Source organism: Elgaria multicarinata, chromosome 1, assembly GCF_023053635.1.
Source record: "Elgaria multicarinata webbii isolate HBS135686 ecotype San Diego chromosome 1, rElgMul1.1.pri, whole genome shotgun sequence".
Classification (NCBI taxonomy): Eukaryota; Metazoa; Chordata; class Lepidosauria; order Squamata; family Anguidae; genus Elgaria; species Elgaria multicarinata.
Window position 1 is genome coordinate 4,032,270 of NC_086171.1, and position 143,680 is coordinate 4,175,949.

The 143,680-nt window shown below is 47.9% G+C and overlaps 2 protein-coding genes, 1 non-coding gene and 1 pseudogene across 3 annotated transcripts; 2 read left to right on the top strand and 2 right to left on the bottom strand.

The window, feature by feature from the left end:
• Nucleotides 1–273: 273 nt before the first annotated feature.
• LOC134413404 (tumor necrosis factor receptor superfamily member 16-like) lies at nucleotides 274–60,363 on the bottom strand. The gene is made up of 6 exons (XM_063147586.1): nucleotides 60,301–60,363; nucleotides 23,518–23,650; nucleotides 20,163–20,546; nucleotides 10,316–10,538; nucleotides 3,286–3,431; nucleotides 274–608 (listed from the first exon to the last, which is right to left on the bottom strand). Exons 1-6 carry the CDS (start codon nucleotides 60,361–60,363, stop codon nucleotides 304–306), a joined length of 1,254 nt encoding a protein of 417 aa, XP_063003656.1. The 3' UTR covers nucleotides 274–303.
• A 13,927-nt stretch (nucleotides 60,364–74,290) lies between these two features.
• On the bottom strand, nucleotides 74,291–116,324 carry LOC134409484 (D-serine dehydratase-like). Its single transcript, XM_063142631.1, has 8 exons — nucleotides 116,252–116,324; nucleotides 115,182–115,330; nucleotides 109,237–109,517; nucleotides 106,685–106,862; nucleotides 84,360–84,481; nucleotides 79,653–79,842; nucleotides 77,069–77,174; nucleotides 74,291–74,789 (listed from the first exon to the last, which is right to left on the bottom strand). The coding sequence occupies exons 2-8, from the start codon at nucleotides 115,328–115,330 to the stop codon at nucleotides 74,700–74,702; spliced, it is 1,116 nt and encodes a 371-aa protein (XP_062998701.1). The 5' UTR covers nucleotides 116,252–116,324; the 3' UTR covers nucleotides 74,291–74,699.
• Nucleotides 103,956–104,074, top strand: LOC134413542 (5S ribosomal RNA). Its single transcript, XR_010026546.1, has one exon. It is a non-coding gene; the product is annotated as a 5S ribosomal RNA (ribosomal RNA).
• Nucleotides 116,325–125,155: 8,831 nt separating the features above from the next.
• On the top strand, nucleotides 125,156–127,448 carry LOC134410264 (kinesin-like protein KIF22; annotated as a pseudogene).
• The last annotated feature ends 16,232 nt before the right edge of the window (nucleotides 127,449–143,680 follow it).

The window sequence follows — 143,680 nt, forward strand, 5'->3', positions numbered from 1 at the left end:
CAATCCTTTTCCACTGAAACGTACAGCTCCACCTCATCTGTAGGCCCAGAGGTCACCCGCCCAGCAAGTAGGATTGGTGCTCATTCACCCCAACACTGCCCACCGTAATTGTTCTTCGCTAAAGATTTCAGCATTTCCTTTTTAAGCCCTTTACAGTCACAAAAATGTCCCCCGTCCCGGACTTCTCCCCTTTTTCCTCCTTTCCCCCCCTCCCCCTCCCTCATTTATTTATTTTTTTAGTCAAACCCAAACAAACAAAGAAAAATAACCCTAACGAGTCCACCTGCTAGGCGAGCAGCTCCGTCACACCACAGAGCTGACCTCGGCGGGGGCGTTCAAGTTCTCCGCCACATCCACCCTCTCGATGGCCACCAGGGCTGTGCACAGGGCGTCCAGTGTGGCCCCCTCCTTGGCTGACCAATCAGAGAGCAGGGTGTGGGCCGGGGCTTCCCCCCTGCCAAAGGCCGCAATGGTTTCCTCCTCGTAGCCCAGGTGGTCGGCCAGGCAGCGCCAGTCTTTGCCGTGGGCCGGGGTCTGCAGCAGCTGCTCCACTTCTTCCTGTTTATGGGGCATGAGGTTCGCGTACAGCCGGGGTTCCACCTTGTGCACTGTTTGGGGAGAGGCAGGGGGGGAGGCAGGGTCAAAGAGGGTGCCGTTGACCTAAGGGAGCTACAGCATTTCCCTGGCGTGGCCTGGATTTTGCACAGGAGAAAAACAGCGGGGGCCCTTGCAACAAATTACTGTGCTGTGGAGTGTTTCTGTTCAGAGTTCCACACATGCCAATCGTAGAATCGTAGAATCATAGAATAGCAGAGTTGGAAGGCGCCTACAAGGCCATCGAGTCCAACCCCCTGCTCAATTGTTTTCCCCCACCCTGGAATTTTGGACCCTTTGGTGGGGAGAGGTTGGATAGGGTGTCCCTATGAAAAGGAGGGCAGGGCTCCTGCATCTTTAACAGTTGTATTGAAAAGGGAATTTCAGCAGGCTGTCATTTGTATATATGGGGAACCTGGTGAAATTCCCTCTGCGTCACAACAGTTAAAGCTGCAGGTGCCCTGCCCTCTTTTAAATCTGGTCACTCTAGTATAGCTCCTGCAGCTTTAACTGTGGTGATGAAGAGGGAATTTCACCAGGTTCTCCATATATACCAATGACACCTGCTGAAATTCCCTTTTCAATACAACCGTTAAAGATGCAGGAGCCCTGCCCTCTTTTTCATAGGGTCACCCTAAATAAATGGGATTGAAAGAGGTCACCCTACCTATGAAAAGGAGGACAGGGCTCCTGCATCTTTAACAGTTGTATTGAAAAGGGAATTTCAGCAGGCCGTCATTTGTATATATGGGGAACCTGGTGAAGTTCCCTCTTCGTCACACCAGTTAAAGCTGCAGGCGCCTGCCACGACACAGGCTCTATACCACAGGCCTGTCCGCGGACACTCTCTGCTCAAGCTAAGCGCCACTACGTTATGAGCATGAGGTGAGGGACAAACACCACCTTTCTACAAACTATGTGGAGAAAGGGATTAAACAGGAATGATTTCAGGAATAAAATAATGCGCTGTGAATTATATGTGCTGATGGTGAATTAATGTCAGAACGGGTGTTATATGTATATAACTGCAGATGATAAATGCTAAGGAGACACATGGGATTTTTGTGGCTTGGGACCGCAGTACCTGACAGAACGCCTCTCCCGACATGAACCTACCCATACACTGCGCTCAACATCTAAGGTCCTCCTCCGAGTGCCGACTCCGAGGGAAGCTCGGAGGATGGCAACAAGGGAGAGGGCCTTCTCAGTGGTGGCCCCCCGACTGTGGAATGATCTCCCCGATGAGGCTCGCCTGGCGCCAACGCTGCTATCTTTCAGGCGCCAGGTCAAGACTTTTCTCTTCTCCCAGGCATTTAACAGCATTGAACAACGCTGAACCCAGAACCGTTGTTTTTTTAAATGGATACTGTTGTTTTTATACCGTTGTTTTTATGTTTCCAATGGTTTTTAAATTTTGTATACTTTTTAATGTTTGCTGTTTTAACTTTTGTGAACCGCCCAGAGAGCTTTGGCTGTGGGGCGGTGGTAAATGTAATTAACTAACTAACTAACTAACTAACTAACTAAATTCACCACCCCACTGATATTGGAGCCACCAGCCTCCACCGTATTCTACCCAAATTGCACTCCAGAACGTGACTCACAACCTGCAATGCTAATACTCCAAGAAGAACCTCACCACGAGATTTTTCGAAGCATGTCAGTCAGCTTTAAGTGACACGGCCAAATCCTACCAGGGTGTCTCCTCTCCCTTACTGTTTTTACTGTTTTTATCTTTTGTAAACCGCCCAGAGAGCTTTGGCTATGGGGCGGTATATAAATGTAACAAACAAACAAACAAACAAACAAACAAATAAATAAATAAATACATGTTGTGGTAGTAAAACAAATTGAATAAAAATTTATTTCAATGTTCACAAACTTTGTTTCATAATAAAACTTTTCAGACCCTTGTTAAAACTTCTCATCCTATCCTTTCTCTCTTCTCATACACACTTTCCTTTCTCTCACACCTTCACTCTTGAACTTTCTTTATTATCAGGATTGTATAATATATACCAGCTGCACACTACACTCAAAAGACAACCCTCTCTACCCTGATCCTCTAATTCTCTCCAGAACCAAAGTACTTCAAAAACACCTCCCCCTTATCAACGCAGTCATTCCCTTATATACCTTCCTCCCCACTCCTAAGGTATTCAGTCTCCCCCAACTCAGGTCAACATTTTAAACACAATAGACTTACAAATCTTAGACATACATTAGGGAACTGACTTGTGGGGTGTAACGCCACAGTGCCCTGCCCTCTTTTAAATCTGGTCGCTCTAGTATAGCTCCTGCACTTTAACAGTTGTGAGGAGGAGGGCATTTCACCAGGTGCTGCATGCATACGAATGATACCTGCTGAAATTCCCTTTTCTATGCAACTGTTAAAGATACAGGAGCCCAGTCCTCTTTTCCATAGGGTCACCCTAAGGTTGGATGCATTTGTGCCCATTCCCAGCTAAAATCTTTGTTTTCCTCACTGATATCTCATTTCTGTCCCTGGAGACGTTTTAAAATTGCTTCTCAGTTTGAACCAGGAAATCACCTAGCCGGACAATGAGATCTCGGTACAGCGAATGCCACACCCGTACCACTTTCTGCAACTGTGCAGAGTTGCAGAATACACCTAACCCTGCTGCACGCCCCCTTTCACGCTTGGGACGAACCGAGGGCGCGGCCCCGTACCTTTGCTGAGAGGGCGGTGTTCCTGGAGGCTGTGTGTGTCAAGGAAGACCCCGCTGTCACTGTGAAGCTTCTCGCCTTCCGGGGAAGTTGCCATCTCTCCGGCCCGGGCCTTGGCTAGCTGATGTTTCTGCTTACACGTGGTCCAGCTGCAGCCAAACCAAGAGGGGAAAGAGGTTATGGAGGAGAGCGGTAAAGGGAGAGCTCAAGCTGAGACACTGCCCCCACCCCCCATTCTCAGCTCTCCTTCCTTCCCTCCCTCCAAACCATAATGCACGCCCGGGCAATGCAGAGATTCTAACTGTTGGTGCAAAATGGGTTGGGGACAGGTGGCAGGGAGCTCTCCAAGCACATCTGTGCTTTAGAAAATGCCAGCGTGTGTGTGGAGAGAGAGAGAGAGAGAGAGAGAGAGAGAGAGAGAGAGAGAGAGAGAGAGAGAGAGAAGAATCTCTGCTTTTCTCCGCAGGCTCTCAAAGGCCGGGATAATGAGCCCGCATCGATTCTCTTCCCTGCTGGCATCTCAAGACAGATGGCCCTGAAAGGTCGGGCCGCCGAGGGAGGAATGTCTGCCTCAGCAGAGTGGGAAACAGCTGGGTTGGGGAATGGGCAGGCGGAGGGGGGGGCAGGAATGGGATTTGGTCTTAAGAACATAAGAAGCACCCTGATGCTGGATCAGACCAAGGGTCCATCTAGTCCAGCACTCTGTCCACGCAGCGGCCAACCAGCCGTTGGCCAGGGACCAACAAGCAGGACATGGTGCAACAGCACCCTCCCGCCCATGTTCCCCAGCAACTGGTGCACACAGGCTTACTGCCTCAAACACTGGAGGTAGCACACGACCATCAGGGCTAGCAGCCATGGATAGCCTTCGCCTCCAGGAATTTATCCAACCCCCTTTTAAAGCCATCCAAATTGGTGGCCATCCCTACATCTTGTGGGAGTGAGTTCCATAACTTAACTATGCGCTGTGTGAAGAAGCACTTCCTTTTATCTGACCTGAATCTCCCACCGATCAGCTTCATGGGATGACCCAATTGGGTTCAAGTATTTTGAGAGAGGGAGAAAAATGCCTCTCTCTCCACATTCTCCACACCATGCACAATTTTGTACACCTCTGTCATGTCTCTCCTTAGCCTCCTTTTTTGGAAGCTAAACAATCCCAGTTGATGTCACCTTCCCTCATAAGGGAGATGCTCCAGTCCCTTAATCATTTGGCTTGCCCTTTTCTGCACTTTTTCCAGCTCTATAATATCCTTTTGGGGTTGGCAAGAGCAAAAGAGAGAGCTGAAACGGGTGGCCTATGCAGGCAGGTCGGTGTACGTAGGAACCGGGATGGAGAGCAGGGAGTCAAGGAGAAACCCATTGTTCTATCCAATGGGTTGGGTCTGGGCCGAATCGTATTTAGAGTAGACCCATTGGAAGCCACGGCTAACTTGAGTCCCATGGATTTCAGTCAGTCTGCCCCAAGTAGGACTAAGTCTAGATCCAGCCTGCGGGAAATGACCTACGTGGCATCAGAGCCACGTTGCCTTCCTCTTTTGGTGTGGCTGTAGCCAAGCAATTGACATGCACATGTGAACCAGCACGGAAGAGTGTTGTTGGCTTTAGACAGGTTCACCACGACGCGCTCTCGGGGCTCCTTAACAGATGCACCTTCCTGTAGCAGAGGGCCTGGACGAAAGAGGCTTCCTCCAGTAACCCAAATGCCATGTATGGAACATGCCCTGGAGGGCTGCTCCCTGGGAAGCCTGTTCCCATGGTGCACACTGTAGGATGACCTTTGCCCATACGACAACCTGAGCATGTGAACTTGTGTAGTGCCATTAGTGTACATGACCATGAAGTCTGGATTCACGCCGGGGCTTCTGCCACTGACTTACTACATAAACTTGGTCATGTTGCTTTGTTCGGTCCCTCCCCTTCCCCTTCTCTGTCTCCCCCTTCCTCCTTTTCCCTGGTGGATTGCACTTGAATCTCAGACAGTAAAGTTGCCTTCCCAGAACGTCGTTGAGCTTTTCTACGCAAGGCATTTATTGTGCACTCCTCATTCCCTACTCACAGTTATTTACGGGTTCTTTAGACAACATGACCCTCAGTTTTGCTTCTGGGACTCAAGAGGAAAATGCAGTATTATTTAGGAAAGTAAAAGAAAACACCTTTTCCACTTGTATATGTGTGCTATTCTGCTACACCACAGTGCCACCTAGAGGTTATGTAGTGGAAAAGCACTAATGGAAACCCTCTTCGCTGTAGTGCTCAGATCTCATTTCTGTGACGAAACTGAAAGTAGATACAGGGGATTAACAGCCTCGTGTAGAAAAGCCCATTGTCTAAGACCGGGGTTGGGCCTTCATATGTTTTGGCCTGGACCTTCTATCATCCCTAGCCATCGTAGCCAATGGTGATGGATGATGGGATGGCTGAAACAGCATGGCTGGCTGAGGCATGCTGACAGTTGTAGGGCTTTTTTCTGTCTAAACAGGCATAGGAACGCACCCTTAAGCTCCTATTGCCAGTAACTAAGTCTTAGGAGAGGTGTTTCAACTCTGAAAGATTGCGCAAAGCTGAGGCAAGAGGGACGTGGCCATTGGGGCACCTCCACAGGGCCAGACTGGATCTTTGGTAAACTAGATTTCGCTCACAGGCCTGAGATCAACGCCCCTGTCCTACATGCAAAGCAGGTCTCTACCGCCAAGTTACCTTGCTGCCACTTTAGCGTACTGTAGAATGAGCGTCAGGAAAAGCAAACCTCACCTCGCTTTCATCAATGTAGACAACCATGGCAAATTGGCCATAGAAGAAAACCCTACCACTTGATCATAGAATCATAGAATCATAGAATAGCAGAGTTGGAAGGGGCCTACAAGGCCATCGAGTCCAACCTCTTGCTCAATGCAGGAATCCACTCTAAAGCATCCCTGACAGATGGTTGTCCAGCTGCCTCTTGAAGGCCTCTAGTGTGGGAGAGGCCACAACCTCCCTAGGTAACTGATTCCATTGTCGTACTGCTCCAACAGTCAGGAAGTTTTTCCTGATGTCCAGCCGGAATCTGGCTTCCTTTAACTTGAGCCTGTTATTCCGTGTCCTGCACTCTGGGAGGATCGAGAAGAGATCCTGGCCCTCCTCTGTGTGACAACCTTTTAAATATTTGAAGAGTGCTCTCATGTCTCCCCTCAGTCTTCTCTTCTCCAGGCTAAACATGCCCAGTTCTTTCAGTCTCTCTTCATAGGGCTTTGTTTCCAGACCCCTGATCATCCTGGTTGCCTTCCTCTGAACACGCTCCAGCTTGTCTGCGTCCTTCTTGAATTGTGGAGCCCAGAACTGGACGCAATACTCTAGATGAGGCCTAATCAGGGCCGAATAGAGAGGAACCAGTACCTCACGTGATTTGGAAGCTATACTTCTATGAATGCAGCCCAAAATAGCATTTGCCTTTTTTGCAGCCATATTGCACTGTTGGCTCATATTCAGCTTGCGATCTACAACAATTCCAAGATCCTTCTTGTTTGTAGTATTGCTGAGCCAAGTATCCCCCATCTTGTAACTGTGCATTTGGTTTCTATTTCCTAAATATAGAACTTGGCATTTATCCCTATTAAATTTCATCCTGTTGTTTTCAGCCCAGCACTCCAGCCTATCCAGATCCCTTTGAAGTTTGTTTCTGTCTTCCAGGGTATTAGCTATCCCACCCAATTTTGTGTCATCTGAAAATTTGATCAGCGTTCCCTGCACCTCCTTGTCCAAATCATTAATAAAAATGTTGAAGAGCACTGGGCCCAGGACTGAGCCCTGCGGTACCCCACTCGTTGCCTCTCCCCAGTTTGAGAAGGTTCCATTGATAAGTACTCTTTGAGTCCGATTCTGTAGCCAACTGTGAATCCACCTAATAGTTGTTCCATCTAGCCCACTTTTAGCTAGTTTGTTAATCAGAATGTCATGTGGTACTTTGCTGAAGTCAAGATATATGACGTCCACAGCGTTCCCACGGTCCACAAGGGAGGTTACCTTATCAAAAAATGAGATCAGATTTGTCTGACAGGACTTGTTCTTGACAAATCCATGTTGGCTTCTAGTGATCACCGCATTGGTTTCAAGGTGTTTACAGATTGACTTCTTTATCATCTGCTCCAGAATTTGCCCAGGGATGGATGTTGGACTGACTGGTCTGTAGTTCCCAGGTTCAGTCGGCCATCTGCGTTGGGGCGGCCTCAGTAGATTAGGAGCGTGTGACAAGAGGACGTGGGGGAACACAAGTCAGGGATGCCATTTTCAGCGGCAGCTCTGGGTTCCTGATGATAAGCAGTTCCTTACTTAGAACATGCACATTTGCGATGAAAGCACCCCGTGCGTGCTGCAATGTTGCAGAGGGGCGGGGCACACGGGAAGTTCTGCTGCCTAAAATGTGCGCGTTGCAAGGAGGGAACTGCTGACGATCAGGAACTCGGGGCTGCCGCTGAAAATGGTACCCCTGCGCTGCTGCGTAAAAGGGGTGTGTGGAGGCGGCTGGCGGCCGGTTGCGTACAGGAAGATCCCGCTCCGTGGGTGCTCAGCACCAGCGGGCCGAAAGGGGAACAGACCCGGCCCGGAAGCTGACGGAGCGTCCGTTTCTCCATCTCACCCGCAGACTTGGAGGTAGGCCGAGGGTGACATATTGCAACCGTTTGTGAGGAGACAGACTGCTAGGCAGAAGGTTTTGGCAACGGTGGCAAAAGCTCAATCTACAGAGCAACAGCAGGAGGGTCTTCGGCTCGGGGTCCGTCCAGTGTGAGAGGAATATAAAGAGCGCAGCCGTGTGGGGGAGAGACGGCTCGGAGGGAAATAAATCCGCTCCGAAAGCAGGCACAAAGAAGGGGCTTTGCGCTTTCCAATAGAACAGCAAGTGGCTGGGAATCCTTTCAGCGAAGGGCCCATTAATCTCAGCCTCCCTCACTGGCGCGGAGAAGAGGCCGGCCTAATCTCGCCCGGCGGAGCCCAGAGCGGGGCTTAATCCTATTCAGGAGCTGGTCCCCAGCAGCGAGCCTGGCGCAGCGGGGGACGCTCCGCCTCGGCCTGCTGCAAAGAATGCCAGTGTGTGTGTGTGTGTGTGTGTGTGTGTATGGGGAGGGGGGTGCTGGCGTTTGGCGAGGCGTCGTTTTATGGCTCCGTTGACACTTGCTCCCTTGCCGGCACAAAGACCAAATCCGCACCTGTGTGGCTGATCCGGCACTCTGCTTCCTGCTGCTAGCTTGGGCAGCGACCGAGTTAAGAACGTCAGAAGAGCCCTGAGGCTGGATCAGACCAAGGGTCCGTCTAGTCCAGCGCTCTGTTCACCCAGGGGCCAACCAGCCGTCGTCCAGGGACCAACATGGTGCAACAGCACCCTCCCGCCCATGTTCCCCAGCAACTGGTGCACACAGGCTTACTGCCTCGGATACTGGAGATAGCACACAGCCTTCAGGGCTAGTAGCCATGGATATAGCCTTCGCCTCCAGGAATTTATCCAACCCTCTTTTAAAGCCATCCAAATTGGTGGCCGTCACCACATCTTGGGGTAGCGAATTCTATAGTTTAACTCTGCGCTTCCTTTTGTTAGTCCTGGATCTCCCACCCATCAGCTTCATGGGAGGACCCCGTTGGGTTCTAGTATTATGGGAGAAGGAGAAAAATGTCTCCCTCTCCACATTCTCCGCACCAGGCATCATTTTGTACCCCTCTATCAGGTCTCCCCTTAGCCTCCTTTTCTCCAAGCTAAGCCCAGTTGTTGTAACCTTCCCTCCTAGGGGAGAGGCTCCAGCCCCTGGGTCATTTCAGTTGCCCTTTTCTGCACTTTGCCCAGCTCTATAATATGCTTTTTTAGGTTTTGGACGAGATGCTCCCACCTCCCTCCACAAGCCCAGCTCCTGACCGCCACTGCCGCCCCCTCCTCCTCCTCCTCTCTCCTCCTGGCTTGCTTCCTTGGCAGGCAGAGAGGACCAGGTAGAAAGCAGGCCGGCTGCGGTGTCTCCTGCCCCTCCTTCTCACCACTATTACTGTCTGGGCCAGAGCGAGAGGCAGGGGAACAAGCCCCTTGCAAGGGTGAAGCGGGGCAGCAAGTCCAGGGTGCTCTTGCCGGTGTGGTGGGGGCCCTCGGCAGGGGCCTGGCCTTGCCCACCCCTGACCTGGGCTCTGAGCTTGTGGGTGGGTGATTAAGCCCACCTGAGACACGTACACACAGGCCCACCTCCTCAGAAATCGCCCTCATCGCTAGATACCTGGTCCTTTTCGCTGGAGATGGCGGCGATTGAACCCCGGGGCATGCCACAGGGAGCAAGCGCTCTCTAACGGAAGGGTGGACCCTTCCCACCAAGGACTACGTGGTCTTCCAACATGGGCCAAATATAGCAGAATCCCGGAGACATCTTTAATTAGAAATGATGGAATGAACGTTTGGTGTGTGTTTTTCCCCTTGAGCAAAGAGCTTCCACAGAGTCAAGAGGCAGATTCCCTGCAGCGAGAAAACTAGTGTATCAGGGAAAAGACGAGGCAACCAGAGTTCTTCCTACCATACCAGGGGCCTACGCAAGGGAGGCTGGTGACTCTGATGACAGTGGGGCAGTGAATCCACTCCAGGTTTCAGTCAGAACTAGACAGAACTCTAAAGGAGCTCTATCCAAGGTGCTTCTTTTAGAGTTCTGGCTGAAACCCAAAGCGGATTCACTACCCCAGTGCTCTTGGAGCCACCAGCCTCCATTCGCCCTGTGTGCAGGGAATATCTGATCATGTGACTCCCTACCGGCTGTCTGAAGTGGTACAGTCCTGGCATGCTATAGGATACTATAGTATACTAGAGTTACATGTTTTCTCTTACAGTGCACAGGACTGAGGGCCCTATTATGGGATTCCCTTCTTTGAACTTCCCTCCTATCTCAGTTTCCCTCCACCTTACACCCTCCAGAAGTGTTGGACTCCAACGCCCTGCATGGCTGGGGCATGATGGGCATTGTAGTCCAACACACCTGGAGGCCGCCAGGCTGGGGAAAGCCGCCCCGTCCCTCCCAGCCCCCACCAGATGTACCATTTGAAGGCCACGTAGGCGAGGAGTCCCACCACCACAGCCGCCAGGATGGAGCAGTAGACAGGGATGATGTTCTTGCTGTTGTCCTCAGCCAGTGGAGGGACGAACTCCGAGGTGGAGGAGTTGGGGGGGACGCTGCCTTCCGAGTCCAGAAGCGGCGTCCTTTTCGGGAACGTCTTCCGGGTCTCTCCCTCGGTGCGCTTCAGGATCTGCAGCTCCTTTTCTGCACAAATAGACGCAACCGACATGGGTAAATCATAGAATCATAGAATTGTAGAGTTGGAAGGGGCCTACAAGGCCATCGAGTCCAACCCCCTGCTCAGTGCAGGAATCCATCTTAAAGCATCCCTGACAGATGGCTGTCCAGCTGCCTCTTGAAGGCCTCTAATGTGGGAGAGCCCACCACCTCCCTAGGTATAGAATGCGGAAGCCAGCTAGGGTGGCTGCATGCCCTCTTTCACAGTCCTCTAGTTGAAGGGCTGCCAGACAGTGCCGGCTCCAGGTGTTGGCGGACCCATGGGCACGTTACAATGAACAGGCCCACTCTCTCCCTCCCTGGGTCTACCTTCCCAACATCATGGTCGCCACCTGCTCTTCCTCTTCCTCCTCCTCCTTCTCCTCCTCCTCATTGCTCCCACTTGCTTGCTTGACAGACAGGGAGACATTTTGCAAGGAGTCCGTCTGGTGTAGCGGCTAAAGTGTTGGACTGGGTGTCGGGAGATCCGGGTTCTAGTCCCCACGCGGCCATGGAAGCCCACTGGGTGACTTTGTGCCAGGCACAGACTCTCAGCCCAGCCTACTTCGCAGGGTTGTTGTTGTTGTGAGGATAAAATGGAGAAGAGGAGGATTATGTATGCCGCCTTGGGTTCCTTGGAGGAAGAAAGGCAGAATATAAATGCAAAAATCAATCAATCAATCAATCTCTGCTCCTCCTTTTCAACTCAACTGTTGCCTGGGCCAGTCTGAGAGGCACATGAACAAGCAGGTTGCAATGATGAAGGGGAGAAGCAGGTCCTGGAGGCTCTTGGCGGTGGGCCCCTATTGGGGTGCGGGGCTCTTGGCAGATGTAGGGTGACCCTATGGAAAGGAGGACCGGGCTCCTGTATCTTTAACAGTTGTATAGAAAAGGGAATTTCAGCAGATGTCATTTGTATGCATGTAGCACCTGGTGAAATGCCCTCTTCATCACAGCAGTTATTATTATTTTTATTATTATTATTAATAATGATAACAACAATAAATTTATTTCTTACCTGCCTCCCCATCCTGATCGAGACAGGGAACAACAATAAGTATAAAATTCAAATAATACTGATTAAAAAACATTGTTAAAACTTCCTTAAAGACATACTACAAGCATCCTAAAATAATAATAATAAAGTAATAATAATAATAATAATAATTTACTGCATTTATATCCTGCTTTTTTTCCTCCAAGGAAGCCAAGACAGCGTACATAATCCTCCTCCTCTCCATGTTATCCTCACAACAACAACCCTGTGAGGTAGGTTGGGCTGAGAGTCTATGGCTGGCCCTACCTAGCATGACCAGACACAAAAGAGGGCAGGGCTCCTGCAGCTTTAACTGCTGCGACGAAGAGGGAATTTCACCAGCTGCTGCAGGCATGCAAATGACACCCGCTGAAATGGTTCAAGAAACAGAAGCCCTGGCCTCCTTTCCATATAGTCACCTTAGACTGATCATAGAATCATAGAATAGCAGAGTTGGAAGGGGCCTATAAGGCCATCGAGTCCAACCCCCTGCTCAAGGCAGGAATCCACCCTAAAGCATCCCTGACAGGTGGCTGTCCAGCTGCCTCTTGAAGGCCTCTAGTGTGGGAGAGCCCACAACCTCCCTTGGTAACTGATTCCATTGTCGTACTGCTCTAACAGTCAGGAAGTTTTTCCTGATGTCCAGCTGGTATCTGGCTTCCTTTAACTTGAGCCCGTTATTCCGTGTCCTGCACTCTGGGAGGATCGAGAAGAGATCCTGGCCCTCCTCTGTGGGACAACCTTTCAAGTATTTGAAGAGTGCTATCATGTCTCCCCTCCATCTTCTCTTCTCCAGGCTAAACAGGCCCAGTTCTTTCAGTCTCTCTTCATAGGGCTTTGTTTCCATTATTACCCTGCTTCCAAAGGATTCGCCTCCATTTTGAAGTGCTGTCCAGTCCAGGCCTGGTTTAAAAGTAAAGCCCCATAACACACGAGCTCAGAGGGGGCTCGGAGTTGCCCATCAAGAGCACCTGGACAGCAGAGCAAACAAGGCACCCAGCTCACCTGTGCCACAGTCTTCCACGCTATGGCGAGATGTCTCCGATTTCTATTTAAATTGTAGTACTGATTTCTGAATCTGCATCCGTCCATATAAATCAGCCAACATAACTTTTATGCAAATTGGCGTCCCCCTTTCTCATCATTTTGGGTGTGGCACATCCTCTTTTGGGTAGGGTGGGGGCAATTCGTAAATGGCCACCCTAAAGCCGAGTTGCAATTCAGCAAGCGCTGTTGATGCGCAACCCCAGTTTATCTCACGAGAGGCAAGAGAGGAGAAATTACTACAGCGGTAGATTTCAAAGCGAGGGTTTAAAAAAAAGAAAAAAAGAGGGAGGGAGAAGACACAGCACACGGAAGCAAGCAGGAACGAATCCCACTTTCTGGTTTTGCACTTCTCGTGGAATATCCAAAGCAGGAATTGCCACAGGTTTAGGTGACCCTATGGAAAGGAGGACTGGGCTCCTGTAACTTTGCAAGCTGTATACAAAAGGGCGTTTCAGCAGGTGTATCGGGTCTTTCGTATCTAATCACAAGGGCAGGGCTCCTGCAGCTTTCACTGTTGTGATGAAGAGGGAGTTTCACCAGGTCCTGCATGCATACCAATGACACCAGCTGAAATTCCCTTTTCTATGCAACCAGCAGGAGCCCTGCCCTCCTTTCCATATGGTCACAATGAAATGCACAAACTCCAGACGTGCATATAATTAACACATTACACTTACGGCAAAGTCCTGATTTGGGCATTACACAGGAAAAAGAGTTGGTGTGAGTCTCTCGCACTTCCTTTCCCCCCAACACTTGTAAGTTAACGGCCATCCTAAATGTTAGATATTTTATGAGTTAAAACCCATATGGTGAACGTCTTGACCATGGATATTCGTTCTGCCCTGTTCCAGTGGAAACTGTGACTCTGGGTGTGAAGGTGAAATGAGGCCATACATGTGAAGCGACTGCAAAAAGCCGAAGTGGTGTGTGCACGCGTGTGGAATCCTCTCCATCATTAAGCATGACGAAATGGTCATGAGGTCTATACGGGGGTGGAGAGAGGGTTATGAATTGGGAAAATATTTGATCTGTCTGTTTGGCTGCCTTGGAGTTGAAAAGCTTTCAGGGAATGACTAATGGGGCAGCCTTTGAAGATGGTCCGGAAGCTGCAGCTTGTGCAAAATACAGCGGCCAGATTGATAGCTGGAACAGGGAGGTTTGAGCATATAACTCCGATTCTGGCCCGCTTGCATTGGCTGCCTATACGTTTCCAAGCCCAATTCAAGGTGCTGGTCTTAACCTATAAAGCCCTACATGGCTTGGGACTGCGATACCTGATGGAACGCCTCTCCCGACATGAACCTACCCTTACACTGCGCTCAACATCTAAGGTCCTCCTCCGAGTGCCGACTCCGAGGGAAGCTCGGAGGATGGCAACAAGGGAGAGGGCCTTCTCAGTGGTGGCCCCCCGACTGTGGAATGATCTCCCTGATGAGGCTCGCCTGGTGCCAACATTGTTATCTTTTCGGCGCCAGGTCAAGACTTTTCTCTTCTCCCAGGCATTTTAACAGCATTTAACAACGTTAAGTTTGTTTTTAATGGACCCCAGAATTGTTGTTTTTAAATGGATACTGTTTTTGTACTGTTTTTTATGTTTTTGATGGTTTGTAAATTTTGTATACTTTTAATGTTTACTATTTTTAATTGTTGTAAACTGTCCAGAGAGCTTCAGCTGTGGGGCGGCATATAAATGTAATAAAATAAATAAATAAATAAATAAATAAATATGGCTATGGCTGTCATTCAATATGCCGGAAAACCCTACAATATGGAATCTCAAAGTCTAGCGCCGATTCTTACACCCTGAAGAATCTCCAGGTCATTTAGGAAGGAGAGATTTTTATCTGTTTTTGCCTTGGATGTGGAAAATGGTACTGTGTACTTTGCTTACAACACCCACGATGAAAACGGGCTGTTGGGTGGCTCCCGCTGCCAAAATTCAGTGAAGAGAAACTGAGCTAATTTACTTCTTGCTGTCTGGGGATACTAGGAGTTGTAGTCCACCACATCTGGACAGCACCAGGACAGGGAGGAACTGGGAGGGTTACTGAATTCTGGTGCTCAAAACAAATTCCTGGGCTCAGAATTCTTTCATTCTAAAGGAGCTTCAAGATGTGGCTTTTATTGCGCAATCACTTTGCACAGAATTTTACGGTATGCGCAGAAATCTTCTATTTAAAACCCTCTCAAGTTTTCCCACCATTTCTTATGCCTCTTTTCTTACCAATGGGAAAAAAAATACATGTTCAGGCGGAGAAGATGGAATTGGTGCACCGTGTCTTTTGATTGAAAACTAGATTCTGCAAATCTCAAGTCTGCCCACTCTTGACCTTGAACATATTCAGGGGGCGCAGATTAACTCAAGGAATGAAACGTGCCCTATCAGTTTGACCAATACCCCCATTCCTTCTTCGCTTTGGTCTTTCCGGGTGCTTTCTGCTAACGCACCAACGTTTCCAAAATAAGACCCAGCTGAAGATGGCTTTGAGGGCGTGAAAGGAAACCTACTACATATACTGGAAAGCAGGGCTGGCCCTACCATAAGGCAAAGTGAGGCAGTTGCCTCAGGCAGCAAATGCTGGGAGGTGGCAGCGAGATGTTAGAGAACAGAGCTGTGGGCAACGTGGCCCTGAGTTAGCCTGCTGCCTTCATGGGGGTGTTGAGGATGTTGCAGCACTGCCTGTGTTGAAGGAAGAGTCAACATTGTACATGGAATGAGAGGGGGAGGCATTTTGCCTCTCACCTCAGGTTGCAAAATGTCTGCTGGAAGGACATGACCAGTACTGGCTCCAGGTTTTGGAGGCCCCTTGGGCCCTCCCTCTGTGAGTCAACCTTATCAGTGGCCCCTGCTGGCATGTGGGCCTTTGGCAAGGACACAACGGTTTACAGGGGTTGCGATGTGGGGAGGGATAACTGGTCTGTGAGGACCAGCTGGATGTACAAGGACAGGAAGGTCAAGAAACCTCTGCTTTCACCTCTTTCCTCACCCTCCCAGCTGAAATATTTTGCTGGACATTTTTAACCCTATGTATGCTTCCTTGGGAGTGCAGTGCACAGGTATAATGCAGCCAGTTTTCAGAGTAAATATGCATACGAGTTTGGCTGCACACTAAAGATTATATCCTCTTCACTCAAATTACTCCACATTAATGATGCTGGAATCGTCACAGAAAGAGATAAGCACTCTTCAAAGACTTAAAAGGTTGTCACACAGAGGAGGGCCAGGATCTCTTCTCGATCCTCCCAGAGTGCAGGACACGGAATAACGGGCTCAAGTTAAAGGAAGCGAGATTCCAGCTGGACATCAGGAAAAACTCCCTGACTGTTAGAGCAGTACGACAATGGAACCAGTGACCTAGGGAGGTTATGGGCTCTCCCACACTAGAGGCCTTCAAGAGGCAGCTGGACAACCATCCGTCAGGGATGCTTTAAGGTGGATTCCTGCATTGAGCAGGGGATTGGACTCGATGGCCTTGTAGGCCCCTTCCAACTCTGCTATTCTATGATTCTATGATTCTATGAAGGGAGCAGGTGTAGTCTCATAGCCCAGAGCATAAGCAGGGAAATCAAATTTTCTATTTCAGCCATGAACTTACTAGGTGGCCTCAAATAAGCTTGAGGGTACATTGAACTCTGCCCCCATGAGTTGTTCTTCTGCTCAAAATTGTTGCCTCCATTTTAACTGCCCATTTCTGGAGGAAAAGGGATGGGTACCAGAGGAGGCTGGTGGCTCAAAAGTCAGTGGGGTGGTAAGTCTACTCTGGGTTTCAGTCAGAACTAGTCAGAACTCTAAAAGAGCTAGACAAGGTGTGAAGGATTCTTCGCCCCACTGACATCAGAGGAACCAGCCTCCAGTGATGGGCAACGAGGATGATCAGAGCTCTGGAAACAAAGCCCTATGAAGAGAGATTGAAAGAACTGGGCATGTTTAGCCTGGAGAAGAGAAGATTGAGGGGACACATGACAGCATTCTTCAAATACTTGAAAGGTTGTCACACAGAGGAGGGACAGGATCTCTTCTTGATCCTCCTAGAGTTCAGGATGTGGAATCATGGGCTCAAGTGACAGGAAGCCAGATTCCGGCTGGACATCAGGAAAAACTTCCTGACTGTTAGAGCAGTACAGCAATGGAACCAGTTACCTAGGGAGGTGGTGGGCTCTCCCACACTAGAGGCCTGGTATAGACTGAGTAGAAATGGGGTGGTAGAATCCTAAGAGAGTTGAGCGGGCATGCCATTGCTCAACGCCCCCCCTCGTGAAAAATCCTCTGCAACTAGAAAAGTAGAACATCTAGGGATGAACGGTTGGAGAAAATGTGGGCTCTTGCTATGATGGCAAAACTAACGTACTATATTAGAACTGCTGAAAAAAGATAAAGAGGAAATACATTTGTAAAAAAAATATGGACATACTTTGCTTTATTCATTTCTGTAGATATAAAGCAATATATCCAAATATTCAATTTTGTTTTTCAGTGACTTGATTTAGTTATATATTAAAAAGTAGGGGAAAGGTAGCACATCGGGGAAACAGTTCTAGGCCTTACTGTTCTCCGTTGGACTAGTTTTCTACTTGCAGGGTGTGTTTGTTTCATTTCCGTACTGCCCAATAGTCAACGCTCTCAAGCTGAAGGGTTGTCAATAATAATAATAATAATAATAATAATAATAATAATAATAATAACAACAACAACAACAACAACAACAACAACAACATCCCAAAATACAAATTCACACCCTCAAACAGCAGTCTGAAGTGTTATAGTCCTCTTCAGGACTCTACCACATACAACATAGTTCAGACTTGGCTTGAAGCCTATATGCCCCAAACTGCTGTTTCGGGTTTTTTCTCAAAAAGACTGGATTCCGAATTGGTCGTAAGGAGCCCCTCGTTCCATGCCACGCTTCCCCCAAAATCATTTCAGGTTGTGGGAGCGAGGAACAGGGAGCAGAGGCTCAGGGAAGGGAAAATGTGTGTCCCGCGGGACGGCATCGTTCTCTGAGCGCCAGAGTCCCCATCGTATCGTTGACAGGAGACGGATTCCCCCCGCTGTTCTATTCTCTGCTCTCTCCCCCGCAAGACAAACATCGCACAAGGTCCCCCCCCCGTCTCATTTCAAGTCTCACCCGCGTCACCCCCACAGACGTGCACGCATCACCCGCCCCATGCTAAGAACAGGCAAAACCCACAAACCACACATCTTTCTTTAAAATGAATGAATGGATAAATAACGAAATAACCCTTTAGGATAAGAGATCCCACAGCAATGGGCAGACCAACCAGCCAAGGGAGTGTGTGTGTGTGTGTGTGTGTGTGTGTGTGTGTGTGTGTGTGTGACACAATGAAGGCTTCAAAAATTGCCACTGAACTTCCTACCCCCCTCCCTCTCTGCCACTGTAGCCCCCCCCTCCTTAATACACTGTGCTTGAGAAGGTTTCACAAGACACGCAGAGACCCCTCCCCAGACAAGTGGGATTAAAGACATGGACCTGGGACAAAAAGAAGATTAGGGGCAACCGAAGGAGACTGTTCTAGCAGACAAAAAAATGCAAGTGTTATTCTAAAACAAAGACCGAACGGCTGGAGAGGAGAGGGAGTGGGGTAGCTCTTTGGCAAATTAAGTTCACGATGGACTTCGATTCAGAGAGCCTGAACCACCACCGCGTCTCCTACTCCACCTCCTCCTCTAAAAACTCCTGCTTCAGGATGTGGGATTGCCCAGATGGCTGTTTCGGGATCTATTCAGGAGGAGGCCCGATCCTTTAACCGAGAAAAGCAATAACGTCTTTAAACGAACCAATGGTCTATTTCGGATTCGGTGCTTGCAGGCTTTGTGGTTGCACAGAGCTCTTGGGCACGTGGACTTGAAAGGGAACTTCTAGGGTACACCAAGAGCAAGACTAACAACAACGAAAACCAAAACTTATCGAAACCCAACCCAGAAACATTTAGGGGCCTGCTGGGAATTACAGGACTTTTTCTGTCTAAACCTGCATAGGGTTACGCCCCTAATGGGATTGTGCCCGAAGCAACTCCTTGCATCATCATCCCTGTCCATTGGCTATGCTGGCTGATGGGAGTTGCAGTCCGACAAAAGCAACAACCTATGCTATCTTTTCTGTCCACATCATACAAGCTTCGGCCATCACTATTGGTCTCTCTCTCTCTCTCTTTAAAAAACAACAACCCAGTAATTGTAGACTACCAGTAACAAATATAGACGCTGGTTTTACATGCGGTTTTACATGAGGTTGCGTCAACACAAGTCCAGTCGCCGTGGCTTGCCACGTGACAATTTTCTGCAGCCCTGCGAAGGACCAGTTTGGAATACAGTGTCCGCTTCGAGACTTATGGATGCACCATGCTTGAAGTTCAAAGGCAAGAAGAAATTATGAGCATCATCTGATGAGTGTTTTATAGCACGCTTGTTACTGGCCACGGGTCCTTCCGACGCCACCGTCAGCCTCCTGCTCCTTCTGCTAGTTTTTCCATCACAAAAAAAGGCCCGGAAAATCCGATTTTTTTTCTGGCTGTAACGAAACTTGCTGCCATTTCCCGCTGTGTGCAGGAGAAGCAGCAAGGTTAAAAACGCCCACTGAATGGGCCACGTGGTCATGGCTTGCTTCCTCTTCTTTCCCCGTGTGAAGAAAGAGGAAGCTGCTCGTGGTTATTGTGGGACAGAAGCAGGAGGCAAAGCGACGGGAGGGGAATGCGATTTCTGCCCCTGTCTGATGACGCTCTATATTTCCTCATCCTGTTTGTTTTTCTCTCCAAACCCCCACATGTGTTCACCCAATGTGTGAGAGCAGTGTGGGCCCACGCCTCCGTCCGCGCACTCTCTGACCATGCGCCCCTTCTCGGTGTGGATTCAGCGGCCCTATTAAGGGGCCTTATGCTTACCAACACTTGCAAGTCATAGAATCATAGAATAGTAGAGTTGGAAGGGGCCTACAAGGCCATCGAGTCCAACCCCCTGGTCAACACAGTCAATCTCCTCCACATGAGACAGGATCATGGGCCAATCAGAACTTCTGCCTCCCCTACTCACATGGAAGAGCTCTGCGCATGGAACTGATACGTGCGCCCCTTTATATGGCCGCCGGACAGGCAGCTGGCTCATTTAGCCACAGATGCTAATAATTGGATTAACGGTTCATTTGTCCTATGCACGGAACAAGAAGAAGGGCAAAAATCATTGATTCTCCCAGAGTGCAGGACACAGAATTATGGGTTCAAGATACAGAAAGCCAGATTCCAGCTGGACATCATCAGGGATGCTTTAGGGTGGATTCCTGCATTGAGCAGGGGGTTGGACTCGGTGGCCTTGTAGGCCCTTTCCAACGCTACTCTTCTATGATTCTATGAACTTCCTGCAAAGAAATTCAAGCTCTCAAACTCTGTACCCAATGCCGCCTTCTGTGGCCCGGCAGAATTGCACGCGCATTGCCCTGCCCATGCTCCAGTTCTCAGGAGGGCGCATTGTATCGACACCTTTGGCGGATCCCCGGGGGCCGTGCACTTGTACGTACCCATGCAGAGCGTGTCCGAAAGTGGGCTGCAGGCCTGGATCATGACCTCGTTCTCGCCGCACTCCCGCTGGCAGGCGAGGCAGGCTTCCGAAGCACTCTTCACCTCCGAGTAATAACCCTCGGGGCATTTCTGGCACACGGCGTCGGCACTAGGGCCGCAGGGCCTGGTGGCCCCGTAGCCTTCTGGGCACAGCTGGCAGGGGAGACACAGCCCGTTGCCCTCGCTCCCGTTTGCTGGAGGAAGGTAATGGCCCCGGGGACAGCTGGTGGCGCAGACCGTGTCGTGGGTGGGGGTGCACGCATCCTGCACCGGCACATGGCCGGGGCACTGCAAACACGGGCGGCAAGGCTCAGTGGTGCTGGCGACGGAAGAGAACGTCACGCCTGTCATGGAGAGAGACGTCGGTTATCATATATTCCCTATCGCACGGGTGGGGGGGGGGGAAGGAAACTCAAATATGTCCTTCCCTGGGGACCCTTGTGGACTCCCCTGATGGCCACACCCCTTTCCCCTAGCCCCACCCCTTCCCCCTCCCAGCCATCAATCATGAAATGTTGCCCCGGCTTTTGGACCATTTCCCCTCATTCTAAAGAGGCTGCAATGCCTCTGCTAAGGCTTAGTTGCTGGAAGGAAGAGCATTCAGCTAAAGTAGGAACTCCATGTAAGAAAGTAAGAACTCCATGTGCTCCGCCAAGTTCGCCCCTTTCTGTCAGAGGCTGATCTTACCACTGCAGTCCAGGCCCTGGTTCTTTCCAGACCGGACTATTGCAACCTGTTGCATACAGGGCTTCCCTTGAAGCCAATCCAACGCCTTCAGGCTGTACAAAATGCAGCAGCCAGGTTGGTCAAGGGGCTCCCGAAGTGGTCTTCTATCACTTTGGGGCTTCAAGAGCTCCCTTGGCTGCCGGTGGCTGCTAGGGTGCGCCACAAGGTCTTGTTGGCCATGTATAAAGCCCTGCATTGCTTGGGTCCTGGATACCTGAGCCCTCGCCTTTCTCCTGTGTCTCACCATTGGCAGACTCGCTCTCAGGAGCAGGGTGCCCTTGTGGTCCCCCGCTACAAATTGGATTGTGCGGGGGCCAGGGCTTTTTCAGTGGCTGGCCCCCGGTTATGGAACAATGTGCCCCTGGAGATTAGACAGGCTCCCCCTCTCAATTGCTTCAAACGCCTTTGTAAGGCATTTTTATTTTCACAAGAGTCTGGGGAGGGGGTGGTTTAAATTGGGGTTGAGGGCTTTTCATGGTTTGAGGGTGAGGGTTTTAATGGAATTGTCTTAATGTGGGTTGAGGGATTTAATGGAATTGTTTTATATGTGATTGTAAAGCGCCTCGATGCCAGAAATGGTGAGGCGCGCTATAAAAATATAAATAATAAATAAATAAATAGGCTGGGATTTGGGCGCCCCCCAACCCGTCTTTTGCCTTTGGCTCCACCCACTTTTGCATTGAGCCCCGCCCATCACTGGAATGGAGCCCCTGAGAGCTCCGCCGAAATTCTCGTTGGCCCTTGGACTGAAAGAGGGTTTGACGGCGATGCAGCAGCAATTCCGGTGCCTCTGGCTGAGAACGTTTTTTCCAGTCGCCGTCTACCTGAACCCTTTTTAAAACGGGAGATCCCAGGGATCAGATATCGGAGCCACCTCTGCCCTATAGAGAAAGGGAGGCTCCGTTCCCTTGCTGAGCGTGCCATTGTTGTTGTAGCTGGGCTCTTTCGCCTCTGGCAGCCTGCCCGGATCTCCCAGGATCCCCCAGCCCCGTGGCTTACAGCGAGCTCAGCGCAAACGTTTAAGAGCCAAAGAAAACTGGATGGATTCAGTTGGCATTCGTACTTCGCATTAGGAGTCGGAGTGCCTTCTCCCAGCTGCTGGAAGGAGGCCTCATCCAGACCAAGCAGGGTATTGCACTATGAAAGCAGTATATAAGAGGCAGGAGTCACATGACTGCTTTATAGCGGTATTGAAGTGCACTGACAACTGTTGGGGCCCATGGACACAGACCACGTGCCGCTTTCATAGTGCAATATCCTGCTTGGTGTACATTAAGGCTTTGTTACCAATGCACTAGTAGTTGCCTCCAAGCTGGACTACTGCAATGTGCTTTATGTGGGACTGCCCTTGAAGACGGTTCAGAAACTTCTATCGGTGCAAAACGTGGCCACTAACGGGAGCCAGAAAGTCTGAAAGTGTTTACAGCACTTTTGTGCCAGTTGCACTAGATCCTATTATACTTCCAGAACCAATTTGATGTCCTGGTGTCTCCAGGTGTTTGGGACTAACACGTTTAGCTGGGGAAAGGATGCAGAAAGAGAATTTCCCACGTTGATGGAACTTTCCAGCTGGGATTCTCCAGGGAATGTCCAGTAAAACGTGGGCCTATTTCGTACGATCAGAAAAAAGAAGTGGTTGAGGTTGTTCTGGCCTGCACCACTTCATACTGCAAAGGGGGGGGGGGGACACATTGCATTTTAAAATGTGCTCCCACATGAAAAGAAATTGAAACAAAAATGTGCGGCTCTTTGTATGGCTAAAACTAGTGCCTTAGAACAGGCCAGGTGTGCTGCTTCCCTGCGAGACAGTAAGGTGTGCATTCTTCAGTGGAGGCTGGTGGCTCTGACATCAGGGGGCGTTGAATCCGCTCCAGGAGTTCTTCAAGCTGCTTCTGCACCTTCAGGGTTCTGACTATTTCTGACTGAAACCTGGAGCAGACATGAACCTACCCGTACACTGTGCGCAACATCTAAGGTCCTCCTCCGAGTGCCTACTCCGAGGGAAGCTCGGAGGATGGCAACAAGGGAGAGGGCATTTTTGGTGGTGGCCCCCCGACTGTGGAATGATCTCCCCGATGAGGCTCGCCTGGCGCCAACATTGTTATCTTTCAGGCGCCAGGTCAAGACTTTTCTCTTCTCCCAGGCATTTAACAGCATTTAGCAACGCTAAGTTTGCTTTCTAACGGACCCCAGAACTGTTGTTTTTTAAATGGATGTTGTTGTTTTTATACCGTTGTTTTTATGTTTCCGATGTTTTTAAAATTTTGTATCCTTTTTAATGTTTACTGTTTTAATTTTTGTGAACCGCCCAGAGAGCTTCGGCTGTGGGGCGGTACATAAATGTAATAAATAAATAAATAAATAAATTCACCACCCCACTGATATTGGAGCCACCAGCCTCCACCGTATTCTACCCAAATTGCACTCCAGAACGTGACTCACAACCTGCAATGCTAATACTCCAAGAAGAACCTCACCACGAGATTTTTCGAAGCATGTCAGTCAGCTTTAAGTGACACGGCCAAATCCTCCCAGGGTGTCTCCTCCCCCCTTCCCGCCCCCCTGCCACACCCAGCGTCCCATACTCACTTTCTTGGCATGGTTCACATTTGGTGTTGGCGAGGCCACAGGGAACAGTAACCCCATAACCCGGAGGGCAGAGGTCACAGCAATCTCCAGCGGAGGTGGAATGCCCATTTTTGCAACCCTGATGGGCCAAAACCTGGAAAGATAAAAGCGACACAGGATGAGCCAGAGGGATCAAGGGCTGGGATAACTGCGAAATAATTTTGGCAGGAGCCAATTTGAGGTGTGTGTGTGGGGGGGGTTGTGGGGGGGGGGGAGAGATACACTTTCCTGTTTCCATCCTACATTCCAGATTGTCATTCGCCTGCCCGCCCTATGGCAGGGAACAGGGGACCCATTTCGATTTCCCCTTCGGCTGCTAAACTGGCCCCACCTCATGACCATCGCTCTCTCCCAATCGTCCACCATTTCGTCGTTTCCCCCCATTTCGATCTGCCTCTTCTACGGCTTCGTTATTGGCACGAGGACCTCGAAGCTCAAATAGGCTGCTGTTTTGTCCACGATCCTTCTGCCTTTAGCTACAGCCACCACCAGAATGCAGCCCCGGAGAGGTTTTCCGAAAACGCATTCGGCCCTTGAGCCAAAGGAGGTTCAACACCCTTGCTTTGGCGGTTGCATAAAGTGTCCAGCAGAATGGGGCTTCAGCACTTTGTGTAGCCCCTAACTCTTTCCCTGGGTCGGAATGATTTGGACGAGGAGGTGCAGGGAACGCTGATCAATTTGCAGATGACACAAAATTGGGTGGGATAGCTAATACCCTGGAAGACAGAAACAAACTTCAAAGTGATCTTGATAGGCTGGAGTGCTGGGCTGAAAACAACAGGATGAAATTTAATAGGGATAAATGCCAAGTTCTACATCTAGGAAATAGAAACCAAAGGCACAGTTACAAGATGGGGGACACTTGGCTCAGCAATACTACAAACGAGAAGGATCTTGGAATTGTTGTAGATCACAAGCTGAATATGAGCCAACAGTGTGATATGGCTGCAAGAAAGGCCAATGCTATTTTGGGCTGCATTAATAGAAGTATAGCTTCCAAATCACGTGAGGTACTGGTTCCTCTCTATTCGGCCTTGGTTAGGCCTCCTCTAGAGTATTGGAAAGTGGCAAGTGGAAAGTTATCAGTTGTTCAGTCAGCTGCAATAAAAACAACTACCACCATCTGGGTGCCCATTTCAGATGTTGCGGTTTCCTGCCTAAACTTCCCTCTAGACAAGGGTGAGTGGAAAGCAGGCACTAAAGTTGTTTTCTGCAACATCTGCAGAAGCTAGAATAGATTATACTAGCAAAGCAAAATGGACATTTATCAAACAGAGCATCAGCAAATAGAGCAAAGCAGAAGGTGTAAGACCAGGCCCTAAAAATGGCGGTGGTCTGGTTCACTTGCAAAATGGCTGCAGTCTGGTTCACTTGCAAAATGGCGGCGGTCTGGTTCACTTGCAAAATGGCTGCAGTCTGGTTCACTTGCAAAATGGCGGCGGTCTGGTTCACTTGCAAAATGGCTGCAGTCTGGTTCGCTGACATTCACGTCACGCGGGTAGCCCCACGTGGAGCGTGTTGCAGTAGTCTAATTGTGAGGTTGCCAGTGTATGGATGACCGTGGCAAGGTTATCGCGATCCAGGAACGGGAGTAGTTGGTGTAGCAACCGAAGTTGATAATGGGAGCTCCGGGCCACCGAGGTCACCACTGAGGTCACCTCCAGTGACAGAGATGGGCCCAGGAGCATTCCCCAAACTACGGACCTGCCCCTTCGGAGGGAGCGCAACCCCATCCAGAACAGGCAAACACCCCAATTCCCAGCACGCAAAACAGTCTACAAAGGCAGAATACAACGAGGCATGCTAAGAGAAATTACACAAAGGCGTGCCCGGTCGCGTAATCTGCTGAGGTTGCAGAAAAGCAAAACGCGTGTCTTTCGGTGCAGGACGGGGCTTGCCGGTGAGGGAAAGGGGAGAGAAAATGCGTCCCTTTTAGCTGTGCTCAGCGAGGCTCAGGGCAGCGCACCGTTGTACAATCCGGCCTTCAGAAGGAGCTGCACGCCCCTCCAACTTCAGAGACTGTGGCGTTCTTCTTCTTCTGAGCCTCGCTTCCTCCTGGCTCGATCTCCACCCCGTAGGGTCTCTATTAATAACCTTTGGAATGCAGGCATGTCACACACCGAAACACCTCTCAGGCCGAAAAGGGGGCCCTCCCCCTCCCTCTGCCGAGGAATCCAGCTAAGAAGCACGCAAGAGGAGGTCTCAAATGTGAAACCCCACAGCTGGCACCGGCCGAACCTTTTTCCACCCCGGCTGATAGATCTGAGTCAAAGGGGACAAAAACCCCATTCTAACATACAAGCAAACCCCTGACCCCAGGTCTGTGTCTCTGTCCAGAGCCCAAACCCCTGTTCGAATGAAGCTGAAACCTGCCCTGTCGTTCCCTGCTCCTTTGGCATCTGTTCTGCACTTTTTGCAAAAAGAAAAGTCGTCCGGGAAAGAAAACAGAAGAATGCACAAACCCGCCGAGACACGGAAACACCCGCGGTCCCTGCTGGGCCGGGTTTCATCTCCCTTTCATGGGGGCCTCGCCGCTGTGGAAGATTGTCTCTCCTCTGCCCCCAAGCCAAGAACAAAGAAAATTAATTAGCTTGCCCTGCATCTGGAGATAGTTAATTATTACAAGGCCATCTTGAAAGCGTAGTGGAAAAGCAGGGAGGAGGGACAGACAGGGCCGGGGTGGTGGGGGAAGCGAATTGCATCGGGGGAATCTGCTCTCTCATCACACTTTACATGAAGCGCTTTGCAAAACAGAAGGCAGCCCTGTTCCAAGTGAATTAGCCTCAGCCAGGTTTCCACACCCCTAGAAAGGGCCCGTCCTGTCTGGGGCTTACGTGGCCCCCCCCTTCCCATTTCAGCAACCAGGTGTTCAGACTATTAACCTTCTGGTTTGTTTCTTTTAGGCTGATGTAGCTTTAGTACGCATCATCTTATAGCAAAAGCCTAAGTATATTGATTGATTGATTGAAGACATGACAGAAGCCCTCGCAAGGTGGCTTCCAGCAACCAAATACATAAAAACAGCTAAAATATTAGAAGCGATAAAAGCAGAGACACAATAAAACAGCAATTAAAAATGGTAAAAGCCAACAATAAAACCAGGCAGCAATAGCAGGAACAACAGCACTCATATCATGAGAAGGTCATGGTAAAACTATATTATTATTATTATTATTATTATTATTATTATTATTATTATTATTATTATTATAGCACCATCAATGTACATGGTGCTGTACAGAGTAAAACAGTAAATAGCAAGACTCTGCCGCATAGGCTTACAATCTAATAAAATCATAGTAAAACAATAAGGAGGGGAAGAGAATGCAAACAGGCACAGGGTAGTGTAAGGCCTTCCTAAAAGCCTGCGATGACGGAGCCTGGCAGACCTCCGATGGCAGCTTGTCCCAAAGGAGTGGGGCCAATGTAGAGAAGACCCTCTCACATATGATCACCCACCAATATATAAGTGACATCGCTATGTGGTCCAGCCTTCCCCAACCGGAGGCCTTCCAGATGTGTTGGACTATAATAACTCCCAGAATCCCTAGCCTGGAATGTGCCAGCTGTCTTCTTGCATTCTGTGAAGTGCCGTCGTGCCCATTGGTAGGGGGTGATACACTCTGCTCACACAGTGGCCAACCAGCTGCCCACGGGGAATCCACAAGCAGAACATGATGCAACAGCACCCTCCCACCCATGTTCCCCAACAACTGGTGTACATAGGGTTGCTGCCTCTACAACTGGAGGTAGCACATAGCCATAAGGACTAGTAGCCATTGATAGCCTTCTCCTCCAGGAATTTATCTAGGGTGACCAACTGTCAGGATTTCCCTGGATTTGTCCTGGTTTTTGTTCTTTCCATGGTGTCAGGGGGGATTTTCTATAATTTTCAATAATGTCCTGGAATGACACACCTTCCTCTTTAAGGCTGCCATTAGCATGGCAGGAGGGAGTGACATGCTTTCTTGAGGCACATCATTCCCCCACCCCGAGCTCCAATTGAGGTCTTAAAGGGGAAAGTGGGTCATTCGTGGACATTATAGAAAAGTCCCCCATTGGAGTGGATGGTGGTGGTGCAGAATGAAATCCTTTCCCCTCCTCCACTCCAATCGGGTTCTTTAAGGTGGCAGGGGAATAACGTACTTTCTGCAGGACTCAGAAAGCTGCTTCCCCACACACACACTAGGTGTCCTCTTTTTTGGTTTCTCAAATATGGTCACCCTAATTTATCCAACCCCCTTTTAAAGACATCTAAATTGGTGGCCAATTCCGTAGTTTAACTCTGTGCTGCGTGAAGAAGTCCTTTCTTTTATCTGTCCTGAATCTCCCACTAATCAGCTTCTTGGGATGATCCCACTGGGTTCTAGTATTTTGGGAGAGGGAGAAAAATGTCTCCCTCTCCACATTCTCCACACCAGGCTTAATTTTGTACACCTCTATCAGGTCTCCCCTTAGCCTCCTTTTTCCCAAGCTAAACAATCCCAGCTAGCGGCAAACCTGTGTCCTAACAACACGATCCTGTACATGGGCTGGATCCAAGTTTAGTCATTCTTAGAGTAGACCCATTGAAATCAGTGGGATTTACACTAGACAGATTTACGTCCCATTGAGTCCTGTGGGTCTTGTTGTGACTAAATCTGGATTTACCCCCATGTCTACTCAGGACTCAGTCTCAGTTGGGACTTGCTCTTAGGTAAGTTTGTTTCGGATGGCTCATCACGAATGTTAGATGGTTATATTTCTCCAAATGTTTCTTTCACCCAGATGCTTTTCATTTCAACCACTAGACAGAGTGCCTTTCAAGTGCTCTCTGCATACTCTAGAGTCGTTTTCTCCAGCCTTTTTCCAAACCATCCCCAGTGTGTCCCGGATCCCCCTTTCTAGGAACTGGGAATGTGAAGCACCTGGCAGGCAAGGTTGATGGAGAGGCCTGGCTGAGTCATCAATGGATGCGAACCACCGGGAGACTCCCTCATAAAAGGGCCCCGCTATTCTTCACAGCTCGGTGTGTGGCTTTAGCGCCCGGAGGCGGAACTCGCCCTCTTTACCACACACGCAAGAAAGAACGCAGTGAGGCTGCACCCTCCTCTCCCGTGGCACGTGGAAAATACAGGTCGAGTCTAGCAGGCCTCGCGTGTTGTACTCTGTGAAAATGAACGCGAGAGGGATTGAGCAGACACAGGCGTCCCGGGCATTGCCAGGATTCGATCATTTTTGTCTGTCTCTTCTGCCAAGATTCTTGTTCATGCATTGGTTATTTCTCGGCTGGACTACTGCAACCTTCTTCTCACTGGCCTTCCTTCTTCTCACATCAGTTCGTTGGTTTCTGTTCACCACTCTGCTGCTAAGATCATCTTCTTGGCTCGCCGCTCTGACCACGTTACTCCACTGCTGAAATCTCTTCATTGGCTTCCAATTCACTTCAGAATCCAATATAAACTTCTCCTGTTGACCTTCAAAGCTTTTCACTGTCTAGCTCCTTCCTATCTTTCCTCTCTCATCTCACACTATTGCCCCGCTCGTGCTCTTCGCTCCTCTGATGCCATGTTTCTCGCCTGCCCAAGGGTCTCTACTTCCCTTGCTCGGCTTCGTCCATTTTCTTCCGCTGCCCCTTACGCCTGGAACGCTCTTCCAGAACATTTAAGAACTACAAGTTAAATTGCAGCTTTTAAAGCTCAGCTAAAAAAAATTTTTTTTTCTAAAGCTTTAAAAACTTGATTTTGTTCTGACTTTTATACTGCCTGTTTGGTGCACTCTCTTCCCCTCCTTATTGTTTTATTATGATTTTATTAGAATGTAAGCCTATGCGGCAGGGTCTTGCTGTTTTATTGTTTTACTCTGTACAGCACCATGTACATTGATGGTGCTATATAAATAAATAAAATAATAATAATAATAATAATAATAATAATAATAATAATAATAATAATAATTGGAGGGGTCAAACTCTGGTGTCAATTCAGCCAGATTCTTTATCAGGTGTGCACAAATGTTCTCCAGATCCCCCTTTCACCCCAACTGTTGGACTACAAAACCCAGCATGCCTGGCCATTGCTGGCTGGGGCTGATGGGAGTAGAAGTACAAAACATTGGGAAGGCACCAGGGATGGGAAAAGGCTGATTGAATCCCTTTCAGGACCTTTGTTGGGATAAAAGGAAGAGATGGAATGGGAGATGTGGCATCGTAGGGTGGCCCTGTGTCCTCTTTTATAGAGGGCAGTTCTCTGTTTGAAGGGCAGCCAGGAGACTGTCCTCTGTTTTGAAGGCATCTTCAATTTGAAGGGTTCAAGTCTGATTTATGATAGACTCCTAGAATAGTAGAGTTGGAAGGGACCTATAAGGCCATCAAGTCAATTCCACAATTCCCAAGGCATTGTTATTATTATTATTATTTATTTATTTATATAGCACCATCAATGTACATGGTGCTGTACAGAGCAAGACAGTAAAACAGTAAATAGCAAGACCCTGCCGCATAGGCTTACATTCTAATTGAATCATGGTAAAACAATAAGGAGGAGAAGAGAATGCAAACAGGCACAGGGTAGGGTAAAACTAACAGTATAAAGTCCAAACAACATCAAGTTTTAAAAGCTTTAGGAAAGAGAAAGGTTTTTAGCTGAGCTTTAAAAGCTGCGATTGAACTTGTAGTTCTCAAATATTCTGGAAGAGCGTTCCAGGCGTAAGGGGCAGCAGAAGAAAATGGATGAAGCCGAGCAAGGGAAGTAGAGACCCTTGGGCAGGCAAGAAACATGGCATCAGAGGAGCGGAGAGCACGAGCGGGGCAATAGCGTGAGATGAGAGAGGAGAGATAGGAAGGAGTTAGACCGTGAAAAGCTTTGAAGGTCAACAGGAGAAGTTTATATTGGATTCTGAAGTGAATTGGAAGCCAATGAAGAGATTTCAGAAGCGGAGTAACATGGTCAGAGCGGCGAGCCAAGAAGATGATCTTAGCGGCAGAGTGGTGGACAGAAACCAACGGACTGATGTGAGAAGAAGGAAGGCCAGAGAGAAGAGGGTTGCAGTAGTCCAGCCGAGAAATAACCAGTGCATGAACAAGCGTCACAATGAACAATTGTGGGTATTATAAATGGGAGCTGCCATTTACCCCCACCCCCAGTGCCTCAGAGTGAGTCGGGCACTCTGAGGCATTGTGGGACATTTTAAATGGCAGCTTTCTAGCAACAAATTCTGTCCATTGCTGTGGGTGAAGCCATACAAGAGAGCACTTTACCAGAGGACATCAGAGCCAAGGTTCTCCTGGCTTCTCGAACTGCTCAGCCCTAAAACCCTCACAACAGGTTTACGGCTGAAACCGTTACTGCTCGTCATAGAGGGCAGTGCAAAGCCTAGGCCTGGACAGCTGACCTACTTGCAAGGCTATAACAGGCCCAGCGTTAAAATTTGGGCAGATTTGCCCATGACACCAAATCCGTTGGAGGGGCACGATAGATGGACAGAGGCAGGCAGACATTAAAAAAGCAGGAGGCACATCTGATGGGACGTATATATAAATTATTGTGCCGGTAAGCCTTAATCTCAGGGATAGGTGGGTGGGTACCTTGCGGCTTGTTGGACTGCAACCCCCTCAGTCCTCACCACTGGCTGTTAGCAGTTCAGCAACATCTGGAGGGCCACAAGTTGCCCACCTCGGCTTTATCTAGAGATATATCATAATCCTTGTCCCTTGTATTATAATGTGCTTTCCACTCTGATTAATCCAGCCCTGTCTGTAGGTGAAACCAGAGGTAGACACACATTGCGATTGTGGAATAGGTTATGGGGGGGGGGGGGAATTGACACATTGCTGATTTGCAATTTGTTCTATGTTCACCAAACCTAATTTCTTGGTCTCTATTTGCATACTCTGCTCCAAACCAGATCATAGAATCATAGAATAGCAGAGTTGGAAGGGGCCTACAAGGCCATCGAGTCCAACCCCCTGCTCAATGCAGGAATCCACCCTAAAGCATCCCTGACAGGTGGTTGTCCAGCTGCCTCTTGAAGGCCTCTAGGGTGGGAGAGCCCACAACCTCCCTAGGTAACTGATTCCATTGTCTTATTTATTTATTTATTTATTTATTTGTTTGTTTGTTTGTTTATTTATTTATTTATTTCATTTCATTTCATTTCATTTCATTTTTATACCGCCCAATAGCCGAAGCTCTCTAACAGTCAGGAAGTTTTTCCTGATGTCCAGCTGGAATCTGGCCTCCTGTCACTTGAGCCCGTTACTCCGTGTCCTGCACTCTGGGAGGATCGAGAAGAGATCCTGGCTTTCCTGTGTGACAACCTTTCAAGTCTTTGAAGAGTGCTATCATGTCTCCCCTCAGCCTTCTCTTCTCCAGGCTAAACATGCCCAGTTCTTTCAGTCTCTCTTCATAGGGCTTTGTTTCCAGGCCCCTGATCATCCTGGTTGCCCTCCTCTGAACACGCTCCGGCTTGTCTGCAGCCTTCTTGAATTGTGGAGCCCAGAACTGGACGCAATACTCTAGATGAGGCCTAACCAGGGCCTTTCCAATCAACTTAGGGCCAAACTGCACATGACCTTAAATGCAACTTTGCACTTAATGTGCACCTTTTTAATGTGTAGCAGCTGGGACGGGGGCTGATAATTATTGGGAATTTAGCAGGAATGGGGGAAAATTTGCTTCTTTTCTATCCTATTGTAGCCCTGAAGAATACCATTTTTCTAAAGTTGTATTTGCTTGCCAGGGGTGGTGGTAGCGGTGGGATCTCCCTTTGCAGCCAATGGGAGACACACACACCCCTCCAAGCAAATGCCATTCAGAGAAGGACTTTTTCTCACAACCACAGCAAGAGAAGAAAGGGTTAAATCCCCCCTCTGTGAATGCTGCAAATTATCACACACCTCGCACCCTAGCAGAAGAGGAATTTCAACACTGCAGAACGGGGGGAAAAAGCTGCACAAATGCCAGGAAGCCACCAAACAATCAGGAAAGGGGCACAAGAAGGAGGCGTGGCTATCTGGTGAACCCCAGAGGGCCAGATCCGGACCCCAGGTAGGCTGGATTTGGCCCACGGGCCTGACGTTCAACACCCCTGTTTTATTGCTTTTACAGCATTCAAATGTGTCTCGTCGCCCACGCTTCGCTCACCCTGCCGAGGTCAATATGCTGCACAGATCTGCTGGGAAGCTTTCCGTTTCAAGTGTGTGTTTTTCCCCACCAGAAAAGGCAGCTTGACAGGACATGAAAACAGCTGTAAGGAGCAGCATGAGTGGGAGAGAAACAACTTCAGCTGGAACATTTTTTCCGCTGACTTACCACAATGGATCTGGGTGCAGAGCCAGGGCACCCCGGAGATGGTAGATCGCCAAGGAGCGAGGGAGAGATTTGGTGGTTGTTTACCATTACCTTATTTATTTATTTATTTATTTACTTATTTATTTATCATCCTCGGCATAGAGAACCATGTAGTGTAGTGGTTAGAGTGTTGGACTGGGAGTCAAGAGAGGTACTGGTTCCTCTCTATTCTGTCACGTGAGGTACTGGTTCCTCTCTATTCGGCCCTGGTTAGGCCTCATCTAGAGTATTGCGTCCAATTCTGGGCTCCACAATTCAAGAAGGATGCAGACAAGCTGGAGCGTGTTTAGAGGAGGGCAGCCAGGATGATCAGGGGTCTGGAAAAAAAGCCCTATGAAGAGAGACTGAAAGAACTGGGCCTGTTTAGCATGGAGAAGAGAAGATTGAGGGGAGACATGAGAGCACTCTTCAAAGACTTCAAAGGTTGTCACACAGAGGAGGGCCAGGATCTCTTCTCGATTCTCCCAAAGTGCAGGACATGAAATAATAGGCTCAAGTTAAAGGAAGTCAGATTCCAGCTGGACATCAGGAAAAACTTCCTGACTGTTAGAGCAGTACGACAATGGAATCAGTTACTCAGGGAGGTTGTGGGCTCTCCCACACTAGAGGCCTTCAAGAGGCAGCTGGACAACCACCTGTCAGGGATGCTTTAGGGTGGATTCCTGCATTGAGCAGGGGGTTGGACTCGATGGCTTTGTAGACCCCTTCCAACTCTGCTATTCTATGATTCTATGAAGAGAACCGGGTTCTAGTCCCCACTCAGCCATGGAAACCCACTGGGTGACTTTGGGCCAGTCACAGACTCTCAGCCCAACCTACCTCACAGGGTTGTTGTTGTTGTGAGGATAACATGGAGGTGAGGAGGAGGATTATGTATGCCGTTTTGGGTTCCTTGGAGGGGGGAAAAAGCGAGATATAAATGCAATGAATGAATAAATAAAATATATCAAGGGTAGGAACCTGTCATCCTCCAGATAGAATTAGACTACAATTCCTAGCATTCCTGGCCACTGGCTATGGTGGTCGGGGTTGATGGGATTCAGAATTCAGCAGCATATGAGGTTCATCAGTTCCTCATCCCTGTATATTTATTTCCTCTCATTTCATTTCTATACAGCCTAATAGCCAAAGCTTTCTAGGCGATTCAAAAAATAAAATAAAAATTGCAACCCACAAATTCAAGATAATAAAAACATAACATCAACTCTTCGACATACAAAGTTTAAACACATTTTAAAACAGCCAAAAGCACGCACACAGTTACAACAAGATACCAGGACCTGATAAAACAATGGACATAAATGCCCCATCATGTGCCATCAAATGGTCGGGAACAGAGGGAAGTCTTAACTTGGCAGCAAAAGGAAGGCAAGGTTGGTGCCAGGTGGACCTCGCTGGGGAAAGCATCCCACAATCAGGGGGCTACCACTGAGAAGTCCCTTTCCTTGTTGCCGTCCTCGGAGCCTCCCTCGGAGGGCCTCAGATGTTGATATATGGTGCTTTACAGAGTAAGCAAGTGTCAAGTCTCTGCCCCAGGGAACTTGCAATTTAAATTTAGGCAAACTGCATTGAGCAGGGGGTTGGACTCGATGGCCTTGTAGGCCCCTTCCAACTCTGCTATTCTATGATTCTATGAAACGAGGGGAAATGGTAAAAATGTGCAATCCAGTGTTTATAACTACACTTTGGGCCTTGCTAGACCTACCGGATAATCCGGCCGGGAGTCGGGGCGACGGCACGCTACAGCTAGCGCGCGCCGTCGCCCTTTTCCAGACATAACACGCAATAGGGCAAGGGAAAGCCCCGTCGCGTCCGCCATTTTTTTTAATCTTAAAGGGCCATGTGCGCAGGAACGCACCACCGGAAAAGGTAGGTTTAAATAGGTTGACCATATTTGGGAAACCAAAAAAGAGGACACCTAGTGTGTGTGTGTGTAAGCAGCTTTCTGAGTCCTGCAGAAAGTACGTTATTCCCCCGCCACCTTAAAGAACCCGATTGGAGTGGAGGAGGGGAAAGGATTTCATTCTGCACCACCACCATCCACTCCAATTGGGGCCTTTTCTATAATGTCCACGAATGACCCACTTTCCCCTTTAAGACCTCAATTGGAGCTCGGGGTGGGGGAATGATGTGCCTCAAGAAAGCATGTCACTCCCTCCTGCCATGCTAATGGCAGCCTTAAAGAGGAAGGTGTGTCATTCCAGGACATTATTGAAAATTATAGAAAATCCCCCCTGACACCATGGAAAGAACAAAAACCAGGACAAATCCGGGGAAATCCTGACAGTTGGTCACCCTAGTTTAAAAATAAATAAATATAGGGTCCCCTGCTCCCCCGTCCCTAATTTCCCCCACACACAATGCCTGATGCCCCCCCTGCCCGCTCGCTCGCCCGTCCTACCCCCGTCCACCATGCCTTGTCCCCCGTCCTTCTTTTCCCCCCCCGTCCCCGATGCCCGTGCCCGTGCCCATTCTTCTCCACCCCCTCTCTCCTGCCGGGTCTGGCCTTTCCCCCGGCCCCTATCTCCCCCCCCCCGTGATCCCCCCCGCGGCCCGATGAGCACAGCGCTACTATGAGCGCTGAGGTCTTAGCCCGGCCTGACCTCGGGATCCCCTGTGCGTCATCTGGATGCACAGGAGGGAGACCGGGCCTCACACCGCGCTAAGGCCTCGTCTAGCAACAGCCATGGTTTCAGCTGGGACTGAAGACAACTAGCCCAGTAGCCCCTCAATGTGTGGCATGCCCCCCCCAAGGGGGAAGCAAGACAGCTGGAAGGGAAGCCCAGTTCTCGACAGAGTCTACTCAGAGGTAAATCCCATTGGGTTTAATGGGGCTTATGTCCAGATAAATGGGTATGAGCTTGCAGCCAGCCAGGGTTGGAATTGTGCAGGATACCCAGGTGACGGCTTGAGGCAATGGTCTTGGCTGGTGCCTGTGTTGAGCCCTCTGATTGGCTATTCATTCACATCTTTACTCATAAAGCAGGGAACTGGGATTGCTGCGTCCAGAGCCTGTATGTGCATACAATACAACCAAAATGTCAAGCTTGTCAAAATTCTCCAAATTCAAGCTGGGAATTCTGTCTCGTGCATCAGACCACAATCTTCTCTTTTCCTTTTGCACGAAGATGCGTGTGCGTTTTTCGTGTGCGTTTCCCCAGATGTAGGCATCAATTGTGCACCTTTTTGAAATTATTATTATTATTATTATTGATTACATTTATATCCTACCTTTTTTCCTTCAAGGAACCCAAGGCGGCGTACATAATCCTCCTCCTTTCCATGTAATCCTCACAACAACCCTGTGAGGTGGGTTGGGTTGAGAGTCTGTGACTGGCCCATAGTCACCCAGTGGGTTTCCATGGCCGAGTAGGGACTAGACCCCAGATCTCCCAACTCCCAGTCTAACACTCTAACCACTACACCACACTGCACATTCTTCTCCCATGGATTGAAGCGTGTTTCTTTGCATTTTTCAGAAGTACACATCTTTTCATGTACATTTTTCAAATGTATGCACGCCGTTGAACGCATTTTTGCGGGGGGTGTTTGCATGTGTGCAAATCACACTGCAAATTCAGAAATGTATGGAGTTCGACTGTAGATTGTGTTTGCGCCCCTGTTCAGTACAGGAGATGGGTACCAGATAAATCCTGATAAAAAACGAACTGAAAGGAATCCTGCAATCAGAAACACCAAACTATTGCCTGTTGGGGAGGCTAATATGGAGAACCCCAGAGGGGAAAATCTGGACCGTGGGTTTGAGGCTTGGAACCCTGAACTACACAGATGAAAAGGCTACAGCTCCTTTGATGTTTCAAAGATCCTTTATATATATTCTGAACAACTCAATGTCAAGAGAAAAGACAATATCTATATCTACACAAATAGATAATTTTGAACAACACTATAGAAAAGTAAGAGGGCTGTTAATGCTTTTCGTGAGACAGAACGTCATTATCCCCATCCCGCCCCCAAACCAAGACATTCTGATGTGTCTCTACCTTAAAAAAACCAACCCAAATAGAAGTGTGGAGCTGTGTCAAACGTATAGCAGGATTTCCCAACCTGGTGCTGACCATGGACTACAACTCCATGGACTACACTTGGCTCAGCAATACTACAAACGAGAAAGACCTTGGTATTGTTGTAGATCGCAAGCTGAATATGAGCCAACAGTGTGATATGGCTGCAAGAAAGGCCAATGCTATTTTGGGCTGCATTAATAGAAGTATAGCTTCCAGATGTTGCAAGGTACTGGTTCCCCTCTATTCGGCCCTGGTTAGGCCTCATCTAGAGTATTGCGTCCAGTTCTGGGCTCCACAATTCAAGAAGGACGCAGACAAGCTGGAGCGGGTTCAGAGGAGGGCAGCCAGGATGATCAGGGGTCTGGAAACAAAGCCCTATGAAGAGAGACTGAAAGAACTGGGCATGTTTAGCCTGGAGAAGAGAGGATGAAGGGGAGATATGATAGCACTCTTCAAATACTTAAAAGGTTGTCACACACAGGAGGGCCAGGATCTCTTCCTGATCCTCCCAGAGTGCAGGACATGGAATAACGGGCTCAAGTGAAAGGAAGCCAGATTCCAGCTGGACATCAGGAAAAACTTCCTGACTGTTAGAGCAGTGCGACGGTGGAATCAGTTACCTAGGGAGGTTGTGGGCTCTCCCACATTAGAGGCATTCAAGAGGCAGCTGGAGAACCATCTGTAAGGGATGCTTTAGGGTGGATTCCTGCATTGAGCAGGGGGTTGGACTAGATGGCCTTGTAGGCCCTTTCCAACTCTGCTATTCTATGATTCCTCTCTGGCTGGGAATTATGGGAGTTGTGATACAACACATCTGGAAAGCACCAGCTTGAGTAAGGCTAGTGTCTATTATTTATTTTATTTTTCATTTATTCCAGTCATATCCCACCTTTTTCCTCTCTAAGGGACCCAAGGTGGCATACATAATCCTCCTCGGCTCTATTTTATCCTCACAACAACAACAACCCTGTAAGGTAGGTTGGGCTGAGAGGCTGTGACTGGCCCAAAGTCACCCAGTGGGCAACCATGGCCGAGTGGGGACTAGAACCCGGATTTCCCAGCTCCCAGGCTAAGGGGAGACCTGATAGAGGTGTACAAAATTATGCATGGTATGGAGAATGTGGCTAGGGAGACGTTTTTTTCCCTCTCTCAAAATACTAGAACCCGGGGTCATCCCATGAAACTGATTGGTGGGAGATCCAGGGCAAATAAAAGGAAGGACTTCTTCACACAGCGCAGAGTTAAATTATGGAACTCACTACCACAAGACGTAGTGATGGCCACCAATCTGGATGGCTTTAAAAGGGGGTTGGATAAATTCCTGGAGGCGAAGGCTATCAACGGCTGCTAGCCCTGATGGTTGTGTGCTATCTCCAGTATCCAAGGCAGTAAGCCTGTGTGCACCAGTTGCTGGGGAACATGGGTGGGAGGGTGCTGTTGCACCATGTCCTGCTTGTTCATCCCTGGCTGATGGCTGGTGAACAGAGTGCTGGACTAGATGGACCCTTGGTCTGATCCAGCATGGCGTTTCTTATGTTCTTATTTTAAGGTTGATCTAATAAATGTATTAATTATATGGATGTGGGGATATTTATTAAGGTCAACAAGACTAGCTTTGTTAGTTGTTTTGTATATCATATAATCAACCTTCCCCGCTCCGTGCCCCTCTGTGCCGCAAATGATCAGGCGTTAGCACTCCTGAGAACGTTTCTTTGTATTTTACTGGCTTTTCTGGTTTCCTAAGCCTTCAGGGCAATACCTCCGTGTGTGTGTGTGTGTGTGTGTGTGTGTGTGTGTGTGTGTGTGTGTGCGCGCGGTGTGTGTGTGTGTGTGTGTAGCAAGTCTAGGGTCCCCCTCAAAACCTGCCCATCTAGTCCTTGCTCTGAAGACAGGGAACTGTCTGAGCATCACCAACTGACGGGCAGGAGTTCACCAGGATCTGTCAGCGCAATCCTGTCCATGCCTGCTCAGAAGTAGAATCATAGAATCATAGAATAGCAGAGTTGGAAGGGGCCTACAAGGCCATCGAGTCCAACCCCCTGCTCAATGCAGGAATCCACCCTAAAGCATCCCTGACAGATGGTTGTCCAGCTGCCTCTTGAATGCCTCTAGTGTGGGAGAGCCCACAACCTCCCTAGGTAGCTGATTCCATTGTCGCACTGCTCTAACAGTCAGGAAGTTTTTCCTGATGTCCAGCCGGAATCTGGCTTCCTTTAACTTGAGCCCGTTATTCCGTGTCCTGCATTCTGGGAGGATCAAGAAGAGATCCTGGCCCTCCTCTGTGTGACAACCTATTATTTGAAGAGTGCTATCATGTCTCCCCTCAATCTTCTCTTCTCTTCTCCGAGTTCAGTGAGACTTACTCCGGGGTAAGAAGCAGCACAAAAAACGATATTTTTAAAAATAAGTAAAACCTACACAGGCAAAAACGCCGCAGTCCTTGAAACTGCACCACTATACAGAAAAAGTTGCTCTTCCGGGTCTACCAGACACCGCAGCATCTGTTTTGGAAAACCTACCACCTCCAATAAATTTTGGCGTTATGAGATGGTGGACTCATCTTTGGTACATATGATGCGGCTTCCTTCTGGGCAGGTATTATGGTGCAATACTTCGCTATTGTTCAGGGACGTTTCTGTATTGCCTAATTATATTTCCACAGTCTGGAATCTATTTCTTGGCTCCCAGGAGTGGATGTCCAATTCTGTATTGTTCTTGTAGTTTGGAATTGTTTTGATAGTGTATGTTACATGTTTTTGTATCGTTATTTTAAGTGAAAATGTTTTAATTGTGTTTTAATCATGTATTGAAGTGTATTTTTTAATATTTATATATTATCACACTATTGCCCTGCTCGTGCTCTTCGCTCCTCTGATGCCATGTTTCTCGCCTGCCCAAGGGCCTCTACTTCCCTTGCTCGGCTCCGTCCATTTTCTTCTGCTGCCCCTTACGCCTGGAACGCTCTTCCAGAACATTTGAGAACTACAAGTTCAATCGCAGCTTTTAAAGCTCAACTAAAAACTTTTCTTTTTCCTAAAGCTTTTAAAACTTGATGCTGTGCAGACTTTATACTGTTAGTTTTACCCTACCCTGTGCCTGTTTGCATTCTCTTCCCCTCCTTATTGTTTTACTATGATTTTATTAGATTGTAAGCCTATGCGGCAGAGTCTTGCTATTTACTGTTTTACTCTGTACAGCACCATGTACATTGATGGTGCTATATAAATAAATAAATAAATAAATAAATAAATAAATAATAATAATAAAATAATAAAAATAGATTTTTTTAAAAAAATATTAAGCAGTATATAAGTATTATTTATTAATAAATAAACATATGAGCTCTCATACTGGCCAAGAGACTCATTATTACGGGGATAGAGGGAACAACGTAGCTTCCTCATTTGCACAGTGGTCTGAAGACATCACAGCATTGAGGGCTTTTGGAAGAATGTATTACCTAAGACAGTTTTGTCTCAACAAGCATTATGACATTTGTTTTGGCACAACGTAATCTAGTGAGTGATTTGGAACAGGAGGTTTTAATATATAATATATACTTTTACTGTAATAAAATAAAATTACTTTTATTGTGTGGTCCTTTACATTCTATCTCTGCTTTTATTTCGAGTAGTTTGATTTGGGGGAAATAGTAAGCATTAAATAAAGATTATGCATGTGTAATAATTAGGATGACCCTATGAAAAGGAGGACCGGGCTCCTCTATCTTTAACAGTTATATTGAAAAGGGAATTTCAACAGGTGTCATTTGTATGCAGGCAGCACCTGGTGAAATTCCCTCTTCATCACCACAGTTAAAGCTGCAGGAGCCCTGCCCTCTTTTGGATCTGGTCACTCTCGTATAGCTCCTGCAGCTTCAACTGTGGTGATGAAGAGGGAATTTCACCAGGTGCTGCATGCATACAAATGACACCTGCTGAAATTCCCTTTTCTATGCAACTGTTAAAGATACAGGAGCCCAGTCCTTCTTTCCATAGGGTCACAAACACCCACCCACACACACCCACACCCCACCACTTATCTTGTCTGAAAGTCCTTGGCTGGTTCAGAAAGGTAAAAGAATATCGCATTCTGCACCCCGCGCCCATCCCAAATGATGGTTTACTTTGACATTAACTCAAGGTAGATGTTGAGATAACGCAAATGTTTTGGACTCTCTGGATCCCAAACACAATGCATTGTTTAAGCGGGTGTTCAGTAATGGTCACAGGGCCAGTGATCTCCGTTCAGCAACAACAATCATCAAACTCAGTCATAAAAATTCTTTCAGTCTGAGCTGAGGATGGTGACTAATTTTGACCACCATCTCCTGCCCTCTCCTCCTAGTTCTAGAAATACCCTGCTGGATGAGACCAAAATGTCCATCTAACCTGGCATTCTGTCTCCATTGGTGGACAGCAACTGTTTTTCTGTCGAGGGCCCCATTTCTTCAAAGCTGGCAGAAGGGAGGGGGGAATTTGTCAGGAGTTGCAGGCCAGAAACAGAAGTGTGCTGGGATCACTCAATCTCTCTCTCTATTTCATAGAATCATAGAACCATAGAATAGTAGAGTTGGAAGGGGCCTACAAGGCCATCGAGTCCAACCCCCTGCTCAGTGCAGGAATCCACCCTAAAGCATCCCTGACAGACGGTTGTCCAGCTGCCTCTTGAAGGCCTCTAGGGTGGGAGAGCCCACAACCTCCCTAGGGAACTGATTCCATTGTCATACTGCTCTAACACTCAGGAAGTTTTTCCTGATGTCCAGCTGGAATCTGGCTTCCTTTAATTTCTGACATCTCTCTTTCTCTCCCCACAAAGGTCTGAACCAATTGCTTGCAGAGAGCTTTGTGAAATTAGGACGAATTTAGTTTGCGGCTCTAAACTAAAAAGCTTCCCCGTTTCCAGCTAGGAAAGGTGTCCTACCTTCTTAATAATTTTAATTACCTTTTCTAGCTCCACAATATCCTTTCTGAAATGGGAGAAAACTAAAACCCTAACTATAAGAATATTTTTTTAAAAAAAACCTTCATTGCCCACTGCTCTGGAGATTTACACCATGTCATTACAAAACAGGGACCCCGGCAACGAAACGAAACATAACGGTCAGAGATACAGCCTTTTTTTAAAAAAAACACTCTAGGGTGCTGTCTATACACCTCAAAAGCCCCGGGGAGGGTGCGCAGTGGCGCTGCGTCAGTTATACAGCGCAGCAGACACCACAAAGCTTTCCTGCAGAGCTTCGCATTTTAAAAATCGGGGACTACCCCGACTTTTTAGGTTGGAGCGAGACAAACACGGCTCTTCCGCCATCTAACCTCGCTCCAGCGTCGATGTGGAGGCGTTCCCAGGCAGAAGGCGACCCCTGATTGGTTGCCAGAAGCCAAGGCAGAGGGCGGGGGGGACGACTAGTCCCGCCTCATCGGGACTAGCTGCTGCCACCCCGCTGAAGAGAAAGCGTGGGAGATTTGCTTAAGATGGCGGCAAACTGGGGCCATCTAAACAGCCCCCTTGGTCTCTTATCTCTTTTCCAGTGGGGGTAACTTTCCAAAGAGATCACATCACAATTTCAAGCCTTCCTATCTCCTTCAACCCTTCAACTCCTTCCTATCTCTCCTCTCTCATCTCACACTATTGCCCCGCTCGTGCTCTTCGCTCCTCTGATGCCATGTTTCTCGCCTGCCCAAGGGCCTCTACTTCCCTTGCTCGGCTCCGTCCATTTTCTTCTGCTGCCCCTTACGCCTGGAACGCTCTTCCAGAACATTTGAGAACTACAAGTTCAATCGCAGCTTTTAAAGCTCAACTAAAAACTTTTCTTTTTCCTAAAGCTTTTAAAACTTGATGTTGTGCGGACTTTATACTGTTAGTTTTACCCTACCCTGTGCCTGCTTACCCTACCCTGTGCCTGTTTGCATTCTCTTCCCCTCCTTATTGTTTTACTATGACTTTATTAGATTGTAAGCCTATGCGGCAGGGCCTTGCTATTTACTGTTTTACTCTGTACAGCACCATGTACATTGATGGTGCTATATAAATAAATAAATAAATAAATAAATAAATAAATAATAATAATAACCTCCCTCCAGATGTGTTGGACTACAACCCCCATCTTTCCCAGTCAGTGATGAGGATGATGGAACTTGCAGTTTAACATATCTGGAGGGTGTCCAAATGGGAAAGGCTGCATCATCTCACTCTTTGCTTTACCCTTGAGGGTTAAAACGGCAGGGTGCAGCGGGGGAGATGGATGAATGAATTCTCCGTGGCTGGATGAATGGCAGATGAATCCTTTACCCCAGCCTGAGGGATGGGATGGGCGAAACTCACCTGCAACGCAGCAAAAGATCCTACTATCATTTGTCATCTCTGTGTGAACATGCCGAGAGAGAGAGAGAGAGAGAGAGAGAGAGAGAGAGAGAGAGAGAGAGAGAGAGAGAGAGAGAGAGAGAATATGGGAAAGCCAGGTGGGGAAGGGACAGGGAGAAAGATTGCACAAGTATGTTTGAAGACAGACATTCTTTCAGTCCCCCAAAAACAAATCAGGTACGACCATCGAAGAGAGGGATCGAAAGAGGGATTTGTGAGAAATTCATTCCGGTTCGTTTTTCACCAAGGCTTCACCCTCTTTGCGCCTTTTGAACCGAGTACGGACTCGGACGCAAACTGCAAAGTCCGCGGATTTCAGAGTTTGTTGTACGATTCACGGGCCAAAAGAAATCCGCTCGACAGGAGTGCGTTCATTGAGGAAAGCTCATGAAAAGAAGCAAACGTGTCTTTGGTAAAATGCGCACAAACACGCTTTAATCAAGGGGAGAAGAACGCGTACGTTTCAAAGCTGCACCCAATCGATGTGCAAATCTGAAGCAATACGCATGAAAATATGCACGGATTGTTCATGCGGACACGGACACACCCCGCAATGCTCACGATCTGATACAGAGTTGAGTCAGAATGAGGTTCAGGATGGAATTCAGAGAACTTTGGTGATTCGCACGTTTGTATGTTGAGATGAGTGCCTTCACACATTAAAACAGCCTTCATCAACCTGGGGCGCTCCAGATGTGTTGGACTGCATCTCCCATAATGCCCCAGCCAGCTGGCTGGGGCATTCTGGGAGTTGTAGTCCAACACATCTGGAGGGCCCCAGGTTGAGGAAGGCTGCATTAAAAGAATGGGCGATGGGTTTGCATGTGCGAGCCCTGCCACACACCGTCATTATGAATGTACCCAGAAGCCACGCACCACACTGGCCCCGTGTTCGAGATCCTGTCTTGTGTTGGGGCTGCATTATGCACGTGTGCCAGTCCCTATATGGCCTCCTTCTCATCCTTGCTGAGCACATGCTAGTGTTGGGGTGTGTGTGTGTGAGCATGGCTGGCAGGCATGGCTCCTCTCTGCACATCAATATGTGAGAAGTGTAACACCTCCACTCTCTCTCCTCTCATTTGGGTAGAAATGTGCAGGGAAGAGCAACTCAAATGATGGACAAAAGGGATCGGGAGACGTTTTTCTCCCTCTCCCATAATACTAGAACCCAGTGGGTTCATCCCGTGAAGATTATTTATCCCGGAGGAATAAAAGCAAAGGCCTTCAAGAGGCAGCTGGACAACCATCAGTCAGGGATGCTTTAGGGTGGATTCCTGCATTGAGCAGGGGGTTGGACTTGATGGCCTTGTAAGCCCCTTCCAACTCTGCTATTCTATGATTCTATGATTCTCGATCCTCCCAGAGTGCAGGACACGGAATAACGGGCTCAAGTTGAAGGAAGCCAGATTCAGGACATCAGGAAAAACTTCCTGACTGTTAGAGCAGTACGACAATGGAACCAATTCCCTAGGGAGGTTTTTGAAATTATTGTTTTCACATACTGTGAATACATATGTGAATACATATGTGAATTGTATTCACATACTGTGAATTGTATTCACAGTATGACAATATCATACTGTGAATATCATATGCTGTGAATTGAAAAGAACGCTGTCGATATCATACTGCCCTTGTACAAATCTACTGTGCAACTGCAACCACACTTGGAATACTACAATTCTGTTCACCACGCCTGAAAAAGACCATTATAGGAGTTGGAAGAATTCAGAAAAGGGCATCCTGTGAAGCTGATGGGCAGGAGAGTTGGGACTGATAAAAAGAAGGACTTCTTCACGCTGTGCAGAGTTAAGACAGAGTTAAGTCTGGGGAAAGGCCAGCTTAGAAGATACTAAGAACACGCCGAGCCCAGCTATGTGCAGAATGCCTTTGCTTCGCCATGGAATAACCACAACCATCTTTTCCACAGCTGCAGCCCGAGGTAAAGGCTTCCAGGACAGACAGGGCTGTGTGGTTTTCAAGCAGGCCTGGGTCCCAGCGGCTTTCCTTTTAAGCACCAAAGCCTGGGACAGGAAGGGATCAGAGCAAAACTGCTAACAGTCCGTGGGGGTGTCCCTAGTCTGTGCCAAAGAGATGTAGATCCCATGCCAAGAAAATCCCAGAACTGGCATGAGATGCAAACGATGCAAATGTGAACATTTATATAAATTCCACCTGCTTTGTGTAAACTCCGTCCATGTGTTTGCTTTGAGGTGCACCTGATCGTTCTGAGTTTGGGTAGAACCCTGGGCTGGAGTTGGCCAGGAACGCCGCATGGAGTAGCTATTAGCAGGAAGAGAGAGACAGGAAAAAGGGGGGGAGGCAGAAGAAGCATTCTCAACCACACTCATTAGAGAGAAGACCCTCGGATCTGTGTATCTTTGCTGGAAAACGTAGGGGTTGATGACGTTTGGATATTCCGCCACAGTCTATAAAGGCAACTCATTCGTACGATAGTCCTGAGATCCCATCCGTTTTGGAACGAGAGCAGGAGTGTATGACAGGTAGGAACAGAAGAAGGAACCTGACGCCAGCCTTCTCCAATCTGGTGACATTTGGATGAGTTGGACTACAACACCCATCGTCCCCAGGCCATGCTGGCTGGGGATGATGGGTTTGTAGCCACAATACCTGACGGAACGCCTCTACCGATGTGAATATACCCGGTCACTACGTTCAACATTTAAGGTTCTCCTCTGGGTGCCTACTCTGAGAGAGGCTCGGAGTGTGGCAACGAGGGACAGGGCCTTTTCGGTGGTGGCCCCCAGACTGTGGAACGATCTCCCTGACGAGGCTCGCCTGGCGCCAACGCTGCTATCTTTCTGGCGCCAGGTTAAGACTTTCCTCTTTGCCCAGGCATATGGCGGCACATCTTAATCACCCACATATTTAGTTTTTTAATGATTTTTAATGCTTTATGTGTGTATGTTCTGTGTTTTAGAATTTTAAATTTTGAATACTCGTTTTTATCTTAATTTTAGAATTTCTGTAAACCGCCCAGAGAGCCCTGGCTATGGGAGCGGTATATAAGTGCAATAAATAAATAAATAACAAATAAATAGCCCAACACATCTGGAGGGCATCAGGTTGAGGAAGGCTGGTTTAGAGAATGCCCTCATGCTACGCGGTGCTGTAACATAAAACAAAAACCAGGTCTCGGCCCCAACAGGCTTACAGTTTCCTGACTGTTAGAGCAGTACGACAATGGAACCAGTTCCCTAGGGAGGTTGTGGGCTCTCCCACACTAGAGGCCTTCAAGAGGCAGCTGGACAACCACCTGTCAGGGATGCTTTAGGGTGGATTCCTGCCTTGAGCAGGGGGTTGGACTCGATGGCCTTGTAGGCCCCTTCCAACTTTACCATTCTATGAATTCAGAACACGGAGAAGTCAGCAGAGTGGCTCAGCAGGATTTCGGACAGGGATCCTTCCCAGACTTACCTGAAGACGCTGGGAATTCAACCGGAGACCATTAGCAAGCTAAGTAACGTGCTCTGCCCATGTGCAATGAGACGGAAACAAAATCTGCCCACGCCTAGTCTGGGCTTTGGTGATGGATTCAGTTTGGGTTAAACCCAGCATTAGCAACAGACCAGAAACGTAATCTACCCCGCCCCTTCCGAAAGAAACAAGGGTCATTTTCCCTCCTCAACTTGACATTGCAGGCCAGGGGTGACAAGTCCCTTTTTGGAAGAGTTTTCGGGGCAGCATCCCAGTGCTGGGCAGAGCCAGCGCCAAAAAGAAGCGGGGCTCAAAATACCAGCATACTTTAGCTCCAAGGGGGGATCTACACTATTGCTTTTAAAGTGCTTTAAAGCACTTTGAAAACGTTTTGAAACCTGTATATGCAGTGTGTCCTGGGCTCCAACAGTTGTTAAAACTGTTATAAAGCGCTTTAAAGCGCTTTAAAGCAGTAGTGTAGATCCCCTGCTAGTTCTTATTGTCAGTAAGTAAAGCCTTGGTGGAGGCACACCAGCCTTTCAGAATGGGGGGGGGGGGGGGGAAGAAACAGCACAGAAGTCAGAAAACCACCGAATGATCAATGGTTGGGGGAAACGGCCACCCAGCTGGAATGGCCAAATTTGGCCCCCCAGGCTTGAGGTCCTACGCTTCTGCCTTAGGTGAATCGACAGCTTTTTCACTAGGCTCTGACCAAGAGCTGTCAAAAAACCTTTTCACCCTGCTGGCTCCGCCCCCAAGCACTGCCCCCAAGCACCTATGAGTCCGCCCCCAAGCACTGCAAGCTTTATCCTTTGCTCCGCCCCCCATCCCACCCCAAGCCCCACCTGGGTACCAGATTTTTTTTTATTTCAGGGCTTAATTGCATCCCTTATGTCACATCTCAACCCTTTGACCTCCACTTAAAACTCCACTGCCAAAATAACCCAGCTCCTTAGTTCCTTAGGCACTGAAAGCTGTGGATCCCTTGAAGCAGCTGGGAAAACGGTCACTGTTAATGCAACCCCGTCCAGGACAGGGCAAACATCACCTCACTGGACAGATGAACCGCCCGCTAGCAGTACCTCCGTCTTGTCTGGATTGAGTCTCAGTTTATTAGCCCTCATCCAGTCCATTACCGTGCCCAGGCACTGGTTCAGAACAGCATTGGTTCAGTTACCACCACCATCCTTCTAAAAGGTCCCCCAACCCTAGACTACAATGCCCAGCATCCTCTATGCTGGCTGGGGGATGCTGTGAATTGAAGTCCATCACATCTGGAGGGCAGAAGGCTAGGGGAAAATGGCCATAATGGTTCATCTGTCCGGCGAGGTGATGTTTGCCCTGTCCTGGACGGGGTTGCACTCTCCCTAAAGGATCGGGTCTGTAGTTTGGGGGTGCTCTTGGATCCAGAACTGTCACTTGAGGAACAGGTGAACTCAGTGGCAAAGAGCACCTTTTATCAGCTTAGGTTGATATACCAACTACGCCCTTATCTGGACAGAGATAGCCTAGCTACAGTTATCCATGCTCTGATCACCTCTCGCTTGGATTACTGCAATGCGTTATACGTGGGGCTGCCTTTGAAAACAGTCCGGAAGCTTCAGCTGGTACAAAATAGGGCAGCCCGTTTACTAACAGGGACTGGCCGGCGAGATCACATTACGCCAGTCCTTTTCCAGCTTCATTGGCTGCCAGTCCAGGTCCGGGCCCGATTCAAAGTGCTGGTATTGACATTTAAAGCCCTAAACGGTTTGGGGCCAAGTTATCTGAAGGAACGCCTCCTCCCATATGTACCTACCCGGACCTTAAGATCATCTACAGGGGCCCTTCTCCGTGAGCCCTTGCCAAAGGAAGTGAGGCAGGTGGCTACTAGGAGGAGGGCTTTCTCCGCTGTGGCACCCCGGTTGTGGAACGAGCTCCCCAGAGAGGTCCGCCTGGCGCCTACACTGTACTGCTTTCGTCGCCAGCTGAAGACCTTTTTATTCACTCAGTATTTTAACACTTAATTTTAACTTAAATTTAAATTTTACTGTTTTAACTCTGTATTTTAATCTTATAATCAACTTTGCTGTGTGGTTTTATTCTGGTTGCGCTTTTTATACTGTATTTCATAATTGTGTTTTTAACCTGTTGGATGTTTTTTTGTGGTTTTAATTTTTGTGAACCGCCCAGAGAGCTTCGGCTATTGGGCGGTATAAAAATGTAATAAATAAATAAATAAATAATCCATTGTGAGATTAAAGGACTACATTAAAGTCATATAGATACATAGTTAGATAAATAGATCCTCCCATATGTACCTGCCTGGACCTTAAGATCATCTACAGGGGTCCTTCTCCGTGAGCCCCTGCCAAAGGAAGTGAGGCAGGTGGCTACTAGGAGGAGGGCTTTCTCCGCTGTGGCACCCTGGTTGTGGAATGAGCTCCCCAGAGAGGTCCGCCTGGCGCCTACACTGTACTCCTTTCGTCGCCAGCTGAAGACCTTTTTATTCTCCCAGTATTTTAACACTTAATTTTAACTTAAATTTAAATTTTATTGTTTTAACTCTGTATTTTAATTTTATATCAATTTTGCTGCGTGGTTTTTATTCTGGTTGTGCTTTTTATATGTATTGTGTATTTGTGCTTTTAACCTGTTGATTGTTTTACTATGTTTTTAATTTTTGTGAACCGCCCAGAGAGCTTCGGCTATTGGGCGGTATAGAAATGTAATAAATAAATAAATAAATAGATAGTGTTATGGTCAGTTTATAGACACCCCCTTAAATCTGAAGCCAGTGGTCCAAATGAATACAATAGTCAAAAAGGAGATTTCCACCATGTATAATAACTGGGCGGGAGCCCTTGTACAATGATCGTTGGGTGTAAGAGGCGGTGTGAACCGGCCAGAGAGCTTCGGCTATCGGGCAGTATAAAAATGTAATAAATAAATAAATAATAAAATAAATACACAAGAATGTCTCTTATTTTCCTCTACGAATTTGGCGGTGGGGTGGGGGGCACTACACCACCCCTTCCTACCTCGGATTAATCTATGCTGCCCAAAACTTCTACAAAGAAAGTTTCACCGTGCCTTGAGCATTTTTTTTTGCCTTAAAACAATCCCACCCCCGGCTGCATTCATTACATTTTTGTCCCCCCACTCCCCGAAACATCTTTTCCTCCTCTCTAAACCAAAGTCTTCTCACCGCCAGCAGCCTGAAGTCGCAGCTAATAAGAATAGAAAATATTTAGCCATGCAATGTTAATTACCTTCCCCAGGAAGTACGAAGGATAAAGACAGCTTTTATATGGTCTGACCGCATAATTACAGGGGTTGGCTGGGCAAAAAATGTTAATACCAGACCAGGAGAAATGTGTTCCACATTAATCCTGACATGAAATTCACTGGAAATAGTGAAGGAAGGAAGAGATTGCGTTCGCCGTCTTCTTTCTCACATGCATACCATCGTGGAGGCTTAATTTGAGCCAGGCCTCGACAGGCCTCGGAGCCCGAGAACAGATGCCGGAGACCTGAACATGCGGTCTCTTCTATCGGGCAAACTGCTGACATAAAGAGGCCGCAAGGCTCACAGCCCGACAGACTATCTATGGCCACCCCTGTCGGAGGTCTTCCAATATGCCCATTTTACAGGTGAAGAACTGAGGCCAGGACGGAGTGACCCGGCAAAGGCCCCTCACGTTCACGGTTCAGAATGAACATAAAAGCGAGCGCCAATTCACACGTGAGGTTCGATTCAGGCACTGTCTTCCTTAAGAGCAAGGGAAGTTCTGCAAGAGGAAAGTCTCCATCCATGGAAGGTTTTGGGGGATCCTCCCCACCCCTGCACGCACCACAGCTCATCCCATTCAGTAGGGTCTCCTTACTCTCTGGCCGGATTCATACAACACGAGTGTGGGTTGTCATTGAACTGTGAGTTGTTTTGAATCGTGGCTCGTTGATGAATCATGGCTTATGTGAACCCAGCCACACTAACAAACCATGGTTTGCTAACCATAGATGACCCACAGTTCACAAGCCGAAAAAACCATGGGTTCCTTTTGTGGGTTATTTGTGGTTAACAAACCATGGCTTGCTACTCCAGCTGTGTTCACACAACACAACAACAACCCACACTCAACCCATACTTTGGCTCGTTGTGTTGTGTGAACCAGGTCTCTATGCAGCATTTTCAGGGACCTTTCAATAGTGGGTGTGGCCAAATTACCAATAATATCGCAGACAAACTAGGACACTACCAAATTATTGGTGGTTGGCGGGACAGGGAGGGGCGGGGCTGACTTGTGGGGAAACCCTGAGGACTAGCACCGGGGAAACCAGATTTTTCCTAGGGTTGACACTCCTAGATGAGAATGAGATAGATAACTTGGTACAAGGCAGCTTCCCGCGTTCAAAGACGCTTTTCGAAACCCCCTCTTGAAGAATGATCAAACACTCCCGGCCGTGAACAGCTTCAATTGAAAAGCATTGCATTGGAGGTGATCTCAAGTCACATGAACAAAGTCAGCTCCAGGTCTGAGGCAGAGGACAGCCATTTTGATTTCCCTGCAAGGACCCCAGAGTGCCCCCGCCGGAAGCCAGGCCATGGTCCGAGGATGTCAGGCGTTGGCACAGTGTCCCTGGATGTGAAGTTTCTATCTGCAGCGTTTTATCTGTGCTGTCTCTTACATACTTGCAAGCCATTAACTGGACCGTGGCTTCCAAGCCACGGTGCAGTTAATGTAGATGTGTGCAAACCGGCCCTCTGAATACTAGAGCGATCCACCACACTGACCTCACAGGGTGGCGCTGTTGTCTATCAGCATACACAGAGTAAGGCAAAAAGGGCACCGTGCAACCTGTCGTCTGTCCAACATCTCATGCGTCTAGTCCTCACAGAGGAGAAGAACCTGAGTCTGGCCTCAACCACTTCAGACTGCAAGCAAGTAACTGAATGCATCTGTACACAAAAGCAAAACCAGCAATAACAAACCCCAGTCCTGCAGATAGTCAACCAGGAGGTCAGGGAGAAGGGGTTTATAGCCCAGTGCAGCTGTGGGAAGCTGCAGTCTGGATCGGAAGTCCGGATGGGGGTGCTTATCTCTTTCCCTCCAGGCCATTTTTATTAACGTAATTGCCTCCTCCAATCTGCTCTTCGCCTTGTCCCCTGTGGGTTGATTTTGAAAAGGGGGAAAAAAGATCACAGGAGAAGAAATCCTTTCCCCGTGCAAACGTCAGATACCCAGTGCAGGCTTTGGGTAAAACACACATATCCCATAGAAAGCTACCCTATGGAGACTATTTCTCCATTTATTTATTTATTACATTTATATCCTGCCTTTTTTCCTCCAAGGAACCCAAGGCGGCGTACATAATCCTCCTCTTCTCCATGTTATCCTCACAACAACAACCCTGTGAGGTAGGTTGGGCTGAGAGTGTGGCTGGCCCAAAGTCACCCAGTGGGCTTCCATGGCCGAGTGGGGACTAGAACCCAGACCTCCCAACTCCCAGTCCAACACCTTAGCCACTACACCACATGGACTCTCCATTTGGCCTCATATCTCCTCTTTCTGGCACTTTCTGGTTTCCATCACCTGTTCCCTGATCCTTTTAGAACTGGAAATGCTAGAGTTTGAACCTGACGTCTTCTTCCTGCTTGAAGACTAAAACCTCTACTAGTGCTATAGCCCTGTCCCAGAACTCCATTAAGCGTTGCATGAGGAAGTCCTTCCATTTGTCTGTCCTAAGATCCCTGCCTGTCAGTTTCACTGGGGCCTTAGCTAGATCTCAGGATTATCCCAGGCAAATGGAGGGGTTGCCCCTGCCTGCTCCCGGGATCCCCTGTGTGTCACTTGGACGCACAGGGATGATCCCAGGACAATCCCGGGATATAGGCCTGGTCTAGCCATGGCCTGGATGACCATGAGTTCTGGTATTATGATCCACTTCTCTCTGCCCACAGCCTTCACACCATCCATAATTGTATCATCTTTTATCATGTCCACCATCTTTCCACTCCACCGTCCTAAACTGATCTTTCTCCACAACGCTTTATTTTTATTTATTTTATTTATTTAACAAAATTTATATACCACTCCACATCCAAAAGATTTTGGAGTGGTGAACAACAGCTAAGATAAAAGAGTAAAACATCATATTAAAAACAATAATACTAGTATTTTTTTTAAAAGAAACAGAGTTCTGATAAAACCCGAGTTCTGGTAAAACTGTCACTCAAGAAAAGTTTCCTGAAATAATGTTTTCAGGAGGCACTGGGAGCCACACAACATTGACGCCTGCCTGATCTCCTCACTGGGGGCCACCACACTGAAGGCTCTTCTCCTGGTGGACTCCAGTCGGACCATAGGTCCATGTGAAACCACCAGGAGCAGGCCCTGCGATGATCCAAGTGACCAGGATTACTTAGGGAGAAGGCTCTCTCTCTCAGTATTTAGATCCCAAGTTGTTATCCCTTGACTTGAATGCAAAGCACTCCATACCAATGGTCATTTTAATGTAGCATAGCTGCTTGTGCGTTGCCACAAAAGAGGACACCAATATGCATACCATTTACATAGGTGCAAATTTAGAAATATTATTTCAATAGAAATATGGTACATTTCACCTATAGTAGAGAAGACTGAAGAGGTGAGCTGCCTGCCTGCCTGCCCAGTCTACTGTCCTGTTGCTGTTGCAGAAGGAACCAGCTCTTCTTTTGACTTTCAACCGGATTTGGTTAAAGGAAGCCAGATTCCAGCTGGACATCAGAAAAAACTTCCTGACTGTTAGAGCAGTACGACAATGGAATCAGTTACGTAGCGAGGTGGTGGGCTCTCCCACCCTAGAGGCCTTCAAGAGGCAGCTGGACAACCATCCGTCAGGGGTGCTTTAGGGTGGATTCCTGCACTGAGCAGGGGGTTGAACTCGATGGCCTTGTAGGCCCCTTCCAACTCTGCTATTCCATGATTCTATGATCTTCAAACAAAGGACTGTCCTCTACCAGCTTTTCAAAACAGAGGACTGTCCACTCTAATATAGGAGTCCTGGCCACCCTATTCCTTTCCTGCACCTTTTCCAGTGCTGCAATCTCCTTTTACAGATGGGGGAAATTAGATCTTTACACAGGATTCCAAGGGTCGCTGAATCAGGGAATCACAGGAATACTTTTAAAATCTTGGGGGACTCGGTTTCATCCCTTTCCCTAACATTTCTTAGCAAATCCTTTGCCTTTTCCCCAGCTGCTGCACAATGAGTCAATATTTTCGTTGAACAGTCCACCCCAGATCTCGTTCCTGGTTCATCACCACCAGTTCAGACCCCACCAGGAGATGTATAAGTTGGGAATGACACACTGACACTGACACACACACACACTCGCCAGTGCTGCAAAGCAATGAGTTACAGTGGTCAAGGCATACTGTACATTGATGGCGCTATATAAATAAATAATAATAATAATAATGATGCGGCTCAGTTTGCATGTTGCAGGTGTCAGTTGAAGTCCTCACTGAATCATGAAGCCCCCTCCCTCCCACTGAGGGTGGAAATGACTTCCCCAAGACCAACCATGGGCAAACATAGAGTTGACGTTGTTTCCAACCTGTCCAAACTGCTATTGGAGAGAGGAAGAGGTTCTATGGGCACTTTGAACAAAATAAAAATAAAAATGCTGATTCCCAGGGAAAAGCAGCTACAGAAATCTCTGATGATGCAAGCATCTCAAAGCCTGTTTTGTTTCTCTCATTACCTGGGAGCAATGAAGTTGGCACAGGCCTGTGTGTACATTTTATTATTATGATTTTGCATTTAAAAACAAAACCCAGCTTTTGAACTGTGGTGTTGGAGGAAAATTCTGAGAGTGCCTTGGACTGCAAGAAGATCAAACCAGTCCATACTCCAGGAAATAAAGCCAGACTACTCACGAGGGAGTGGTATTAAAAGCAAAACTGAAGTACTTTGGCCACATAATGAGAAGACAGGAGACCCTGGAGAAGAGGCTGATGCTAGGGAAAGTGGAAGGCAAAAGGAAGAGGGGCCGACCAAGGGCAAGATGGATGGATGATATTCTGGAGGTGACAGACTTGACCTTGGGGGAGCTAGGGGTGGCGACGGCCGACAGAAAGCTCTGGCGTGGGCTGGTCCATGAAGTCACGAAGAGTCAGAAGTGACTGAACGAATAAACAACAACATATTTGTTTTTAATGTTCTGTGTTTTAATCTTTGTAAACCAGAGAGCTTTGGCTATAGGGCAGCATATAAATGTAATAAATAACAACAACAACAATAATATTGCATAATTTATACATAATCCCAACCCATGTATGCGATGGGCAGCTCAAATGCCAATTACTTGGCACGGCCTTCTCTGTGGCTGATATTAGCAGTTCCTGCTTGAAAAATCATGAGCCAACCCTATTCTATTTTTCTAGGTGTGAAATTCTCCTTGCTACATAATATTAAGTTAGAAGAGGCATCAAGCTATTCTACTTTACCAGATGATGGGGACTGCACTTGAGAGTTTTGCATCTGTGTAGTCCCAGGACCAGGCAGATCTGGATGATTTGCAGTACAGCCGCAAGGGATCTAACTCCCTATTGCTCTAGCAACAGAATGAGGCCTTAGCTAGACCCAAGGTTTATCCCGGGATCGTCCTGGGCTCATCCCTGTTCATGTAAATGACACACAGGATATCCCGGGAGCAGGCAGGAACGATTCCGGGATAAACCTTAGGTCTAGCTAAGGCCTTACTCTCACTAACCCTACACTGAAATAAGCCTATATACACCAATTGCTCAGGAACATGGGTGGGAGGGTGCTGTTGCACCATGTCCTGCTTGTTCATCCCTGGCCAATGGCTGGTTGGCCACTGTGTGAACAGAGTGCTGGACTAGATGGACCCTGGGTCTGATCCAGCATTAGGGCTCTTCTTAAGTTTTTATGAAAGGATGAAAACCTGCGATAGCTAGGAGTGGATTTTTGGTGCTGAAAGGTGAAGAGCTCCATTCAGTTCTGGTACTCAAAACAAATTCCTGCGCTCGGAATTCTTGACTTTTAAGAATGCCTTTGACCTTGCTTTTCTAGTGGAAGGTTCACGCCATAATAAATGTGCTGGTTTTTAAGGTGCCCCAAAGTTTTCATGCCACAGATTAACACGGTTACCTCTCTAGCAACTTTTCTCTAAAATCCACCCTTCTCTCTTCCACCTAGCTTAATAAAGAAACCGCGAGAAGGTTTTAGATCTTCGAAAATGTGGAGGCATTTTGGAAGATGCCTTGCTCAAAAATTCCAAACGTTGTTCCAGAAAGGGGGAACAGAAGCAAGGGCACTCCTAATCTTCAGCCATATCAAGAGATGCAAAGAGCCCGAGCAAAAAGATGCAAGCAGCCAACCCGTCCCCAGAAAAAACAGCTGCCGGTGAGTTCCACATTCAGAAGATTTCCTTGGCCTCAACAGTTCTCTGTGCATGTTAAAAACTTGACGCTGCAAACTTCTTCTTTTTTTAATTCTTAGACCAAAACTAAACACACACACACACACCCATACACAAATGCCTGGTGGGACATTTTTCAGCTCCAAGCCAAATTCCAAGTTATCTAAGAGTAGCAAAATACCCCAAAACAAAACCATGTGTCAGAAAAATAGATCGGTTTTCTTTTCTTCCCCGACTCACTTTCCATTGGGTGGGAAAAAGAAAAGAAAAAAGCCTCTCCATGGCAAAAATCAATAGAGTTCTTGGGGATATGTTCTATCCCAGGCCCTTTTGGTTTTTGTTTATTTATTAGTGATACTTCTAAACCGCTTAATATATTAAAACCCCTAAGTGGATGAAAACTCTGTATGGGCAGTTAAATCTGCTTCTCTGGAACAGTGCTACCCCAACATGTGACAACGTCTGGGACAAAACCCCACCCCAGTGGCAAATTCCAATAGATACCTTGGGGTATTTTATGTGCGGGGTACTTTTTAAAAATTATTTGCAGTAAGAAAGCTGCAAATATTCAGTGGCTGAAATTTGAGGACATTGTTTACCGCTGTGCATGTTACAACGTTTTAGTACGACTATATTGTAGGTCTTCTTCTGTGTAAATTCTGCAATGAAAAGTGCACCTGGGGTAGGATTTTGTTCCACCACTGTCAAAGTTAATTGCATTCCAGCACCTTCACATAACCCCAATCCCCCCAAAACATATGAATAACCCAGTCAAAACTGAAGGATGCTCAGAAAATTCAACTGGAAAATAAAAAAGAAAAGAATTCCAGACTTTTGTTGTCTTTTCTAAATTCTTGTTCCTTTAACTTGTTGTCTCTCTCTTATTACTTCTTGTCATTTTTCCCTTTATCAAATTTACACTGGGGGCTTCTTGAGAGCAGGGACTTGTCTATGTTTGCCAAGGTAAAGTGTCATGCACACTGTAATGACCATAGATGCATAATAGTGCTGGTTATGATGTATAAAGCCCTATACTGCTCGGGTCCAGGTTATCTGAAAGGCCGTATTCTCCCTTATGAGCTTGCCCGTGCTTTGAGATCTTCTGGGGAAGCCCTTCTTTCAGTCTCACCATCTTCACAAGTGCGTCTGGTGGGAACACGGAAGAGGGCCTTCTCGGTGGCTGCTCCAGTGCTCTGGAACTCTCTTCCCAGGGAAGCTGGACTGGCTCCCTCCTTCATGTGCTTTCGGAAGCAGGCAAAAACTTCTTTTGTTCCGGCAGGCCTTTGGCGATTAAACTGGGCCTCCGTCTGTGCTAAGGACTTTTAAAATTGTCATGTATTTTAAATGTTTTAATATTGAAATATATTTAATATGTATTTTAACCTTTGTATATTTCTATTCATAAGTTTTAAAATGTATATGTCTTTAAATAAATATAGGAATAATAATTCTTCCCCAATTTATTCCGCCTCCAGTTTCCTTCTCATCCTCTCTTGTTAGATTGTAAAATTCCTTGGGGCAGGAAGCTGTTCTCTTATACTTTCTCTTACCCTTTTCAAAGTGCCGTGCAAACAGATGGTGCTTCGTTATTACATGTTCTGTCAATTCAGAATTTAGATGCTCGTCATCAACAAGGCCCCTTTGGTGATGGCTCCTAAACTGTCAACTTGAGGTGAAGTTGCCACATTTCCTTTCAGAGGAGAGTAAAGACCTATTTCACTGCCTTGTGGCCTTTTTTTATTTCATTTTACCTGAGAGTTTCGGAGTGTGGAATCTCTGCCATTGTTTTATCTGCTGTTTGCTTTTTTTTTAAATTGCAGGCTGCAATTTTAAATTAAATAGTTTTTTTTTTAATAACGGACATTATTTTAACTTATTGTTATTTGTTTTTATTGTCGTGAGCTGCTTCAAGAAGCATTATAGTTGAAATGTGGCATACCATGTTATCATTGACTAAGGGTAATCCTATGCCTATTTAGACAGGAAAAAAGTCCTACAATTCACTGTATTCTGGCTGTGGAATGCTGGCTTTTTTCTGTCTAAACATGCATAGGATTGCATCCGAAAGCATAAATATCAGGACTAGAAACCATGTTTGTCAGTGCTCATATATGCATCTTTACTTACACAGTCTGATCCTAACCACGTTGACAGAGAAGTAAAGGCCACTCAGTTCAACAGAACACTCTTCCAAAAAGAAAAAGAAAAAAAAGTATGCTTAGGACGTCAACTTTGATATATAAAAAGGCTCCTTTTCTATCTTTACATAATGCAGCACCACCACACACATCAGAGGTAGGTTGTTCTTATTCCCATTTCACAGACTGAGTGCAAATCTGCCGAGGCTCCATGATCAATCAGGAACTTGAACTCCACTAGGTAACACATTTCGTTCGCCGTCGTCCCACTTGCCCTCTCCTTGTTCACTATCTTCAAACCCATGTCAAAATGTCGATAAGACTCTCAAGGCAAGAGGCTATATACTTCTCAGGTGTCACTTAAAGCACCATTTATGCACGTGTGCAAAGATAACAACATCACATACATAATATCAAACACTCGTATTTTGCTTTTATTTAATCAGGCGGGGATAACTTTTCTCCTCTTCCTCCTTCGTCAACACTGGTTAAAATCACCACTTCATCCTTGAGAATGCGTTGAAACAGGGGGTTGGACTTGATGGCCTTATAGGCCCCTTCCAACTCTACTATTCTATGTTTCTATGATTCGATGAGTGTGTAGGGCCATCCTCCAGATGTGCTAGACTACATGCTGCCCGTGGATGGAGGGAATTATAGTCCAAAACATCTGCAAGGCACCTCGCTTTTTACTGTGCTCTGCCAATTGTCAGCCTGACTGGGTGATTTAAAGGGCAACTATTTTTTATTAAGTGATCCTGAGTACAGACACACACACCCCCAAGGATCCAGGGCAATGCCTTCTCCGCTTGTGCAGCCCATCAGTTCTCTTATGCTATGTGGTTCGTTTTATTTTGCTCTAGAACGGAGTTCAAGCAATTCTGAGACCTTGGAGAAGTGTGTGTGTGTGGGGTGTGTGTGTGTGCATCAACTGAAAACGATTTTGAACCCCTTCTCAAACTCCGCTCTCGTGAGGGGAGATACATAGCAAAAACAAAAAAACAAAAAAAACCCCAACAACAGCCAACTGTCTGTACAGCATTTTGGAATTTGAAATTGCAACATCAATTAGTGACGCTAATCACCGTATAATTATTTAGGTTTTTTCCCCCCCTGGTTTTGTCTGGAAGCTATACACTCACATGTAAACACACATACACAATCCCAGATGGGAGGTATTGCAGGTGACACACTCATTTTATGCTCAGAGGCACCCCTCCTCTTTTATTATACATACAGGTATGTATTTGTCACATCTATATCCTGCCTTTTCCTCCAAGGAATTCACGGCATTGTGCATGACCCTCCCTCCTCTCCATTTTTTTATCCTCACAACAACCACCCTGCGAGGTAGATTAGGCTGAGAGTCAGTGACTGGCTCAAAGTCACCCAGTGAGCTTCATGGCCGCATGGGAACCAGACCAGTCCCAGTACAACACTCTAACCACTACACCACACCGCTTCCCATGTTCACAGCTAAGCCGATCTGGGGCTTAAAGCAAATTCGGGCACTCAACTTGCTGCTGTTAAAAACGTTCGGTCCAACTAATGCATTTAAACCCAACTTCTCCCCGTTCACACGACAGGATCTACACTATTGCTTTAAAGCGCTTTATAACAGTTTTATAGCGCTTTAAAGCAGTTGAAGCGCTTTATAACTGTTATAAAGCACTTTAAAGCAGCATATACAGTTTTCAAAGCGTGTTCAAAGTGCTTTAAAGCGGTAGTGTAGGTCTAAGGCGGCGAGGCGGTTGCACGGCTCCATTCATTTCAATGGGAGAAACGGAAGTTTTGACTCCAAGCCAGCCACCCGCCCCAAATTCAAATCGGCGTGTGATTCATTTGGAGCTGAATCGCGCTCTTCTTTCTGCGCCGGGTCCCTCCCTCTGCCGAGAACACCCACCCCGCGGCCCGTTCCCCCAGCTCCATCCGTCCCCCGGCTTAAAATACAAAACTAGGTAGGATTAGTGCGGGAGGGAAGAGAGAAAGAAGGGCACGAAGATGGCTGGATCTTAGCAGGAAGACAAAGGGAGACTCACCTTGGCGGCGAAGACCTGCAGCAGCAACAGGAGACCCGGGAGGCGACCCCTGGTCAGTTTCATGTCAGTTTCACGCCCGGAGGGCCTGCCTCGGAATCGCGGCCCCCGGGTTCGCTTCTTCCGCAGCCAAGACCGCTTTTAAAACCAACCCCGGCAGGCTTTGCTCAATGAATGGCTCCTTTTCTTTTTCAGGGGGGGTGGGGGGGGGAAAGTGGGCAGGAGAAAAAAGGAAATAGATACAGGGCGCCTCTCCGCGCAACTTTTAGTCACAGGGAAGCACCACCGGCTTCTCGCAGTCCCAAAAACGGCGGGGGTGGGGGTGGAACGGGGGGGGTGTCTTAGGACGCCTTGCAGGAAAATGGGGAGGCCAGATGTGCATTGATTTGTTTCTGGATCGATCAAAACGGCCGAGACGACGCGGCACCTCGGGAGCGCGGAGTTGACTTTGGCATCTGAGTGGGGGAAGAGGATCCAGATGTTCCCCCAGAGGCGGCGGCGGCGGCGGCGGCAGCAGCAGCGGAGCCCTTTCCCGAAGACAGCCGAGGAGGAGGAGGGAGAAGAGGAGGGGGAGGGTTGTTGTACTTTTGCAAAAGCAGAAAAAGAAGTTTTGAGTCCTTTTTTTTAAAAAAAAAAAAATTATTTAAACTCAGTGCGGTTGCAAAGGAAGACGCCAAGCAGCGAAGCCCGAGGCAAAGGTCTCTCTCTCTCTCTCTCTCTCTCTCTCTCTCTCTCTCTCTCTCTCTCTCTCTCTCTCTCTCTCTTCGGAAAAGTCCCGGAGAGTTCTCTGGATGGGAGCGGGGAGGGCGCTGGCCGTCCGAGGTGGGAGCGCGTCTTTCCCCCCCGCCGCCGAGCCCCGTAAAGGAGCAGCTGCAGACAGGGAGCCCGGCGCGCCTCCTGCCTCCGCTCGCTCTCTCGCGCTCATCCGCGCTCTCTCTCCTCCCAGGGGTGGGTTATGAGTCGACCGCGCCCCCTCCTGTCTCCATCGCGGCCTTCCCCCAACCTGGCGCACTCCGGATGAGCTGGACTGCAATTCCCATAATCCCCGGGGCATGGGAATGGGGGTTGCGGGACAACACATCTGGAGGGCGCCAGGTTGCAGGGTGGGTGGGAGGGTGCTCTCCCCTCCCTCTGGCCACACCTAGACCTAAGGTTTATCCTGGGATCGCCCCTGCCTGAGCACTGGATCCCCTGTGTGTCACCTAGATGAACAGGTTTGACCCCTGGACGATCCAGGGATAAACCTTAGGTCTAGCTAAGGCCTCTTTCTCTCTTTCTTTCTCCCCTCCGCCTTCAAGGAAACATGCATGCAAGAAGGAGGAGGACATGGCAAAGATAGATAGATAGATAGATAGATAGATATAAAAATATCAGTCACAATCCGTGGAGAGGGTCTGATCCACAATTGCAAAAGCCATGAACGTGGGGTGGCTAAGAGGATGGCTTTTTCAGGCTGGTAAGGAAACAACTGTGCTGCAAAATGTTGAGGCCAACAGTTGTTTCGATAGCAATCCCAAAATTAAGCAGGGAACCTCCCTCTTTAGCGACCCATGCAAGCCTTTTCTTCCTTCCCTTTTTTGAAGCCGCTGTGGTTCACACATGATAGAGGTGTATAAAATCGCACTTGGTACATAAAGCAAGGAGAGAGAGAGAGAGAGATGTTGCTTTTTCTCCTATAATACCATACAGCCTTCTGCAAACTTCGCCTCTCCAGAGGTGCTGAACTACAACTCCCCACGACTGATTGGGTCCCCTGACTGGGACTGATGGGACTTGTAGTCCAATACCTCTGGAGGTCACCAGGTTAGGGAGGTCTGGGTGGATCACCTACTGACTTGGAGTGACAGGAGCTTCGGGGCAGACAAAGAACATCAGAACATCAGAAGAGCCCTAAGGCTGGATCAGACCAAGGGTCCATCTAGTCCAGCACTCTGTTCACACAGTGGCTGATGAGAAGGAGCTTGGAATTGTTGTAGATCGCAAGCTGAATATGAGCCAACAGTGCGATATGGCTGCAAGAAAGGCAAATGCTATTTTGGGCTACATGAATAGAAGTATAGCTTCCAAATCACGTGAGGTACTGGTTCCTCTCTATTCAACCCTGGTTAGGCCTCATCTAGAGTATTGCATCCAGTTCTGGGCTCCACAATTCAAGAGGGACGCAGACAAGCTGGAGCGTGTTCAGAGGAGGGCAACCAGGATGATCAGGGGTCTGGAAACAAAGCCCTATGAAGAGAGACTGAAAGAACTGGGCATGTTTAGCCTGGAGAAGAGAAGATTGAGGGGAGACATGATAGCACTCTTCAAGGACTTGAAAGGTTGTCACACAGAAGAGGGCCAGGATCTCTTCTCGATCCTCCCAGAGTGCAGGACACGGAATAACGGGCTCAAGTTAAAGGAAGCCAGATTCCAGCTGGACATCAGGAAAAACTTCCTGAGTGTTAGAGCAGTACGAGAATGGAATCAGTTACCTAGGGAGGTGGTGGGCTCTCCCACACTGGAGGCCTTCAAGAGGCAGCTGGACACCCATCTGTCAGGGATGCTTTAGGGTGGATTCCTGCATTGAGCAGGGGGTTGGGCTCGATGGCCTTGTAGGCCCCTTCCAACTCTGCTATTCTATGATTCTATGACCCACAACAACACCATTAAGCCCACGTTCCCCAGCAACTGGTTTATCTAGGCTTACTGCCTCTGATACTGGAAGTAGCATATGGCCATCAGGACTAGTAGCCATTGATAAGGAAAGTGCTCCCCACCAACACACACACACACACACACACGGCAAAAGTAACAAGTAATTTGCTGCTGCAAGATGATGCCATTAAAGGAGGATGTGAGCCCTGCAGCAATGTTGCCATATGCAGCACACCTGTTCAGTGTTCCAGGCCGGTGACAGCCATGTGCCCTTGTCCACAACACTCCTTTTCCTCCTCCTTTCTCTCCCGCCTCACCAATTTTCCATTCCACCCCCCCCCCCCCAAGTGCATTGTGCAGCTAGGGAACCTGTTCACTCCCCATTGACCTCATTTTGCCTGGCCCAATAAGAGGACTTTCCCTTCCTAAAGTATTTTTGTACTTCTGGGGCCCTCGGGGCTCCCCCAAGCCCACTGATGCCTCCCTCGTGTGCATGAGTGACGCCATTTTGGCTACATAAACATTGGCACGTCTGCTTGGACATCAGAACGAGAGGGACATTCTATCAGAAAACATTTATCACGAGAGCTAAATGGAACCTTTATAAGCGAAGGCCTCTGAACACCACCAGCTGCCAGAGAACAGTGGTGGGGAATCTCTGTTGCCTTCATGCCCTGCTTGTGGGGTATCTGGGCTGACCACTATTGGAAGCAATGTGCTGGGTTAGATGGCCCTTTGGCCTGATCCAGCAGGGCTTTTCTTATGGGCTGTAGCTAGACCTAAGGTTTATCCCAGGATTGTCCTGGGGTCAAACCTGTTCATCTAAGTGCCACACAGGGCATCCAGCACTCAGGCAGGGACGAACCCGGGATAAACCTTAGGTCTAGCTACGGCCATGGTCACCTTCGAAAAGGGTGCTGAGGGAACCTGAATGGGGAAATGCTGTCTCACATCTCCAACGTGTGAGAAATGGCCATGCTTGTTCCCCAGTAATGGAGGAACCACATAACCTTAGCACATGCTCAAAGTCATATACGTTCCTTTACGTGGTTCAGGGCACTGGAAATGGGATTTGGGGAGGCTAGACTTGGGCCATAGCTAGACCTAAGGTTTATCCCTGGATCGTCCAGGGATAAATGCTGGGTGAGCCTGATGGGAGTTGTAGTCCCAAACATCTGGACCAAAAGAGGCAACGATCCCCTGTTCCAGAAGAACCTGTTGTTATTGATTTCCAAAAAGCTTCCCTTCATTGAGGCTGAGCCACAGTTGAAACAATTAAAACCAGAGAGGAGAGAGATTTCCCCCCACTGCTGGGTTTATTGCCTGGAGTTGGGAGGGAGGGAAAAGTGAAGGGCATAAACTTGCCCTGGCCCCCAGGGGACTGACCTAGCAGGTCTTTCTTTTCCATCCCTTGATCTCTGGAATCCTCCTGTCCCTCCCCGCAATCCAGGAAGGGCCAGGTTTGCATTGGCCTTTTCTTTCAAACAGGAGACAAAGGTCCAGGCGTTGCACGAAAGAGACAGGCCCTGCAATAAACATCTTTACAACCCGACTGTGAATGTAGAGGTGCAGTGGGGGGGGGGGGACAGGCGGGCGGGATGATGGCATTGGCCACAAAACCTGGGAAGGACAAGGAGGCCACCATCAAGGTGTGACTTTGCAAGGATTAAGCCCAATTGAATTCTGGGCACATATTGTATATCAATCTATATATCGAGGGCCTAATTCACCAGGGAGCTCTCCTAGGCAAATCCCCAAAGAGCCAACACAGAGACGAGAGCAAAAAACAGGGAATACGTTTAATGGGTTTTAAGTTACAAGAGGGTAGATTTTGTTTAGACATTAGGAAGAATGTCTTGATTGTAAGAACATTTCAGCAGAGGAACCAATTAGCCAGAGAGGGGTGTTGAACCTCAGGACCCCAGATGACCACACCCACTTCCCCTGGCCACACTCCCTTTTCAGCAACTGCTCTAGATTTCTTGCATGTGGTGGTGGTGGGTTGGACTAGATGGCCTTACAGAACCCTATCCAACTTTAGGAGGGTAAAATTCTATGCAAGTCCCACTAGAATGAGTTCAGTTGCGTGAGACTCAGAGCTGATTAAGACATGCTGAGGCCCTAAGCCATATCAAGAGTCAGAGGTTCCATTCCATAAAAATAAAAGATTATATTACATTATAATGGGTTAGTAAAAGAGTATATTACATTATCACCATGCCTTAGGGGGCGGGTGCTTGTAGTTAATGTTAGATAGCCTTCTTTGAAGATGTGTATAAAAGGACTAATAAAGTAAATTGATTTGAACTTCTTTGAAACTGGATCAAATTTGTGCTTATTGCCGCCAATATTAAATGCCGCATTACCACGCTTTGTCTATAAAAGGCAACTCTGCTGTAAGTCAAATCAGGCTTTCCAACATATTTAAGCCCAAGCGATTTCATTTTAGTCACCTTACGTCTTAGTTATCTCCAACATATTTAGAGCCCCCCTCATAATATGAGGCCCTAAGCCAGCCTTCCTCAACCTGGGGCGCTCCAGATGTGTTGGACTGCATCTCCCAGAATGCCCCAGCCAGCTGGCTGGGGCATTCTGGGAGTTGTAGTCCAACACATCTGGAGCGCCCCAGGTTGAGGAAGGCTGCCCTAAGCCATGGCTGATTTGGCTTGTTCCTAAATCCCTCACTGGCAAGACCACGACTGCGCTCATGCACAATTCTGATACATTATAAAAGAAGTTGCACAGTAGAGTTTCCCAGCAGATCACAGGCCCGGGATAGCGTCGGCGTTCTCACTTTACAGAGGGGGTAACAGGAACATTAGCGGTCTGTTATATACAGGCTTGTGAAAAGGGAAGGTGTTTTCTTTGGACGCGGACTGTGTAATTTCAGGCCTCCAAGCAAGCGGAATTCCACTCATTTAGAAAGATGGAGCTTTTTTATTATTATTATTTTTAAAAAACCAACTGTCTCTCCTCCTTGCTTTTTAAAAGGTGTGTGCGTGTGAATGTGTTTCTGTTTCCTCTCTCTAATCTGTCGCCTCCTAATTGGTGGAATCCACACAGGCCAAGGGGTATATTATTAACCCTGCCAGATGAATGGTAGTGGTAGTAGGCCGGTGCCTTTGATCTTGCTGGCATCCTGGCTGGGCTTTAAAGAGCAGGAAGAAGGCAAAGACACCCTCCACCTCCACTCCCACCCCACCCCACCCCTGATTCCCTGTTTTCGTGCTGCACCTCCACCTCAAGGCAATCTCACCAAGAGAACTTTATGTCCAAACTGGTTATGAGTCTGACGTTCACAAAAAGCAGGTTAACTCGGGCGTGGAATTTGGGGTTTCTTAAAAGGGGACACTGATTTGCAGAAAATGTGCATATGAAGCTAAGAAGCCAATGTGGTGTAGTGTAGGGTGACCCTATCCAAAGGAGGACCGGGCTCCTGTATCTTTAACTGTTGCATAGAAAAGGGAATTTCTGCAGGTGTCCTTTGTATATATAGAGAACCTGGTGGAATTCCCTCTTCATCACCACAGTTAAAGCTGCAGGAGCCCTGCCCTCTTTTGTAGGGTGACCATATGAAAAGGAGGACACGGCTCTTGTATCTTTAACTGTTGCATAGAAAAGGGAATTTCTGCAGGTGTCCTTTGTATATATAGAGAACCTGGTGGAATTCCCTCTTCATCACCACAGTTAAAGCTGCAGGAGCCCTGCCCTCTTTTGTAGGGTGACCATATGAAAAGGAGGACAGGGCTCCTGTATCTTTAACTGTTGCATAGAAAAGGGAATTTCTGCAGGTGTCCTTTGTATATATAGAGAACCTGGTGGAATTCCCTCTTCATCACACCAGTTAAAGCTGCAGGAGCCCTGCCCTCTTTTGTAGGGTGACCATATGAAAAGGAGGACAGGGCTCCTGTATCTTTAACAGTTGTATTGAAAAGGGAATTTCTGCAGGTGTCATTTGTATATATAGAGAACCTGGTGGAATTCCCTCTTCATCGCCACAGTTCAAGGTGCAAGAGCTATACTAGAGTGACCAGATTTAAAAGAGGGCAGGGCACCTGCAGCTTTAACTGTGGTGATGAAGAGAAAATTTCACCAGGTTCCCCATATATACAAATGGTTTTTAATGCTTTATGTGTGTATGTTCTGTGTTTTAGAGTTTTAAATTTTGTATACTTGTTTTTACCTCAATTTTAGAATCTCTGTAAACCGCCCAGAGAGCCTTGGCTATGGGAGCGGTATATAAGTGTAATAAATAAATAAATAAATGACACCTGCTGAAATTGCCTTTTCAATACAACTGTTAAAGATACAGGAACCCTGTCCTCCTTTTCATATGGTCACCCTAGTGTAGTGGCTAAAGTGTTGGACTGGGAGTCGGGAGGTCTGGGTTTGAACCCCCACTCGGCCACGGAAACCCACTGGGTGACTTTGGGCCAGTCACAGACTCTCAGCCCAGCCTACCTCACAGGGTTGTTGTTGTGAGGATAACATGGAGAGGAGGAGGATTATGTACACCGCCTTGGGTTCCTCAGAGGAAAAAATGGTGGGATATAAATGCAACAATAAAACCATAAGATAGGGTGACCATATGCAAAGGAGGACAAGGCGTCTGTATCTTTAACAGCTGAATTGAAAAGAGAATTTCAGCAGGTATCGTTTGTATGCCTGCAGCACCTGGTGAAATTCCCTCTTCATTGCAGCGGTTAAAGCTGCAGGAGCCCTGCCCTTTTTTGTATCTGGTTACTCCACAAAAGAGGGCAGATTTCTTGCAGCTTTAACCATTGTGATAAGGATGGAAATTCGCCAGGTGCTGCAGGCATACAAATGACACCAGCTGAAATTCCCTTTTCAATTATTTATTTATTTATTTTATTTATTACATTTTTATTCCGCCCAATAGCCGAAGCTCTCTGAGCAGTTCACAAAAATTAAAACCATAATAAAACAACCAAAAGGTTAAAAGCACAAATACAAAATACAGTATAAAAAGCACAACCAGGATAAAAACCACGCAGCAAAATTGATATAAAATTAAAATTCAGAGTTAAAACAGTTAAATTTAAATTTAAGTTAAAATTAAGTGTTAAAATACTGAGAGAATAAAAAGGCGACGAAAACAGTACAGTGTAGGCGCCAGGCGGACCTGGAACGCTCTTCCAGAACACTTGAGAACTACAAACTCAATCACAGCTTTTAAAACTCAGCTAAAAACTTTTCTTTTCCCTATAGCTTTTAAATATTGAGTTTGTTCTGACTCTATACTGTTTAGCTTCACCCTACCCGGTGCCTGTTTACACTTCCCTGTGCCTGTTTGCATTCTCTTTCCCTCCTTATTGTTTACTACAACTTTATTAGATTGTAAGCCTATGCAGCAGGGTCTTGCTATTTACTGTGTAATCTGTACTGCACCATGTACATTGATGGTGCTAAATAAATAAATAAATAAATAAATAAATAATAATAATAATAATAATAATAATTCCACAGCTGGGGTGCCACAGCGGAGAAGGCCCTCCTCCTAGTAGCCACCTGCCTCACTTCCTTTGGCAGGGGCTCACGGAGCAATACAACTGTTAAAGATACTGAAGCCCTGTCCTCTTTTTCATATGGTCACCCTACATAAGAACCCTGCTGGACCAGACTGAGGGTCCATCTAACCCAGCATTCTGTTCACACAGTGACCAACCGACTGCCCACAGGAAACCTATAAGCAGAACATGGTGCAACAGCACCCTCCCACCCACATTCCCCAGCAACTGGTGAACAAAGGCTCAGATACTGGAGCTAGCACATAGCCATCAGGGCTCGTAGCCCTTGATAGCCTTCACCTCAAGGAATTTATCCAACCCCCTTTTAAAGCCATCCAAATTGCTGGCCATCACGACATCTTGTGGTAGTGAGTTCCATAGTTTAACTATGTGCTATCTCCTGACTCTCCCACCGATCAGCTTCATGGGACAACCCCGGGGTTCTCGTATTATGGGAGAGAGGAAAAAATGTTCCCCGCAGTCCACTTTATCCACCCCAAGCTAATTTTACTGATGTGTAGGCAATGCATTGTGCATGGTACAGCGCTCCAAGCAAAAGAAATGACCACCAGTAGCACAACCAGTTTTATAAAAGTATGGATTTTTAAAAATGTAAAGTTTATAGATTTGAAAATTTCTGTCTTTCTCTCTCTCTCAACAGATTTTTAAAATGTTTTGATATAAAACATGGCTTCACCTATACATTTTTAAAGTTTAAATCTACAAAGTTATAATCTGGATGAGCTATTAGTAGTTATTTGTTTCGTTTCGGTAGGCTAATTTATACGTATAAACGATGCCATGTTTTTCCTTTCAGTATAGAATAATGAAGCATAGTGTTGAGGCGGATAGTTGAAAAGGCAGATACAGCTGGCTTTGAGGCTTCGCCCCAGCAGAACTGTTGCAACTTCCGAGTAGCCTTGTGCCTCCAGCCTAAGACAGGAGAGCACATTCTGCCCCTAAATAATGCTGCAGGAGGAGGAGTTTGGTGCAATGCTTTCGGAGCAAGTGCAATCGTCTGCGAGCAGTGAGGATTTGGGATTTCAGTAGCTTGCCATACTCCTAAAGACACACAGCCGTTCTGCCTGGGACATTTTTGTAGAATTGGAAGCTTTTTCTGGGTATAGAAATAGCAAAGGAACCTGGTGTGCACCGCTTGGCTTATACGTCACTGTCCTCCAAAATACTTGCTTTTTCTGTTTTGTGCATTTGCAATGAATTTGCTAGTAAAAGGTACTTTATGTTTCACAGGACTTTTTTTAAAACCCTTTCTACATTTACCTCTCTCTCTTTCTCTCTCTCTCTCTCTCTCTCTTTCTTTCTCTCTCTCTCTCTTTCTCTCTCTCTCTTTTACTTTCTCTTTCCTTCTTTCTCTTTCTCTCTCCCTCTTTCTTTCTCTCTCTCTTTCTCTCTCTCCCCATTATCCAGCTGTTTCCCAGTTACCTGCATGCCCCCAACGTCCACCCTTAGGTTTGTCTGCAGAATTAACAAATGGTTTTCTTCTCCAGGATGCAGCAGAGGCAAACAATGGACAGGAGGTGAAAAACTTCAAAGGGGTCATTGGGAGAGATCAGAGAGGGGCACTGTATAACCAAGCCCACCCCCACTGAGAAGGAGAGGGCAATAGAATTTTATGATCTACTGGCTGGATCCCTTTCAAGTCCTGGGATCTTTTGATTATTATTACTCTTCTGGACCTCTGACTCGCTCCTAATCTTTTTGACCCCGCTGTTAAGAAGGGGGTTGGGTGGACGATGGAAAACGGGCTGTGGTTAGGATTCCTTTCCACAATGCCAAAGAAGCTACAGGATGTTTTGTAACAAGCCCATGGCCTGGTCTGGCTACAGATCCTTTTCTCAGGATGGAAGCCACCAAACGTTAGAAAAAAGCAACATCTTTCATAGAATAGTAGAGTTGGAAGGGGCCTATAAGGCCATCAAGTCCAACCCCCCACTCAGTGCAGGCGAGGTGATGTTTGCCCTGTCCTGGACTCTTCCTAAAGGATCGGGTTCGTAGTTTGGGGTTGCTCTTGGATCCAGGACTGTCACTTGAGGCACAGGTGAACTCAGCGGCAAAGAGCACCTTTTATCAGCTTAGGCTGATATACCAACTGCGCCCTTATCTGGATGGAGATAGCCTAGCTAGTTATCCATGCTCTGATAACCTCTCATTTGGATTACTGTAATGTGTTATACGTGAGGCTGCCCTTGAAAACGGTCCGGAAATTTCAGCTGGTACAGAACAGGGCAGCACAGTTACTAACAGGGACTGGCCAACGAGATCACATCACGCCAGTCCTTTTCCAGCTTCATTGGCTGCCAGTCCAGGTCCGGGCCTGATTCAAAGTGCTGGTATTAACATTTAAAGCCCTAAATGGCTTGGGGCCAGGCTATCTGAAGGAACGCCTCCTCCCGTATGTACCTGACCGGACCCTAAGGTCATCCTCAGGGGTCCTTCTCCACGAGCCCCTGCCAAAGGAAGTGAGGCAGGTGGCTACCAGGAGGAGGGCCTTCTCTGCTGTGGCACCCTGGCTGTGGAATGCGCTCCTTAAGGAGGTTTGCTTGGCACCTACACTATATTTTTTCAGACGCCAGGTGAAGACCTTTTTATTCTCCCAGCATTTTAACAGTCTATAAATAAATTTTAACTTGGTGTTTTAAATTTGTAATTTTGCATTGCTGCTGTTTTTATCTGGTTGAGCTTTTATATTGTATTTTATAGTATGGTTTTATACTGTTGTTTTATACTTTGAAAAGTTTTAATTTTTGTGACTTGCCCAGAGAGCTCCAGCTATTGGGTGGTATAGAAGTGTAATAAATAAATAAATAATCCACCCTAAAGCATCCCTGACAGATGGTTGTCCAGCTGCCTCTTGAAGGCCTCCAGAGTGGGAGAGCCCACCACCTCTCTAGGTCATTGGTTCTGTTGTCGTACTGCTCTAACAGTGAGTAAGTTTTTCCTGATGTCCAGCGAGGCAAGCTTTTGAATTATACAAAATGTTCGTTCCTAGCAAGACATCATTTACCTGCGTACTGTGTTGGTACATATATAAATTTAAGTCTTACACATTTGACCACTAAGTACAATTCTACTTTGCAGATCTCAGAAATCAAAACCAAAGGTCCCTGCGTTGACTGTACTGAGGGAGCCTAATCTGTATTAGCGTAATTTCTAGATCTCAAAAAGTTCCCCAGATCTTGAAAGCTTATACAATTTTTGTGATCTTATGGTTGACCTAATAAAGGTATTACACTTGATTAGGTCAACCTAATACATGGATTTGGGAGTTTGTAGATCATTTGTCTTCGCTGGGAGTCAAAAACACATCCCAAATTTATTTATTTATTGATTACATTTTTATACCGCCCAATAGCCGAAGCTCTCTGGGCGGTTCACAAAAATTAAAACCATACTAAAACTACAACAGGATAAAAGCACAAATACAAAATACAGTTTAAAAAGCACACCTTATGTGCCTAACGGTCAACAAGGCCCAGTGTTTTATATTCTTTCAGTGCGAGGGGAGGTCTTTGTTTTGTTTTCCACATTCATACTTGAATGGTCAAGGAGGAGTCTGCAAAGGGTATAAGTTTGCAAAACAAAAATTAAATTGCATATGCTAATTTGCATATAGATGCAAATTTGGAAACAGTTATTCCCATTTAAAAAGAAATGCTGGCCATCTCACCATGGTGGGGGAGCGTGTGAAAGGAGCTCCATCAGACAAGTGTTTTATTGCACATTCGCTACTGGGCACTCACGGGATTTTCGAGAGTCCCGCTCATGACATCGTCTGCCTCCCACCCTTTCTAGCCTTCTTCACACAACAAAAAAACACCCCAGTAAGTCCGACTTATTTTCAAAGACAGAAGTTGCCGCGATCTCCTGCTGTGTGCAGGAGAAGCCGCTCGATCAAAACGGCCCACTGAACGGGCCATGTGCAGGTTGTTTACTTCCCCTTTCAAAAGAAGAAGTAATGAGGGACAAATGCGCGGGCGGAGAAGCGACGGTAAGCAAACGTGATTTCCCCACGTGTGGTGACGCTCCAGGTGACCCATGTGCCTACCTGTTCAGCCTATTGTTCATGTGCTACCTGTTGAATTTCTGACCTCATGTTACTCTGGGGGAATGTGTGGATGGAGGGACATTTATGGAGGAAAATCAGTGGGCAGCTGGGAGAGAGGTCTACCTAACTCCTCAATTCCCTCCTGAAAAAGTCTGCCCCAGGAACACTAACCTCCAAGTTAGATTACTGCAATGCACTCTATGTAGCGCTGCCTTTGAAGATGGTTCGGAAGCTGCAGCTCGTGCAAAATGCAGCGGCCAGATTGATTTCGGGAACCAGAAGGTTCGACCATATAACACCTGCTCTGGTCCGCTTGCACTGGCTGCCTGTATGTTTCCGAGGCCAATTCAAGGGGCTGGTTTTGACCTATAAAGCCTTACACGGCTTGGGACCACAATACCTGACGGAACGCCTCTCCCGACGTGAATATACCCGGTCACTACGTTCAACATCTAAGGTCCTCCTCCGGGTGCCTACTCCGAGAGAGGCTCAGAGTGTGGAAACGAAGGACAGGGCCTTTTTGGTGGTGGCCCCCAGACTATGGAACGATCTCCCTGACGTCGCTCGCCTGGTGCCAACGCTGCTATCTTTCCGATGCCAGGTTAAGACTTTCCTCTTTGCCCAGGCATATAGCGGGACACTTTAATCACCCACATGTTTAGTTTTTTAACGGTTTTTAATGCATTATGTATGTTCTGTGTTTTAGAATCTTAAATTTTGAATACTCGTTTTTATCTTAATTTTAGAATTTCTGTAAACCTCCCAGAGAGCCCTGGCTATGGGAGTGGTATATAAGTGTAATAAATAAATAAACAAACAAACAAACAAACACACACTTTTGCCCAGCTGAGCTGGGGCAAAAACCATAATGGGAGGGTGTTAGAGGAACTGGCAAGAAAAGGAAGTAAATATACCCTGCAAAGTCCGCACTGCAAATGCAACTCCTACAGCAAATCTGATCCTCTCGCCTGCAAACTCTCTGTAGAAATACTCTCTCCCTACAAATCTTAAAATCATAGAATAATAGAGTCAGAAGGGGTCTATAAGGCCATCAACCCACTGAGCAGGGGGTTGGACTCGATGGCCTTGTAGGCCCTTTCCAACTCTGCTATTCTATGATTCTATGATCCTCACTCTGCTACATGGGCAGGAAAGGCGTTGGAGCAAAGCCAGCTGGGCTGAAATAAGGGAGCTCAAATTTGCTGTCATCCAGATTCCAAAAAGTACCAGGAATAAGTTGCCTTTGGATCCAACTCTTTTATTATTAGGTAAGATCGATTGGTAGCAATTGGTAGTAACGAAGAATGAACGAACAATTGCAAACATGAGGGCTGCAGCTCAGAGTCTAAAAGCAAAAAGAAGCGTCATCTCCAAGGGAACGGGAAAATAATGACTGGCACAGAATATTAATGCATAAAATCCAATATTATAAAAAAAATAGAAGGGACAAGTTATAAAACATGATTATTTAGATCAGTGGGTCAAATTTATTCACTATCAGAGACAAAAAGAATAATTACTAGAATACAGGGAAAGAGGTCTTAGAAGTTGTTTAAGAGTAAGAATTGAGTATAGTACTAGTTGGACTATTGAGTTGAGAACTCACAATTATCAATTGGCTGTATTAAGACTTTATTTGCTCTTCTGGGATAAATGATGTCAATGATTTATTTATTTTTTTAAAAGGGAAATACACCAAACCTTAATGTAGGGTGACCCTATGAAAAGGAGGACAGGGCTCCTGTGTCTTTAACAGTTGGAGAAAAGGGAATTTCAGCAGGTGTCATTTGTATATATGGGGAACCTGGTGAAATTTCCTTTTCATCACAACAGTTAAAGCTGCAGGAGCTATGCTAGAATGACCAGAAACAAAGGAGGGCAGGGCTCCCGCAGCTTTAACTGTTGTGATGAAGAGGGAATTTCACCAGGTTCTCCAAATATACAAATGACACCTGCTGAAATTCCCTTTTCAATACAACTGTTAAAGATACAGGAGCCCTGTCCTCCTTTTCATACGGTCACCCTACTTAATGTGAGCACAGTTTTACTGAACTAGAGAAGAGCTCAAACCACTCCTGGTAACAGGGCCTGGGCATAAAGATCACGTCCATCAATCTTCAGAGAGATCTTCGTGGCTGAGCCGTCTTCTAGCAAACTTTGCTCACCACATCTTCCTACCAGCCTCTGACTGGCTTCCAGGTCTCCACCACCAGGCCCTTGCTATGGACGTAGTAAAGTGGGTGCATGGCAGCTGTTGCACAGGCCTGTTACGGATACAGAATGGGGTAGGAACCAAGAGTTGCGAGAGAGAGTTATTTCATAGAATCATAGAATCATAGAATCGCAGAGTTGGAAGGGGCCTACAGGGCCATCGAGTCCAACCCCCTGCTTCGTGCAGGAATCCACCCTAAAGCATCCCTGACAGATGCATGTCCAGCTGCCTCTTGAAGGCCTCGAGTGTGGGAGAGCCCACAACCTCCCTTGGTAACTGATTCCATTGCCGTGCTGCTCTAACAGTCAGGAAGTTTTTCCTGATGTCCAGCTGGAATCTGGCTTCCTGTCACTTGAGCCCGTTATTCCGTGTCCTGCACTTTGGGAGGATCGAGAAGAGATCCTGGCCCTCCTCTGTGTGACAACCTTTTAAGTATTTGAAGAGTGCTATCCTGTCTCCCCTCAATCTTCTCTTCTCCAGGCTAAACATGCCCAGTTCTTTCAGTCTCTCTTTATAGGGCTTTGTTTCCAGACCCCTGATCATCCTGGTTGCTCTCTTCTGAACACGCTCCAGCTTGTCTGCGTCCTTGAATTGTGGAGCCCAGAACTGGACGCAAAACTCTAGATGAGGCCTAACCAGGGCCAAATAGAGAGGAACCAGTACCTCACGTGATTTTTCATTTTATTCATTTATTAAATTTTTAATCTGCCCAGTAACAAACGTTCAAAGACTTACAAACAGTTAAAAGACTAAAATGTAACACAAACAGTTAAAAATATAAAATACAATGCACATGTTTAAAAGAATACAAAACAAACAAAGCAACAAATAGCACAGGGACAGATAAAGGTAGATAAGAACAGGTGTACAAATTTAGGATTTGGTCTCCAAAGTGCTTAGAGGAGAAGAAGAAAATGCCTGGCACGAAAAAGACGACAATGTAGGCGTCAGGAGAAGCTCTTTAAAGAGGGCATTGCGTAAGCAAGGTGCCACAACAGAAGGCCTCTCTCTTGTAGCGTCCCTAGCTTCCTTCGGTGGGGAAACTTGGGCCCTTTCTACACCAGCCCTGTGTAGAGGGAGGGGGGGAGGATCTCATGAGATCTTGATCGCGAGGCTTCTCCCCTTAGTCCACATGCGGGCGTGACGTTCCAGGAGGAAGGACGTGCCCGCCATTAAAAAAAAATTTTTTTTAAAGGAGATGAGCGCACATGCGCTTTAACTAAATGTAAGGTTTTTAAAAAAAAGAAAAGAAAAAAAGAAGCCGTGACCCCATTCCCCCACCCCCACCCCCAATTCCTCCTGGCCCGGTTCCTTCCCTCTACTGATCCCTGCTACTCGCGAGGAGGAGGGAAGAAGCCGGGACAGGCAGACACACCTCCAACAGTCTAGGGATGATCCTGAGACCACGAGAAGAGTTGGATTTTCCCAGGGAGTACTTATCCCTGGGAAAACCCATTCTCATCCCTCTTTCCTCCCGGGAGTCCCTGTGCGTCATTTGGACGCACAGGGACTCAGCTGTTACCAGCCCGCATTTTCAGGCCGGTGTAGAAATGGCCCTAAAGGAAAGCCTCCAAAGATGACCTAAGGGTTCAAGCAGGTAGATATGGGAGGAGACGCTCCTTTTAAAGGCACAATCTACAACTCCCAGTATTCCCCATGGATCCAAGTTAAAGGAAGCCAGATTCCAGCTGGACATCAGGAAAAACTTCCTGACTGTTAGAGCAGTACGGCAATGGAACCAGTTACCTAGGAAGGTGGTGGGCTCTCCCACACTAGAGGCCTTCAAGAGGCAGCTGGACAACCCTCTGTCAGGGATGCTGTAGGGTCGACTCCTGCATTGAGCAGGGGGTTGGACTCAATGGTCTTTTAGGCCCTTTCCAACTCTACTATTCTATGATTCTATGCTGGTTGGGGAATGCTGGGAGATGTAGGACATTTTTCTATCTAAACACGCATAGGATTACGCTCTTAGAGCTTTAAAGGCAACACCAGCACTTTGAACAGGGCTTAGAAACAGACAGGAAGCCAAATGCATCACATGACCATATCGGCCAGTCCCTGTTCGTAACCTACCAGCTCCTTTTTGAACTAGCAGAAGTTTCCGCACCATCTCCAAAGGCCAGGCCCACGTACTGAGCAGGGTAAAGGTTATCGGGAGGTTACCCGAGTATGGGCAGGTGGTACATGGAGGGAAGACCGCCAGAGAAATAGCGCAGCTGGAGGCACAGAAGGGAAGGCACTCTGACCATGGTCAGAGACAGTCTCTCCTCGTGCGAGCTGACAGTCATGCGAGTGTGCGCACCTGCGCTCAATGACTCGAGCCATACTTACATGGTAGGGAATCAAGGCCAGGAGGCTGCCCAAGGGGAACTTGGCGAAATCCAACTTGCCTGCGATGGGTTCGATTCGGCCATGCTCCTGGGTCATCTCCACCAACCTGTGAAGGAGGAGAGGGGACCGCAGTTCAATCTGATCTCGCTTCGCGGCCTCCCATGGCTTTTGCACCTCCATCCCCAAGGAATTCCACAGCACTGCAAGCCCAATGCCAGCGCCCCCCAACCCCTGCAGTGAGTTATGGTTCTCGCACCACCCTACGGCCTGCATGAGGGCAGTTGAACTTCTTCTGTCCCGAGGGCCGGATTCAGTACCCCAGTGGCGGTGGGCGTGGCCAAAAGCAAAAGAGGCGTGGCCAAAATACCAGGATGTTTGAGCTGAAACGCTTCCTGCCAGTCACTGAGCCTTAAGAGAGGCATTTCGGCCTTTTGGGACAGGAGAAAAATGTGCAAAAGCCGGGAACTGCCAGACAGGAGAAAGGGGGTGTGGCTAAGAGGAGGAGGCGTGGCCATGCGAAGGAACCCTCGAGGGCCGGATGGGGATCAGATGTGTGCCAGGTTCTGCCTGCGGTCCTGAGGTTCCACACCCCTAACATATGGCCATGAAAGTTGTTTCTCTGTGCGGTACTAGATCAGGCTGAGTCCAGGGTGGTTCCTGCAGAGGGCTGGTGCTGTTTTCATGAAGAGGGGTGAAATCCACACCTCATCCCAGAATAGGGTGACCATATGGAAAGGAGGACAGGGCTCCTGTATCTTAGCAGTTGTATTGAAAAGTGAATTTCAGCAGGTGTCATTTGTAGATATGGGGAACCTGATGAACTTTCCTCTTCATCACAGCAGTTAAAGCTGCAGGAGCCCTGCCCTCTTTGGTATCTGGTCACTCTACTATAGCTCCTGCAGCTTTAACTGTTGTGATGAAGAGGGAATTTCACCAGGTTCTCCATATATACAAATGACACCTGCTGAAATTCCCTTTTCTATGCGTCTGTTAAAGATACAGGAGCCCAGTCTTCCTTTCCATAGGGTCACCCTATCCCAGAATCCTTTACTCCATGCACTCCACTTCCTGACATTTGTACAACGTCTTATACAAAAACAGCATCACATTCTCCCTCTTCGTAGCCCTTGAACCTTCTCCTCTTCTGCTGTATGATCTCATCGAATTAATTGATAGGCATATTTATTCCTTTGTTGTTATTATTATTATTTTAATATCCCACGTTTTTTCCTCTGGCTCTCCTCCTCATCTTCAATTTATCCTCACAACAACAACCCTGTGAGGTAGGTTAGGCTGAGAGTCAGTGACTGGCTCCAAACTCAGTGAGCTTCATGGCCGAATGGGGACTAGAACCCGGACCTCCCGAGTCCCTGTCCAACACTCTGTGTGAGAGGCATATGTGCAAATCCATCTTTTTAAAAGCTTCTTTCTCCTTTAGCTTGTTTTGCACATGTTGTTCAACGTTATAGTTTTCTGGCCGCAAGCTGCATTCGGGTCCCCAAAGGGGCAAACAGGGCAAACCTGTTGTTAAAAAACCGACAGAGCAAATTGCTCACACATCCCTACTTTAAGCGTGCGAAATAAAAATTGTATTCCGTGCTTGTGATTAAAAAGCCCTCGCCAGAAACGGGTCGGTTGTCTGCATCCTTCTTGAAGTGTGGTGCTCAGAACTAGTCAGTACTCAAGATGAGGCCTAACCAGGGCCGACTAGAGGGGAACCAGTACACCTCACGCGATTTGGAAGCTATACTTCTATTAATGCAGCCCAAAATAGCAAATAATAATAATAATAATAATAATAATAATAATAATAATAATATATTTATTTATTTATTACCCGCCTCTCCCTTTGGATCGAGGCGGGGAACAACATTAGTAAAGGAATCAATACATCTTAAAAAATCTTGATTTTACATTGATCTGGATAGGCCTGCAGGAAAAGGCTAGTCTTTAAAGCTGCCTTAAAATCACACTGAGAGTTAATTTTACAAATCTCCTCCGGCAGGCCGTTCACCAATCTTGGGGCGACAGAAGAAAAGGTCCTCTGGGAAACTGATGTCAGCCTAGTTTTAGCGGACTGAAGTAAGTTCACCCCAGAGGACCTGAGTGTGCAGGGCGGACTGTATGGGAGAAGGCGATCCCGCAGGTAGCCTGGATCCAAACCATTTAGGGCTTTAAAGGGAATGACCAACACTTTGTACTTTGCCCGGAAACTGATTGGCAGCCAGTGGAGTGATTTTAATGTTGGCATAATATGCTCACCCCTAGATGTACCAGTGACCAGCCTGGCTGCCATATTTTGAACAAGTTGAAGTTTCCGAACTAGGTACAATGGTAGCCCTATGTAGAGCGCATTGCAGAAGTCAAGCCTTGAGGTTACCAGTGCGTGCACTACTGTCTTTAGGTCTTCTGACTCTAAGAAGGCGCGCAGCTGGCGTATCAGCCTTTGCCATTCTTGCAGCTACATCACACCGTTGGCTCATGTTTGCTCTGCTCCAACAGGTCTGAGAGCCAGATAATGTAGCCGGGTGCAGGGGCTCTATCTTAAAAGACGCCAACGGGCCAAGGATCATTATTCGCTTACTTGAGGTCGGGGTGGCCATCCACCAGGGCATAACCCGTTGGAAGTTGGCCAAGGCTATGGAGGCTCAAGCCGGTCCAACCGCAGTCCACCAGCAGCTGGTTGCGATGGGGATAGTGGCCTATCACCCTTGTCAGGACCCGGACGGCAATGTCTTCCAGTTGGCAAGAACCAATCATCATCTGCTGGACATCTGGAACGGAGAGAGAGGGAAGGAGGGAGTGGAAATGGCAGGGAAGTATCAGACGTGGGTAACATTCCTTGCAACTGAGGTCGAGGGAGAGGGACGAGGACGGGTTGCAAGTCACCCAGCATGCAAGAAGGGCAAGATGAAAGGTCAACATGGAATGCAAACCCACCCACCCCCACGACCTGCCCACCATCATGCTGCCCTTATGCTATGGTGGTGTCACCACACTTGGAATCCTGCGCACAGTCCTCATTGCCACCATATTTGGGGGGTGGGAAAGATATTGTGGAGCTGGAAAAAGTACAGAAAACGGTCAACAAAATCATCAAGAGGCTACAGCATCTCCCTTATGATGGAAAGTTACAACAGCTGTGATTGTTTAGCTTGGAGAAAAGGAGGCTGAGGGGAGACATGATAGAGGTGGACAAAATTACGCATGGCATGGAGAATGTGGACAGGGAGACGTTTTTCTCCCAATCCCATAATACTAGAAGCCAACGGGGTCATATCCCATGAAGCCGATTGGTGGCAGATTCAGGACAGATAGAAGGAACATCTTTAACACACTGCGCATAGTTAAACCATGGAATTCGCTACCGCAAGATGTGGTGATGGCCACCACTTTGGATGGTTTTGAAAGGGGGCTGGATAAATTCCTGGAGGAGAAGGCTATCCATGGCTACTAGCCCTGATGGCCATATGCTATCTTCAGTATTCCAGGCAGTAAGCCTATGTATGTCAGTTGCTGGGGAACATGGGTGGGAGGGTGCTATTGCACCCAGGTCCTAGTTGTGGGTTTCCCACTGGCAGCTGATGACCACTTTGTGAACATTGTGCCAGCTCTTCTGACATTCTTGATCTCACATAAATCACAAACACACACTCACACACACACACACATGCTGTGGCGTCATTTGCTTTCAGAAGCCAACAGTGGTCTCATAAACCTGACACTCTTTTATCTGTGCACTTCGTAGCCGCATTTCCCCTGCAGGCTTGCTCAAGAGGGAGAATCTCTCTGAACATATACAGAGTTCTTTCCCTCCAAGAACGGCCCATAAGCGGCTGCATATATGAGACGTGTGTCCTAGGAGCCCTTGCCATTTCGTACAAGATTTTGGGGCAAGTCACAGACCGGCTAGGGTGACCCTATGGAAAGGAGGACAGGGGCTCCTGTATCTTTAACAGTTGCATAGAAAAGGGAAATTTAGCAAGTGTCCTTTGTATGCATGCAGCACCTGGTGAAATTCCCTCTTCATCACCACAATTAAAGCTGCAGGAGCTATACTAGAGTGACCAGATACAAAAGAGGGCAGCTTTAACTGTTGTGATGAAGAGGGAACTTCACCAGGTGCTGTATGCATACAAATGGCAACTGCTAAAAATTCCCTGTTCTATGTAACTGTTAAAGATACAGGAGCCCTGTCCTCTTTTCCATATGGTCACCCTAAGACTGGCTGCTGCTGCAGCTGCCACCACCAAAGGAAGCAACGTGGTCAGCTACTAAGAAGAGGGCCTTTTCTGCTGTGGCACCCCAGTTGTGCAATGAACTTCCCAGAGAGGCTCACCTGGCACCTCTTTATAACATCAAGTGATGGCCTTTTTATCTTCCCAAGCATTTTAGTTTTTCTGTTCTAAATTTGGTTGTTTTAAATCTTTGCCCAGCAGCTAGGTTCTACTTGGTGGTGGTGGAAGCTTTAAACCTTTACATTTTTATATTGTGTTTTATCATCTTACGTTTTATGGCTTCAATTGTTGTGAGCTGCCCAGAGAGTTTCGGCTATTAGGCAGTAATAAATGAATGGGCAACCAGGAGGCCAACCAGGATGATCAGGGGTCTGGAAACAAAGCCCTATGAAGAGAGACTGAAAGAACTGGGCCTGTTTAGCCTGGAAAAGAGAAGATGGAGGGGAGACATGAGAGCACTCTTCAAAGGCTTAAAAGGTTGTCACACAGAGGAGGGCCAGGATCTCTTCTCGATCCTCCCAGAGTGCAGGGCACGGAATAACGGGCTCAAGTTAAAGGAAGCCAGATTCCGGCTGGACATCAGGAAAAACTTCCTGACTGTTAGAGCAGTACAACAATGGAATCAGTTACCTAGGGAGGTTGTGGGCTCTCCCACACTAGAGGCCTTCAAGAGGCAGCTGGACAACCCTCTGTCAGGGATGCTTTAGGGTGGATTCCTGCATTGAGCAGGGGGTTGGACTTGATGGCCTTGGAGGCCCCTTCCAACTCTGCTATTCTATGATTCTATGATTCTATGAATAAAATAAATAAAACACGTCAAGAGGGACCGCTCGGGTCCTGGGCTGCTCTAGCAGCACCTCGGCAAAAACAGCCACGGAATCAGTCCGGCTTTTAGTTTCTCCCCCCGACTGAAGTCAGATTCCCACATTCCCCCACCCCCTTCCTTGGGCATTCTTTAGAATGATCTGTGTGGGGGAAGACAGACACATGGAACGTGTTACGCTGGATATGGGGCGGTAAATCTACATAAATTATGCAGGGAAGAACGCCGAGCACGGCTCTGGGTTCCTGATGCCCCGGCCCCCCGTCCTTACGGTTCTTTCTAGCAAAACCCAGGTGGATTTGGCATGCCAAAGTAACTTTTTCCATGTGTGATTCGTCGATGGGAACCATTCCCATGGAGGCTGTAGCTCAGCGGCTAGAATACTCCAAGTTCATCTCCAGTTAATATGGATCTAGGGGAGCAGGGCTGAAAAAAAGCCTGATCCCAAAGGAGTTGCTGATATTGATTTATTGATTGATTGCATTTCTATACAGCCCAATAGCCGAAGCTCTCTGGGTGGTTCACAAAAATTAAATCCATGAAGTACAATTCAAAGTATAAAACAAGCAACAGGATTAGGGTGACCATATCATAGAATCATAGAATAAGCACTGTTGGAAGGGGCCTACAAGGCCATCGAGTCCAACCACCTGCTCAATGCAGGAATCCACCCTAAAGCATCCCTGACAGCTCGTTGGAATTTTAGCAGATGTTATTTGTATGCATGCAGCACCTGGTGAAGTTCCCTCCTCATCACAACAGTTAAAGCTGCAGGAACCCTGCCCTCTTTTGTATCTGGTCACCCTAGGATAGCTCCTGCAGCTTTAACTGTTGTGATGAAGAGGGGAGTTCACCAGGTGCTGCATGCATACAAAGGACACCTGCTAAATTTCCCTTTTCTATGCAACTGTTACAGATACAGGAGCCCTATCCTCCTTTCCATAGGGTCACCCTAAACAGGATAAAAACACAGGATAAAAGTTAGGATGACCCTGTAAAAAGGAGGACAGGGCTCCTGTATCTGTAACAGTTGCATAGAAAAGGGAATTTCAGCAGATGTCATTTGTATATATGGAGAACCTGGTGAAATTCCCTCTTCATCACAACAGTTAAAGTCTAGGAGCTGCAGGAGCCCTGTCCTCTTTTGTATCTGGCCATTCTAGTATAGCTCCTGCACTTTAACTGTTGTGATGAAGAGGGAATTTCACCAGGTTCTCCATATATACAAATTACACCTGCTGAAATTCCCTTTTCTATGCAACTGTTAAAGATACAGGAGCCTTGTCCTCCTTTCTATAGGGTCACCCTGCTGGTCTGAGACTTGCCCCAGGATCTTGTATAAAATGGCAATGGTCACCCTAAGTTAACTGGGTTGGGTAGTCTGCCACATTCTGCACTATATGATGCTAAACAAAAAGTTAAGGATATATACAATAAAGCAATAATATTTAATGTACAAGAATAAAATAGGAATTAACAATAATATTGCATTAAAATTTCAACACGAAGTCTTCGTCAGTGGCCAATGCAGGCTGCTGTATGCTCCCTGGAAATTTAATTGGGCTGACTTTACAGTTCCCACAGTGGTGTGGTAGAACGTGTCACTCCCATTTGAAAATAGTACAGGGCCTCAGCCTTTTCCAAAACCACTTGCGTCGTCTTTAGATAAATGGTGTTGAAACGCATTTAGCCTGTTTATCTTATGTTGTTTTTGTCGGATATTTTTTCCTGTGCAATGTGTTATTGCACTTTTAGTGCAATATTATTGTTAATTCCTATTTTATTCTTGTACATTAAACATTATTGCTTTATTGTATATATCCTAACTTTTTGTTTAGCATTATCTGGTTGTTCGTTAAGGCTCTCACCTTTCCTTGTTCTTGTTACATTCTTCACCATGCCAGACAAACACCCGCGCATGCAGAGAAGGCAACGCTCCGTAGAAGAAGGGTAGGACGGTGGCTCCGATGTCAGTGGAGCAGTGAATCCGCCCCGGGTTTCGGTGGGAACCAGTCAGAACTTTCAAGGCGTTATCCTGGAGAGCTCCTTGAGAGTCCTGACTGGTTCCCACTGAAACCCGGGGCGGATTCACAGCTCCACTGACATCGGAGCCACTGGCCTCCTCTGGAGGAGGATCCAAAGAAATAAGCAAAGGGTCCTGGAGCAGCTGCAGTCCTGTGCCTGGACCCTGCCAAACCCCACAGCTTCACTCGTCTTGCACCAGGCTTACCATAGAAGATATAGTTCCCAGGATGCACTTCACTGATCTTGCCCATCTCGGGGACGGGGTGGCTGCAGGATGGAGTTGAACCAATGCTACAGACGGAGCAGCTGACCCCAGCTTCCTGCAGCCTGGAAGAGAAGAAGACACACACACCCCAAAACAAATCATCATCATCGGCTCTTGTTGAACAGATGAGGAGGCAGCGAAGGAGAGGCCATTGGGCCACCTCAGAGCAAAGCAATCGATTTGGCTTTCTAGGCCTGCTTGCTGTCAAATGTCCAGCTTGACCTTGGATTATTTATAAACAGCCATTTCTGCACGGAACTCAAAGTGACAGGCATGGGTCCCATCCCCTCCACCCCCATCTGCCCCCATTTTATCTTCACAACAACCCTGTGAGGTAGGTTAGGCTTCGATGCAGTGAACACCCGAAGGTCACCCAGGGGAGATCCCCTTGAGACTGAAACTTTTAAGCATTTGAAACTCTTCAAAGACTTAAAAGGTTGTCACACAGAGGAGGGCCAGGATCTCTTCTCGATCCTCCCAGAGTGCAGGACACGGAATAACGGACTCAAGTTAAAGGAAGCCAGATTCCAGCTGGACATCAGGAAAAACTCCCTGACTGTTAGAGCAGTACGACAATGGAACCAGTGACCTAGGGAGGTTATGGGCTCTCCCACACTAGAGGCCTTCAAGAGGCAGATGGACAACCATCTGACAGGGATGCTTTAGGGTGGATTCCTGCATTGAGCAGGGGGTTGGACTCGATGGCCTTGTAGGCCCCTTCCAACTCTGCTATTCTATGATTCTATGAGAGAATCACCGTCCCCACCAATGTTGGAGCCACCAGCCTCCACTGTAAAAGTAGCACCCCCCCCCCCTGCAAAGGTGGTCGTGAATCTATGCTGAAGTTCAAATGGCTGTTCGGGTAAATTGGACCTTCTCCGTCTTCCTCCACAGCACCTCTGTCACAGCTGCTGGAAGGCCTGGAACATAGCAGGATGAATAGGAAAAGCGAAATATCCCTAACAGTATGCAAAATCAATTTTCAGCTCACAGTGCAATGATTCATTTGGTCTAGGGGCCCCCCATCTAGGAGCAGCCTATAAAATCCTAGAATAGTAGAGTCCGAAGGGTCCTCTAAGGCCATCTAGTCCAACCCCCTGCTCAATGCAGGAATCCACCTCAAAGCATCCCTGACAGGTGGTTGTCCAGCTGCCTCCTGAAGGTCTCTTGTGTGGGAGAGACCACAACCTCCCTAGGTAACTGGTTCCATTGTTGTATTGCTCTAACAGTCAGGAAGTTTTTCCTGATGTCCAGCCGGAATCTGGCTTCCTGTAACTTGAACCTGTTATTCCGTGTCCCGCACTCTGGGAGGATCGAGAAGAGATCCTGGCCCTCCTCTGTGTGACAACCTTTCAAGTATTTGAAGAGTGCTATCATGTCTCCCCTCAATCTTCTCTTCTCCAGGCTAAACATGCCCAGTTCTTTCAGTCTCTCCTCACAGGGCTTTGTTTCCAGACCCCTGATCATCCTCATTGCCCTCCTCTGGACACGCTACAACGGGACCGTTCCTCAGCCTGAAAGGATCTACGCAGGGTGATTTTAAGGGCTGCCGTGACACTTTTGCACAAGGGAGAAACAGTGTCTGGAGAAGGAAAGCAGAGAGTTCCGGCATTGTACAGAGATGTTGTCTCAGCCTGGAGAGCATCAAAAGGATGCAGATTCAACAAGCGTCGGCCATAAATAAGGCAGCCTCGGAAGCTGCTGGAATGCCCAGACGCTCCGGGCAAGGAGCCAGCGAGATCTCGTGAGCGCCTCAGCAACCCTGCCTCTCAACAAATTTTTTTTTTGGGGGGGGGGGGAATCCACAGGCAAATTGTCATAACCCAATTGTGGTCTTAATGTCGTTTCTTATCTGTGTGGGTGTGGCCATTTTAGGTTATCCATTGTGCATTTCAATCTTTTATACATTTTTTATCATACAAAACTTCGAGGCCCTAAAAGCAGAAAATCTAACTACATTAAAGGGTTTTTGGGGGGCCTAATATTTGCCATGAAGGACTGGTTGGTGTTTAATTTTTTAAAATTTATTATTCTATTTATTATTATTCTTTATTCTACTATTTATTATTATTCTATTATTATTCTATTATTCTATTTGAGTGTCATTAGCTAGGGTGACCCTATGGAAAGGAGGACAGGGCTCCTGTATCTTTAACAGTTGCATAGAAAAGGGAAATTTAGCAGGCGTCCTTTGTATGCATGCAGCACCTGGTGAAATTCTCTCTTCATCACCACAGTTAAAGCTGCAGGAGCTATCCTAGGGTGACCAGATACAAAAGAGGGCAACTTTAACTGTTGTGATGAGGAGGGAACTTCACCAGGTGCTGTATGCATACAAATAACATCTGCTAAAATTCCCTCTTCTAGGTAACTGTTAAAGATACAGGAGCCCTGTCCTCCTTTTCCATATGGTCACCCTACATTAGCTTACATGACGAGCCTTACAGAAAATCAGCCTTGGACTCTCTCCTTCGTTCAGCCTCATAACAGCCTAGACCTCAGCAAGGTGACCGACCTGTGCCTGTACTCCTTCAGACTGCTGGCAGGAGCTCAGGCGATGTCATGTCTGTTCATACAAAACATCTCTGGTCTAGCCTAGCTGTCTTCCTGACATGCTAGGTTTCTCTCTGCACTGAATTTGCTTCAAAGTGCTGGAAAAGATCTTGGCTCAGGGTAAAAACAGTAAAGTCTTCAGTAAAGGGCCTTCTCTGCTGTGGCACCCCGGCTGTGGAATGAGCTCCCTAAGGAGGTTCGCTTGGCACCAAATTATATGCTTTCAGGCGCCAGGTGAAGACCTTTTTATTCTCCCAGCATTTTAACAGTCTATAAATAAATTTTAACTTGGTGTTTTAAATTGGTAATTTTGCATTGCTGCTGTTTTTATCTGGTTGAGCTTTTATATTGTATTTTATAGTATGGTTTTATACTGTTGTTTTATACTTTGAATGTTTTTAATTTTTGTGAACCGCCCAGAGAGCTCCGGCTATTGGGCGGTATAGAAATGTAATAAATAAATAAATAAAGTCGCTTTTCCCAACTGGGCACCCACCAAATGTGCTGGACTACAACTCTACATCTGGAGATGTAGTAAAGGTTTCTATCTGCTGCAGCAGGCTTTTTTTTTTAACCTATAACCCCCTGCTCCAATTGCTGGCAGGAGTTAATGTTCACACAACACGCTAACCCACCATGGCTTGTTGTGTTTGCAAGAGGCACTTTTTCCACAGGGTGACTTGTTAACTACGCAGGAGGTTTTATGCAGTGGGTTTTATTTTTCTCAAACAAGCCACCTTGAGAACCCATGACGTTGCTGGGCAGTTCAGGGTGGTTAACAAGTCACCCTGTGATGAGGGAAGTGCAAGGACAATTAAGCCAGGATAAATTTGAGAGCGTATGGAGGAAGTTTATTGACTTTGTGAACAAAGAAGAAGAGGGGAGAACACCCCCGTTGATATTTACAGACATTTCGAGTGGATAGGAGGATGGTAATATTAGAAAATTCATTTCCAATCCAGGCAGAAACTTGTAATTTGTATCTGAATTGATACGGAAGGTATATATGTACGTATAAATGATGTCATATTCGACTTATGCAACCAGAACGACCAAAAATTAAAATTAAAACAAAAACAAGCCACCCTGCAGAATACGCACTTAGTTCAGACAACACGGTAACCCACCCTGTGGAAAAAGCGCTGCGTTCGGACAACACAATAACCCACAGTTCAACAACTGCCCACACTGAGTGGCTTGCCGTCCTGTGTGAACCCAGCCTCTCAGTTCAGCTCCATGTCCTGGGTGGGTTGAGCCGTGGCTGCCACAAAAAATAAATAAAATCAGCCATCTTTTACTCTGTGCTTTCGCCCTCGAAAAACCAGTGATCTTTTATTCTGCACTTTTGCCCTCGGAAAAAAGAGTGCTAGTTTATTCCACACTACTGCTTTCCTCCACCCCCATCCTGAATCCAGCCCAGTCTGGGGCGTGGGGAGTGTGTGTGTGGGGGTATATTTCAAGAGAACATCTGGCAGGCATTCCTTCCTGGAAGGGGATCTGATCAGCAACAGCCGGAGAAAGAGGGATTGGGGGGGGACGCAGGAGGGGGCCCTCTTGCACATCAAGCTGGGCTAATAATAACTCCGCTGCCCCTGACGTGGTTTCGCCATAGCAGTGCAGAAATGGCCCTAATGTGCTTCGGTTTCCCCAATCCCTCTCCTCTCCGGACAGCTCCTGTATGCATTGAAGGAAGAAAAAACGCACACCAGCCCTCCGCCTTCCTCCCAGAGGGGTCATATACGTGGCCACATACCAGCAGCGGTCATGTTAAAACACTCCAATGCGCTGTTAACAACGAGACCGGTGGCATTAACGTCAGAAAAGTACCGTGATGAACTCTCAGGGCTTTGGAATTTTGTAGGACGGCATTCAGCTCGAAGAGTGCGCAGTACAGCATCCGAGGAAGATGCCAGGACCTTGAGCAGAAAGCTTAAACGCTGAACATTTCTTAAAAAGCAACCACTCTTTCAGAGCGTTATCACACCAGCGTTATACTGTGCAATCTCTGCGAATTGCATGCAAAGGACTCAGAAGTTTTCCACCTTACAATCTGCTTTGATTGTGAAGTACTCCCAGGCATCCTGCCTTACTTGTGCTATAAAGCCAAAAGATTCGCGGTATTTAGCCCCTACTTTTTGAGCGTATCTTCCGAGCCACCGCTGGGGCACAGGAGCAGGATTTTAAAGAAATGCTTACATCTGCGTAAGCTTTAAAGATAAAGACACCAAAATTGGCACAGTCATAGATATCAGGGAGAGCTTTAAGCATACCAAATTTGAATTGAATTGGGTCATCCGTTGATTTTTTTTTAAATGATTTTTTACATTTCCCCCCGTAAACTCACTTCCTGGTATGCAAAGGATCGCTGTCGCCCGGTAGCAAAAACAACAACAACCGCGAAAGCTTAGCGTTACGGGGATAATCCGAGGGAAGCAGGGACGTGGCATGACGCTTTCAGTCAACAAGGCTGCAATGAGAACACTAGAAGTGGAATTGCAGCTTCTGCTAAAAACAAGGGAAGGGCAGCGTGGTCAGGGGCGGAGCTTAACGTAAATGACCAGCCACGCGACCACCAAGGGGTCTGCAGCCACGCTTGGAATAAGCCTCCCAGTTTGGATCACTGCACATTACAAAGGATAGTGCAGAGCTGGAAAAGATGCAGGAAAGGGGAACCCTTTTTAGACAAAATCAGGGCGGCTATCAAGGGCTAGTAATCCTGATAGCTAGTAGTCCAGTAAGCCTGTGTGCACCAGGTGCTGGGGAACATGGGTGGGAGGGTGCTGTTGCACCATGTCCTGCTTTGTTGGTCCCTGGCCGATGGCTGGCTGGCCACTGTGGGAACAGAGTGCCGGACTAGATGGACCCTCGGTCTGATCCAGCATCAGGGCTCTTCTGATGTTCTATATGCTACTTCCAGCATCAGAGGCAGTAAGCCTAGGTACACCACTTGCTGGGGAACATGGGTGGGAGGGTGCTGTGGCACTCATGTCCTGCTTATGGGCTTCCCATTGGGGCATCTGGTTGGCCAGCGTGAGAAACGAATACAGCTCAGATACAGCTCTTCTTATCACAATTCATTTTTAAAACATACAAACAAACAAACATAGACCTGCCGCAATCCAAAGAACGCTGATCAGACTTGTGTCGCAGTATAATTAAACAACTTGGGACCGGGATACCTGAGAGAGCTCCGCCTTCTCCCTTACCAACCTGCCCGGTCACTGAGGTCATCCGAGGGCCTGCTCCTGGTGGTTCGACATAGATCCATCCTCTGATTGGAATCCACCAGGGGAAGAGCCTTCAGCGTGGTGGCCCCCCTCCTGTGGAACTCCCTGCCTCTGGAGGTCAGGCAGGCGCCAACCTTGTACTCGTTTCGGCGCCTCCTGAAAACATCTCTATTCCAAGAAGTCTTTCTTTAACATGCAGCCTTGGATTTCTGGGTTTTGCTTCTTTTTAAATTTTGTTTTAACTGTTTTAATTCTGTTTTTATTTTCATTTTACCTTGTACACCGCTCCGAAATTTTTCAATGGGGAGCGGTATATAAATATTCTAAAAAAATTAATTAATTAATTAATTAATTAATGGGGCGTAAGTTATTTGCCCTATTGATTTTAATGGCGAGTCAAGGGGCGCCACTTTCTCTGGACAGAAGCCAATACTATTTTGTGCAGTGAATAATCGCAAATAGAAGACCGAGATCCCGGGGGGGGGGCTACTTTTGGGTCAACGTGTTAGCAGTTGTGCTGCCTTGAGAGAGATAAGAGACCATTCCCTGGCCCTAGTATCTGGTGTTCAGAGGTAGACTCCCCTTAGATATGGAGATTCCATTTTGCTCACATAGCTAATGGCTGTGAGAGCCATTAGCTCCTCTCTGAATTTTTCTAGCCCAATGCAATCCATTTATTTATTACATTTCTAGCTTGCCTTTTTGTCTACGCAGTGGGAAATAGTTCATGACGCAGGGCTTCCGGGGGGGGGGGTCCTTTTTAACTGATCATGCTGACTGGGGATGATGGGGGTTGCAATCCCACACATCTGGAGGGCACCAGGTTGGGGAAGGCTGCTTTTTAGTTCATCCTAAATAGGGCTATGCATGCCCCCACCCCGATTCGCTCTGGATCCCGATCCGCAACTTCCAAATCGGGTCTTGATCCGCCTATGCTCCGCTCTGCTCTGCTGTGGTGCTCCAGATCCGGCTCAGAGCTCTGTGCTCCCCCTCCCCCCATAGCTCCGGCTATTGGGCAGTATAGAAATGTAATAAATAAATAAATAAATAAATAAATACACTTGCATTGAAAATCAAACGCCTATAACTTTTTTACTTTTAACGTTAGAAACCTTAAAATCGGCACCATGAGAGCTTATACATGTATCCACATTCATGCCCAGTTTGAAGCAAATCCGAGCATCCGGAGGCAGTTAAGGCTCCCCTCACCACTTACCTGCCTCCATTGCAGTCCGGCGGCGGCTTCAACTGAGGCCCGGGCCTCAGTTGAAGCCGTCGCCGGACCACAACGGAGGCAGTTAAGCCCCCCTCCCCTCCTGCCCCCTTACCTGGCTCTGTCCCCGTCGCCGCACGGACTGCAGCGCCGCCAGATAAGCCCCCCTCCTACCACACTTACCTTTTTTTCGGAGCTCCGGATCGAGGCGGTGGATCTTCTTGGTCTCGATCCACTTCATCTCGATCCGCAGCTCCCCCGACCCGATCCATCTCCACCTTTGTGGGAGACGAATCAGGCCGCTCCGCTATCGGTTCTAAGACCCGAAGCGGAGCACAGCCCTAATCCTAAACCAGTGTGACGTAGAGGTTAAGAGTGTGTGACTGGGGGTGGTTCAGGGGACCTGGGTTCCGGTCCCCACATGGCCATGAAGTTTACTGGGTGACTTTGGGCCCATCACTGACTCTCCACGTAACCTACCCCACAGGGTTGTTGGGAGGATAAGATGGAGAAGAGGACAAGTTGGACCATGTGAGCTGCCTTGGAGAAAAAAAAAGGTGAGATAGAAATGTAATAATCAATAATTTGACTCGATTCAGCTGTCAGTTATCTTTGGCTGCTGACATATCACCCCACAAAAAGAAGAGGAAACGGGTCATGAAAACAATGAGGACAAACAAGGACACCGATGAGCGTAAGATGTGCATTACGCCACCGTATATGCGCAGATGTAAATTCAAAAATAAGTATAATTTAAACAGAAATACGATCTCTCTGGCCATAGCGGGAAAGACTGACAAGGGGACGGGTGTCCCTGCTCGGTCTGCGGTCCAGTCGACGAGCATCAGTTCTTATGGTGCCTTACTTTTAAATCAGAGTTGGAGAGGACAGCCCTTTAAAGAGAGGACCGTCCTCTGTAAAAACAGGACACCCGGCCATGCTAGGACCCTATGAGTCGAGGCGGCATCCACCCGCTGCTGAGACAAACCTCCAGTTCTTGGTAGCTCATAGCCAGTGGGGTGTAGTGGTTAGGGTGCTGGACTGGGAGTCGGGAGATCTGGGTTCTAGTCCCCACTCAGCCATGGAAACCCACTGGGGGACTTTGGGCCAGTCACACTCTCAGCCCAGCCTACCTCACAGGGTTGTTGTTGTGAGGATAAAATGGAGAGGATTGTGTTGGAGGAAAAAAGGCGGGATATAAATGCAATAAATAAAGAATAAATAAAAATAAATAAATAGCACCCCAAAGACGCCGTTGCTTTTGTTTCCAGTGGGTGTGAATGCAAATCTGCTCTCTCTCTCTCTCTCTCTCTCTCTCTCTCTCTCTCTCTCTCTCTCGTGGGAACCGCAGAGTGCCAGAGAAGAAGATGGCTGGAGGCAAAAAAAGAGGCAGGCAGGGAGAGTGTTTAAGGCTCCTCTTCCCTTGTCCAATCCATCACTAGGTGGCTCTGAGAAGTTCTGGAGATGGTTTCCCTTGCAGGGCCCGCGTCTGCCGCCAAGCGCCAAGCCTTCACAGCTCTTCCCTCCTGGGTGTGAACTGGGATCTGGGCTTTGTATGAGTCCTGGGCTGGGAGGGGAGCGTGTTCAAAGGATGCAGCGGGGTGGGAGGCGTGTTGTGTTGCCAAACTCCAGCTGCACCCGTTCGCTCGCTTTGAAGAGGCAGCTTCAAAGGCGGAGGCGTTCACCTGAAGGCCCGAGAAAGGGATGCTTTAAAAATTTTTATGTAAGCGGCCCGTCAATAACACCTTTGCCCTCCCGCTAGGAGATCGAGCCAGGAGACGCTATAATATTATGCGGGGTAATAAAAGCGAGACAGAGCTCTGTGGTGGCCTTTTGAACCGGAGCGGGGCCTGGGAGGCGTGGGGCCTGGGTGCCAATTCGGGGCGGCCGCTTACGCTCTGCCCTCCAAGTGAGGAAATGCATCACACACACACACACCCGCAAAGAGGACACAGATTGGTACCCATTTTATAGATGCTAATTGCATATGCAAATTTAGAAATAATGGGTCGGATCCGGGATATGCCTTCAAGAGCCAAGGACTTTCCGTCAGGAATTGTGGAAGGCCCCTCCGTCTGATTTTGGGGGATCCCCCCCTCCACATTTCACCCCATTGTGTGGCTTTTTCAGGAAGCTGGAAGGGGGGTTCCGTAGGAAAGTGGGGGTCAGGAAACTCCACTTCCATCAGCCCACTTGATCCAGCCTAATTCTGGAGCCAACCCAATTGTATTATTACATTTATATCCTGCCTTTTTTCCTTCAAGGAACCCAAGGCGGCGTACATAATCCTCCTCCTCTCCATTTTATCCTCACAACAACCCTGTGAGGTAGGTTGGGCTGAGAGTCTGTGACTGGCCCAAAGTCCCCTAGTGGGTTTCCATGACTGAGTGGGGACTAGAACCCGGATCTCTCGACTCCCAGTCCAACGCTCTAGCTGTTACACCACACTAGCTCCGATTTAAATAGAGACACGTTCCATCTCGCTATAACGGGGAAAATTGTGACCAGATGCTAACAACTGTTGGGCAACTCCAAGTCCTCTGCCCTGCTCCCCCTTTGGGGGGGGCGGTCTTCGGCTTCAAACCGGATTTGGACCGGACAGCCCTTCAAGCAGAGGACTCTTCTCTGTAAACTAGGATACACAGGAGAGGGAAAAGAGAAGTGATTAGACGAAGTCACGGAAGAAGGGAGAGAGGCCACAACAGGGCTGCTAGCCAAGATGGCTAGATAGAACCTCCATGTTTAGAGGCATTCTACCTCTGAGTAGGAGAGCCTGGGGGAAACGGCATGCGGACGCCTGTGCCTTTGAGCCTGGACTGTGGACTTTCTAGAAGGATCTGGCTGGGCACTGGAGGAAGACCAATGTTGGACTACATCATGGGCTCTTGTGTATTCCAGCAGGGCTCCTCTGATGCATGAATGGGTGTCTGCATTCTCTGGTCGTGAGGTAGGAAAGGAAAAGGTGGCCTCTTTGGCAGGTGAGAAATGCAGAACCGCAGCCACGAAATGGGAAACTTTCCCTAAACCATCCTGGAACATCGGGAAGCGTGAATGTGAGCCCCTTCTCTGAACCTGGAAGTCTCTGGACAGGCCTCTTTTACTTGGTCCATACCTATGTCCATTTTAAATTTACACGCATTCAGATTGGATCCCCAGAGGTACAAAAGAGCCCTAAAGCTGGATCAGTACAAGGGTCCATCTAGCCCAGCGCTCCATTCACACTGTGGCCAGCCAGCTGTGAACCAGGGACCCACAAAGCAGGACACGGTGCCACAGCACCCTCCCACCCATGTTCCCCAGCAACTGGTGCACAGGCTCACTGCCTCGAAAACTGGAGACAGCACACAACCATCAGGACTAGTAGCCATTGATAGCCTCCTCCTCCAGGAATTTGTCCAACCCCCTTTTAAAGGTATTGAAACTGGTGGCCATCACGACATCTTGTGGTGGTGAGTTCCATAGTGTAACTATGCATTTGCTCCGCACCTTGGATAGCTTCTTTAGCATTCTAACTGGTCCTGACTGAAACCTGTAGCAGATTCACTGCCTCACTGGCATCAGAGCCCTCAGCCTTCATTGTTGGGCACATGCGTGTCTCAAACAGGGCGGCCCCCGTTATGCTCCAGGGATTCCATAGGTTTCCTATTGAGTCCCTCCCCCCGTCCCGTTTATTAAAAATACATAAATTCCACAGTATTTTTCTGCATACCTAGACAGTCTCCCAAGTGTGAAGGACGATGCTTTATAGAACTTCAGCTATTGGCCAGCAGAAAAATGTAATCAATCAATCTTATACCATGTCAGAACATCTGGTCTCCCCAGCCCAGTTTATTTGATTGTTGAACTTCATCCCAGCTTTCAGATAAAATAGGCTGGTATTTTGGTAGCTCCACCCACAAGCAAAATGTGCCTACAAGGCCATCGAGTCCAACCCCCTGCTCAATGCAGGAATCCACCCTAAAGCACCCCTGACAGATGGTTGTCCAGCTGCCTCTTGAAGGCCTCTAGTGTGGGAGAGGCCACCACCACTCTAGGTAACTGATTCCATTGTCTGGGCAGCGGGATGTGGGACATTGTCTACTGTGGGAGAGCCCACCACCACTCTAGGTAACTGATTCCATTGTCGTACTGCTCTAACAGTCAGGAAGTTTTTTGTAAGTTTAAAGCATCCCTGACAGAGGGCTGTCCAGTTTGATTGCTTTCTTAAACTAGAGATGCCAGGGAATTAGGTTCCAGGCTGGCCGCCTTCCTGCTTCGCCTGCACATCGCCACGCCTCACACGGGTCGACACGGGGCCCTCCCGTTTGCTATTAGAGGAAACGACAGAAAAATGGAGATCTGCCGTTACCTGTCAGGGGCACGTTCCTCTTTCCCGAGGGCCCTCGACAATGTCTCTCGTCAAACTGGTTTGGCAAATATATCGGCAGCGCTTCGGATTTTCTGTCCCCGATCCAGAAAAACTCTCACCCTGCTCTCTAATCCCATCCCAACCGGAATCGTGCCTCCCTTCCTTCACAGGGACCTCCGGATCTACTCCAGCTTTTAAACGACGTGCTTTAAGTGCAGAGCTGGCGGAAGATCTGTAAAGGGGTGAAGCAGTTCCACTCCCACCGCCAATAAACAGACCCCCCCTCCCTTTGCAATTCTGCACTTTTTGAAACGTCTGACTCAGAGTCAGGTTTTTATGGCTCTGAAACCCACAACTCCCTCTATGCTCTATTGTGCCCTTGGAGGGATCCTGTCGGAAAAAAGGACCGCACAAGACAGTTTGGATATCCCTCCCTTCTGCAACTGGGAGCAGAGATGGGGGCTGCTGGCCGCTCTGGGCAGCGGGATGTGGGACTAGATCAGGGGGGGCAACACGTGGCCCAGGGCACCTTTACGTGCAGCACCATCGCCCCCAGATTTGCTGTGGTGGCAGTGGCAGAAGCAGAACCACTAACTTTAGGCCACAAATCGAAACACAAATCGAAAGGAAGAGAAATTCTCTATATACCCACAAGGCAGGGCTCCTTGTTTCAAAGCTAAGTTTGGCCCTTTAAGGCCATTGCCACCATTTGCCATCTAAATTTGGTGGCAAACTGACGAATGTTTTCCCACCACCACCCAGATTTGGCAGTGCAGCCCCAGGGGTGGGTGGGATTCCCCCTGGAGATCCCAGCCCAGCCCCCATTGGTCTGATCCAGCGTCCTTCCGAGGCTCTTTGTCTCTCTTTATAGCTGAATCACACGGTCTTTCCTCCTCCTCCTCCTCCTCCTCCTCCTCCTCCTCCTTTTTATGAAGGGTGCCGCCATGTCCCCTTCAAACAACTGTGAAGATGTTTGGAGATGTTGTGATCCAGGGCTGGAAGGAATAGATGTTTCTCGTTTCCAAGGTTCCCCCTTCCTCCTCCAGCAGTACACAGCAATGCCACTGAAAACTTCAACAAAAATGGGCTCACCTAACCTCTTTTTATGACTGCCAGAGAAACTAAAGTTTCAGCATCACTTGAAAAGTTCGTTGTAATCCAAGGGGTGCTTCCAGAGGAGGCGTTTAGCGTGCCATCGACCCACCTCAAGATTGGAATTTTACAGGGGCTCAGGTGTCGCCATCTTCCCTTTGTGACCCTCTTTGTGTTTTCTCACCATTTCCCCAAGGCATCTTCTGTCTTATTTCTTTTCTTGCCACAACAAATCCATTAAGGAGGGAAAGAAGGAATAAGCTACACCAAGTTCTCTGTGTGTTAAATTTTCAGTTTCATGCCAGTAGTGGTCCGGGCCCGATTCAAAGTGCTGGTATTAACATTTAAAGCCCTAAACGGCTTGGGGCCAGGCTATCTGAAGGAACGCCTCCTCCCATATGGACCTGCCCAGACCCTAAGGTCAGCCTCAGGGGTCCTTCTCCGCCAGCCCCTGCCAAAGGAAGTGAGGCAGGTGGCTACCAGGAGCAGGGCCTTCTCTGCTATGGCACCCCGGCTGTGGAATGAGCTCCCTAAGGAGGTTCGCTTGGCACCTACATTATATGCTTTTAGACGCCAGGTGAAGACCTTTTTATTCTCCCAGCATTTTAACAGTCTATAAATAAATTTTAACTTGGTGTTTTAAATTTGTAATTTTGCATTGCTGCTGTTTTTATCTGGTTGAGCTTTTATATTGTATTTTATAGCACGGTTTTATACTGTTGTTTTAAACTTTGAATGTTTTTAATTTTTGTGAACCGCCCAGAGAGCTCCGGCTATTGGGCAGTATAGAAATGTAATCAATCAATCAATCAAGATAATTAGAGCAAAGCTGAGCTGGCGAGAACACAGAGCAAAGCGCCTTGAAACGAAAGCTTCACAACCACGTTGCAAAGTGGTTTGCTTGGGGGGGTGGCAAATGTAGTCACCTGATGGACGGCTGTGGGACGTGTGGAAGGGTGGGTGCAGATTTGATCGTGTACTGGGGAGCTGTCCAGAGCTCAAAGAATATTATAGGATAGTTATAATATATATAATAACGAGAATTAATATAAGATTTTGCCACATTGTCTATATTACTAAAGCATTTGCTGGAAGTTACAGAAAGGACTATTAAGGATTTGATTATGAATTTATTAATAGCCGCCAGAATTGTGTTGGCCAGATACTGGCAAAATGTCAGAACTCCCACACCTAGAGAATGGCTCTTGAAGGCTCTGGAAATTGCTCGAACGGATAAATTAACAGATAGAGTGTGCCACAGAAATGATTTTGCAATTTGCACTCTATTCCCCCCCCCCCCCCCCCCCCCGTTCAAACGGCAGCTGCTTATCACTTTCTGGAACAATTATTTTCAACTTAGTAGGTTGGGTAATTATGTATTTTAGTTGTTGAAGTTTCAATGATAAATAAAAATGATCCAAAAACAACAACAGGCAAAAGGCAGGCACCTGGCTTTCTGACGTGGCTCCTTGGGAGAAACTCTACACAGGGTGGGCTGAGCCAAGAAGGAGATCATAGAATCATAGAATAGCAGAGTTGGAAGGGGCCTACAAGGCCATCGAGTCCAACCCCCTGCTCAATGCAGGAATCCACCCTAAAGCATCCCTGACAGGTGGTTGTCCAGCTGCCTCTTGAAGGCCTCTAGTGTGGGAGAGCCCACAACCTCCCTTGGTAACTGATTCCATTGTCGTACTGCTCTAACAGTCAGGAAGTTTTTCCTGATGTCCAGCCGGAATCTGGCTTCCTTTAACTTGAGTCCGTTATTCCATGTCCTGCACTCTGGGAGGATCGAGAAGAGATCCTGGCCCTCCTCTGTGTGACAACCTTTTAAGTATTTGAAGAGTGCTATCATGTCTCCCCTCAATCTTCTCTTCTCCAGGCTAAACATTCCCAGTTCTTTCAGTCTCTCTTCATAGGGCTTTGTTTCCAGACCCCTGATCATCCTGGTTGCCCTCCTCTGAAGACGCTCCAGCTTGTCTGCGTCCTTCTTGATGTATCCTTCTTGATCATTTAGGACCTCAGTGGTTCGCTTTATCCTTGGTTGGGTCAAATTAATTCTGCTCCAGAGCAGAATGAGAGGACTGGAGCCTACATCTCTCCCTCTCTCTCTCTCTCTCTCATTTTCCTTTGGAAAATTGAAACAAAAACGGAAGCCTTTTGTTGCACGGAGAAGAAGCAACGAATTCAGCACACAGGCAGGCTCAAAGACGGATGTCGCAAACTTCCTCCAAGTCCCAGTTCCCATCTGGCCTGGCCTGTCGCTGACATCAAAGGCTCATAGATCCAGAGTCTCTGAAAGGAGCTCCACGTTGAAAGCTGGTCGTCCCCCCCCCCCCCGCATTTCTCCTGGCTCCCTCAGCCGTCTGCTTTGCATGTGGGTGATTAAAGGACTGGAAAGTATTGTACCCGTTCTTCCTCCCCCACCAAAGCTGGTTTTCCTCTACTTCTCTCCCCCCCCCACACACACTCCAATCCTATCTCCCTGCCCCCCAACTTTGTGCCACTTCCTGTCTGCAACTAATTTGACATCCCCAGAAACATCTGAGAGAAATTTGCCCCAATGCAACAGGAAAGCATCACACACACACACACACAAAGACAAAAAAGACACACACATGGTCCCAGAGGGCTCCTATCTATTTCTTGCAAAGACCACAAGGGGGCTTCGATGCCGACATGCCACTGCCCTCCAGTGGCCAACTGGGAAAATGTGCTTAAATGCACATCATCATCATCATCATCATTTCACTCTTTTAAGAGAGAGACGCAGCGAGACAATGTTAACAGATGTTAATTGTTGCAGCAACAATAAAAAGTGTTGCAGCCCCAAAAAAATGGTTTTGGCTCACTGCTGGAAATTAGCATCTGTGACTTCTATAAAAGAATGGCTTTTAAAGACTCTTAAATAAATAAACTCAAGGACGATAAAATAAACAGAAAATAAATCGAAAAGTGATGTAATTGTTTTCGGAAATCGGAGACTGTTATGCCTTTGCGGAATTGGATTTATGCCACTGACAGCACAATCCTAGATGCTTTTACTTAGAACTAATTCTCATTGGGTCCAGATAAGTGGGCACAGGATTACAGCCAGAGAGACTGGATTTGTCTGGATTTCCCCTCTCCCCCCTCCTACATGTGATGTAGAATGCATGAGACCTAACAATAATGGGCTCAAGTTACAGGAAGCCAGATTCCGGCTGGACACCAGGAAAAACGTCCTGACTGTTAGAGCAGTACGACAATGGAACCAGTTACCTAGGGAGGTTGGGGGCTCTCCCACCCTAGAGGCTTTCAAGAGGCAGCTCGACAACCGTCTGTCAGGGATGCTTTGAGGTGGATTCCTGCATTGAGCAGGGGGTTGGACTCGATGGCCTTAGAGGCCTCTTCCAACTCTACTATTCTAGGACTCTATGAATTCTAGGAGGCACAAATAGATAGGAATCAATGCACAGAGAGAGGGATGAAAATTGGTCAGCCTGGCCGTAAAATGGGTTGATAGCACTGCCTTAGAAGGTAGAACTTAGCTGCAGATTCTGGACACGTTTTATACCTGGCCAGCTGTTCATAGAACTGTGACTGTGATGCCCAAGAAATGCCAGCCAGGCCTTCGACACGCCCTCCCCTAGCAACGGAGTAAATGAAGCATTGCACAGTTTAAGAGTATTGTCACCAAGGGATTCGTTTTGCTCATCAGATGCCAGTAGGAACAAAGATTGACACCCATGCTGTACCTCCCCCAAAAGATCAGGAGGCGATGTTAAATCCTCTACCTTCCTTTATCGGGAAAATAGATCATTGCTTTGCTTCCAGACAACGTTTTAGGCATGCGTCTCAGAAAGGGTGCCCTGATGAGCAAGAGAAGTGCAGGACACTTGTAGCTAAAAATGTAATAAATAAATAAATAAATAAATAAATAAATAAATAAGACAAGATGCTCCATCAGCACCTACTTGCAAAGAAAACCCTACTACTAAGGAAGTATCAACAGAACCACGAGACCATGGTAGATGTTGGATCTGAGTCAGTTCGGAAGAGAGAAGACCCCGAACCTATGCCAAACTTGGAGTTTGCTTGCTGATGAGTGAATCTGCTACATCAATGCCCTGTGAGCATCTGAGAAGGATCACCATGTGTTGGACTGCAAGTCCCATTATCCCCAGCCAGCATGTCCATGGGGCATGTGGGAGAAGGGTGACCTAGGCCGATCACTGTGGTGTAATAGTTAAGCAGGTCCGGAAGGGGCTTAAGTTGAAATCCATGTTCATCCATAAAGCTCACTGGGACATTTATTTATTATTTATTTATTTAAAACATTTATATCCCGCCCAGAGAGCTTTGGCTGTGGGGCGGTATATAAATGTAATAAATAAATAAATAAGATCTCAGGGCGGCGTACAGATAAAAGCATACCGTATGAAAACAGTAAATATACACAGCTAAAAACAAATTGAACCATAAACCAAGTTAAAACAATATATAATTTAAAAGTAGTAAAACTATTAAAACAGTTAAAACTTAAAACAATGTGCCTAGTGAATTCAACCATTAAAAGCTTTTTTAAAAAGCCATGTTTTCACTTGGCGCCGGAATAAAATCAGACTTGGAGCCAGTCGGGCCTCCAAGGGGAGGGCATTCCACAGTCGGGGTGCCACCACAGAGAACGCCCTCTCCCTTGTCCCATCATAGCGTATATGTTGCACTGGTGGGATGTGGAGAAGGGCTCCTCCAACAGATCTGAGATCTCGGGCAGGCGTATATAAGGAGAGGCGCTCTCTCAAGTATCGCGGTCCCAAGCTGTTTAGGGCTTTAAACGTCATTGCCAACACCTTGAATTCCGACCGGAAGCGTATAGGCAGCCAGTGCAGTTCCTTTAAGACCGGCGTTATGTGGTCTCTGTAAGATGTACCCACCAGCAGTCTAGCTGCTGCATTTTGCATCTTGATCCAGCCACTCTTTCTCTCAGCCTACGGGGTTGTTGGGGAGGAATATGGTGGCATGGAGGGGTGGTGGTAGGGTGGTGGGGAGAGAGCACTGGGTGGATTTTAGCCAAGTGCCAGGAACAGTGCCGTTCATTCCCTCTCTTGAACTGGAGCCCTTTGGTGTGCCTGTGCAGCTGCTGCCCCTTTGTGCAGCTGCTGCCTCAGAGCAAATGTCTCCAGGGCAGCAGCAGCAGCAGCAGAGCGCCCACTGCCAGTCCTGGGTTCAAGCAGCCTCCGCCTTTCTGCAAGTTTTATGACGCAGACGCAGCTACGCAGCCCCCGTGGGGCTTTCCCGCGAAGCTGCGCATTGAAAAAGTCGGGGACTTACCCCGATCTTTTCAATGAGAGCGAGGTCAGTACGGCTCTTCCGGCATCTGACGTCGTTCCGGGGCCGATCCGGGAGCAGTCCCTGGTGGAAGGCGACCGGCGATTACTCGCCTTCCACCAGGAAGAGGGAGTGGGCAGGTCCGATACCCGGATGGCCGCCGGAGACCCCGTGTTCCCTCCCTGTCGTCGGGATTACCCAACGCCACTGCAGGAGAGGAAAACAACTTGGTGCCTGAAGATGCCTCCAAGTAGGCAGGACGTTGCAGCAGGCACTGTTAGGATGGCAGAGCAGAAAATCATGGCTGAACAGGAAGAAACCCCTCCGGACCTCTGCAAATAATATTTTGTATAGTACAAGGGCACAGCTAGAAATGGAAAAGGGTTCGAGTGCACAGGCCAAGTGCCTACAGCCACACCACCCTGAATGCACCTGATCCGGAGGGAATCTACACGTCGTTGTGAGGGCGCTTGCATGCGCCCCCAGTGCGCCCCCAAAAAGACTGTGTAGATCGTGCCTAGATCGTGCCCTGAAGAGACGGAGGAAGAGGCGGAGGAGGAGGTGGCTGGGGAATCTGGCCGCGTCCTGCCGCCGCCGCCACCCACCTCCCTGCTGGCCTCCTGCTGCCGGCGGAAGAGCCAGCCAGGTCGGAGAGCTTCTTCCGCTCTCCGCCCGCCTTCTTCCGCCGAGCTCTCCGACCCGGCCAGCGGGGAGGTGGGCGGCGGCGGCGGCAGCAAGGACGCGGCCGGATTCCCCAGCCGCCTCTTCCTCTGTCTCTTCAGGGCTGGCCGGGTCGGAGAGCTCGGCGGAGGAAGGCGGGGGGGGGGGGGAGAGCGGAAGAAGCTCTCCGACCCGGCTGGCTCTTTCGCCGGCAGCAGGAGGCCGGCGGGGAGGTGGGCGGCGGCGGCGGCAAGGACGCGGCCGGATTCCTCAGCCTCCTCCTCCTCCGCCTCTTCCTCCGTCTCTTCAGGGCACGATCTACACAGTCGTTTTGGGGGCGCATTGGGGGCGTATGCAAGCGCCCTCACAACGACGTGTAGATTCCCTCCCTGTCTGATCTCAGAAGTTAAGCAGGGTTGGGCCTGGTTAGTACTTGGATGGGATTCCGCCTGGGAATACCGGATGCTGTAGGCTTTTTGAAGGGCTCCCTTAAGACAGGGCTTCTGGGCTACTTTTTCTACCTCTCAATCTGGCTGAACTTCAGGCAGGCCTCTTTTAGATGGGGGTGGGGGTGGGGGGTAGGTAGTATATCCCATCCTAATTCTACTTAAAGTAGACCCATTGCTTTTTGTACTGTATTTTGTATTTCCGTTTTTAAACTGTTGTTTGTTTTATTATGATTTTAATTGTTGTGAACCGCCCAGAGAGCTTCGGCTATTGGGTGGTATAAAAATGTAATAAATAAATAAATAAATAAATAAATTGAAATGAATGGGACTGAATAACTTTGCATCCCTAAGGCAGAGGTGCTTCGGCAATCCCCTCTTACAGGGACGTTCTGTGTCTCTCAAAGTGCGGCACTGTAAGATGAACATTGAGCATGCTGAGTTTGGATAGATGGACCCAAAAGCATCCCTACGTGCCCCTGGTCAGAGAGACGTCCCGGGTTCCAGCAGCCTCTGCCTCTCTGCGAGACATGGAGGCAGGAGGTTGTACCAGGCACTGCTAGGACGAAAGAGAGCAGCAAATCACAGCTGAACAAGAAAGGAACCCTCTGGAACTCTGTGCATGAACCATTTCCTACATTGCAAGGGCACAGCCAGAAACTGAAAAGGGCTGGAGTGGACACACCAATTTCCTACAGCCACACCACTCTAGATGCACCTGATCTCGTCTGATCTCAGAAGTTAAGCAGGGTCGGGGCTGGTTAGTACTTGGATGGGAGACTGCCTGGGAATACCGGATGCTGTAGGCTTTTCTCAATCGCTCCTTTTTTTTGCTGTTGGTAAAGCAGGGCTTTAGAAGGAAAGGAAAGGAACCTCTGACTCTTGGAGGGACGCCAGCTTTCGCTGACATTTTCTTGGCAGGCCTTATAGTGGGGTGGTTTGCCGTTGCCTTCCCCGGCCATTATTACCTTTCCCCCAGCTAACTGGGTACTCCTTTTACCGACCTCGGGAGGATGGAAGGCTGAGTCGACTCGAGCCGGCTGCCTGAAACCAGCTTCCGCTGGGATCGAACTCAGGCCGTGGGGAGAGTTTCAGCTGCAGAAACTGCTGCTTTACCACTCTGCGCCACACGAGAGCCCCCCTTGCAGCACCTTAAAGGCAGATTATGGCAGAAGCTTCCGTGAACGACTGCCTGCCTGCTTCTTTACAAATATGGATTGTCGGGGAATTCTCTTTTCAAGCATTTTGGGGCTGTTCCCCAAAGCGGCTGCAGTTTCAGGAAAAACAATGAGATGGGAGGGAAAAAGCGCACGGATCACCATGTTTGATGCCAGCTGCTCCCCTCCGGATGCGTGGGACTGCAGCTCCCATCATGGCCAGCTGGGGGATACTGGGCATTGTAGTCCCACACACCTGGAGAGCTCCAGGTTGGAGAAGGCTGCTCTAGCACAGCTGTCTTATGAAGGTGAAGCTTTTTTGCTCCATCATAGCTTGGATGAGAAGATGGAAGCTTTTGAGCTCCATTGAGAGAGGAGAAGAAAACGTCCAGAGAGCGACTTCTCTGCTTACAGCTATGCCACCCGGAGAGCACCCGGTCCCATCTGATCGCAAAAGTTAAGCGGTGGAGACTGATGGGCACCAATTTGGATGGCTTGAAAAGGGGGTTGGATAAATTCTAGGAGTAGGAGAAGGCTGTCAATGGCTACTAGTCCTGATGGCTATGTGCCACTTCCAGTATCAGAGTCAGTAAGCCTGTGTGCACCTGTTGCTCAGGAACATGGGCAGGAGGGTCCTATTGCACTCATGTCCTGTTTGTGGTTTTCCCGTGGGCAGCTGGTTGGCCACGGTGTGAACAAAATGCTGGTCTACATGGACCCTTGATCTGATCCAGCAGGGCTTGTCTGATGTGTGTATCTTCCAAGATGAAAAAAGGAACATTGAACTGGGCCAAGCCAAAGGAAGGAGGGCAACCAGGATGATCAGGGGTCTGGAAACAAAGCCCTATGAAGAGAGACTGAAAGAACTGGGCATGTTTAGCCTGGAGAACAGAAGACTGAGGGGAGACATGAGAGCACTCTTCAAATACTTAAAAGGTTGTCACACAGAGGAGGGCCAGGATCTCTTCTCGATCCTCCCAGAGTGCAGGACACGGAATAACGGGCTCAAGTTAAAGGAAGCCAGATTCCAGCTGGACATCAGGAAAAACTTCCTGACTGTTAGAGCAGCACGACAATGGAATCAGTTACCAAGGGAGGTTGTGGGCTCTCCCATTCTAGAGGCATTGAAGAGGCAGCTGGACAACCATCTGTCAGGGATGCTTTAGGGTGGATTCCTGCATTGAGCAGTGGGTTGGACTCAATGGCCTTGTAGGCCCCTTCCAACTCTGCTATTCTATGATTCTATGATTCTATAAGTGAGCCGGGTGACTACCAGGAGGCGGGCCTTTTCTGCTGTGGTAACCCAGCTGTGAAATGAGCTCTCTAGAGAGCTTCGCCTGGCACCTCCATTGTACTCTTATTTTCCCAGTATTTTAGGTTCTTACTATCGTAGTCCTCTAACTCTGCTGTTTTAAATCTGCATTTTAATTCTGCATTTTAGATCTCTGCACTGCTGCTTGTTTTATTCTGGTTGAACTTTTATATTGTGCACAGTAGTTTTAAGCTTTCATATTATATTTTATGCTATACTTGTGGTTTTAATCTTTGTGAACCGCCCAGAGAGCTTCTGCTATTGGGCAGTATAGAAATGAAATGAAATGAAATAAATAAATAAATAAAGGAAAATAAAACCCTTTATTTATTTATTAAATTTATATACCACCCCATAGCCGAAGCTCTCTGGGCGGTTTACAAATGTTAAAAAGAGTGGACATTAAAAAAGTATACAAAATTTAAAACCATCAAAAAATATAAAAAACAACAGTATAAAACAGTATCCATTTTAAACACAACAGTTCTGGGGTCCATTAAAAAACAAACGTAGCGTTGTTAAATGCTGTTAAATGCCTGGGAGAAGAGAAAAGTCTTGACTTGGCGCCGAAAAGATAACAATGTTGGCACCAGGTGAGCCTCATCGGGGAGATCATTCCACAGTCGGGGGGCCACCACTGAAAAGGCCCTCTCCCTTGTTGCCAGCCTCCGAGCTTCCCTTGTAATCCCTACAGATTTTTCCCAAGTGGAGTGACGAAAACTCTATGCCCAGGGTCCCTTTGACTCCTCTGTACAAGCAACAGGCAAGGACTGTCCCCATTATGCCCTGCTGGTGGTCTTTCCAGGGACAATTGTCTGACCACTGCTGGAAGCAGAACACTGGGTTAGAATGACTTTTGGCACGAACCAGCAACTGCAGCTGTTATAATATCCTTCCGCTTGGATAGTAACCAAGCAGGTAGAGCAATTTGGGATCACACCCTCACTCACCTGTCCATGAAGTTCAGGGTCAACCCTGTGGTGGCTTCAGCCACAGACTGGATTTCGGACAACCCGTGGCAGTTGTACGAGTTGCCGCAATACGCGTAGATCCCGGCCAGCTCCGTTGTTCCCTCGGCGATCGCCTTAGCCAGTCCGAGGGCTGCTGGATCAGTATGTCTCAACCCGGCTGCAACGAGAGCAGAGAAAGGGACGGGGCTGTGGGTGAGCGCAGCACTGCCTTATCGCCAACTGCCGCGCTTTGGTGTCAAGGGTGAAGCGGTTCAACTCCGCCAACCCTGCAAGCACTGCAGCACCTCTTACTGGCTGACGTATGTATGTATTTATTTATTACCTTTTTATACCCCCTAATAGCCGAAGCTCTCTGGGCGGTTCACAAAAATTAAAATCATGAAAAGCATAATAAAACAACCAACAATCTAAAAACACAAATACAAAATACAATATAAAAAGCACCACCAGGATAAAACCTCACAGCAAAAATTGATATAGGTTAAAATATGGAATTAAAACAGCAAAGTTTAAATTTAAGTTAAATTAGGTGTTAAAATGCTGAGAAAATAAGAAGGTCTTCACCAGGCGACGGAAGGAGTACACTGTAGACGCCAGGCGAACCTCTCTGGGGAGCTTGTTCCACGGCTGGGGTGCCACAGCAGAGAAGGCCCTGCTCCTGGTAGCCACCTGCCTCACTTCCTTTGGCAGGGGCTCACAGAGAAAGGCCCCTGTGGATGATCTTAAAGTCTGGGCAGGCACATATGGGAGGAGGTGTTCCTTCAAATAACCTGGTTCCAAACTGTTTAGGGCTTTGAATGTTAGTACTAGCACGCCGGGTGTGTGTGCATGCCATCAGGTCACGATGAATACTTGTGCTTCCTCTAGCCCAGGTTAGAATGGGCAGTGGAGGTCTTTGCGGCCTCCGCATCCGGGGCGTTCAAGAATATACTTCGTTCTACCTTTGGAATCAGCCGTCCACCCCGAATGAACGGGTGAATCAGAACGTGTGGCTCCTTCTGATTGAGGACTTCTCCAAGAATTTTGCGGAGCAGTTTCCGGCTTTAAAAAACGTACCAAAGTACTTACGAAAGGCGCATTTCGCTGTACAATGAGTGCAAGATGCATATTTGGCACTAAAAGCCAGTGTGGCATAGTGGCTAGAGTGTTGGACTGGGAGTTGGGAGATCTGGGTTTTAGTCCCCACTCGGCCGTGGAAACCCACTGGGTGACTTTGGGCCAGTCACAGACTCTCAACCCAGCCTACATCACAGGGTTGTTGCTGTGAGGATAAAATGGAGAGCAATACTACAAATGAGAAAGATCCTGGAATTGTTGTAGATCACTAGCTGAATAGGAGCCAACAGTGTGATACGGCTGCAAGAAAGGCAAATGCTATTTGGGGCTGCATGAATAGAAGTATAGCTTCCAAATCATGTGAGGTACTGGTTCCTCTCTATTTGGCCCTAGTTAGGCCTCATCTAGAGTATTGCGTCCAGTTCTTGGCTCCACAATTCAAGAAGGACGCAGACAAGCTGCAGCGGGTTCAGAGGAGGGCAACCAGGATGATCAGGGGTCTGGAAACAAAGCCCTATGAGGAGAGACTGAAAGAACTGGGCATGTTTAGCCTGGAGAAGAGAAGATTGAGGGGAGACAGGATAGCACTCTTCAAGTACTTAAAAGGTTGTCACACAGAGGAGGGCCAGGATCTCTTCTCGATCCCCCCAGAGTGCAGGACACGGAATAACGGGCTCAAGTGACAGGATGCCAGATTCTGGCTGGACATCAGGAAAAACCTCCTGTCTGTTAGAGCAGTACGACAATGGAACCAGTTACCTAGGGAGGTGGTGGGCTCTCCCACACTAGAGTCCTTCAAGAGGCAGCTGAACAACCATCTGTCAGTGATATTTTAAGATGGATTCCTGCACTGAGCAGGGGGTTGGACTTGATGGCCTTACAGCACCCTTCCAACTCTACTATTCTATGATTCCATGCTGCCTTGGGTTCCTTAAGGAGGTAAAAAGGAAGGATGTAAACGCTTGGCACCTACATTATATGCTTTTTGACGCCAGGTGAAGACCTTTTTATTCTCCCAGCATTTTAACAGTCTATAAATAAATATTAACGTGGTGTTTTAAATTGGTAATTTTGCATTGCTGCTGTTTTTATCTGGTTGAGCTTTTATATTGTGCTTTATATTATGGTTTTATACTGTTGTTTTATACTTTGAATGTTTTTAATTTTTGTGAACCGCCCAGAGAGCTCCGGCTATTGGGCGGTATAGAAATGTAATAAATAAATAAATAAGCCCATTTCATAGAAAACATGTTGGAGATGCGCACAAAAATATACACAGGGAAAGCACCCGGCCACAGGGGTTGTTGTTGTGTAGATAACATGGAGAGGAGGAGGATTATGTACGCTGCCTTGGGTTCCTTGTAGGAGAAAAGGTGGGATAGAAATGCAATAAATAAATAAAATACCGAGACGCACAAATGCAGATAAAAATGGGTATTTTGCAATCAAAGGCCCAGGAAAACTGCCCAAAGTACCTCGGCCGTTTTCAGAGTCTATCTTCAGCCACACCTTCCAGCGCTTGTTCTGGTGCAAAGTCCTCGCCTTCAGCAGGGCCAGGGCGTCCTGGCTGTCCACAAGCACGTGGAAGGCTTCCAGCCGCTCCGCCAGGGCGACGCACTCGTCCACCTTGTCGAAAGGCAGGGGGTAGGCGTACAAGATGTCGTCAAAGCCGCCGTCCGCAAAGAACCGGGCCTCGGCCAGGGTGGACACCACGATCCTCCGCCGCGTGCCCTCGGTCATGAGGCGTCCACCTTCCCTGAGAGAGAGGCCCGGAGAGGACGGGGTCAGGGGTGTGGGCTTCTTCAGTGTTTGCACGAGCACAAAAAAGCTCCCAAAGGGAACACTTTATGCCACAGCTTTTTCATGGCCTCTTCCAAGATCTACGTCAGCCTTTCCCCTAGGGGAGCCTTGACCTTCTTGGGCCGGTGGGCACATTTGGAATTTTGAAGAGTGTTGTGGGCACTCTCACAAAATGGCTGCCTCGGGGGTTGGGGGTTGCTTGCCCTTTAAGGAAATGGCTGTCGGGGTGAGGGTGGCTAGTCGCAAAAGGCAAACCAGTGAGGCTAGAAGAAAAGTAACTTGTCCAAGTCAGAGGTGGGATCGGAGTTTGAAAACGGAAAACCCTTCATTTGAACCCACAGTTTTCTGCTCCAATGCCCATTTCCCAGAAGGCAAAGCGGTGAGGCTCAGAGACAAGTAATGTGGGCCAGCCATTGAGCACAAGGTAGAGGTGGTGGTGGTGGTGTGTCTAAGCCCCAAATGCCCAGGGCCGGTGCCAGACTATTTTGTGCCCTAGGCAGGTGAGCTGCTTTCACCCCCCACCCGGAGCGCCATCTTGCCTGCCCAGCCGAAGCAAAGCCAGGACGCTGGGTGGGGTGGGCGGCTTTGGAACGGCGCGCCCAGCCGGAAGCTGCCCTGGGAGAGCGACTTCTGGGCGGCCGTTCCGAATCCACCCACCCGCACACACACACCCAACGTTCTGGCTTCGCTTCAGCTGCGCGCCCACCCAGCCGAAGCGAAGCCAGGACGGTGCGCCTGGCCGGAAGCTGCTCTGGGAGAGCGACTTCCCGGCGCGCCGTTCCGAAGCTGCCCGCCCGCCCCAGCGTCCTGGCTTCGCTTCGGCTGGAAGCCCAGCTGAAGCGAAGCCAGGACACTGGAGTGGGGGTGGGTGGGCGTGGCTTCGCTTTGGCTGGGTGGCCGCCCAGCTGAAGCGAAGCCAGGACCCTGGAGCGGGCGGGCGGCTTTGGAACGGTGCGCCCGGAAGCCACCCTCTCAGAACCGCTGTGGGAGAGTGGCTTCCGGTGCGGCATTTGGCGACCCCCTTACCTTGGCTAGGCGGCCACCTGAGTGGCCTCTATGGTAGCACCGGCCCTGCAAATGCCAAATCACACACCAGAAAATGGAAGCCAGGGTGGTGTAGTGCCCAGAGTGTTGGACTGGGAGTCGGGAGATCCGGGTTCTAGTCCTCACTCAGCCATGGAAACCCCACTGAGTGACTTTGGGCCAGTCACAGGCTCTCAGCCCAACCTACCTCACAGGGTTGTTGTTGTTGTGAGGATAGAAATGGGGAGAGTTATGTTGCCTTTCCTCTCTCATCTCACACTATTGCCCTGCTCGTGCTCTTCCGTCCTCAGATGCCATGTTTCTTACCCTCCCAGGGTCTCTACTTCTCTTGCTCGGCTTCGTCCATTTTCTCTCGCTGCCCCTTAGGCCTGGAATTCTCCTCCAGAGCATTTGCGGATCACGACTTCAATGACTGTTTTTAAAGCTCAATTGAAAACTTTTCTTTTTTCTACAGCTTTTAGAACTTGAATTCGTTCTTACTTTTACACTGTTAGTTTTATTGTCCCCTGTGCCTATTTGGTGCATTCTCTTTTATTATGATTTTACTAGAACGTAAGCCTATGTGGCAGGGTATTGCTGTGTTATTCTTTTACTATGTACACTGATGATGCTATATAAATAAATAAATAAATAAATAATAGTGTCAGGATATAAATGTAATAAATAAATATGCCCATTTCATAGAAGACCTGTTGGCGATGGCCAAAAAAATACACAGGGAAAGCACCCAGCCGTATCATAGCACACACCAATACCCCCTCCGTCTCCCAAATCCCAAACCCCAGGCAAAAATACCCCCCCACATGGGGCCCAGAGGCGTCCTTGGACGTAAAGATAGCATTGGAGGTGAGCATTTTGATTTGCAGCATACCAGCTTCACAATTTTAAAAAAATACCAATATATGTCTCTTTTTCTCTACAAAAACGTAGATATATTTTAAATGAGCAGCCAAAGAAGTTTCTACAGGCAAGTTGGTGCCCTATGTTGGAGACCCCACTGCTACCTGTTGCGCTCCAGATGTGCTGGACTGCAACTCCCATTATCCCCATCGTAATGGGAGTGTTAGTCCAACACATCTGGAACGAATCATAGAATCATATCATAGCATCATAGAATAGCAGAGTTGGAAGGGGCCTACAAGGCCATCGAGTCCAACCTCCTGCTCAATGCAGGAATCCACCCTAAAGCATCCCTGACAGATGGTTGTCCAGCTGCCTCTTGAAGGCCTCTAGTGTGGGAGAGCCCACAACCTCCCTAGGTCACTGGTTCCATTGTTGTACTGCTCTAACAGTCAGGATGTTTTTCCTGATGTCCAGCCGGAATCTGGCTTCCTGTCACTTGAGCCCGTTATTCCGTGTCCTGCACTCTGGGAGGATGGAGAAGAGATCCTGGCCCTCCTCTGTGTGACAACCTTTTAAGTATTTGAAGAGTGCTCTCATGTCTCCCCTCAATCTTCTCTTCTCCAGGCTAAACATGCCCAGTTCTTTCAATCTCTCAGTTTGAGGGAAGGGTGGTCTATGTGCCTGGCAACCTCTCTGTTCGCCAGACAATCTCCCTGGGAGCCAGAATGATCCCACCACTCTTGCGCTTGGTCAGGCACAACAGCGCTGTCAGTCACTGCCAGCTTCCGAGTCCTCGAAAGCATGGAAGAAAAGGAATACGGGAAAAGCACCAATCTCAGGAAGAAAAAGGCAGGAGGCCTCCAGCTGCAAAGGGAAAGCTTGATTAAGCCCAGCGCGATTCGGAATACATCCTTCTTCAGGGACACCCTTGAGTCACGGTACTCCAACTGGTCTGTAAATCACCACTGCAGCTCAACAGTGCAGGTGGAAAACCAGTATTCAAGAGCGCCCCTGAAGAAGGGTTTATTTTGAGCTTCCCTACATTAAAGGGAAAATGCATTGCTTACCTGGGCCTTTTTTTTAATGATTGCTATTGGCTTCATTACATGGGCGGAGAGGGGAATTGAATACCACGTGATTTGAATTCCATTGAGACAGCGCCTTCTAGTGGGGGAAGATCCTGCTTTTTCCCAGATATTACCACATTAAAAATGGTTCTTTCAATAGTGGGATTTCCAAGGGATACCATGGGAGACGTCCTGGTTGTTGACAACATCATGTAATGGACCCACTAACGTCTGTGAGTGGCCATTTACGAGCGTGCAGTAAATTGCTTGTTTACAGGAGCCCTCTGAAATGCATGGGACTTAATCAAGCTTTCCTTGTGCTCCTGAGCGTCTCCAGGTTCCTTTTTTCTGTCACAAGTAGATGAACTCAGGCGGTCCGAGATCACTGAGAATACTTGAAAAAGTGCCTCTACTCTCAGGCGCTCCGTTCAGAACTGAGGCCCTGTTCGGGCATGTCTTGCTGACTGACGTTTGGTGGGAATCTCCAGGAGCAAGGCCTTTTTGATGGTGGCACCACCTTCATGGGACGTCTTCCCAAGGGAGGCCCGCCTAACCCCGTTGTTATGTGCCTCTAGGCGAAAACCCTGCTTTTCCATAAGTCTTTTTAAACTGGTCAATAGCAGCACACGCAAACCTCTGCTTCAACACTAGAGGACTGGAGAAGTAGTCAGTTGGCCACCTCTGGGATAAAGTCTGAAGGCTTTTTCACACCAGGGGTGGGGGACGCAGTGGAAGCTGGTGGCTCTCTAAAGGAGGTATCCAGGATGCTTCCACACCTTGGATAGTTCTTTTAGACTTCTGACTGCTTTTGCCTGAAACCCGGAGCGGATTCGCCACCCCACTGACGTCGGAGTCATGTGACCCTCCAGATGTTTTTGGACCGCAACTGCCATTTTTAGTCCGTCACATCTGGTGAGCACTGGGTTGGGGAAGGCTTCTGGAATTTCTAACTTGAACCTTGGAGGTGTAACGAGGCGTCTGGGAAAGCAGGTGGATCCGTGGACATGCAATGCAATGGCTCCGTTTCAAGAGCTTTGTGGCACAAGAACCAAGGAACCGCTGCTTTCTTGCGAGTCCCTTTCTGGCGCTTCTCAACTGGCGATGCAGCCGAAGAGATTTCTGCGCCGGTACGCAGGAGGCGCCGATTAACAACTGGACATGGGTCACGCCTGTCTATGCGCTACCCAGGGGAGGGATCTACCAGCTGCTCCGACCGTCTCCTGACGGATTAGCAAAATGTGGAACAGATGCGAAGAGCTCAGGGGAAGGAATTTCTGGAAGAATGGGCCCCCCTTTTGTGAGTGAAAACGGATGATTGTGCACAAGTGACTGGGGCGGGGGGGGGGAACCCGAAAAACAGATGATGGTCACAGGGCTAACAGAGTTCATAGCAAGTTTCAAGTCAGACGTCATGGTGAGATTTTAATTGCCGTCCTTTCTCTACAACGCTGATGTTGTTTTACCTGGCGGCCTTACCAAATGGTAACTTGGATCCTGCCTTGACTAGGGTTTTGCCCCGGAGTGGATTTGGAGTGGCAGCAGGTCATCTATGTGATGCAGCCGCCATCCCGAAGCCATCCAGGGGCAAACCCCTTAAACTCCGCTTTAAAATACTCAGGCATTTACCCCAACTTTTTTTAAGCGGAGGTGTGCCACAGCCGATGGTGACCCCTGATTGGTCGCCATCAACTGGAGGAGGGCCAGTCCGGGTGCTGCACATCCCTTTCTTCCTCCCCCTCCGGCTGCCGTGTTGCTTCCCTCACCCCGTTTTTTAATTTTTTTAATCTGTAGAAAAAACAGGGTGGGGTGGAGGAAGGGAGGGGGCAGCCAGAGGGAGGTCAGAGGGAGGAGAGCCGGCTGCTCCGTTCCTCCCCCTCCCCAGTGCTCAGTCCGACGGCATTCAAGAGGCAGCTGGACAACCACCTGTCAGGGATGCTTTAAGGTGGATTCCTGCATTGAGCAGGGGGTTGGACTCGATGGCCTTGTAGGCCCCTTCCAACTCTGCTATTCTATGATTCTATGTCCTACTTCTGGGCTTCCTTTTGGGGCACCTGGTTGGCCATTGGGTGAACAGAATACTAGGCTAATTGGACCCTTTGCCTGTTCCAACATGGCTCCGATGTTGTTATGGATGCTCTTTCTGGCACCAGGCGAAGATATTTTTTTTATTTTCCCAGGCATTTTAATCTTTTAATACTTTTGTTTTAAATCTGTAATTGGTTTTTTTAAAAAAAATCTCTGCACTGCCGTTAGGTTTTAGTCTGCTTTTACTTATATACTGTAGTTTTAAAGTTTTAAATTTGGCATTGGATTTTAAGTTGAGTTTTGCAGTTTTAATTGTTGTGAAGCACCCAAAAAGCTTCCGCCTTTGGGCAGTATAGGAATGTAATAATAATAATATGATGTCATTACGGGGCATACCAAAAAGATTACGAACACTTGGGAGCCAAGCTAGTGTTTGTGTGTGTAAGAAATCACAGAAACCTCAGTGACGTAGGAATTTTGACATGCCCCTCCTCTCCCACTCCCTCCCATTAAAAATGGCCAGGTCTGGCCATTAAAAATCTAACAGTGGTGTCTAGGGGTGTAAGAATAAAGAATATCCAGGCCTGCTTTAGAGGTAAAGCAGTTGCATGGAGGTGGTAGTGCAAGATGGCGACACTCACAGGGTCTTGTGGGTTTTCATGTGAGGCCGCAGGGTCACGCCCAGGGCCCGGCAGCGCTCTCTCATGCGCTGCGCATTCCTCTTCGCCACGTCGATATCCACAGTGAACGCCGGGCTCTGCAGCTCCTCCACACGTCGTCCCGCCCACATCTACCAGAAAGAAAGATGTGGAATGAAAATAGTGGAAGGAACACAAGAATCCGCAGGAGAGGGTCTCTGTCTCAATCTGCCCATGCCTTAAGATTGTCACAAGGGCCTCTTCTCGGGATTCCTCAGCCAGGGGAAGCTCCATGTGCATAGGGACTACGCACAGAACCTTCTCTGTGGTGGCCCCCCATCCCACGGAATGCCCTCCTAACTGTGAAACCTGCCTGGCACCCTCACTGCTATCAAATTCACCACCACATTAAGACTCACCTATCACTGCGGACCTCATGGCTACAACACCTGGCCAAATTTTGGGACTTTTCTGTTTCTTCCCCCATCCCCTGCTATTCTTACCACCTAGCCTGTTGAAGAGTGCTGGAGAACTTGAAAGCTTGCACATTTTTTTGAAGAATTTTGGTTGATCCTAACAAAGGTATTGCTCAACTTTGGATTTTTATTCTTGTTGTTGTCAAGACTCAGCATGGCTACCTTTGTTCCTTCACCCCGTCCCCATTTGCCTAAGCATTTTACAGCTTTGTGCTGGTTAATGTTTAGTTTGCTCTGCTGTTTTGAATGCCTCCAAATTGTTTCTACCGAGGCGTCTGTTTGCGGTTTTAATATGTATCGTGTCACATTTTTGTGGTCTTTTGCGCCTCTTCTATACCACGCTGATAACCTAGGATGAAGGATGGGTTAAAAACACTTTGAACAAACAAAAGTATAAATAAACCAAGCAATTCAAGAGTTTAGGTGACTACGCTGCAGGAAAAGGGCAGGAATTAATTCAGTTCAAGGAAAAGAGAAGGGAAAACAGATCAGTGGGTAAAACCAGGTCAGAAGAAAAGTCAGCTTTGAGCACATCTGTTTATTTCAGTGCACGTAAGAAAACAGGACAAAATCTTAACTTGGAAAAAAGAAATATACCTCTTAGTGCAGCTGCTCTTGCTGAGTTCCAGCTCTTCCCAGCCCAGGGTAAAATCTAGTTCTGAGATTTGTGATTGGTACAGCGGAGTTCATATGACATAGGGCTTGGCTACTCTCCAGAAGGTCCCCGCTCCAGCCGCCGGATCCTGGATTTGCTACACACCGCTGCAAAGGCTGCCAAAACGATGAAGCGTGCAAAAAACCTTAATTCTTGCACAGGACTGCTGGCCGTGGCGGTTCCAGCTGCTGCTGAGAGATTTTGCAAGCTTGTTCTTCTTGAAATTGCTCATTGGTTGGGACACATGGGTAGGAAGGACCCTTGAAGCTGCTGCCAAGACACCCCAACTCCTGGGTTAAAATCTGGGTTGTGGGGGGTGAGGAGAAGAAGACATGGGAGAAGAAGGCATTTAATACAGCAGGGAGAATCGCATAAATTTTTGCCAGGTGTACTAAACAGGTGTAGTATTTTATTGAAACTGCTTTTAGCTGTCTAAATTGATTTAAATATTGGATATTTAAATATTGATGCTGAATTTTATGCTGTATTTTTAATGCTGCATTTTATTGTCTTATGAATTGGTGGTATTCAAATGAAATAATAATAATAATAATAATAATAATAATAATAATAATAATAATAATAATTCGAAAAATGCCCACAGCAATGGGGGATGCAAGAGAGCTTAGGCTGAATAGATGCAAAAAATAAAGTATACTGGAATGTGGGCAGGATTTGTTCTGTGCTGAGGAGTTTGCCAACTTTTTTACTAGCCCCTGCTCCTGTGCCCCAAGAACACCCCTGTATTGTCCCAACAGCAGTATCTTCCACAATTGCAACACCAATTTGCAGTAGCAGAGGGTCCTAAAGACCCCCTCCTGAAGCCTTTTTCTACGTTTCCTATAACCCAAACCGGACAGGTTGGAGTTAACTTTGCCTTTGGTTGAGATCCCGCCCGCCCGCGCAGCTACTTTGTCCTACCCCAGTAGAAGATCCACAGAACTGCTCTGAGCAAGCAGGCGAAATAAATGCGCAGGCGCAAGCAGGGCGCACCGGCTGTGCAAATCTGTGGTTGCTGCCTCGCCCGCGCTCCATTTCCCAAAGGGGAAGCCCGTGTCTGCTTACAGCGCCACCTGCTGGTCGGAGGGAGAAAAGCGGGATCCTGGAGACTTTCCGCGCCCTGCTGGGAGGAGGAGGGAGGGAAGCAGTGGAGGCTGGTGGCTCCGACTTTGGTGGGGCTGCGATTCCATTCTGGGTTTCAGTCAGAAGAACCAGCCTGAACTCTAAAGGAACTATCAAAGGACTAAATGGGTTCAGCACTCTGGATAGCTCCTTTAGAGTCCTGCTGGTTCTGACTGGAACCCAGAGTGGATTAACAGCCCCACAGGAATCGGAGTCACCAGCCTCCACTGCTCCCCCCCGTACGTCCCAGCCACTGCACTCCAAATGACGCTGTAAAGCAAGGAAGGGAAAAATGGAGCGCGGGCGAGTCAGCAACCAGAGAATCGCAGCGACCTGCTTGCGCACGCGCACGCGCACGCGCACCACACTTAGCCCGGACATCTCAGAGCAGCCCGGGCTGGGCAAATAAGTTGCGCGGGCGGGCGAGATCTCAGCCAAATGACGTTAACTCCCTCGTGCCCGGTCTGTGTTGCAGGAGTCCTGCAGAGCGTCTTGGGGAGGGAGGGGTCTCAGGGCAGGAGGGGCCCCAGGTGGATTAGGTTGGGGCAGCAGTTCCACGGAGAGCCAGTGTGGTGTAGTGGCTAAGGTGTTGGCCTGGGAGTCAGGAGACCCGGGTTCGAGTCCCCACTCGGCCATGGAAACCCACTGGGTGACTTTGGGCCAGTCACAGACTCTCAGCCCAACCCACCTCACAGGGTTGTTGTTGTGAAGATAACATGGAGAGGAGGAGGAGGATTATGTACTCCGCCTTGGAAGAAAAAAGGCGGGATATAAATGCAATAATAAAATAAATACCGTATTAGCACCACCACCAACAGCAACAACAAAAACCCTAAGACACACCTGCGTTTCTAAAATGCACCCCATTTTTAGAGATGTTTATATGGGGGGGGGAGTGTGTTTTAGAATCAAAGAAATAGGGTAATAATTCAGCTTCAGCTGGTACAAAATAGGGCAGCAAGGTTATTAACAGGGACTGGCCGGCGAGATCACATTACGCCAGTCCTTTTCCAGCTTCATTGGCTGCCAGTCCAGGTCCGGGCCAATTCAAAGTGCTGGTATTGACATTTAAAGCCCTAAACGGTTTGGGGCCAGGCTATCTGAAGGAACGCTTCCTCCTCCCATATGTACCTGACCGGACCCTAAGGTCATCCTCAGGGGTCCTTCTCCACGAGCCCCTGTCAAAGGAAGTGAGGCAGGTGGCTACTAGGACTAAAGTTTCAGCATCACTTGAAAAGTTTGTTGTAATCCAAGGGGTGCTTCCAGAGGAGGCGTTTAGCGTGCCATCGACCCACATCGAGATTGGAATTTTACAGGGGCTCAGGTGTCGCCATCTTCCCTTTGTGACCCTCTTTGTGTTTTCTCACCATTTCCCCAAGGCATCTTCTGTCTTATTTCTTTTCTTGCCACAACAAATCCATTAAGGAGGGAAAGAAGGAATAAGCTACACCAAGTTCTCTGTGTGTTAAATTTTCAGTTTCATGCCAGTAGTGGTCCGGGCCTGATTCAAAGTGCTGGTATTAACATTTAAAGCCCTAAACGGCTTGGGGCCAGGCTATCTGAAGGAACGCCTCCTCCCATATGTACCTGACCGGACCCTAAGGTCATCCTCAGGGGTCCTTCTCCACGAGCCCCTGCCAAAGGAAGTGAGGCAGGTGGCTACTAGGAGCAGGGCTTTCTCCGCTGTGGCACCCCGGCTGTGGAATGAGCTCCCCAGAGAGGTCCGCCTGGCACCTACACTGTACTGCTTTCGTCGCCAGCTGAAGACCTTTTTATTCACTCAGTATTTTAACACTTAATTTTAACTTAAATTTAAATTTTACTGTTTTAACTCTGTATTTTAATCTTATATCAACTTTGCTGCGTGGTTTTATCCTGGTTGCGCTTTTTATACTGTATTTTGTAATTGTGTTTTAACCTGTTGGGTGTTTTATTGTGGTTTTAATTTTTGTGAACCGCCCAGAGAGCTTCGGCTATTGGGCGATATAAAAATGTAATAAATAAATAAATAATAAATTGGCGGTCTACAGTTGCTGAGGGTTGTCGTGACCCGAACATTACAAAGAATGCTTTCCAGGGTTCAACACCTTTATTGATAAAAGGGAAACGTTGCAATGGAGAAAAAACGCACTCCTGCCAAGTAGCACCCTTCTCACTCTTGCTGGGTGTGCCAACTATTGTATTAGCAAGTTCTGGTCATGTAAGCATAAAACAACTGAGCATGTGCAAAGTACGCTGGTTGCCTCAATAATAGGGTGACCCTATGAAAAGGAGGACAGGGCTCCTGTATCTTTAACAGTTGTATTGAAAAGGGAATTTCAGCAGGGGTCATTTGTATATATGGAGAACCTGGTGAAATGCCCTCTTCATCACAACGGTTAAAGCTGCAGGTGCCCTGCCCTCTTTTAAATCTGGTCACAGTATAACTGCAGTATAGCTCCTGTAGCTTTATAATTAGGGTGACCATATTTGGGAAACCAAAAAAGAGGACAACTAGCGTGTGTGTGGGGAAGCAGCTTTCTGAGTCCTGCAGAAAGTACGTTATTCCCCCGCCACCTTAAAGAACCCGATTGGAGTGGAGGAGGGGAAAGGATTTCATTCTGCACCACCACCATCCACTCCAATTGGGGCCTTTTCTATAATGTCCACGAATGACCCACTTTCCCCTTCAAGACCTCAATTGGAGCTCGGGGTGGGGGAATGATGTGCCTCAAGAAAGCATGTCATTCCCTCCTGCCATGCTAATGGAAGCCTTAAAGAGGAAGGTGTGTCATTCCAGGACATTATTGGAAATTATAGAAAATCCCCCCTGACACCATGGAAAGAACAAAAACCAGGACAAATCCGGGGAAATCCTGACAGTTGGTCACCCTATTTATAATCTCATTCTAGGGCATCGTGGGAAATTAGAACAGCAGCTAGGCCCAGCTGCCTGGTGGGGCTTTGAGGATGAGGCCAGAATATGTTTCTTAAGGGGTCCAGGGCAGGTATCCACGGTGGGCCTAGTCAGAGCGTTTGGCCCTGGCAGGTATCCGAGGCACCAGATGCTGCCTCAATCTCCTTACAGGAAAAGGCAGGCTAGAAACATAACAAAGAAAATCTTGGTCTTGTTTGCAATCTTTCACAGGAGAGGCAGGTCTCTTGCTGCAGCAGAGTTTCTGCCACTGGCACCATCACTGATAGTTCTTCAAATCAACCACCACTGGTAAAGGTATTTGGCCACCCAGGGGGAATCCGCACGTCGTTCTCAGGGCGCTTCCATCCGCCCCCAGTTACACAATCGTTTTCGGGGTGCACTGGGGGCGGATGGAAGCGCCCTGAGAACGACGTGCGGATTCCCTCCCAGTTCTATCAATGCACCAAAGAGAGGAGTAGAAGAAGCCACAGATGATTTCAGCTCAAGATGCCAGGCTGTCACACCTGTAAGGTGAAGGAGGGCTGGTTTTCAATGAAGAAAAACAACCTGCCCAAGGTCACCCAGAGACAATAACAAAATTGGCACATCCTGAATTCCAACTCCAGTAATTCTGGATAGCAGCTTTGCGTATGGTGGCCAGGTGCCCTGCTTTACTGAGGACAGTGGGCTAATTGAAGGAGTATCATAAGACAGTTTTCTGTTTGAAGGACTCATCTATTTCAGGGGTGTTGAACTTCTTTGAGCCTGAGTACTGAGTTCTGTTTTGGAGAAGCTCTTGTGGGCAACATTCCAGTGGTGGACAGGGCTGAATGAATAATCCCCCTCAAATTATCCCCCAGGGATGGAAATTAGGGGCAGGCAACCCAATCAATTTCATGGGGTCCACTGGCTTGGGGAGGGTATGATAGGGGAACCCAGCTTGGGCTATCGATTTGACTATTCATTCAACTGGTGAAACAAATAGTATACGGAGTTCATGTGGCATGAATAGATAAACGCATACAGGCTTACAGATGCATATGTGGAAATGTACCACATAACATGAAAGGGACACATCAGAGCCATGAAATAATTATTTACGACATTTATATACTGCTCCACATCTAAACAAATTCTGGAGCAATGAACTTTTTCCAGGTCTAGCCTTTAAGGCACTGCCAAGCTTTTCCTTGGCAGCTGTTTTAAAGCCTTTAGTTTTGGGTTTTTTTGGTTTGTTATCATTTTGCATTGTTTGCTATTTTTGTGTGTTTCATAAAATGATTTATTTATTTATTGCATCTATATCCCAGCTTTTTTCCTCCAAGGAACTCAAGGCAGCGTACGTATTCGTTCTCTCAATTTATCCTCACATCAAAAACTTTGTGAGGAAGGTTCGGCTGAGAGTCTGGGCCTGGCCCAAACTTACCCAGTGAGCTTCCACAGCTGAATAGCGCCCAGAACCCGGATCTCCCAACTCCCAATTCAACACTCTAACCACAACACCACACTGGCTCTCAGTGCTGTGTGTGGTTTTTTTTTTTAAAAAAAATAGAAAACTGGGGTAGAATTTAACAAGAATTAATTTGTGGAAGTAATTATCAAGCACAATTGTCCAAACCAGCCAATCCTATGCTGATGTAACCACCAGTGACCAAGTCCAGAAGTCAAATGCATGCCATAAATGTGGCCCTCTTCCATAACACCTATGATCTTAATACTATCTTGAAAGTGAGTTTAAGTGGGATTTCTTTCAAAGTGGGGGAGGGTTCTGGATAAGAAAATAACTTGCCCAGCACAGTTTCATCTGAAGGAGCCCTGTCCCCCTCTGAGAATCCTCTCCTAGGCAAGGAGTGCCTGAACTCTGGCTCCAAGGGGAACAACTCTCATCTTGGGAGGGACTGATGGGATTTGAGGGCCAACATCATCTGAAGGGCCATAGGCTCCCCAGCCCTGATCTGGGGTGACACGGCCCTCTTACTTACTCTCCAGGGAAAACGGTCTACCTGGCAGCTTCTTTTGCAAACTGCTTAATCTTGCTCTTTTGGAAGGCTGGGCTAGTTCTAGTGAGTGTTGTATAAAGATATTTTTAATTCTACCAGTTGACACTTTTATTGACGTAATTTGTTTTCTTCATATTAATTTCATACGAGCCGTTCTGTTAGGCATGTGGCTCAAAATACCAAATAAAATGTTGAAAACAACCTCAACGAACTTCCTGACCTGAAGGAAATGAATGGCTACATTGGAGCTAATCAGCCATCCCCCCAAAGGTGCATCAGGGTATGTGAAGCTGTAGTCTAACAGGGGTTATCAGTAGAATTCCAGGCCCTGCTGTAATGCAGTGTCCTTGGGGAAATCCATTTCACCCCCACTTATTGTGAAGACTGCAGCTAAGCTCAAAGGGAATAGGACATTCTGAAGGGTGGGGGTGGTGGAAGATGTCAGCATCCCAGCTAATAAACAATGTACCAACATGGCCTACTTGTGAGCCCTGTACCACTACCCTGGGATTATCTAGTGTCAGTTTTCACATTGGGAGCAGATGGCTGGCTGTGGCAAAAAGGGCAAGCCAGAGACTACCGTCTGTATTTTCTGACAGCAGGCTTTCCTTCTCCCTTCCCAGGTCAAGGACATGACAATCTTGCAGCAGCATATCTCCTCCCTGGACATAATTTTAACTGATGTTGCTCTGCCCAAGGTAGGTGAAATAGTAATAAAAGAAGTCTTAATAGAATGTCTAAAGCTAAAGGGAGGGAAGCAATGAGGGAGATGAATAACCTGTTGCAGAACAAACCCAATTTTGCATCCCAGCCAACCCCACCTTTGAAGTTGGACCACATTTAGCTAATCCCCTTTGAAGCATCTCATCTCTCTTCAGTAACACCTACATTCTTGGTGATAAGATGAAGGCATACGTGGGCTATATTTTTGTCTATTGAAGGGGTAGAATAACGTGACACATCAAGGCAACAACCTTCTGCTCCAGCCATCCCTGCTTCATTATCATTTATTACATTTCTCTACTGCCCCATAGTCAAAGCTTTCTGGGTGGTTGACATAAAATTAAAAACATATACAATTTAAAACCATAAAAATATGCAGCATACACAACATACATTTGAAACCATAAAAACATGCAGCATACACAACATACATTAAAAAAAACCCACAATAAATATGCTTCTTCTGCCTTTATGCAATTCCAATGTGAGGTGGCTGCCCTCTGCCATCCCCGTTTGCACCCAAAAGGAAGCCTAGGCAGGTACAATTGAATTGGCTCACCTTTGTTGGCACCTTTTCCATAAAACTCCACATATATTGCTATATCAGCAATCCCCAACCTGGTACCCTCCTAATGTTTTCAACTTCAACTCCCATCAGCCCTTGCCAACACAGCCAATGGTCAGAAATGCTGGGGATCATAGTCCAAAACCTCTGAAGGGCACTAGGTTGGGAAAGGTTGTGCTCTATAAACTAGTGATGGGAAGATGTGCCTCAGGTGAAATTGTTGTTTTCCTGTAGTTGCTCAAACAAGAGTTCTAATTTAATATGAAATCTCATTCAATGTGTCTGGGCTTTTCACCTTGGAAGTTTCCTCACACTCAGCTACATTTCCAGGAAGGATCCATCACGATGCCCCATCATTAAGCCACCTTCTATTAGGTCATCATTGCTAAGCTGAGACGTCCTCATGAAGGGGACTCTGGCTATGTGCAACACAGTTCTAAGTCAGCCATGCGCTGATGGCCTTGGCAGCCTTCCCAACGTACAACTTGAAGCAGCGAATTGACATTTGGAAGCAAGCAAAACACATAAACATACAACCCAGAGCTATGAGTATCTTCTTCCCTGAACTACTTAATGAATTCCATAGTGGTCCCCAAAAGTTCCATTGGGCTCCCTCAACCATTCTATTTTGTAGGGACAATTTCCTTTCTGGCCCCATTTCAGAACTCATGGTTCCGAGGGCTTTGGCCATAGAGTTTCTCAGTTCTTCTAGGGCTGAGGATAATTTTAAAATATCCATGTGATTGGCACCTGCCTCATAAAAGGGAACAGCTCCTCTGAGGTACATTTCTATTATTGCTCCTCCATTAGCATTGAGTTAATTGTGAATCTGGGGAGCAGGCAAGGATTTCAGGGTTCTCCCAGAGGAGGAAATATATGAAAGGGAACACAGGCCAGGGTCACTGCACGGAAGCATTTTGTGGACACTCTCTCTGCATTGCCAAAATGTTCCAGCTGCATATGCATAGACAAATATAATCTGCACATAGGTCAGACTGTCTTGGAAGGGATCTGCCAGACTCCTGCTTTTCCCTTGGCTCATCTGAGCATATATTTGGGTACTATTAGCATATGGGGAGGGTACCCACTTGTGCTAAAGGGTAAAAAAGTTCTCGTTACTTCAGGAGACATTTTCCCCATCCCACTCATGACTGGCCAGGACTGAAAATATGGGTAGGCCACTTTTGGCATCTTTGGGCCTGTGAGAACAGACCCAGAAGTGGGTCTTGTTCTGAGTCTTGTTCTATCTGCTTTACATGATGGAGGAAAGTGTTGCCTTAGTAGAAGGAACTCACAGGGGTTACAAATGGGAAGACTAATAGGATTTCTCTTTTCATGAGAATTCTATCAACAGAATTATAGTAGGCCCATTTGTGTGTGAGCGTAAAGACCCGACCGGGGATTAAAGCGAGGGTGAGAGAGATGCGGGGCTGAGACCGGAGCCCTTTGGAACCGCTGCTGCCGTAGTCATTGGGCTGCAAGGGATCCTGGCCTTCTGAAGCCATCTTACTTGGGAGTCAGAAACATTGGAAGCCGAGGGCTTTACTTCTGAGTATTCATGACTAGTCATCAGCGCTTAAGCTGGATTGAGTTCCGGCGAACCCCCGTTAATGCGCCAGCCCAGGTGCATGGGTGCGTGCAATTGCGCCCCTCTGTGGGAACTGGACAGGGCCAGGATGCTCCGTGCGTACGAGGTGTGGACTCCCATTCCCTGGAGAAACGAGATGGAAACGATGAAGTACCAGTTGGATGCGTTTTATAGCGAGGCAGCCACGCAAAATGATGTCTACATGGGGTCGGTTCAGCCTATCTTGCGCCATCTGCTAGAGGGGCAGAACGCCAGCATCTTGGCTTATGGGCCGACTGGAGCAGGCAAGACACACACCATGTTGGGGAGTCGGGAGCACCCAGGGGTGATACCGCGAGCCGTCTGGGATGTCTTGCAAATGACCAGGGATGCTTCCGGGGAAGAGTGGAAATACTCGGTCTCCATGTCTTATCTGGAAATTACCAAGAGAAGGTTCTGGACCTCCTCGAGCCCTCTCTCCGAGACCTGCCAATCCGAGAGGATCACAACCACCAGATCCTCATGCCGGGCTTGACACAGAAAGAAATCACAAGCTTCACGGACTTTGAAAGCCATTTCCTGCCCGCCAGCTCCAATCGGACAATGGCGCCCACGCAGCTGAACCGGAGCTCCAGCTGTAGCCACGCTGTCCTGCTGATCCGGGTGGGCCAGACCCAGGGCTGGCTGCCGTACGCCTGCCGAGCCGCCAAGCTTTGCCTCATCGACATAGCTGGCTTGGAGGACAACCGGCGGACGGGCAATAAAGGCCTGCGGCTGAAGGAGAGCGGGGCCATCAACACGTCGCTCTTTGTGCTCAGCAAGGTGGCCGACGCCCTCAACCAGGGCCTGCCTCGGGTGCCCTACAGAGACAGCAAACTGACCCATCCATCTTCTGCAGGATTCTCTGGGCGGTAGCGCTCACAGCTTGATCCTTGCATACTACTTCAACACCCTCACAAGCCTCAATTTTGCCGCCAAGTCCAAGCAAGTGGTGAACAAACCTTTCACCCGGGAAACCCTGCCAGGAATCGAGTCCCAAAGACCTTCCGCAGACTTCAGTGATGCAGGCCCAGAGGCCAAGAGACCTTGCCCAGAGGAGGAGCAGCCCAGCGTGGTTGAGGAGAAGTCACTTAGCTCCGTGCTGCCTTTGGAGAATCTTGACCCAACCGTGGTTGAACGGCTGCTGCGGTTAGAGGCCTTGGAAAAGGAGCACGCTGGGTCCGGGAGTCACGGCTTGCCGCTCCTTAACACACCACACAGGGAACGGCTGGGCGTTTTGAAGCTGCTGGATGAGACTCGCCGTGAGCTGGAGACTCGAAAAGAAAAGCAGCAGGAGATGGAAGCCAAGGTTCTGCAAGAGAAAGATCGTGCACTTGCCCCACGGGTGTTGGCCAAACCCCGAAAACAGGCAGCGGTATTGCCCCTCCAGCAAGTGCAGCCCGTTGGAGAGACTCAAGGGGAAGAGGAAGGCATTGTCGTCATAAAGCAGAAGAAGGGAGGCTGAAAGAGAAAGGCAACATCCCTTAACTCCGAAAATGAGGCTCCCCCAGAGTGGGAGGTGGAGGTCCGTCCCGATCTGCTGACTCGCAGCAAGGAGAACACAGAATCATAGAATCATAGAATAGCAGAGTTGGAAGGGGCCTACAAGGCCATCGAGTCCAACCCCCTGCTCAATGCAGGAATCCACCCTAAAGCATCCCTGACAGATGGTTGTCCAGCTGCCTCTTGAATGCCTCTAGTGTGGGAGAGCCCACAACCTCCCTAGGTAGCTGATTCCATTGTCGCACTGCTCTAACAGTCAGGAAGTTTTTCCTGATGTCCAGCCGGAATCTGGCTTCCTTTAACTTGAGCCCGTTATTCCGTGTCCTGCACTCTGGGAGGATCAAGAAGAGATCCTGGCCCTCCTCTGTGTGACAACCTTTTAAGTATTTGAAGAGTGCTATCATGTCTCCCCTCAATCTTCTCTTCTCCAGGCTAAACATGCCCAGTTCTTTCAGTCTCTCTTCATAGGGCTTTGTTTCTAGACCTCTGATCATCCTGGCCCTCCTGAATTCGGGCTCCGTGAAGGTTCTCATGGCCCTGCGCCGGATTGGCAAGAAGAAGGCTCAGCTGATTGTGGCCTGGAGAAACCTCTACGGGTCATTCAAGGAGGTAGAGGACCTCGGAAAAGTTCATGGTATCTCGGCCAAGCAAGTCTCTTCTTTTCTGAAGGCAAATATTCTTGAACATATTGGAAACCTTCAGTAACCAGATCGACACTTCCACTGCACCTTGACTTTTTTTTTTATTAACAATGATTGGATTTTTATTTCATTTAACTTTTAGTGCATTTTAAGGAATTGGAAAGCATGTTGGACTGAAAAATGAGAATTATAGTAACAATAATAATGACTGTGAAAAGCAAACACACTAAGTAAGGCCAGCGTGGCTGAACCCATGAATAACTAGTTTCTAAACCAGTTTTCACTGAGGGCAAATCCCGTCAGTTCAGTCTCTTCAACTTCACTTTGAGGTCTCCCGAGGGGTTAGCCGTCCATCTGGTGGTCATGGGAAAGCCATCCGCAACTGCAGTCGGTTTTTTCTGGGCTGGGCAGCCTGCATCGCTCCGTTGGGAATCGCTCTCTGTCCCTTGGTGTCATCTCTTGACTGGCGTCGGCAGTCACTCTTTTGCAGTGCGAGAAGTAGATCCAGCTGTTGTAGCCCTCAGACTTACGGCATTAATTACCCTTAACAGCGGCGTTGGTCGCAAGAAGCACCTGATACGGACTTTTCCACCTCGGTTGCAGGACGTTCTTCCTTTGAAACAATTAGATGTTGATCCAATCTCCAGGCTGGAGATTCAATCTCCAGGCTCTAGTACAGCCTTTCTCAACCTGGGGCGCTCCAGATGTGTTGGACTACAACTCCCAGAATGCCCCAGCCAGCTCTGGCTGGGGCATTCTGGGAGATGCAGTCCAACACATCTGGAGTGCCCCAGGTTGAGAAAGGCTGCTCTAGTAGTTGATGCAATCTTTTGACTACCTGTGAATGAGAAGCTTGAACACACTTCATTAGGTTCTTGCAATAGTCAGACAGCAGTTCATCTACTAGCTCAGTCTGGCAAACCACTCTGTATATGGCTCAAAATACCCAGAAGATACAGGTTTTCCTCTCCTCTGAAACATGGTGTGTCCTTATATCCTCAATATTCCCTTTTCTTAAATGCAAAAAGAGATTTCATTAAATTCCAAGACCCCCCAGGTGATCAGGCTGGAAGTTGGGATTTCATGAAGAGGAGTCAGGAAACTCAAACCAGTCTCCAAAGGAGGAAAAGGTCACATCATGCCTTGCAACAAGGTCACAATACGTTTAGGGTATCAAGACATGCTCTATGGGGTGAGTAATAAACTTTACATTCTTTACTTACAGAGGCGGTCAGGTCCACTTTCCTGTTTTGCTTGGTCTCACAGAATTCCTGGGTTGGGATTCGAGCGTGCTCCGGACCCACGGTTCCACCCGAAGGGGAGGCCAAGCCAATAGGGATTTCAAAAGGTCCCTTACCTTGGTGCGCGCTGGGATGGTGGTCCGAGCTTTGTCGACTCCCAGACAAGGAATCCAGGTATTGTTATGGATTTCCAAGGCACTGACAAAGACATCAGCAACAGCGTTCATTTCGGCAGCAAAAATTTTATATTACAGAGTAAAGAAACTCCGTTTGCGTGACTCTTTTCTGGAAGAATTACCTAAATACTTTATGAACTCATCCTTCAGGATTAGAAGCTGCTGTGCAGGAGGATGGTCCATATGGATTGTTGAGGGTCAAGGAGTCAGCAGGGTCCAGAGAAGCAAGGCGACATCTTGAGGTTAACTTACAGCTGACTGCAGCAGAGATCTGGTTCCAGCTGGACTGATTTATGCCTGGTCCTTAAGAAGCAAAGCAGGCTAATTAAGTCAGCATGTTACTTTCAAAGGAGGCACCAAGCTACGGCTTCTTCCTTCTCTACCGTTCACATCTGAACCTATGGCATCTGTACAGATGAAGCATCTCTGGGTCTGCTTCCTGCACATAGGGACATCTGAGAACAACATTGGAGGAGCCAAGCTGTTCGTCCAAACTTTCTGTGGAGTGCTGTCAGCTGGACCATGAGATCTCTTGCCTGATGGGTATCAAGGTAGGTTTAGGTCCCTAACATCCCAATGAAAGGAATGCTTTAACGGGCAGCTGGGTAGCTATAAGTCCCTGGCATCCCAATGAATGGGACACTAGCTGTGGCTAACAAAGTTTTAAGTCCACCAGCCCCTTAACGGCTGGCAGGGTAGCTATAAGTCCCTGGGGTACTAGCTGTGTCTAATACAGTTTTTAATCCACCAGCCCTTTAATGGGTGGCAGGATAGGTATAAGTCCCTGAGATCCCAATGAATGGGATACTAGCTGTGTCTAACACAGTTTTTAGTCCACCAGTCCTTTAATGGGTGGCAGGGTAGCTATAAATCACTGGGGTACTACCTGTGTTTAACACAGTTTAATGTCCACCAGCCTTTAACAGGTGGCAGGGTAGCTATGAGTCACTGGGGTACTAGCTGTGTTTACCGCAGTTTAATGTCCACCAGCCTTTAACAGGTGGCAGGGTGTCTATAAGTCCCTGGGATCCCAATGAATGGGATACTAGCTGTGTATAATACAGTTTTAAGACAGCCAGTCCTTTAATGGGTGGCAGGGTAGCTTTAAGTCCCTAGGGTTCTAGCTGTGTCTAACACAGTTTTAAGTCAGCAAGTCATTTAATGGGTGGCAGTGTAGTTATAAGTCTCTGGCATCTCAATGAATGGGACACTAGCTGTGTCTAACACAGTTTAATGTCCACCAACCCTTTAACGGGTGGCAGGGTAGCTATACGTCCCTGGGATCCCAATGAATGGGATACTAGCTGTGTCTAACACAGTTTAATGTCCGCCAACCCTTTAACGGGTTGCAGGGTAGCTACAAGTTCCTGGGATCCCAATGAATGGGATACTAGCTCTGTCTAACACAGTTTTAAGTCAGCCAGCCCTTTAACTGGTGGCAGGGTAGCTATAAGTCCCTGGGATCCAAATGAATAGGACACTAGCTGTGTCTAACACAGTTTAATGTCCGCCAACCCTTTAACGGGTGGCAGTGAAGCTATAAGTTCCTGGGATCCAAATGAATGGGATACTAGTTGTGTCAAACACAGTTTTAAGTCAGCCAACCCTTTAACGGGTGGCAGGGTAGCTATAAGTCCCTGGGATCCCAATGAATGGGATAGTAGCTGTGTCTAACACAGTTTTAAGTCAGCCAGCTCTTTAATGGCTGGCAGGGTAGCTTTAAATCCCTGGGATCCCAATGAATGGGATCGTAGCTGTGTCTAACACAGTTTTAAATCCACCAGCCCTTTAATGGGTGGCAGGGTAGCTATAAGTCCCTGGGATCCCAATGAATGGGATACTAGCTGTGTCTAACACAGTTTTAAATCCACCAGCCCTTTAATGGGTGGCAGGGTAGCTATAAGTCCCTGGGATCCCAATGAATGGGATACTAGCTGTGTCTAACAGAGTTTTAAGTCAGCCAGCCCTTTAACGGGTGGCAGTGAAGCTATAAGTTCCTGGGATCCCAATGAATGGGATACTAGCTGTGTCTAACACAGTTTAATGTCCGCCAACCCTTTAACGGGTAAAAGAGAAGCTATAAGTCCCTGGAATCCCAACGAATGGGATAATAGCTGTGTCTAGCACAGTTTTAAATCCACCAGCCCTTTAATGGGTGGCAGGGTAGCTTTAAGTCCCTGGGATCCCAATGAATGGGATACTAGCTGTGTCTAACACAGTTTTAAATCCACCAGCCCTTTAACGGGTGGCAGGGTAGCTATAAGTCCCTGGGATCCCAATGAATGGGATACTACCTGTGTCTAACACAGTTTTAAGTCAGCCAGCCCCTTAACGGGTGGCAGTTAAGCCATAAGTTCCTGGGATCCCAACGAATGGGATAATAGCTGTGTCTAACACAGTTTTAAGTCAGCCAGCCCTTTAACGGGTGGCAGGGTAGCTCTATGTCCCTAGCATCCCAATGAATGGGACACTAGCTGTGTCTAACACAGTTGTAAATCCACCAGCCCTTTAACGGGTGGCAGGTAAGCTTTAAATCCCTGGGATCCCAATGAATGGGATACTAGCTGTGTCTAACACAGTTTTAAGTCAGCCAGCCCTTTAACGGGTGGCAGTTAAGCTATAAGTTCCTGGGATCCCAATGAATGGGATACTAGCTGTGTTTAACACAAGTCAGCCAGCCCTTTAACGGGTGGCAGGGTAGCTATAAGTTCCTGGGATCCCAATGAATGGGATACTAGCTGTGTCTAACACAGTTTTAAGTCAGCCAGGTCTTTAATGGGTGGCAGGGTAGCTTTAAGTCCCTGGGATCCCAATGAATGGGATACTAGCTGTGTCTAACACAGTTTTAAGTCAGCCAGCTCTTTAATGGCTGGCAGGGTAGCTTTAAGTCCCTGGGATCCCAATGAATGGGATAGTAGCTGTGTCTAACACAGTTTTAAATCCACCAGCCCTTTAATGGGTGGCAGGGTAGCTATAAGTCCCTGGGATCCCAATGAATGGGATACTAGCTGTGTCTAACGCAGTTTAATGTCCGCCAACCCTTTAACGGGTGGCAGTGAAGCTATAAGTCCATGGGATCCCAATGAATGGGATAATAGCTGTGTCTAACACAGTTTTAAATCCACCAGCCCTTTAACGGGTGGCAGGTTAGCTTTAAGTCCCTGGGATCCCAATGAATGGGATACTAGCTGTGTCTAACACAGTTTTAAGTCAGCCAGCCCTTTAACGGGTGGCAGGGTAGCTTTAAGTCCCTGGGATCCCAATGAATGGGATACTAGCTGTGTCTAACACAGTTTTAAGTCAGCCAGCCCTTTAACGGGTGGCAGGGTAGCTATAAGTTCCTGGGATCCCAATGAATGGGATACTAGCTGTGTCTAACACAGTTTTAAGTCAGCCAGCCCTTTAACGGGTGGCAGGGTAGCTATAAGTCCCTGGGATCCCAATGAATGGGATACTAGCTGTGTCTAACACAGTTTTAAGTCAGCCAGCCCTTTAACGGGTGGCAGGGTAGCTATAAGTTCCTGGGAACCCAATGAATGGGATACTAGCTGTGTCTAACACAGTTTTAAGTCAGCCAGCCCTTTAACGGGTGGCAGGGTAGCTATAAGTCCCTGGGATCCCAATGAATGGGATACTAGCTGTGTCTAACACAGTTTTAAGTCAGCCAGCCCTTTAACGGGTGGCAGGGTAGCTATAAGTTCCTGGGAACCCAATGAATGGGATACTAGCTGTGTCTAACACAGTTTTAAGTCAGCCAGCCCTTTAACGGGTGGCAGTGAAGCTATAAGTCCCTGGGATCCCAATGAATGGGATACTAGCTGTGTCTAACACAGTTTTAAGTCAGCCAGCCCTTTAACGGGTGGCAGGGTAGCTATAAGTCCCTGGGATCCCAATGAATGGGATACTAGCTGTGTCTAACACAGTTTTAAGTCAGCCAGCCCTTTAACGGGTGGCAGGGTAGCTATAAGTTCCTGGGAACCCAATGAATGGGATACTAGCTGTGTCTAACACAGTTTTAAGTCAGCCAGCCCTTTAACGGGTGGCAGTGAAGCTATAAGTTCCTGGGATCCCAATGAATGGGATACTAGCTGTGTCTAACACAGTTTAATGTCCGCCAACCCTTTAACGGGTAAAAGAGAAGCTATAAGTCCCTGGGATCCCAACGAATGGGATAATAGCTGTGTCTAACACAGTTTTAAATCCACCAGCCCTTTAACGGGTGGCAGGGTAGCTTTAAGTCCCTGGGATCCCAATGAATGGGATACTAGCTGTGTCTAACACAGTTTTAAATCCACCAGCCCTTTAACGGGTGGCAGGGTAGCTCTATGTCCCTAACATCCCAATGAATGGGACACTAGCTGTGTCGAACACAGTTGTAAATCCACCAGCCCTTTAACGGGTGGCAGGGTAGCTTTATATCCCTGGGATCCCAATGAATGGGATACTAGCTGTGTCTAACACAGTTTTAAGTCAGCCAGCCCTTTAACGGGTGGCAGTTAAGCTATAAGTTCCTGGGATCCCAATGAATGGGATACTAGCTGTGTCTAACACAGTTTTAAGTCAGCCAGCCCTTTAACGGGTGGCAGTTAAGCTATAAGTTCCTGGGATCCCAATGAATGGGATACTAGCTGTGTCTAACACAGTTTTAAGTCAGCTAGCCCTTTAACGGGTGGGAGTGAAGCTATAAGTCCCTGGGATCTCAAGGAATGGGATACTAGCTGTGTCTAACACAGTTTTAAATCCACCAGCCCTTTAACGGGTGGCAGGGTAGCTTTAAGTCCCTGGGATCCCAATGAATGTGATACTAGCTGTATCTAACACAGTTTTAAATCCACCAGCCCTTTAACGGGTGGCAGGGTAGCTTTAAGTCCCTGGGATCCCAATGAATGGGATACTAGCTGTGTCTAACACAGTTTTAAGTCAGCCAGCCCTTTAACGGGTGGCAGTTAAGCTATAAGTTCCTGGGATCCCAATGAATGGGATACTAGCTGTATCTAACACAGTTTTAAATCCACCAGCCCTTTAATGGGTTGCAGGGTAGATATAAGTTCCTGGGATCCCAATGAATGGGATACTAGCTGTGTCTAACACAGTTTTAAATCCACCAGCCCATTAACGGGTGGCACGGTAGCTCTATGTCCCTAACATCCCAATGAATGGGACACTAGCTGTGTCTAACACAGTTGTAAATCCACCAGCCCTTTAACGGGTGGCAGGGTAGCTTTATATCCCTGGGATCCCAATGAATGGGATACTAGCTGTGTCTAACACAGTTTTAAGTCAGCCAGCCCTTTAACGGGTGGCAGTTAAGCTATAAGTTCCTGGGATCCCAATGAATGGGATACTAGCTGTGTCTAACACAGTTTTAAGTCAGCCAGCCCTTTAACGGGTGGCAGTTAAGCTATAAGTTCCTGGGATCCCAATGAATGGGATACTAGCTGTGTCTAACACAGTTTTAAGTCAGCCAGCCCTTTAACGGGTGGGAGTGAAGCTATAAGTCCCTGGGATCTCAAGGAATGGGATACTAGCTGTGTCTAACACAGTTTTAAATCCACCAGCCCTTTAACGGGTGGCAGGGTAGCTTTAAGTCCCTGGGATCCCAATGAATGGGATACTAGCTGTATCTAACACAGTTTTAAATCCACCAGCCCTTTAACGGGTGGCAGGGTAGCTTTAAGTCCCTGGGATCCCAATGAATGGGATACTAGCTGTGTCTAACACAGTTTTAAGTCAGCCAGCCCTTTAACGGGTGGCAGTGAAGCTATAAGTTCCTGGGATCCCAATGAATGGGATACTAGCTGTGTCTAACACAGTTTAATGTCCGCCAACCCTTTAACGGGTAAAAGAGAAGCTATAAGTCCCTGGGATCCCAATGAATGGGATACTAGCTGTGTCTAACACAGTTTTAAATCCACCAGCCCTTTAACGGGTGGCAGGGTAGCTATAAGTTCCTGGGATCCCAATGAATGGGATACTAGCTGTATCTAACACAGTTTTAAGTCAGCCAGCCCTTTAACGGGTGGCAGGGTAGCTCTATGTCCCTAGCATCCCAATGAATGGGACACTAGCTGTGTCTAACACATTTTAATGTCCGCCAACCCTTTAACGGGTGGCAGGGTAGCTATAAGTCCCTGGGATCCCAATGAATGGGATACTAGCTGTGTCTAACACAGTTTTACGTCAGCCAGCCCTTTAACGGGTGGCAGTGAAGCTATAAGTTCCTGGGATCCCAATGAATGGGATACTAGCCGTGTCTAACACAGTTTTAAGTCAGCCAGCCCTTTAACGGGTGGCAGGGTAGCTATAAGTTCCTGGGATCCCAATGAATGGGATACTAGTTGTGTCTAACACAGTTTAATGTCCGCCAACCCTTTAACGGGTGGGAGTGAAGCTATAAGTCCCTGGGATCTCAAGGAATGGGATACTAGCTGTGTCTAACACAGTTTTAAATCCACCAGCCCTTTAACGGGTGGCAGGGTAGCTTTAAGTCCCTGGGATCCCAATGAATGGGATACTAGCTGTGTCTGACACAGTTTTAAATCCACCAGCCCTTTAATGGGTGGCAGGGTAGCTATAAGTCCCTGGGATCCCAATGAATGGGATACTAGCTGTGTCTAACACAGTTTTAAGTCAGCCAGCCCTTTAACGGGTGGCAGTGAAGCTATAAGTTCCTGGGATCCCAATGAATGGGATACTAGCTGTGTCTAACACAGTTTAATGTCCGCCAACCCTTTAACGGGTGGCAGTGAAGCTATAAGTCCCTGGGATCCCAATGAATGGGATACTAGCTGTGTCTAACACAGTTTTAAATCCACCAGCCCTTTAACGGGTGGCAGGGTAGCTCTATGTCCCTAGCATCCCAATGAATGGGACACTAGGTGTGTCTAACACAGTTGTAAATCCACCAGCCCTTTAACGGGTGGCAGGGTAGCTTTAAATCCCTGGGATCCCAATGAATGGGATACTAGCTGTGTCTAACACAGTTTTAAGTCAGCCAGCCCTTTAACGGGTGGCAGGGTAGCTATAAGTTCCTTGGACCCCAATGAATGGGTCACTAGCTGTGTCTAACACAGTTTTAATTCAGCCAGCCCTTTAACGGGTGGCAGGGTAGCTATACGTTCCTTGGACCCCAATGAATGGGATACTAGCTGTGTCTAACACAGTTTTAAGTCAGCCAACCCTTTAACGGGTGGCAGGGTAGCTATAAGTCCCTGGGATCCCAATGAATGGGATACTAGCTATGTCTAACACAGTTTTAAGTCAGCCAGCCCTTTAACGGGTGGCAGTGAAGCTATAAGTTCCTGGGATCCCAATGAATGGGATACTAGCTGTGTCTAACACAGTTTAATGTCCGCCAACCCTTTAACGGGTGGCAGTGAAGCCATAAGTCCCTGGGATCTCAATGAATGGGATACTAGCTGTGTCTAACACAGTTTTAAATCCACCAGCCCTTAAACCGGTGGCAGGGTAGCTTTAAGTCCCTGGGATCCCAATGAATGGGATATTAGGTGTGTCTAACACAGTTTTAAGTCAGCCAGCCCTTTAACGGGTGGCAGGGTAGCTATAAGTCCCTGGGATTCCAATGAATGGGATACTACCTGTGTCTAACACATTTTTAAGTCAGCCAGCCCTTTAACGGGTGGCAGGGTAGCTATAAATCCCTGGGATCCCAATGAATGGGATACTAGCTGTGTCTAACACAGTTTTAAGTCAGCCAGCCCTTTAACTGGTGGCAGGGTAGCTATAAGTCCCTGGGATCCCAATGAATGGGACACTAGGTGTGTCTAACACAGTTGTAAGTCAGCCAGCCCTTTAACGGGTGGCAGGGTAGCTTTAAATCCCTGGGATCCCAATGAATGGGATACTAGCTGTGTCTAACAGAGTTTTAAGTCAGCCAGCCCTTTAACGGGTGGCAGTGAAGCTATAAGTCCCTGGGATCCCAACGAATGGGACACTAGCTGTGTCTAACACAGTTGTAAATCCACCAGCCCTTTAACGGGTGGCAGGGTAGCTTTAAATCCCTGGGATCCCAATGAATGGGATACTAGCTGTGTCTAACACAGTTTTAAGTCAGCCAGCCCTTTAACGGGTGGCAGTTAAGCTATATGTTCCTGGGATCCCAATGAATGGGATACTAGCTCTGTCTAACACAGTTTTAAGTCAGCCAGCCCTTTAACGGGTGGCAGGGTAGATATAAGTCCCTGGGATCCCAACGAATGGGATAATAGCTGTGTCTAACACTGTTTTAAGTCAGCCAGCCCTTTAACGGGTGGCAGGGTAGCTCTATGTCCCTAGCATCCCAATGAATGGGACACTAGCTGTGTCTAACACATTTTAATGCCCGCCAACCCTTTAACGGGTGGCAGGGTAGCTATAAGTCCCTAGGATCCCAATGAATGGGATACTAGCTGTGTCTAACACAGTTTTAAGTCAGCCAACCCTTTAACGGGTGGCAGGGTAGCTATAAGTCCCTGGGATCCCAATGAATGGGATACTAGCTATGTCTAACACAGTTTTAAGTCAGCCAGCCCTTTAACGGGTGGCAGTGAAGCTATAAGTTCCTGGGATCCCAATGAATGGGATACTAGCTGTGTCTAACACAGTTTAATGTCCGCCAACCCTTTAACGGGTGGCAGTGAAGCCATAAGTCCCTGGGATCTCAATGAATGGGATACTAGCTGTGTCTAACACAGTTTTAAATCCACCAGCCCTTAAACCGGTGGCAGGGTAGCTTTAAGTCCCTGGGATCCCAATGAATGGGATACTAGCTGTGTCTAACACAGTTTTAAGTCAGCCAGCCCTTTAACTGGTGGCAGGGTAGCTATAAGTCCCTGGGATCCCAATGAATGGGACACTAGGTGTGTCTAACACAGTTGTAAGTCAGCCAGCCCTTTAACGGGTGGCAGGGTAGCTATAAGTCCCTGGGATTCCAATGAATGGGATACTACCTGTGTCTAACACATTTTTAAGTCAGCCAGCCCTTTAACGGGTGGCAGGGTAGCTATAAATCCCTGGGATCCCAATGAATGGGATACTAGCTGTGTCTAACACAGTTTTAAGTCAGCCAGCCCTTTAACTGGTGGCAGGGTAGCTATAAGTCCCTGGGATCCCAATGAATGGGACACTAGGTGTGTCTAACACAGTTGTAAGTCAGCCAGCCCTTTAACGGGTGGCAGGGTAGCTTTAAATCCCTGGGATCCCAATGAATGGGATACTAGCTGTGTCTAACACAGTTTTAAGTCAGCCAGCCCTTTAACGGGTGGCAGTGAAGCTATAAGTCCCTGGGATCCCAACGAATGGGATACTAGCTGTGTCTAATACAGTTTTAAATCCACCAGCCCTTTAACGGGTGGCAGGGTAGCTTTAAGTCCCTGGGATCCCAATGAATGGGATACTAGCTGTGTCTAACACAGTTTTAAGTCAGCCAGCCCTTTAACGGGTGGCAGGGTAGCTATAAGACCCTGGGATCCCAATGAATGGGATACTACCTGTGTCTAACACAGTTTTAAGTCAGCCAGCCCTTTAACGGGTGGCAGGGTAGCTCTATGTCCCTTGCATCCCAATGAATGGGACACTAGGTGTGTCTAACACATTTTAATGTCCGCCAACCCTTTAACGGGTGGCAGTGAAGCTATAAGTTCCTGGGATCCCAATGAATGGGATACTAGCTGTGTCTAACACAGTTTTAAGTCAGCCAGCCCTTTAACGGGTGGCAGGGTAGCTATAAGTTCCTGGGATCCCAATGAATGGGATACTAGCTGTGTCTAACACAGTTTTAAGTCAACCAGCCCTTTAACGGGTGGCAGGGTAGCTATAAGTCCCTGGGTTCCCAATGAATGGGACACTAGGTGTGTCTAACACCGTTGTAAATCCACCAGCCCTTTAACGGGTGGCAGGGTAGCTTTAAATCCCTGGGATCCCAATGAATGGGATACTAGCTGTGTCTAACACAGTTTTAAGTCAGCCAGACCTTTAACGGGTGGCAGTGAAGCTATAAGTCCCTGGGATCCCAACGAATGGGATACTAGCTGTGTCTAATACAGTTTTAAATCCACCAGCCCTTTAACGGGTGGCAGGGTAGCTATAAGTCCCTGGGATCCCAAGGAATGGGATACTAGCTGTGTCTAACACAGTTTTAAATCCACCAGCCCTTTAACGGGTGGCAGGGTAGCTTTAAGTCCCTGGGATCCCAATGAATGGGATACTAGCTGTGTCTAACACAGGTTTAAATCCACCAGCCCTTTAATGGGTGGCAGGGTAGCTATAAGTCCCTGGGATCCCAATGAATGGGATACTAGCTGTGTCTAACACAGTTTTAAGTCAGCCAGCCCTTTAACGGGTGGCAGTGAAGCTATAAGTTCCTGGGATCCCAATGAATGGGATACTAGCTGTGTCTAACACAGTTTAATGTCCGCCAACCCTTTAACGGGTGGCAGTGAAGCCATAAGTCCCTGGGATCTCAATGAATGTGATACTAGCTGTGTCTAACACAGTTTTAAATCCACCAGCCCTTTAACCGGTGGCAGGGTAGCTTTAAGTCCCTGGGATCCCAATGAATGGGATATTAGGTGTGTCTAACACAGTTTTAAGTCAGCCAGCCCTTTAACGGGTGGCAGGGTAGCTATAAGTCCCTGGGATCCCAATGAATGGGATACTACCTGTGTCTAACACATTTTTAAGTCAGCCAGCCCTTTAACGGGTGGCAGGGTAGCTATAAATCCCTGGGATCCCAATGAATGGGATACTAGCTGTGTCTAACACAGTTTTAAGTCAGCCAGCCCTTTAACTGGTGGCACGGTAGCTATAAGTCCCTGGGATCCCAATGAATGGGACACTAGGTGTGTCTAACACAGTTGTAAGTCAGCCAGCCCTTTAACGGGTGGCAGGGTAGCTTTAAATCCCTGGGATCCCAATGAATGGGATACTAGCTGTGTCTAACAGAGTTTTAAGTCAGCCAGCCCTTTAACGGGTGGCAGTGAAGCTATAAGTCCCTGGGATCCCAACGAATGGGATACTAGCTGTGTCTAATACAGTTTTAAATCCACCAGCCCTTTAACGGGTGGCAGGGTAGCTTTAAGTCCCTGGGATCCCAATGAATGGGATACTAGCTGTGTCTAACACAGTTTTAAGTCAGCCAGCCCTTTAACGGGTGGCAGGGTAGCTATAAGACCCTGGGATCCCAATGAATGGGATACTACCTGTGTCTAACACAGTTTTAAGTCAGCCAGCCCTTTAACGGGTGGCAGGGTAGCTCTATGTCCCTTGCATCCCAATGAATGGGACACTAGCTGTGTCTAACACATTTTAATGTCCGCCAACCCTTTAACGGGTGGCAGTGAAGCTATAAGTTCCTGGGATCCCAATGAATGGGATACTAGCTGTGTCTAACACAGTTTTAAGTCAGCCAGCCCTTTAACGGGTGGCAGGGTAGCTATAAGTTCCTGGGATCCCAATGAATGGGATACTAGCTGTGTCTAACACAGTTTAATGTCCGCCAACCCTTTAACGGGTGGCAGTGAAGCTATAAGTCCCTGGGATCTCAATGAATGGGATACTAGCTGTGTCAAACACAGTTTTAAATCCACCAGCCCTTTAACGGGTGGCAGGGTAGCTTTAAGTCCCTGGGATCCCAATGAATGGGATATTAGCTGTGTCTAACACAGTTTTAAGTCAGCCAGCCCTTTAACGGGTGCCAGGGTAGCTATAAGTCCCTGGGATCCCAATGAATGGGATACTACCTGTGTCTAACACATTTTTAAGTCAGCCAGCCCTTTAACGGGTGGCAGGGTAGCTTTAAATCCCTGGGATCCCAATGAATGGGATACTAGCTGTGTCTAACACAGTTTTAAGTCAGCCAGCCCTTTAACGGGTGGCAGGGTAGCTATAAGTCCCTGGGTTCCCAATGAATGGGATACTAGCTGTGTCTAATACAGTTTTAAATCCACCAGCCCTTTAACGGGTGGCAGGGTAGCTATAAGTCCCTGGGATCCCAAGGAATGGGATACTAGCTGTGTCTAACACAGTTTTAAATCCACCAGCCCTTTAACGGGTGGCAGGGTAGCTTTAAGTCCCTGGGATCCCAATGAATGGGATACTAGCTGTGTCTAACACAGTTTTAAATCCACCAGCCCTTTAATGGGTGGCAGGGTAGCTATAAGTCCCTGGGATCCCAATGAATGGGATACTAGCTGTGTCTAACACAGTTTTAAGTCAGCCAGCCCTTTAACGGGTGGCAGTGAAGCTATAAGTTCCTGGGATCCCAATGAATGGGATACTAGCTGTGTCTAACACAGTTTTAAATCCACCAGCCCTTTAATGGGTGGCAGGGTAGCTTTAAGTCCCTGGGATCCCAATGAATGGGATACTAGCTGTGTCTAACACAGTTTTAAATCCACCAGCCCTTTAACGGGTGGCAGGGTAGCTTTAAGTCCCTGGGATCCCAATGAATGGGATACTAGCTGTGTCTAACACAGATTTAAGTCAGCCAGCCCTTTAACGGGTGGCAGGGTAGCTATACGTCCCTGGGATCCCAATGAATGGGATACTAGTTGTGTCTAACACAGATTTAAGTCAGCCAGCACTTTAACGGGTGGCAGGGTAGCTATAAGTCCCTGGGATTCGAATGAATGGGATACTAGTTGTGTCTAACACAGTTTTAAGTCAGCCAGCCCTTTAACGGGTGGCAGGGTAGCTCTATGTCCCTAGCATCCCAGTGAATGGGACACTAGCTGTGTCTAACACAGTTTTAAATCCACCAGCCCTTTAACGGGTGGCAGGGTAGCTTTAAATCCCTGGGATCCCAATGAATGGGATACTAGCTGTGTCTAACACAGTTTTAAATCCACCAGCCCTTTAACGGGTGGCAGTGAAGCTATAAGTTGCTGGGATCCCAATGAATGGGATACTAGCTCTGTCTAACACAGTTTTAAGTCAGCCAGCCCTTTAACGGGTGGCAGGGTAGCTATACGTTCCTTGGACCCCAATGAATGGGATACTAGCTGTGTCTAACACAGTTTTAAATCCACCAGCCCTTTAACGGGTGGCAGGGTAGCTCTATGTCCCTAGCATCCCAATGAATGGGACACTAGCTGTGTCTAACACAGTTGTAAATCCACCAGCCCTTTAACGGGTGGCAGGGTAGCTATACGTTCCTTGGACCCCAATGAATGGGATACTAGCTGTGTCTAACACAGTTTTAAATCCACCAGCCCTTTAACGGGTGGCAGGGTAGCTCTATGTCCCTAGCATCCCAATGAATGGGACACTAGCTGTGTCTAACACAGTTTTAAGTCAGCCAGCCCTTTAACGGGTGGCAGTTAAGCTATAAGTTCCTGGGATCCCAATGAATGGGATACTAGCTCTGTCTAACACAGTTTTAAGTCAGCCAGCCCTTTAACGGGTGGCAGGGTAGATATAAGTCCCTGGGATCCCAACGAATGGGATAATAGCTGTGTCTAACACAGTTTTAAGTCAGCCAGCCCTTTAACGGGTGGCAGGGTAGCTCTATGTCCCTAGCATCCCAATGAATGGGACACTAGCTGTGTCTAACACATTTTAATGCCCGCCAACCCTTTAACGGGTGGCAGGGTAGCTATAAGTCCCTAGGATCCCAATGAATGGGATACTAGCTGTGTCTAACACAGTTTTAAGTCAGCCAACCCTTTAACGGGTGGCAGGGTAGCTATAAGTCCCTGGGATCCCAATGAATGGGATACTAGCTATGTCTAACACAGTTTTAAGTCAGCCAGCCCTTTAACGGGTGGCAGTGAAGCTATAAGTTCCTGGGATCCCAATGAATGGGATACTAGCTGTGTCTAACACAGTTTAATGTCCGCCAACCCTTTAACGGGTGGCAGTGAAGCTATAAGTTCCTGGAATCCCAATGAATGGGATACTACCTGTGTCTAACACATTTTTAAGTCAGCCAGCCCTTTAACGGGTGGCAGGGTAGCTTTAAATCCCTGGGATCCCAATGAATGGGATACTAGCTGTGTCTAACACAGTTTTAAGTCAGCCAGCCCTTTAACGGGTACTGGGTAGCTATAAGCCCCTGGGTTCCCAATGAATGGGACACTAGGTGTGTCTAACACAGTTGTAAATCCACCAGCCCTTTAACGGGTGGCAGGGTAGCTTTAAATCCCTGGGATCCCAATGAATGGGATACTAGCTGTGTCTAACACAGTTTTAAGTCAGCCAGACCTTTAACGGGTGGCAGTGAAGCTATAAGTCCCTGGGATCCCAACGAATGGGATACTAGCTGTGTCTAATACAGTTTTAAATCCACCAGCCCTTTAACGGGTGGCAGGGTAGCTATAAGTCCCTGGGATCCCAAGGAATGGGATACTAGCTGTGTCTAACACAGTTTTAAATCCACCAGCCCTTTAACGGGTGGCAGGGTAGCTTTAAGTCCCTGGGATCCCAATGAATGGGATACTAGCTGTGTCTAACACAGTTTTAAATCCACCAGCCCTTTAATGGGTGGCAGGGTAGCTATAAGTCCCTGGGATCCCAATGAATGGGATACTAGCTGTGTCTAACACAGTTTTAAGTCAGCCAGACCTTTAACGGGTGGCAGTGAAGCTATAAGTCCCTGGGATCCCAACGAATGGGATACTAGCTGTGTCTAATACAGTTTTAAATCCACCAGCCCTTTAACGGGTGGCAGGGTAGCTATAAGTCCCTGGGATCCCAAGGAATGGGATACTAGCTGTGTCTAACACAGTTTTAAATCCACCAGCCCTTTAACGGGTGGCAGGGTAGCTTTAAGTCCCTGGGATCCCAATGAATGGGATACTAGCTGTGTCTAACACAGGTTTAAATCCACCAGCCCTTTAATGGGTGGCAGGGTAGCTATAACTCCCTGGGATCCCAATGAATGGGATACTAGCTGTGTCTAAC

Bases quoted from the DNA above. Each gene is read 5' to 3' on its own strand.
- LOC134413404 (XM_063147586.1), bottom strand. From the start codon at position 60,363: ATGAAACTGACCAGGGGTCGCCTCCCGGGTCTCCTGTTGCTGCTGCAG. The intron at 23,651-60,300 runs GTGAGTCTCCCT...TTATCTTTCCAG, and splicing joins TGCAGGTCTTCGCCGCCAAG to GTTTTGGCCCATCAGGGTTG. The intron at 20,547-23,517 runs GTGAGTATGGGA...TCTCCATGACAG, and splicing joins ATGTGAACCATGCCAAGAAA to GCGTGACGTTCTCTTCCGTC.
- LOC134409484 (XM_063142631.1), bottom strand. From the start codon at position 115,330: ATGTGGGCGGGACGACGTGTGGAGGAGCTGCAGAGCCCGGCGTTCACT. The intron at 109,518-115,181 runs GTGAGTGTCGCC...CCTCTCTCTCAG, and splicing joins ATGAAAACCCACAAGACCCT to GGAAGGTGGACGCCTCATGA. The intron at 84,482-106,684 runs GTGAGTGAGGGT...CTTCTCTTCCAG, and splicing joins ACCCTGAACTTCATGGACAG to GCTGCAGGAAGCTGGGGTCA.